Here is a 144,179-nt window from a genome sequence, read left to right on the forward strand (position 1 = left end):
ACTCACTTAGGTGTGAAACTGAGTACATTCACCATTGGCATTTACATTTTCTCTAGGTTGAGCACTCTTGGGACCAGATTCTAGAATCTGAGCTGCTCTTGTCATGATATAGCTCTGTAGAAAGTCTTCTATAACCTCTTCTTTCAAAATGTATGATATCTCTGGATTATTAAACAAAACATATGACCTCTACAGTCTTCATCAATACCTTCTCACCAGACCAGTCTGTGGTTGTGCAAATTTGTCCCTGTGGAATCTTTTCTGCTTGATAGTCAGCTAATTTTACTTTGGCTTTGGATGGCTGTGTTCCTGTGACAATGGCTTAAGAGGCTTAAGTTGCTTTTTAATTGTTGAAATCAAAATACCTGAGAATAATCTAAGTGAGGAGGGGGCAGGAGGACAGAGGACTTGCAGAGAGAAAAGAAAACCATGGTTTGGGGCATCTTTGAAACAGGCTAAAGACCTACCACAGCGTAGGCTACTGGGAGGATATGGGGGTGACTCTAGCTGAGACCCCTACTAGCAGTGGACATAGAGACTGAAGAGGTCACGCTCTAACTGGACAGGACTCCTAGTACAGGGAGAGGGATACCAACCCACCCACAAAACTTCAATCTAAATTTACTCCACCTACAAGATATGCAGGGATAAAGAAAGGGCAGAGATTGCGGGAATGTCCAGCTAATGCCTGGCCATACCATGCAAGAGAGCCAACCCCTGACACTATTAATGACACTTTGCTGAGCTTGCAAATGGGAGTCTAGCATAGCTGTTCTCTGAAAGGCTCCACCCAGCAACAGATCAAAACAGGTGCTGAGACTCACATCCAAGTATTGGGTGGTGCTCAGAGAGCCTTGTGGAAGAGTGGGAGGACAAATGGAAGGAATGACCGGGAGGGAACAGGAACTCCACAAGAAAACCAACAGAGCCAACTAACCTGGGCCCAGGGGCCTTGGTCTTCAAGTGGGTCCCCTAGTAAGGGGAGTGAGGGCTGCCTCTGACAAGGACTCTGTTGCCTGTTTTTCAGTTACTTCCCCCTGGCAGGGCTTCATTGCCAGGCAACTAGGGTAGAGGATGTTCTTAGTTCTGATAAGACTTGATGTGCTGGGATGGGGGATTGCTCCCCTTTCTGAAGGATAGGGTAGGGGTATATAGAGAAGAAGAGGGGAGGGGAGGGCTGGGAGCGGAGGAGGAAGGGGGCTATGATTGTGATGTAAAGTGAATAAATACATTAATTAATTAAACAAGAGAGTGATTCACTTTGGATCTGAGACCAGTTTGAATACGTGTTGTAGACAAGCCTTCTGCAATGAGCTGGTTGCCACTTCCTGCCACCTGTTCACTAATTTGGTCACAACTTCTCTGTCGAACTACTTCCCCAACTTATTTTCCTGTGTATTAAAAGTTCTCAACCTATGATACTGTCCTGGCTTAGAAGTCCTTCAAAGTGATTGATCTTGCGGCTGATGTACAAGCAGCCGCAGCTGACATGTTTCCTTACTTGAGGACAGTCATAAACAGGAGTAGTTCCCAAATAAGTACCTCCGCCATTTTAACGTAGGATCATGACTTGTCAGCTTCAGGGAAGGCCTTTATGTGGGATAAAAGTGCATCCTTCTCCATCCTCTGTCTGCAGTCTGTGATGAGTTTAAATAATGTTGACAGGAAACTTTCTTTTGCTTACCTTGGAGAAGCCATCCTCATCTTGAGTTTTGTCTTGCCTTGTCTTAGATGATAGAAGATGGCTCAGGACAACTCAACTGGAGAAACTTTTCTGGTTTGATCTGAGTCTGTAACACCAATTGTCCATTGTATGTCATCTCTCTCAAGTTGCACTAAAATTCCAACCTACACCATGTGGTCCACCATCCACTTTATAGATGCATGTGCCTCTCAGCGTCCCTACAATACAGAAGTATGCAAATTGATATTTGATGAGCTCTCACAAGTCAGGTACCACTATGATTACCTGGATTCCTTCCTCAATATCTACAACTCTGTGATTTAGATATTAGTGTTATTCACGTTTTATGGAAAAAAAACCTGAGTTGAAGCTAGGAGCTACTTTAAGCAAACTTCAGAGTCACATAATGAAGATGTCTAGGGTCCAAATTAACATCCATCTAGGATATACCATTTCCTCACATATTTTCAAACAGACCCATTAAAGCTAGAAACGTTATTTTATGGTCAAAAAGAACATATGTCGTGAAACACAATTCAGAGACCCAAACATTCAAGGTAAACAGCTGATCTAGTCCCAATTTAAAAAAAACAAAACAAAACTATTTCTCATACCTGCTTTTCTAGCTTGGACCTATTAATTTGTTATTTTCTTTATTATAAGAAATGCTATTTCTGGGTAAGTGTTTCTAGATTTGTAAGTCATTTTCATGACTAAATGTTTGTTTGCCTGTAAGAGCCCAGGGTAGGGCTTTCCTGCCAGTGGGTGCTCAATAAAGATTAATGGATGGCCGTGGATGTCTGTGTGGGCGCCTTGCACTTAGGGTCTGCCCAGCTCTTCAAAAGCAGCACAAATGAAGTGGGAAGTTGAAAATCACAGATCACCACCCCACCATGATCAGGGGTTTCTGGATCGGGCTATGTCAGCCAAAGCATTCCAAAGCCTCAGATAGAGTAGTTGGGAATGCCATGCAATTTTTCTCCTCTTCAGAAACATCTTGAGGGATGCCGTGAAAACGAGACTCCACAGCCGTTTCCAAGACTAATATCAAATATAAGAGAAAACTTGCTTCTCTAATGAGCACTAAAGAAAACTAAATATTTTTTAATTGACACATTTTCTATTATTATATACATATAAAGAGGATGAGTAATAGGCCACATCAGATGGTTTATTCAAACTGTCAGAACAAGAGATGAAGCATGAGTAACTCTCCAGAGAAGCTTCTGTCAACTGGAGCAGCAGAAAAGACAGTGCACAACCATACGTTCGTTTACTAGGGAGTCATCATCCTTAAAAATCTTGAGGAAACAAAGCCATTTTCCCCCAACATGCATGGTGGGGGATTTCTTGAAGAGAGGAAAGAGGAAAATAAATCCAGTTTACTTCACACACACACACACACACACACACACACACACACACACAGAGAGAGAGAGAGAGAGGGGGGGGGGGACCAAATACTCATGTGTGCACTCAGATATGGGCCTTTGCTAGAGAGACTTGGGGTCAGCCTTGGGGATCTGGCCATCATGCAGAACAAGCATCACTGGACATCTGACACCTCAGCATACTTCTAGGATGTCAAGACACTGGCCTGCTATATCGAACCTTGCATTGTCATAAGAAAAAGGTGGCAAAGGAAAGCCCCCATGTTGCTGCCCTTCTCAGGCTGGTTTGGTGCATCTTTTTGTAGAGTTTATCCCAGCAAGCTCACCCAATGGCCTTGAATCTCCACACAGCTCTTGGTCTTCCTATCCACATAAGCAAAGTGAAGACTAAGTTCTCAGGGTTGATGTTGGTCTAACTTTCACATTCTCATTGGTGGATTCTCTCATAAGATGAGCATCTTTAATGGAAAAGCTCTTTGTGTCCTGGACTTGATGAACATTTATTTATTGCTTTTTAAAAAACTCCTTTTCATGTCCTTCCATTAAACTCCCCTTAGTACTGAGAAGGCTTTATGAATTGAGGTGTCTTGGAACATGAGGGAAGAGTTTGTTTCATTGGCACATTTCCTCCCTTTGTGGTCATCACTGCTCACTCCAGAGAATGATCTTTGAGGAACAACCCAGAAAGTGTGTTATGAAGGGTAGGTGTTGGTATTATGGTCTGGAGAGATTTTTTTCTCTGTGCTTTCTATTTTTAAAAAATACAGAAATCAGGTAGCTCGCATGAACAAAAAATTATAAGAACATATATGCCAAAGGTACTGATGATGCACATTTTATAAAAAAATCTTTATCTTAAAATGAAAGCTAAGGTTTGGAAAGATAGAAGGGCCGGCCCTCATTACCAGTAGCTGGAGCCCTGTCAGCAGCCAGGCTGGTGATGGGAGAGCTTTGGCTGTTGTACCATGGCAGAGTAAGCCATATTCCTGTAGTGTTGACTCTCTCAGGAAGACCTCAGGAGCAGCAATGAATCTGCTTCTAAATCTGCTTGACCTTACTTTGATTTGAGTCTGAAAAAAAGGGGACTTAACTATTGCGGTGGGGGACAGTGAGGAGGGGCTGCAGGATTTTGAAGGAGATGCTGTGCTGTGAAGCCCACAGGTCGGACCTCCGTTGGCCGACTGTGGTCACTTAGGATATATTACTTGCTTGTTACATTATTATTTGTTCCTCCTTCCCCGTTCAGACTCTCACCCTGTTGTAATAAGTAACTGTCTTCCTGGCCATCATTCTGTATTGACAAGTAAATGTCATCCATGTTTGATTGACATCTATTGCACCAGAATGCAGAAGTATGAATTAAAAAATCGATTCTGCTTCTGCATTTAAAACCACTCTCATGTGTCAAACGTAGCTGCTGGTGGGATAACTCTCCTAACACTCACTCTGGTAGCTTTTTACTAAATTCACCTGGCTTATTCTTCTAGCTCTCCCACGGTTAGGGGTGGTGGCTTTTCTTTGTCATAATTTCCTTGTTTTCCCTCCCTCCTGCCCAGTGCACATCTGGAGAGCTGCTATGGCCCCTACAGAACTATCTGTGTGTCTTATGAAACCCAGCACCTTTGTAAACATGCTTGCTCTATTGTAAGACCACGGAAGGCACCCTGACAAGTGACGATTTCTCCTGTATGTTGCACCTTTTAGCAAACGCAACTTCAAGTCCAGTGACTGGTATCTCCTGAAGGGCTGCTGCAATTGGAAGCCCTGTAAGTCAAAGGCTCATGCCTGCGTTCCCCATTGTGTGGCACTTGTAAAGAGAACCAGCCCTCCTCCTTTTGGGCGGTGGACAAGTTCATTTAAGTCAAGAAATGTCCTTTTCCTTTTTAAATACACTTCACTGCTCTCAGGGTAACATCTTATTTCATTTAGGAGGCTGTAGAAGCAAATGCTAAGGTTAAAAAAAAAAAAAAACCGCACATCTACTGTCTGGAGAACGGGAGAGGGCCCTCCTTATGTTAAAAGTGGCATTTTGAAAAACACCTGAAGCGCTGATTGTGGATGAGCCAGGAGAGCAATGTTGTCACCAAACCTCCCTCCTTTCAACCTTCACTTCCACCTCCAACAAGAGCTGTTGGCACTGGGGAAATAGACTTAGGTGTGACCCTTGAGTCCTGAGAGCTGTCGTACAGCTGCCTCCCTCCCCCTAGTATGTCCAGCTAGGGCGCTGCCATCGTCTGGGTTAGACAAGGAAGTATTCAGGATTTCACTGTTCATCCCTTGCAGAGAGGGAAAAAAAGAGAGGCCGAAAAAAAAAAAAAAAAAATCCCACATTGTCAGAGTAATGCCAAACTCTGTGTGAGTGGGATGAGCAGAGCAGATGCTGCAGAGAGATGCCAAAGCGGCTCCCCTTCCTCTGTGCCTTGGGTTCCTATAAATTGCTCCGGCGCGCGTTTGTCAGCCTCCTCTTCTCCTGGCAGGTGGTACCCAGGCAGAATTCTGCGTTCAGCCTCTCTTGTTCGGCTCTCGGCGGCGAGGCTTTCGCTGCTGCTAGCTAGCTCCTATCTCAGTCTCTGAACCTCTCTGAGCCGCTGATCCTGCGAACCTCCGCCGCTCAGCGCATCTTGGGGGGGCGCCTGACCCGAGCTCCCTCAGCTCACTAGGGGCTTTGGGGGTGAGCTTCTATTAGAGTTGTTGTGGCTGCAAAAGAGGAAGAAAAGGAAAGAAAGAAAAAAAGACAAGGGACAGACGAACCCAGCCAGCAAAGAAAAGAAGCAAGAAGCAGGGAGAAAAAAGCAACTTCAGACGGAAAGTTGGTGTGAACTGGCGCAGTCTGCAAAAAAGGAAAAGTCGATCGCGGGCAGCAGCGGCATAAAAGTGTGAGCCGCCCGGGGAGAGCGCAGGAGGCAGCGGCTGGCTCTGCCCTCCGGGTGGCCGCGCCGGCACCCGCCGCAGCTACAGGTGCTAAGGGGTTGGCAGGAGGCGAGAGGGGCGCCCTGAGCACCCCTCCCCCAGCCCTCACCCCCCGCTCGGGACTTCAGCACAAGTCACTTGGCGCCCCAGCTCCCTCCCTAGCCGCAACCTCAGCGGGGGGAGTAGGAGCCGGTAAAGAGAGGCCGGCGCCCGCCCGCCCAGGGGAGTTGGGGTTCGAAGGGGGATTGTTTTCGGCTCTGAGGAGGTCCCCGCCCAACCTTCAAAATTTTGTCCAAAAGCAGACAAGAGGATCGGCCCGCGCTAAGCCGGCTCGTGGGCAGCAGGAGGCGCCTGATCGCTGCCGGGGCGCTGGGGGTGGTGATGGTGCTTCTGCTGGTCATCCTCATCCCGGTGCTGGTGAGCTCGGCCGGCACGTCGGCGCACTACGAGATGCTGGGCACCTGCCGCATGGTCTGCGACCCCTACGGGGGCACCAAGGCTCCCAGCACTGCTGCCACTCCGGACCGTGGCCTCATGCAGTCCCTGCCCACCTTCATCCAGGGTCCCAAAGGCGAGGCCGGCAGGCCAGGGAAAGCAGGTCCGCGTGGGCCCCCCGGAGAGCCTGGACCACCGGGCCCCGTGGGGCCCCCGGGTGAGAAGGGCGAACCCGGCCGGCAAGGCCTGCCGGGCCCGCCTGGGGCGCCTGGCCTGAATGCAGCGGGGGCTATCAGCGCGGCCACCTACAGCACGGTGCCCAAGATCGCCTTCTACGCTGGCCTCAAACGGCAGCACGAAGGCTACGAGGTGCTCAAGTTCGACGACGTGGTAACCAACCTCGGAAACCACTACGATCCCACAACGGGCAAGTTCACCTGCTCCATCCCGGGGATCTACTTCTTCACCTACCACGTCCTGATGCGCGGAGGGGACGGCACCAGCATGTGGGCTGATCTCTGCAAAAACAACCAGGTGAGTACCGGCAGGCAGTGGGGAGGGCGGAGAGCGAGTGCGGGAAGGTGCTGGCAAGAGGGAGGAGACCCCGGAAATGGGGGTGGGAGCCCGCGAAGGAAGGGCGCGGCAACCTGGCTCCCGGGAGCAAGTGCTAGGGGGACGCTGAGACATGCTGGAGAGATGGGGTCCTAGGTGGAGGAGGGTGCCTTGCTGTCCCGAGAAGGTAGTTCTAGGGTATCAGACCGTGATCCGCGCGCACAGTTATGAGCGTGACCCTAGAGGGGAGAGAAACTTGGAGCTTGGCCCCGGGGACAACGTGGACTAGGAGAGCAGGGCAGGATCCCTGGCAGGTGGCATTCTCAGCAGCCTTTCCGGAGGACGTAGATGGCTGCAGGAGCCCGAAATGGGCTTGTCAGGGTTCTAGACTCAGTGGAGATAGACTAGGACTCCAGGGAGAAAGAAAGGGGCCCCAAAGAGTGAGTCTCAGATAGGGCTATCCTGGCTCAGACAGCACTTTGCCGCGCAGTAGCGTAATGGTAATGCCATGACCCTTGAGAGGTCGGTGAAATTTAGAGCCACTTTACACTCCAGTTACTTTCCAAAGGAAGAAGTGCTGGGGAAAAGAAAAAGTTAGATTTACACAGCTGTAAAAGTACAGCAGCTCGCACCCAAACACGGAAACCCCCTCTCTATGGTGTGTTGGAAAAGAAAAATGCACAAGGAGGTGGTGGGAAGGTGGCCTATCAGAGCTCAGCGCTTTCACCACCTCCAGGGCACGGGTGTAAAGGCTCTTTCTAATCACAGCTGCCTCGCCTGGCTTTGGCAGCAAAATAGCCTCCAATGAGTCCCAACCAGGATCTGCTCTTCAGGGCTGGTAGGTGGTGCCACAGGGGCCACTGGTCTCCAGTGTCGGCCAGGGGTACTTTGCCGTTGTTAGAGTCAAGTCAGTGCAAACCCGAAGCTTCTTTGATCTTTTAGTCACAGGGGAAAAATACATTTCTAACTACCAAAAAGTGTAATAGGACCTTCTGCACTCTCCAAGTCCCAGGCACCTGGGTGAAGAGAGGCCTTTGTGCTTGTAACCTGCTGTGCCCTAAACTTTGCTTACTGGCTGACAGGAAGAAAGTCCCCCCTGGATGGCCTCTAAGATGCTTCATTTCCTGCAGTAATCTTGACTTAGCAAAAGCTGGTGTGCTCCAGGTCTTTGGTACTCTGGAAATTCAGATATTAGCTAAACCCTGATTTTCTACAGAGCACTTTTAGGGACTTATTTTTAGGGACTTTTTCTTTCTTTCTTTCTTTCTTTCTTTCTTTCTTTCTTTCTTTCTTTCTTTCCTCCTTTCTTTTCCTCAAGACCTGATTTAGTGTCAGAATTCTTTCAAAGGTAAAAGATGAATGTCCCAAATATAATCTACACTTTAAAAGGTCCCTTGCTTCTTCTTGTCTATAAATCTCTTCAAAACCTCCAGGACACCAGAAATAAAAAAAAAAAAAAAAAAAAAAAAAAAAAAAAAAAAAAAAAAAAAAAAGGAAACACGGCCACCAGGAGGCACTGAAAAGGTTGTTTAGTACAATTATTATGCATGAAAATAATATTAAGTGAAATAAAAATTGTTGCAGGTACATGGTTACAAAGAGCATGGCTCACTATACCAAAAGAGGCATTGTGTCTGGCTGACCACATGACTTATGAACGGCCCAGCAGGCAGCCACAAGGCACCTCTTTATTTATAAATTGAGTCTCTGACTCAAAAGTTATGTCTGTAAACACTACTCTACCAAAGAGATATTTTTAGAGCAACCCACTAAATTGTACAAAAATTCTTGTTTTTGTCAACAAATATAGAAATGATAATTTTAAGAATATCTGAAGATTGCAAATGCAGGCAGCCCTAAGAAGTAGCACAATGGAATTAGCTCAGATATTGGTGGTTAGACTGTAGAATCCGTGCACATACAAACAAGTAGAAGAAAAGCATTTAGTATACGGGTTCTAAAATTAAAACGTACATGTGTCTTGTTGTTTAAGCCATTTCACTAGGGGCGTAAATTTTTTCCTATATCACTTGAGTCTATGGGGATCAGGAAAGCAAGTGGGCAAAACACCGCCAATGCTTAAGACTGGCTGCTGCTTCTTCAAAAAGTGGGTAATAGCTAATGAAGAAAAGTATGGGGAGAGTGGTGAGCAGCATCCTTCCGAGTTCAGTGTGGGTTATCTTAGAAAACAGTTATGGCAATGTTACAGCTGAGGAGTTTTGCCTTTAGAATAAAACAGTTTTGTAAAGTCTGGCTGCAGCCAGTGCCAAGTGGGAAATCTTGTAAAAACCTCTTTTTTTATTAATTTTTAAATAAATATTTTATTCTTGATTTTCAATTATACTCTGTATGGTTGTTTCCTAGAGTCACAATTCTCCCTCTGAGATGACCTAATTTGTTTTTATAAAACAGAAATGCAGAGATCATGTCAGAGTGATGTTCTACGGATTAAGTGGGTTTTGAGAAGCACAGAAATTAAACAACAAGGGAAGGATGCAGGTTTTCGCTGCAGTGTCTCTGGACCACAACCATATGAGGGCCATCTTATTCCTACTTTGTGTTGAATGTAAGGTCACAGATGGGCACATCAAAGGCCAGTAAATTAACCTGATATGCCACTTAACCTTTTGTTTATGGTTCCATGGGAGTACAATGAAAATGAAATTGCCAGAACATCAGCAGCAGTTAATTAAATTAGCAAATGTTGCTGCAAATATTTTGTATAATGATAATCCCTTAATAACAAGACAATGCTAAAAATACACTGCCTGTCAATACTCTCACAAACATATCACTCACTATAAAGGACTACGGTTCTCAAAATCCCCACGAAACCATTAGCCTACCTTTAATCATATCATCTGTTGAAAGCCCATCACAGTGTATATTAAAGGTAAAAATGAGGGTCAAATAGCTTTATACAGAAACAGGAAAAATTCCTAATGCTCATATACTTGTAGTTAAAAACCTGAAAAAATAGTCTCTCAGCACAGTTTCTATGATGTCATTGTAGTACACCACCATAATAAAGACAAGATTGCCAGAAAGTTAGTTATATAAAATAACTAGAGATAAGCTTTTCATTTACAGACATTTATTAGTTATGGTAGCAATAGGCATGAACTACATGGGAAAGAATAAATACTGTGTGGCTTTTGTATTCATTTGTCAGAAAGAGATGATGTGTCATGCCAAATTATTTCTTGCTTTAAAAGCACAGAAATGCACACTAAAGATAAAACAGAAACTAGATAGTTAACATACTAAGAAAAGATATTAAAGTGAATTTAGGCAGAAATAGGTATATTGGACCTAGAAAAGGATGCATTATACTCCCTGACAAAATGCCGAAATCAGTGCACATTTAGGAGTCTGGAAATAGCCTTCAGGGTGAACACATTACCTTCCTCAATAGTTTGATGGCTTCAAGGAAGAATTGCTGGAGTCAGTGGGATAGATATCAGAGCGTGAAATCCAAGCCCCATTATACCCTTAGAGTGTGATGGGTGGACAGGCGTTCTGACATCATGGGCACTGGCAGATGGTGAGCATTTAATTGGGAAAGTCCTGTGCTCCTGCATAGGTTAAAATGTTAGGAAATTGCTTTTTATCATAAAGCCACCACACCAGTTTTATTCAACAAAGGAAATAAAAAAGTGCTAAGTATAACCTTGCAGTGTGTGGAACCATACTAATGCATTAGCAGGTTCTGTGGTTTTACTTACTGAATTAAAAATGGTAACATTTACTTGGTTTTGTGGTTATATTCTATAGACCAAAAACTGCATTGTATATTTTCAAAGGATTAGTCTCTAAATCCAAGATTTCAGTGAGTCCTGGCTCCTAAATGTTTCATATAGAAAACAATGAAAATGGACATTTGTAAACTATATAATAAATACCCCAAGTGCTGAATAAACTGTATCCTCCTTATTAATAGCTGAGAAGTACATTAGTTTGATGATTAATCAACATATTGCTAATATAGATAATTGCTAGTTTGTATCTTAATGTTTCACATTCATTAAAAATCCACACGTTCTGAAAGTCAAGTCATAATGATGATATCCTCACTGTGTAAATTTTCTTCACTGAGAATTAATAATGAGATGAAATGAATTAACTAAAGCCTTCAGCTTCTCCAAACTGAAGATTAATTCCTAGGAAATATCATGAAGTCCAAGTGCATTATTATGTAATGGTTAAACTGTATTGCCTCACTAGGGGTGAACACATTCCAGTCAAAGCTTTTGAGTCTGATCATGCAGCATACTGGTTTCACTATATTAATGCCAGTTAGCACAGTGATAAGCAATTCTAAATCCTTTAAGCCTTTCCCTCCTTTTGCTATATGATACCCAGAAAGAAAAAAAAAATGTTAAAATATTACTCAAATTACATTCCAAGTTCAGCAGTGTCAAAGAGCCTTCTCCTCTTATGGCATTTAGCATTAATGTGAGAACATATCCTTCCCATGAAAATTTAATTTGAAAACCCATCATTTACATTTTGAAAGACATACAGGGAAATTCTTGACTTATGTCTCATTTCTTTCATTTTGCCAAGTGATAAAGCCTAGCATATTATACCCCAAGTCATACATTATTACATAGTGCAGGTTTACAAAAACCACTAAATCATTTGCTATGTTATTCAGGGAAATATCATCATACTAGAACTGAAGCAAGCCACAGAGCAGAAGATTTGCTACTGAAATAAATCATACACAAGCCTGCCTTTTCAAAGATTTTTTTTCCACAGCAGAATCAAAATATGTCTAAGCGAGACTGAAGCCTTGTTTGAGGAAGAAGTGTGACAGAACGTCCATATGACACGATATGATAGGCAATTTAAGTGTTTGCAAATGTTGATCAACTCACTAATGAGACGAAGGCAGAACATAAGCAGATTATAGTCTGCTCCTGTCCTCCATGCCAGACACACTGACAGTCACGTAAACAATACCAACCAGGAATCCTAGGAAATTGAGCGATCTCAGGTCACAAATTTAATTTCTTCTATAGCTTTTGGATCTGGAGAAATTAAATTGTTGATTTAAAGGTACATATAACTAAATGTCAAAAGGGCACCAAAAAAAGTGAAAGGCAGTTTGGAAACATGGGAGATATAAACAAAGATGTTCAGGTGAGTTAAGCTGCATCTGAAGTAGCCTGGAGAAAAAGGGGGCTCTGCTTGTGTCTGATTTCCTAAGCTCTAAACACAAAAGCTTTCTTCTTGTATTTCCCCTTCTATATAGAGAAGAATGGTATGTCCCTGGGTCTTTTGCCACTTGAGCTATCAGATTTCTAATAATTATGATGAGCCATTGAAGTGCACAGCTAGTTAGTTGGGATGTTGTTATTTGGCTTAAAATGCAAAACAATACTTGGATGTGGAGATTCAAGGAATCAGAAAAAGTGGCAGTTGAAGAGGAAATTAGATTGGCATACTTTATTTACAAGGATAGGAAAGATTGCTGCACTGTCCCTTATTAAAGCAACACGTTTCTGTTTTCTCTTTTCCAGTAACGTAGTTGAGGTTGTTACAGAAATCCCTTCTAAAGCCATGGGACCAAAGGCAGTGTGCTACATTCAGTGCTCACGGCGGCAAGTCGGCTATTATGCAAACGGCGCAACTTGAGGATTCTCTTTTGCAAACTCTAATTCTTGTCTGTTTCACATAGGTGCGTGCTAGTGCAATTGCCCAAGATGCTGATCAGAATTACGACTATGCAAGTAACAGTGTGGTCCTTCACCTGGAGCCTGGAGATGAAGTCTATATCAAGTTAGATGGTGGGAAAGCCCATGGAGGAAATAACAACAAATACAGCACATTCTCCGGATTTATTATTTATGCTGACTGATGATAATGCAGAAACTGAGCTTGCTATTCTGAGTTTGAACGCTGGATTCGTATGGCTAACGTCAGTGAATCAAGGATCCCAGGGGAAGCCCATTGTAGGGCACCTCAGTTGTGTAAATGTGGGGAGATCAAATGCTACCTGACTCACATCTGTATCACTCAGACACATTATGTAAAAAAAACAAACAAGTATTTAACGTAAGATAAGCAGATGTGTGATCCACTACCGCCAAAGCAAATACTCCTTATTGTTAGTGTCCATGTGAATGAAGTACTATATAGACCACAAGTTTTTATAGAAAAATCTAAGACACCGAATTATTTCTTCGATATCTATGATACTTTGGTGTACTGTGACCTTGCTGCTTTTATCTATGTGTCAGCTTTGGTTCTTGTGAGTTTATCTGCTTATTAAGACACTTGGAGTCTATTTGTAGTGTGGGGAGGAGTCATTTTACCCTGCAGGAGAAGGTCTGATTGAAGTAACGCTGCTTGTCCCCAAAGATATTGTCTGCCTTGTACTCTTGTTAACCTTATAGCTAGACCTGGGAATGATTCAACTTCAAGCCTTAACCTGGAATTTTCTGGATTTGTGGGAATTCCCAAGCCTGTGATCATTTTCACATTTTTTCCCCTTTTCATGTGAAATTTCTTTTCTCTCTTTTCTGATGATAGTCTTTTAAATGGTAGAGATTGAAATTGTATCATAGGATTGCCCTATAAGTGTGAAAATGTGTAATTATGTATGGTATTTAGAACCTCTCCCTCATGTGTCTATTTCATTAGTAGAATTCATTTAGATTCACTTGAACAGTCAGAGAAATGTATTCTTTGGTATGAAGTCATATGGAGGTTTATCTTCTTTGGAACAAAAGATTGTTCATAACCTAAGGCACAAAGGTTTAATTTGAGCTACTGCATGCGTCACCAAGGGGACACTAAGTAAGGCCTTCAAAACTTATCACAAATCTGTGGCTTGTGGGTTAATTCAAAACTAACAATAGAACCAATAATGACAACAAAGTGTATATATTTTATATAAATGTCTGCCACACTCTTATTTATATACATACATGTTAGATGAAATATTATATATACACAGCTTCAGCCCACTAGGCACAGTGGCTGTACAGCTCAAAAAAAAAAAAACTAATTTAAAAATTATATATGTATACACACAGAACCATGCACAAATTATTTGACTTATTTTAGATTGAAATATATTTTAGATGATACAAATATATAGAGTAGGACAATAATAAAAGCTACTTCTCTTTAAGAGTTATCCAGAAAAGTAAATCTCAGTAGATTCAAGACCCCATATCGCACATGTGTGAGTTAGTTGACCCCATGGTTACTGAAGTCCACATGCGATCCATATTTTAACTGCATTCTCTGGCAGGCCATTAGCACAGGACTTCAGGAGGCAAGCATCTCTCCCTTACAATGTTTATGAAACCTACCCATTGGAGTAGCCAATTATTTCTTTTCCTTCTGGTGGATTGAAGCTGACAGCATAGTGCAAGCCCATTCTCTCTAGTTAAAACACACTGCCCAGAGCCATCTCCTTAATCTAAGGGAGAGATCAAAACGCATGGTATACGTCCCTACTAGCGCACAACTTCTCTTACAATGGAAAATCTGTTCCCCTTTCAGTTGCCTTTGAACACTCTTTGACAAGCAGATTTCAAAACCAGAGATGTAGAAATCTGCTTGTTTTCCTGGGGAAGGACATTTGCATTTTTTTCTCTCTAAAGGAATCGGGTTGTTCTTTTGGCTCATTTTCCTTTGGTACTTTTTGTTCTAATATACAGAGCTTGATCAGCGTTGATCAACTGAAATGGGTTTAGATTAGCAAGCTCCGACTTTCCAAGAGTTATGCATGGTGTTCCCATAAAAAGGTGGTGTTGGTTGTGTCTAAATGCCTTGGTCTGAGTAACTGTCATGATTTATATGACAGAAACACTTAGATCATGCATCGAGAACAGTGACTACTTCAATTTGGCCCTTCTAATATGTAAGGTAGCCCACAGATGAATTGCCACAGTTTTAATTTCTGCTTAACAGCATATATTTATCAAAGATGGATTGGAAGCAAGGGATTAGGGATTTGTTTTAGGTACCAAATCACATAGCGAGGATTCAAAGGATTAACTCATAAACAACACTGCACATCAATTAAGCGTTTTAACTACATTTTGGAAATGCTTTATTAGCACAGAATGTCATGGCTGGATCTCTTCTAAAGAGTAGTGTTTACAAACAGACTGTCATTTCCAATAGACCTGACCTTTTCTTTAGACAAATAAGCATTATTTTCTCTGTCTAGGCCTGAGGAAAAAAGAAATAAGAGGTAAATGAAATAAAGGGACTATATATATATATAAGGCAACCATTTCGCTTTTTCTTTGCATTACAACATGAATTAATTAAATTGTGGCCTTTGTTATTATAACTGTAATGATTCATTAAACTATATTATGTAATATATTTTTACTTTCATGATTGCATTTTTATAACTCACTATTGTTACATGTCCTTAGACAGACTTTGCAAAACCACAACACAACAGCAAAAATGGAGACCAGAAAGCCAAAGTCAGCAAAACTCATTTATTGTAAGTTTACATAGATAGACAGTTAAACTTCGAAAATATTTGTGTTGCTGTGAACTAGGAATCTTATTGCAGTCTCCTTTGGGGAAAAAAGTCTCAAAATTTAACTTCCCTTGTTCCAAAAGTGATTTTCAAATGCCATATTATTCATTGAACATTAATTAAAGAACAGCAGGATAATTAGTAGGATCATCAATATTACAAGAAACATTAGATTGCCCCAGAAGGGGGCAACTTAGCAAGAAACACTTTAGTTTTTCTCAAGTAGTGGAGATCATAGAGTCAGGGGGTTGGGGTCGGGGGAATACACCCAAAATGACTCTTAGGGGGATATAGCTTTAAATTATTGTTTGGAAACACATTATTCTATATTTTATTTTATTAAGGAAAGACAATAGGATCCATTTGAACCTAGGAGCCGCCACCAGAGATTTTCCTGTGATAATTACCCAGTTTCTCATAGGAGGGAAGTGGTCAGTCATTGGTCATGTGTAGCTTGTGTTAATGTCTCCAGCAGATTTGAAATCGCCAAAGATTCTCTGCAAATTTTACCCTCTGGGTCTGGGTTCATGAACAGCTATCCTATTTGAAAGCCAGCCACTGCTTGGGGTTTTCTATGAGTATCTTATCAAGTACCGTCTTCGTTATCCCTCGGTCGAGCATCTTCGGAACAATATTGGTGAGTATATGGGAATAGCCGTGACCTCCATACTTCATCAATCGGTGCTTTGTGTGTATGTCGTGTGCCATGAGAATCCGATCTTCATAGCCCTCATCCACCAGGAAACGGACCCTGTGTGTGGGGAAATGTTAACTCATTATATGCCAGCAGTCTCACATTTTAGGTGTTGCCTTTCACTCCTGAACATATGGTGCTTTTAAAGATTCTGAATCTCATTGTAGCATCTGTACCAGAAGACTCTAAATGAACACTGCGTGGTGAAAATGCAGGTGTTACTTCGTCCTAATATGAATGAGTTCCTCATTCTGTGCACACAGAAATTTCAACCCTGTGATATTTCTGACAGTGTCTGGCAATGCTGTGCTAAGGACAGCTTCCAGAGTTTAGGCCGTTTGAGCGAATGGCCACAACAGCAGTTCACTGAATAATTTTATATTTGTCTCTGCTCTTTAAAATGCTTGCCTTAGGCTCAAGTTTTGAGACACTATTCTATCTTTTTCTCTTTAAAGTCAGTGGGCGTTTGTGAGTAAAATATAGAAAGAAAAGGAATCTTCATATGAATAAAAACACTTTGAGTAAAATCAGCTGATTTTCAAGTGCAGGGTCTGTACTGTATTGTCATGCAGCCAATGAAAATAGATTGACATAGGTCTCTGCATTCCAGTCAGCTGTCCCTCTGAAGTCTACAGGAATCTTGACTCAGCAGCAGTCTCAGAGCATTAGATGAAAATGACCAAAAGATTTCAGTTTGTCTTCCTTGTTAACAAGGCTGCTAAAATAGCAAGCTGTTCCTTTAAATCCATAGTCAGTTGACTAAAAGACAGCTTCCTGGCTGTAAAAAATGTAATCCTCTTTGCCTAGTTAAGAGCTGTAATCTGCAGCATGAGTCACCTCATGACAGCCACCATCTGTACGTGTCTGCACTCTGGGCAGTGCCTGTCCCTGACCACCATGGGCCTTTGAAGTCAAAGATGCAACTTGCAAACAATGCCTCTTCTTTGGGATGCTTGTACAGTCTTGTGAGTATCAAGAGTACCAAATGGATGTAGGTGGTACCAAATGGATGTAGGTGGTACCAAATGGATGTAGGTGGATGGATCATGCTCCTCCTCTGGGGATTGACTATTTGAAAGGTCTTCTTTTGTTTTAATAGGTAGATAGGAGCATTTCTTGATATTCTATGGCACGAGTCCTATTTAATAACTACTGTGACACTCATGGGACACTACACAGAAAAAATCCAACGCACACAAACCTGCCCTCTGAGAACCTTTAAGATAAGTTACAGTTGAATACTAGACCAACTTGAAGGTCAAAGGAATGTAAGTACCAGCAAGAAGAGCCAATCTGGGTGCTCAGTGGTAGAGAAAGCAGCATTCAGCAGGCACACAAGGACGCCATGTCTGTTTAACAGCTGCATGGTGCCTGTAACCTTATTTAAGCCACTAAGGTTATTTGGCTTGTTAAAGCTGGTCCTGAAATCTTGATCTGTAGTTACTTTTGAACACACTGCATTTCAGGGGACTAGATAAGAGAGTTATACAATCATTTACCATACAAAGGGTAAAGCTTGATGAAATACACGCACAGTGCTGGACCTTAGAATGACACTGATTAGAATGGTCTGTTACAGTAGTTATGGTAAGGGAGCTTATGGGATGCACTTGCTGCCTGGTTGATTTTTTTTCCAGAGCATTTCTCAAGGTTTTATATCTTTGTCTGAAAACTGAGTTTCAGATGTAGCTCAGCTAGCTGGTGGAGCTCAGGCCTAGGGTACCATAGGCCCTGGCCTCAGTCCCCAGTACTGCCTAAGAAGGAGTGGTGGAGGCATACAAGTCTGTAACGCAATCCACGCCAGAGGCTGAGGTTGGAGGAGCTGGAGCAGAGGGGGGCTTTAGGCTCAGCCTTGTCCTCAGGCCACTCTGGGACCACCTGGGCGACTTCAGACTTTTTCTTTTCAAAACAAAAGAAAAGCTGGGGCATTCCTTTTCAAGCTCGGGATGTAGCTCAGCGATTGCTTCTCTCAGACTTTTGATGAAATCATTACCACCATGACATACATACCAACAAACAAATTCCTATAATATACTTTTGTCCCACCCTGAAACACAATGTTTTCACATTGGGAAACCATAGGAGAGAAAAGGATGGATAGAATGATTGTAGTTAAAAACGAGAACCCTACAAAATTGTAACACGACCCTAGAAAAAGGAGAAGAGAAACTTGGAGCCCTTCTCTCCCTATTTTGGCTAAACTATGAATAAATTCATTTCCTAGGGGGAGAAAAACGAACTCGTAGAAACCACAATGCAGTCAGGGATCTGGAGCCGTGCTAGCTCATGAGCAGGATAATATTATTGTTCGGGAAACGTAATATTATGCTGGCTATGATTGCAATGTGCCTGGACATGCCTACACCAAGAGTTCATCTCTCATGGTATGGCACCATGCAGAAGAACAGGAGGTACAAAGAAGCTGCCAGAAGGGAACAACCACTACAGATGAGAAGACAAAAAATCACAGTAATTATAGCAATACAAATGAGTTCATGTTTTGCAAACAAATATTAGAGAGAGACTACAAAGTGTGAAAAGGCAGAGATATAATAAGATTTGAGAAATGGAGCATAAGATTGAAGGCAGGTGTTAGACACAGAATTGCTGCTGCTGAGAGCCAGAGGTAGGCAGAAGCGTGCATCTGTGCTCCTGCACTCAGGAGGCTCGGCTGCAGATTCGCATAGCTGAGAAAGACTGTGATCAACTCACAGGGACAGTGGGAGCCGGGAATGCACACGATCGACCCCAAAGGGCATTCAGTTGTTATCACTGGCTGGGAACAGTGAACACATGCATGGTACTGGTTTAAGGACAGCCAAGCAAGAAATACGTACACATAGATACAGCATACACAGATATTTTTATATTTACACACATATACATTATTCAATATTTAATGCATAAAGAATGCTTACATTTGGCATAATAAGAGATAACTAAAATTACATTTTTGTCCTTGATTTCATAGACCAAAGTTGTTAAGAAGGATGAATTGGGAAGCCATCAGCCATTTTCCCATTACCACATTACCCTTTACCAATCCCCCTTTCTTGTCCCAAAAGGCCCAGGAGCCTCCCAGAAGCCACAGTGAGCAGAAGCCACACCCCACTGAGCAGAAGCCACACCCTACTGAGCTTTAACAATACAAAGCGGATCTAGAGGGGAAACTTCTCATTTCCAAATGAATTTAAAATATTTTGAGGACATTCATCATGAAAGATTTATTGAAGATCTGTTTGGAAAAGAATTGTGTGTGTGTGTGGCGGGGGTTGGAGGGAGGGACATTCAGGCACACCACATGCATGGTGGTGCCTTTGGAGGCAAAAGAGGGCATCGGATCCCCTGGAAATGTCCTTAGAGGTGGTTGTGAGTTCCTGACGTGGGTGCTAGGAACCAAAGCCCAGCCTTCTATAACAGAAACCCTGCTGATTTCTGAGCTGTTGCTCTAGCCCCATGACTTGTTTTGTTCATTTGTAATAAAATGATGAACTAGTACAGCATATTATTTTAGAACCCAAATCTGCAGACAAAATAGGTTCGTCTCTAAGTTGGCACAAGTTGGTAGGGCCCTACAGAACCCTGCTTGTCTTTGCTAATTGAGTTCCTGACTATGGAAATTAAGATCATGAAACAAAACACAGTATAAGCAACAGTAGAGTCTGGGGAGATGGCTCAGCAGGCAATCACTCCCCACAGAAGCAGGATCATCAGCATTTCAGATCTTCAGCACCCACACGGACACGGTGGACAGCTACAGTGGCCCACTTGCGATGCCAAGCTCGGAAGGTGGAGTCGGGGATCCCTGCTGTAAGCTGACTAGCTGGGCTAACTGAATCAGCAAGCTTTGGGATCAGCAAGAGACCTGTTCAGTACATAAAGTGGGGAGCTAGGAGGGAGAGACTCCTCATTAACATCTGGCCTACAGGTATACGCTATGGGGACAAAAAGAGGAAAGGAATTTGCTTGCCAAAGAACTAGTTCAAGTATCAAAGCCAAAAAAAAGACAGCGTCGGTGGCCAGGTTGGAGGAAGTAGTTTGTTTATGTGGAATAATCTTCCTTCTCCACCTAATGACACTGAAATAAATGCAAGCACACTTTACTGTCACTGGGATCATCGGAGACCAGTGCCAACATATACCAGCCCAGGGAAGCACAGAGATAGATGGTCCCCTTCCTGAGGAGCAACCATCAGCTGCTTTGAAATAAACAAGGGCTTGGGATATTCCCCTCCTCCCCATTTTGTGCATGCTCAACTACTGATGCCTGTCTCCGAGTGGGGGCATCCCTTCTCAAGTCTAGATTTGCTTACTCCCATCCCAGCAACTCAGACCCCACACTTTCGTCCTTGTTATCACAAGATCTCTCTCTCCCCGATATCTTAATCTCCAGTTTTCCATGCTGGTCTTATCACCCTTTATTCTGTTTCCACTCACCCCGTTTTTCCATATGGATGTACCCACTTCCTTATAGTCTCTAGCTTAATTTTCTGTTCTGTTACAAATTTCTTCAAATGCTGTACCTCACTCGCCCTCTGTTCCTCTGCCTATCAACTACACCTTTCCAATAAAAATCCTAATCCTAGATTTCCTTAGGTGTTCACACTTAATGCGTCTCCTCACGCTGCTTCACTGACACTGATAACTGATATTAAAAACATGTCTTGGTAAGACAATCAGCAACCCTGGGCACCAGTGCCGACCACAGTCATGCAGCCGTGGTTTCCGGCCTCAGATGGGTCTCCGGCACATGTGTACAATCCAGCAGCCATTACTATCCTCCGTCCTCGACGAGAGCCTGCCTTTAGTCTATTCCTTTTTTTCCTCAGGAAACAATAATGCCTACCTCATAGGAAGACTGGAAAGCACAAAGCTATTTGGCCTCCGTTCCTGGTCTCCTTGCTAAGACGTCTATCTGCGTCAGCATTACTGTCTGCTCCCAGCTCTCGGAACACAAAGGAGATAATACTCTCATCTCACTTTCTAATCACTCCCCCAGGTCCCACCTACTTGTCTCCTTAGGAGTCTGGGTCAATATTACTTACCTTTCCAGTATTTATGAGCAAACATTCATTTATTCTTTCCATATGCAGTACTAGACTTTGATATAAAAACTCTGTTTACTGTATTTTATATAAGTTCTGTATCAACCTCTTAGAGTCACCTCTCGTTCTCAGGCCCATTCCCTCTGTTTCTGTCCCTCTCAACTTCTGATCTCAGCTTCATAAACCATACAACGTTGGGGAAAGCTTCTCCGGTCACCTGTTGTCTTCTAGCCTTGGGCCGCACCTCCATTTCCTTCTATTGCTGCAGTGTTGCAAGGAACAACCTTCGCATTCTCCCGTCCCTCCCTTTCCTCAGCTCTCAGTCACTCCCCGAGCCTCCCACTGAGACCACACTTGCTGACCATGAGAGTCTCCTACTTGAGATCCCGGGGTTTCCCCTCAGCCTTGATTCTCCCTGATATCTACCGTGTACTGTAGGTGTTTGGGCCTTTGGCTGCAAGCCTGTCTTCTTACTGACTTGCATTTTCCATAACAGTTTCAGCTTGGAAACATTTCTACCTGTCCATAAGATGCTGAGGTTGACTCCATCTATTCAATATCCGGATCCCTAGGTCCCTGTCCTCTTTCTTCTCTCAGTGATCTCATCTGTTCTCAAGATTTGAACAATCGCATATGAACTGAGTATGTCTACTTTTATGTCCCAGCCTAGACTGTTGCTCTGAACTTCACACCCCAATGTTAGTTATTATTTTAGGGGTAACAGCGCTTAGCTGCTCCTAAAGTTTTCTTTACTAACCTCAGATATATTTCTTCTCTCAGGTTTCCTATCTTGTTGCTTTTAATCTTCAATCATCATGCCACCCCATGACCAAGAAGACATAATGTACCCGTCTTCTATCCCATCAAAGAATGAACGCTGCCCTAGTCTGCTTTATCCCCTATTAGACAATTCTGGGAGGTTGTCATGTGTGGTGTTTACACGTGGCATTTTATCACTTAAGTTGTAATTACCACTTTAATGGTTATATTTAGTAAAGCATTTTAAATACTAGTTGTAGAAAACCTTGGCTTTAGTTAGTGTGATCAACCTGAGGAAGGAAAGGAGAGTTGATTTCACTAAGGGGAAGAGGGGAAAATGGCTTTCATTCTGTTCTTATCATGGCAAGGTAGGGTATTATCTGTTTCTTGTCAGTCGTCCATCTGCTCTGAACTTCTAAGGCTCTGTTGGCTTTAGCCTACTTACTGTGACTCATTTTGTTCTTGAAATAATATATAGAGATTTTTCTCTCTGGAACAGCTCAGATATATTTTTCTCTGCCAAGGCTGCTTCAGCCTGCTTACTATTTTCCAAATCTTTGCTAATACTCACCCGGATACAGCAAGCCAAAAGGGCTGGCAGAAGAGAATGTGGTGAAAGTCTCAGAATATTTACCTTCTGATTCTTTTGTTATCATCGGGCATATCAATATCTGGGCTGAACTGGTAATTAAGGAGCTCCGTACCAAAGAGATCATATTCCAAGTAGCAGCCAAGTTGAGCAAACTCCAGCAGCTCCTTCTTATTAAATATAGACCTAGAGACAATAAGACAGACATATTGCTGTTATTAAAAGCATATACTCTACATGTATGCAGTGGAGTTTTATATATATAACCTTAGGGACTGGGGAGATGGATGACTCAGTGGGTATCAGGAGCACTTGCTGCTGAGCTTGATGACCTGAGTTCAATCCATCCTCAGGACGCACATGGTGTAAGGAAAGAACTAATGCCCACAAAGTGCCCTCTGCACTCTGTTTGTACTCCATGGGATGAGCAGCCCACACATATACACAAACTAAAACAAATGTCACAAAGATCCTGTGAGTTGACCCATATTATGTTCAAGTTCAGTTAAGCTAAGTTCAATTCATTACCAGAAATGTGAAAGCCTACCTAGCCAAAATAAAATTACCATTCTAAAGTCCTTAGGAACTCCATACTTATACCAATCTTTCCGCTATTATCCAAGCAGAATTTTATAACCTTCCTACAGAATGGTTTTTAGAATATGTTTATATTTCTCTAAAACTTTTTCCTAGCCTGTATTTTCATCCTGTAGGACAGCTGTGAGCCATGGAGGCTTTCCAAGGTATTTGGTATCAGGTCTCACCAGACCAGTTAGGGTAATAATGCCAATCTGACCAAAACCAGGAAGCTCTTGGCGCATGGTGGCAGAAAGATGATTTTGTTGAGAAAGGGTTGTGAAATTAGTTTCAAATCCTATGTGGGTACCATTCCAGCATTTTTCGAAGGGGTGATACTTAAAGCATTAATAATATGTTTAGGGGGCTGGGGAGATAAATTAGTTTGTGGAATGCTTGAAAAATAAGTATGAAGACTTGGGTTCAGATGCCCAGTAAAATACGAGGCCGAGTACACATGTGCTATGTCTGTAACCGCAGAACTGTGGGCAGGGAGAAAAAGGAGCAACAGTGAGCTCAGTGGCCAGTCTGCCTACCTGAATTGATGAGATCCAGTTCCAGGGAAAAACCATGTCTCAAAGAATAAGATGGAAATCAATTGAGGAAAACAGTGAACATCAACTTCACACCTCCACCTGCACGCATTCATACCTGTGCACACTTGCACACACATGTGCACACACTCATATAAACTCATACACATATCACACAAATATATGTGTGTGTCTTCTTTTATGATTATTTTTAAAGTAAAATGTATTGTTATTTGTAAATATCTTGACAAATCAGTAGGTGTATTAAAAGTCTTTCTATTTTAGGATACAACCATGCAAATGAAGGAGAAGGATAAAATAAAAACAGGGAATACAGCGCATCAGAGGGCAGAGTAAAAGATATCTCAAAAAGTTTGGGTTATAAAATCTAAAAAGGGATGCATTGTATCACCCCGAAATAACTTTGTAGACATTTAGTCACGTGGGGAACCAGGAAAGAATAAATACATCCTGCCAGAATAGAGTGTAGAAAACAATAGAGGGAGAGAAATTCCATTAGACGTGGAGTGAAAGCCTGGAGAAAGGAAGCGATTTCTCAGGGCCCAAAATGGGCCTGGGGAAGAAATAAACATGCTAGATTACCTTGTAGGTTCGGAAGGCAAGCTGATGTTTTTACCACTTTGGCAACTTCAGGACCCAAGGATTAGCGCATAATTGTATTCCTATGAGTCAGCTACTAAGCCTTTCTCCCAAACAATGGGACGACCCAGTAAGCTCCCATGTGCCACAGGTGTGACAGTTACTTGCTTGCCTAGATGCTTCTGGTAGCTGACCTGACCACCACCGTGGTATAGGCTGGCTCCTTTCTCTCTTTTTCACTAATTCACCACGATTTAGAACCCACAGTATTGTTTTAGGAAGGGAGACTATGGAGACTTCCCTTTATACTTTAAAATGTGACTCTCCACTCTTTTAAGGTCTGTTAATACCACCCCTCTCCCACCTTCTTACTACAGCCACAAACTTGTGCTTCCAAAATTGCCAAGCTAAAAGAATACATATTTTTCTTTAGTAACCATATTCTGTTTTTTCCCAAAGAACCATGCTTAAAAACAAAATATATACAATTAAAATAACACAACAGAGAATAAATTAAGTTTAGTATTTTCTCTTTTGAGTCAAATTTGAATTGTTAATTACTCAGTATGGGCAAGCTACTACGTGGATAAGCCAGAAGAGGACAGAGGCATCCACAGGTCAGATCAAACTCTTGCTTTTTCTCCTAATACTACCCCCTTCTTTCTTTTGGCCCAACACCCTGACATAAGGCTTTCTACATTGTAAGTGATGTCTTAACGCATACAAAATAAAAAATATAATAGGTTATAAAGCCACAGGAAAAATCTTTAGTCTCAGTTCCAATTGAAAGTAAGAGTAGGGCCTTGGAGGTAGCTCATATTGGTAAAGTGTTTGCTGAGCAAGCACGAGGAACCGGGTCTGATCTCCAGTATCACATCAAGGGCTGTGAACCATGGCAGATGCTGGTAATCCCAGTGCCAAGGAGGTGGATGCAGCCAGATGGTTGGAACTTGCCGTAGAGCCAACGTCATCTAACTGGTGAGCCTCAAGTCACAGTGTTTCACAAAGCAAAGAGAACAGCCCCGGAGGAACAACACCTAAGACTGACTTCTGGCCGCCATGTGCATGAACACGCACGTACATAAACACCCACGTGTGTACCCCCCAGGAGTTGTGCTGTTTTCTCATCTCATCTAATGTCTTCCACAGTCCTGTCAGCTCTTGATTTCACTGATGACCTGGAAAGGTGAAATCAAGGTGATGTGCTAAGCTCAAGTTAAAGCTGCAAGGCATTCTCTTAACTACCACACTAGGCCTCTTGTCCCACTGCCATTTTTTTCCCCCCACTCAATGGAAAAATCTGAATTGTATGGACTGAATGTGCTCATATGACATGTCACTTTCAAGCGTGGCATCTGACTCCTCCCCAACACTATCCTGAAACTATGTGCGAAACAATGAGAACCAAAGGGGAGTATGTAGGTAAGAAAGGGAAAACTCGAGAAAGACAAGAAACGATTATCCTGTAGAGAGCTTTACCTGGGCAAGAGTATAGTTAATGTGGTAAGTATAATAGGTCATATTAAGCTTTTCCAGTTACTTTAGTCAAAATGACAGACATGCTTAAGGGAGCAGACGGAACAACCTTAGTCATGACTATTGCTTTCATTCTTTGCACAAGTCTTACATTGTTCTACGCTCCTTCTACATTCTAAGAGGCACATAGGCACCTCTCACCAGGTCAGACAAGATGGCTGCTTGTGACCTACCACCCATACTGGCTGCACCCCAAACCTTCTTCATCACAGCTAATGTTAATTATCTAATCTGCTATGGTTTGATTCAAGGGCATGTTCCCCAAAGCCTTGTGTGTTAGAGATGGGCCTCCCGTGTGTGCACTCTTAGTAGGGAGAAGCCTGGAGAGGTAGAACATAGCGGGAAGTCTTGTCGTCATTAGGTGTCTTCTGGTCACTGCGGTGATGCCCTCAAAAGTAGTATATTGGGGTATCAGTCTCTTCTCCTTCCTCTCTCACCTTGGCTATAACCTGAAGACCTTGCTAAGTACTCGCCCCCAGTGGCTTTCAGTATTCACAGAAGAAGAGTTTCAAGGAAATACAGCCTCCTGACAGTGGACTTTACCTCCCTAACTAAGATCCAAACTCTTTTTTCTCTCTTTTTCTTTAAAAATTTTTTTCTTTTTTTTGAGACAGTGTCTCACTGTGTAGCTCTCGCTGTCCTGGGACTCACTTTGTAGATCAGGCCAGCCTTGAACTCACAGAGATCTGCCTGCCTCTGCCTCCTGAGAGTTGGGATTAAAGGTGTTTGCTACTACACCTGGCTGACCCAAATTCTTTATAATTTGATGTATACAGATGGTCCAGCTCTCAGTGGTGCTGTGAAGAACCGCAGGCTGCTTTGTGTTAGGGGCCATGGTCTCCCAGCCTCAGCCATGCTGAGAACACCTGCTCACCAGGGAAGCTCTGCTCAGAGCCATTAACTCTTACACTGTGTCTCAACAAGCTCCCTGTCACTGACATCTAAAAGACTCGCCGACCCACTGCTCCCTGAACATCTCTTACCTCTGAGAAACTGGTGCTCAGTTGGATGACTTCCAAAGATGGAAGCTGTGCCACTGCATTTTTTCTTACACAATTTTTTTTTCTTCCACTTGGTGAAGGGTCAATCCCAAATCTCAGTATGGTTCCATAGAAAAACGGACTCTGCTTGACATCCGACAGGTGAGATCTCAACTCCTCCAGCCATCAGTGGCCGCCGAGGACAACTTATAGAGGTGGAGATGCTCACCTCAGCCAGTCCTCCCCGTTCTAAACTTTATATCCGTGGGTAGCTATACTCTTGTCTACTCCAACAATCTCTGTCCCGACTATGACATATAAAAGAGCTTCTGGGATTCAAACATGGCTTCACGGGTAAAGACGCTTGTCACCAAGCCTGACAACCTGAGTTCAATTCCAGGGACCCAGGTTGTACCTCTGACCTCCTCACACATACCATGGCATGCAGATCTACGTACCAACGCACACAAATATTAATATAAATGTAATAAAAATTGTCTAAAAAAGGGATCTTGAATTCAAAGGGGAAGAAAGTCTCACCTTTTGATGAATGAAACAACTTCCATGCCATCTATGAGGTCTCTTGGTAATTGCAGCATGATAATCAGAACTTTTTCAGTCAAGGATTTGTTCTTGTCACTTGTATGATATCATTTTATCAGCTGCATACTTTAAACTTTTGCTCTTTGGCTAGTAAAGATATATATTGAACAGACATAAACTTAATAAAATTATATTAAATAAAAAGTGTATTGTCATCTCTTAGGAAGTGACATCTGAAGTGATCTGTCTTCATTTTTCAGAGCACACTTATATTACCTAGTGTTTCAAGGCTCTAGTGAGCACTGCAAGTGAACACTGATTCTGTTCTTTCCTTTGTCCCCTTTATAGTCTAGGTTTTGTAATGTCCTGAGGGATTTAGTTTAAGGTCAGATTTACCCTGAATGGGTGTAGGAATGTCTGTGTAAAACAATAATTTGGACGAGGTTTGGGAGACCTAGATGGCAACAGTCCCTTTCCCAGTTCACAGAACTCCCAAACACACTATGTCATTTCATACCTCCAAGTACGCCTTGTGAATTAGCTTAGTAAACACTTACTGTCACCTGTCTTGTGTTACTCTTTACGTTGGGAATACAAATATGAATAAAGACATTCGTCTGTCATCCCAAGTAACTTAAAGTCTGTGGAAGAAGACAGATGTTTTAAAGTGATAATTATAATTAAATGCTCCAAAGTTTTTTTATAGTGCAAATAAATACAAAGTATTATGGAAGAACAATGAACAAAGGGATTCACTTGAGCTAAATCTTGAAGTATCTCATTTACATAAAGTTTGGAAGGGTTTAGGTGCTGCATAAGAGGTGCATAATCCAGAGGAACATCTGTTGAAAGTTAAGAAAGGAGCTTATTGCTCTTGAATGAAAGGCAATAGCTTCTCAGAGGTGGATATATGAGAGAGCATCCATCCATCCATCCATCCATCCATCCATCCATCCATCCACTAAATCATGCAATTCATCTATAATTAGTATAAAATTGTTGACCTCTTATAACAAATAATGCACAGCCATGTCCTGTGGAAAATGTAATATCTATGAAGGAAAAGGGACACCTAAACAAATAATAATTTTATAGGATTTAGCAAGTGTGAGGATAAGAGTACTTCTTTTTGTGTGTTTATTTATTTATTTATTTATTTATTTTTTTATTAATTTGTTCTTGTTACATCTCAATGGTTATCCCATCCCTTGTATCCTCCCATTCTTCCCTCCCTCCCATTTCCCCCTATTTGACCATGTTCCCTGGAGGGGGAGACCTGGTGGCACTCAGAGGAAGGATAGCAGGTTACCAAGAAGAGCCTTGATACCCTATGAGCATATACAGGGGGAGAAAATCCCCCTCAGGAATAGTCATAGGGGAGGGGATAAGAGTACTTCTATGAATGGGGTTAGTAAAACGCTTCGGTGAATTGAGCATTAATAGAATACTCTTCCAAATAGACACAAGGAATGGAATAAGACATTACAGTAGAATGTCACATTTGTATGAGAGCCTGGCGGCACAGGACACTTGAAACAGTTCTGGAGAATTATGGGAGGTCATGCAGAGCATGAGGTGGGCACCACAGGACCAAGGTATTTGGGTTCTGTGTCTAAGCAGAGGGTACTCATTGAAAGGTTTTAATTCAGAGGACAGGAATATAGTCAGATTTGGATTTAGGAAGATGTGTCTAGTTGACTGTAGAGATCGAATTCTGGAGGGGAGCTAAGGAACTGAATCCTTTTGGTAGACTCACAGTGGTTCAGGTAACAAAGTAAGGCCTGACAAGTTCAGACAGTGAGTGAAGAGTGAATCAGAAGAGCTGTGTTTGGGGAGCTTCGTGAGGTGGGTAGGTGGTAGCACACCTGGACTCCAAAGAGAGAAATACTCAAGCTGACGTCCAGCGTGAACAGCATTGCCATTGGTGAGAATAAAGGTGACAGCGGGAATGACTCGTGGGGCCATCAGTGCAGTGATGGGGGTGGGGGAGGGGCAAAGAACCCGGGCAACTAATTAGTTAAGATTACATGATTCATTCACAGAACACGGGAGGAATAAATTTTGAAGCACAGAATACACCGAACATATAATTATGCCACATGAAAATGTCATTACAATGAAGCCTGGGCTCTCAGTACCTAGTCCAGTGCCCTCTCATTATGTGGTGCAGTGACCTGGCCACCCGGCATTCGGATTGATGGGTCCCTGAACCTAAAGGCTAGAAACTCCAAAGAGAACTCTGTCTTGCTCACTGAGCCAACACATGAGGAAGTATGGACTGCATTTTCCATGAAAACATACACCCTTGAGCAAATAAAAATTTAAAAGTTGGCACACACATGCACAGAGAGACATTCATATATACCACTGATTTATTAAAAACTGAATTTTGATGAATTCCCACTATAAAAACTAATTACAAAAAAGTAATTTCTTTATTCCCCCAGCCCCTTGAAACTCCTCAGTTTAAAACCAAAGAATATTTGTACAGATACTGTATGTAGAATGTTTAGTTAGTCTATAAAACATTTCAATAGCTACTTTAAATTACTAAACTCAACTATAAATATTCATTTAATAACCTAACATGAGATTTGACATCTATGATGATATTTTAAACAAATATATAACTTATTATAACCTAATGATAATAATCTAATAAAATAGCCCTGAAGCCAGGCCTGGTGGCTCATATCTATAATTTCAGAACACTGAAGGCTGAGGCAGAATAATCAAGACTTCAAGGCCACTCTGGGCTACACAGTTGATTTCAGGCCTGGGTTGGTTATACCGTGAGACCCGTTTCAAAAAATCAAAAACATTCTGCTTAAAACAATTTTCAAACCCTGCTCTCATGTATGTTCTATACTGTGAAGGACAGCCTTGCTTCAGAGAAAAGTTTGAAAAATTTTAATTTTGGGCATGGTTCTCAGGATTGAACTCAGGGCCTCCCACATCGTCTGTATCCCAGTTCTGCCACCACCAAGATGGTAGATACTGGTTGATGAATTTTAATTCATTAAAAAAGTAAAGGTCAAAAAATATGAACAGGAAATATTTCCAATAGATTTTAAGATAATTTTCTGTATCTATTGAGTGTTTACTAAGAATATGAGTTTCATTTAAACTTATTGAGAATGGTATGTTAGATTAATATTTTAGTTTATGGTCTTCTTTGGAGGTACTTAAAATATCAATGTACCCGTTTTATGAGATTCTTTTTGGCATCCTAATATGGACCAGCATTTTCAATATTAGTGATGAACTGGGAATAAAGGCAAAGAGGGAAATATTATCAATTGCTATTATCTATGTTTTCATAAGCATCTTCTACACTTCCAGTTCTGACGGACTCAGTCCCTATTTGATGATGTCATAGGAAGATGTGATGTCACACTTTAAATGTTATGACAAGGTTTCAGTAAAAGGAACAGAGGGCCATGAAGAAAAAAAAGACCCTTGCTTAAACTAGACTAAAACCAGAGGGCTGCAAAGTGTAATTAAAGCGTTGTTTTAAAAGGCAATCCACAGTTTATAAACTGCAGGAAGAGCTTTCAACCATCACCTTTCCAGCTGCCACACAGCACAAAAGAGGCTGAAGTTCTCGTGTTGAGTAGGGCATGGGTAAGAGGATGACGGTGCTCAGGACAGGAAAGATAAATCTCACGGACAAGGTGATCCTATTTGTTAAAATGTCACCTTTCATGTGAATGGTGTCAGAGTCATGACAAATTGCTTCAGGGAAAAAAATTACTAGTGGAAGATTTGGGTGGGTAGAATGGGCTGGCAGAGCTCAATCCGAGGGCCGCCTTTTGCCCTGATACTGGTTTGGAATATTCAAAAATATCAAATACTATTGTAATGTAATTGCGTTTTTCTAGACTGTATTTGTACACACAAGTTGAGCTGCTTTTCAGTTTGTGAAAGGCTTGACTGGGTTTCTTTCTTCATTTCCTTCCTCCGTGCGCCTTTTAATTAGGTTCTGCCTTAAAAGGAAACCCATTCTAAGCGATGATAGAAAGACATCTGCATGGCACTTTAAGGGCTAAAAATTTTTTTTTCTTGTCTGGGGAGATGGCTCAATGGGAAAGAGCATTTGCTGTGCAAGCAAGAAGACCGGAGTTCAAATCCCCAGAAGCCATGTAAAAAGCAAGGCAACATACCTCTGTCCCTGTCCCTGGTGTGTGGGAGCTGCAGGCAGGAGGGTTGCTGAAATTTCCTGGCCACTATCTTTGTGCTAGGTTGAGTGAGAGACCCTGTCTCAAGGAGTTCAGGCTTCCATGGAGCACATAGGCAACTGCACATACACAGACAATTTTTCCTAACCCCTTTGACACATGAACAAACAGCTTTGGAGGCTTAAATAACTTATAGAAAGTCACTCAGTAAGTAAATAAACTGTGAAACCAGGCAACAGAAATTCATGTCCTCTTTCCAGGGTCCATTCTGTGTTGAATTAATGAGTTTGTAGTTAATGTCATCACATAATTTTAACTTAAAATACATTCAAGGTTTGTATCAGTAAGGACTCTATGAAAATGTATATTTTATGTAAAATGCATTGCTGGGATCAACATATACACAAAAGCAGCAAAGATGCCATGTTAAGAAGTCCCTAGTTTGTCATGTATGTAATATACATACATATATCACACAGGGACATTACACAATGAAAACAGAAGACATGTTATCAAGCATTAGTCACTGTAGGAAAGAAAGTGTTATCAGCAATTATTTCCCATTAAAATTTCTCACTTGCTCATCCTTTGTTGCCTGGACCAATTTATTGCTCTAGTTGGATCCAAGTCAAATTGATTGACACCGGTTTTCCTGCATGTTAAACGCATGCTGTACATGCTATTCAATGCACACCCAATTTGATGCATTTTGTACATGTCTGCAATGCATGCACATATATCCTCCACTTTACAAACCGTTGAGAAATGGAGCTGTATTTACAGGATTCTAAGCACTGCACACCACTGTAGGTGCACAGCACTCCAATTATTCTTTTTAAGAATGCTGCTGTAGTATTTAGCAATACAAAGATGTTTTGTTCAATTTCCATTTGCCAGACATTTGCTTGGAACTGTTTGTGGATGACTTCAAATCAATTCATTAGAATTTATAGGAATTAAAAGTGTACAGCTCCGTGGATCCTGCAGAATTAATTTTTTCGTGCCTTTTCAAAGAAAAATCTTAAGGTTAAAGGTCACCATAATTATAATTAAAGAATCACTTTGAAAGAATCGCAGCCCAATGTTTGATATATACATATGGTAATTAGTCACTCAAATATTTGTTGAATGAATGAAGTGATATCCCACTCTTTTCATTTAATTAACAGCACGGGGAAGAAAGGTTTCAAATTTGTATCCTTTCAAAAGTTCAGCCAATTTGGCATGCGTGATCAAAGGCAAAGAGAACAAAATGTTTTTGGCCCATTCCTGAGTTTTTCCTTCTGGCCGTTCAGATACCCTTGGGTCAAATTCCTTTACCCTCCCCAGGGAGTGATTTTCAAAGAGAGTGATGTGCTCTCTTCCTATACTTAATTATCATGCCCCTAATCAGACTCCAGATGTCCATCAAAACTCCCCGGCTTGTTAAATACATAGCTAAGAAGATAAAAGATTTAGGTATTGCACCTGCCGTGACCCCCCAGGAAGCTAAAAATTTGAATTGGTGAATGGTTTCTAAAGATTCATTATTTGGACTATGTTTTTTATTTTATTTATTTTTCTCCACTGAGCTTTCTCTGGTAAAGAAATAATTTTGTTGTATATGCTTGGTTACAACTATTCTAATATGACATTAATGGTAAGCCCTGTTTGAAAATGAATGACAAAAAGATAGCTGTGGGGTGGCACAACTCTGTAAAGCACACATAACCCAGATTAGACTCTCCCCAAAGAGGTGCTGCTGGTAGCCACCACCTAGAAATGTGGCTAGAGTTTTGGAAAGGTGGTAAAATTATTGTAAATGTTCAATGGTGCAAACCCTTTTCCATTAAAAGCTGAAACAAGAACACAGAGGCTGCTGTTATTTCTAATACGTGTTGACTTTGGGTGGCTATCATTGTCCAGACAGCCCCCTTGGGTGTCTCAAAGGGTCAAATTCACAGCAGTCGGCCTGCTCTTCAACAGACTCACAAGCCTTAAAGGAAACAGATGGTTAGGGGAGGGCTTGGAACATAGCAGATTTATCTTATTAAATTGTTGCCTGTTTAATGACCTTAAGCTGGTAACCAGTGGCCACGTGACAACCGTGTTGCTTGGAGGTCTTCAAGGAGATGGTTGTCCACTAACTCTATCCTTTCAGCACCCCAGCTGCCCCCTTTGGATGACTGTGTAACAGCTTCTTGTTCCAGTGTGTGTGGAGTGTCCGTGTGTGTGTGTGTGTGTGTGTGTGTGTGTGTGTGTGTGTGTGTGTCCGTGTGTATGTGTGTGTTTGCCTGCCTGTCTGCCTGTCTATCTTCCTGTCCATCTGGGTAAATCGTAATGTAGATTTCATAAACCTTCAGAAATAATTAACTGCTTCCATGGGGTTGTGAGCACATTAAAACGTTTTGTGTCCTCCCAGGTGAAATCTACATTTGAATGGAAAACCAAAGTAAGTTTACAGGTAGTCAAGGCTGAAGATCAATCTGCTCACCTCAGAGCCCTTGTGTTATAAAGTGAGTCAAAAGGCTCCGCGGCCACCCCAAGCTACCACTTCCCAAACTTAATAAAGCGCAGCTGCAGAACCTTCTGTCCTATGCCCGGAAACACGGTGAGAGAAATGGAATGGTGTTATGTTTGATTTGGAGAGTTTTAGAGGCTATGTTTTAGAGGTGGCTCTTCTTTTTCTGTGTTCCCCATTGTGTCCAGGCTCTTTTGTGAGTTGTCCCCATTACAAAGAGCTGACACTCCTGCTCTTTCAGTGCAGCCCAGATTGTGTGCACTGCCCAGCAGAGCTCAGACAGCCTGTGGAAAGCTGACCTAGTCAGACTCCAGCCTGGCAACTGGTCTGCTGGGAACAGTCACTTCAAATAGCTACCACTTCCTACATCTGCCTTCTTTTATTTATTTATTTATTTTTTCTGTTACCTTATTTGGTTTGTTTTCAAAAGCCATTTTCCCTGGCTGCTTCCCCATGGAAATATTTCGATGTATGTTTTTGTCATGCACTGGGATCCCAAAGGACCCATACCATAGGGGCAGAGTGGGTGAGTGTTTAGCAATTGCCTCAGGATATGCCAGAATGCTCAGGCTTGGCTGGTGTCAGGGCAACATTCCATTCAATCTTGAGCCATCCAAGAGAGAACTACTGAACTTATAGCCAATGGAAATCAGGTAATATACCTTTATCATTTAATATAAAGTGTACACATGCATATGTGTGTATATGCAATGTATATATATATATATGTCTAGTGAAAACATGTGCATACCACTAAGAAATAAATACTAGGACTTTTTAAATTGTTTGATTTTTTTTTTTTTTTTATAAGCCAGGAAATATTGTTGTGGTAGTCCGGGTTTTTTTTTTTTTTTCACAATTTACAATGAAAACTTATTTTTTATTTGTGCCCAGCATAATTTTCTAACAATGTCTAACTGTGGTTAAAAAAAGGGGGGGGGTAGTACAATTCTGCTTTCAGGAGCATTTTGATCCAGTTTCAAACAGCGTGGCAGACTGAATGTTCACAGAAAAGCTTTCCAACAGAGTCCATGTAAAACACTGAATAAAACTCATGTTTTTAAATGTTTGGTTGGGGCTGCTGGCAAAGTTAAGACTTTTTCACGGGCAGCAACAAGGGAGGTGAGAAAACAAGGGAGGATGGGGGTTTAGGAAAGCACTGTATGGCAGGCAGGCTTTGAGAGCTAAGGGAGACAGGGCTTGGACTGACCAGGGAGGAAGATCATTCTGAAGACGCACAAAAAGCTGCCCCATCACCAAAACCAGCATCGATCAGTGCCTATGCACAGGGAGAAAGGCTGAGGTGAAGACTTCTCTAGAGTAGATATTTGCCTCTGTTTCAACTGATAAAGCAGGGAAAGATGGGCGAGGAGTCTTGAGAACCTGTAACCACAGCGTTGTACCTAACAAGTTTAAGGGTGAGAATTCATAGTGCACATTTCAAAATGTAAAGGATCATAAAAAGCTGTATGTCTTTCTACTTGTTTGAAGTATTTAGCATTTGGATTCATGGAGAGGGAAAGTAGAATGGTCCCCACTAAAGACTGGAGGAGAAAGTGCCCTGAACTGGATGTTTCAAATATTTAAGATGATACATTTTATTTTATAGATATTTTTATCATAATAAATAAAAAGTTAATGTCTTTAAATTTAATTTAAAGTAGAATCAAGTTGACAGTGCCACCTAACTCCCTACCAGAAACAAGTAAAATAAACAAATAAATAACAACATCAAAAAATCCCAGCAAAACCAAAAGAGATCCAAGAATAGATGTGCTACCTGCAGTCTAATGCTTGGGAAGCTGAGGTGGGAAGGTCTGGAGCATTATGTCATCCAGAGCTACACACTCAGACCACCTCAAAAACAAAGAAGCAAGCAAATAAATTACACTTAGAGGAGAAGAAAAAAATTCACCTGTCATAATGATTTCCAAGGATTTTGAAATATGCTTGCTCATTGTGAAACATTTTATTCTATAACACATGCAAACACTTCCTATGAAGGACCCACCTAGAGTGACTCAATAGCAAACGACATCAATAAAAAGACAACAAATTGTGTATCAATTTATATACTATATATACATATTGCTATTTCTTTTGTGAGACATTATCTTACTACGTAGCCCTGGCTGGCCTGGAATTTGTTATGTAGACTAGGCTGACCATGAACACATTGAAATCCAACTGCTTCAAGGTGCACACCACCATATCTGGCTTATGCTCTTTTTTTTTTTTTTTTCAAGAAAAAAAAAAACCTTAAAATATGTTGAGGGAAATAAAAGTTATTCAATTTAACCACACAGATTTTAAAAGTAATGAGGTGGAACTTAAAAAGAAAATTTTATGTTAATATTATAGGCAAAACACACAAAGAAAGAATGATTCTGCCTGGAAGACAAAAGTAAATAAAAAGATAAAACTGAAGAAATTACAGCTCAAAGATAAAAGTAGACGAACAATGAGAGAGAGAGAGAGAGAGAGAGAGAGAGAGAGAGAGAGAGAGAGAGAGAGAGAGAGAGAGAGAGGAAGGACAGTTGGGAAGGTCCTACAGACATGGGGCTTAAAGTAATGCTATGGACAATAAGCAGTATTTGGAGCGATTAGGGGATGAAGCCTTCAGAAGGAATGGACGATACACCTGCATACCAGAACTCTCAAGAATTTTAAATTACACAATAATAAAGAAACATTGAGTCAGCTCATGGCAAAAATGCAGAATACTTTAAACAAAAACCTTGTAAGAGTTTAGCTCCCAAACAAACAGAATACAAAGTTCTTTAAGGAAAAGACAGCTGGTTTTAGCTGGTTTATCGGTAACAGTGCATGATCATTGAAAACGAAAGATCACTGAAGGGCTTGGGAAGTTAACTTGCAACTAGTCTCTATTGAAAATGATTGATCCTATCACATTATCCATACACAATAACAGAATAAGGGTATTTTCAGACAAACAAAAGCTAAACATTATAACACAGATATTTATCAAAGCAGGGATGGGTATAATCAAGATGTGTTGCAGATAGGTACGGCATTTTCAAAGAAGGAATGTGATTATTATTCAAGAAGAGGAAGAATTATATTATGAATCTTGTCTATCTAATACAGTTCATCTAAAGGCTTATGATTAGAATTGGCAATGCTGTTAATGTTACATTGGTATGTATTTGTGTATTAGCAGTAGCTAAGCATGTGACATGTAACAAATATGTAACATTGTTACATGCTTGTGTATTAGCAGTAGCCAAGCATCTGTTTATGTGGTCAAGTCTCTAATATGACATGTAATGGGGGGGAGTGGCACACTCTAAAAACACATGTCAAAAAAAGATAAAAAATAAAATAAGAAAATTAAAACACTGTCTGTATTTTAACCCTTGGGATCTCTGAAAATGACCTTACTAGAGAAAAGAAACATAGAATTAAGGATCGTCACACAAACTCATTCTATGACATGAGTGGGTCCTAAGTTCCACATCAAATGTCCTATAGATGAAAGAGAAGACAGACAGAAACCCAAGGCTGCGGGAAGCAGAGCAGAAGCTAGCTCTGCAGCCACAGCTGAGGAACACCAACACCTGCCCAACAAAGGAGCAAGCAAGGCCAGGATTCTCCCTATAGCTCTGAGCTCCCACACTTTGGCTAACACTTTGTTTTCAGACTTCCACCTTCAGATCCATTAGAGAATAGATTTCTGTTGTTTTGTGTTGCTGGGTGTGTTGTAATTGTTAGAGCAATCGTAAATACCAATATGCCATAATGGAAATACCATATTTACCATTATTTCAATAGTTTCGGTTTCCAAAATTCAGGTGTTGCAAACCAAAAACAGGTGGCAGGAACATAAGTACCCATATTTTTGGTTCCCTTTCAAGGTGAAACCATTTGTTTTCTCTTGTACTTATATTTGTAGATGCATTTATGGCCCAATTGTTGGAAATACTGAACAAGCGGAATTGGCATGGGCATGATATCGTAAGACAAATAAATGGGGCTGAGGAAGATGAAGAAAGTACCTTTATAAAATGTCTCGGGTAGAATGTGACACACAAAAGGAATAAACTACAGCACCGATTTTGTTGTATGTTCATTACTTCATAAGTACTGCCTTCTGGGAACTGTGGGTCTAACTCAGTGGAGGAGTTGTGATAATTGTGTGTGGGGGGCCCTATGTTCAATGTTCTCTGGGAAAGATTATCTTCCAGGTGGCCACTGCAGTTCCCTGTGTGACTACTATGTCATTGCTCTAATCGTAAGTGATTTTCCCATCTGATAACCCCTCAATTGTACATTACTCTACAGGAGTTTATACGGTGACCCACTTACCTGTCGAGGTGGGACATGACTGTTTTGGAGATGTCTGCGCCTGCTTCTTGCAATATACGGATGATCTGAAATGGTGCACCTGGGTTCCGTCCAGGATGGATGATGACAGGACAGCCAAGCTGGGCCTGGGCATGAGCTGTAGCCTGAAGTACCTTCCTCTCACTGTCAGTCAAAGGCCAGGAGCAGCCAATTTCTCCAATAACGCCACACTTGATGCTGGTTCCATCCGCTCCATGGAGAATTTCACTAATAAGGACCCCTGTAAGCTAAGGAAGAAGGGAAATGAGCCTATTTTATAGATTGTAAAATATGTCTAAATAAACTCATACCACACAGAGCTGTTTATTCAGGAATGCACTCTTTGAAAAATGTGCTCAGAGCCGGGCTGGGAGAATGGAGCCTCACAACCATGAAGACCTGGGTTTCATCCCCAGAACTCACAGGAGAATGTCGGTTGTGGTGGTGTGTATTTGTGACCTAGCGCTGGGGAGGCCAAGATAGCTGGATCCCAGGGGTGCACTGGCCAGCTGGTCTGGCATAATATGACCAGTTACCTCCAGGATAATGAGAGGCCTGTTTCAAAGGACATGGACACTTTTCCTAAGGGTGACACCTGAGGATATCCTACAGCTGCCACATATGCCTCCTGCCAGGGACCTATACTAACAACACACACACACACACATGCGCGCACACACATGCGCGCACACAACTCAACATTCATGTAGTGACTATTGACTAATGAACAGAGCATTTTTTCTGACTAGACTGGAAGTTCAACAAGTTAAGCATCTTATTGAGACAATTTGAGAAACGCATATGTTAAAGATGTTGTGGGGACAAAGAGAAGGAATGTGTATTTGGATTGAGAAAAAAAGAATCTATATTTTATTCTGGGAACAGTACCTATGGATGCCACTGGATGCACCTATGGATGTCAACTGTATCAAGTAATTAATTTTTTCCTTTATTCATTCAGCCTAATAAATTCACAACACACACAGTATCTACAGTACTTGGTTCATATGCACAGTAACATTTCAGCATGGCTTGACATATAACCCTTATCATTAGCTCAGCCTTCGATTAATATAAATGTATATGTATTTAAAAGCTTATAAAAATTTAAAACAAGTCATTTTAAATACTAACCAAGAGCTTACCTGACACTCTGTACCTGTAAAGCAGTTTATGCGAAATATGTAGGAATGCATACCATATGTAAACGTGTGTAAATTGACACACATGTTTAACAAGCGAACACGCACGTGTGCAGCAGAGCCCTGCCGCAAATTTCTCAGTGTCCTTGCAAACTTTGCTTCCTTCTGCCCATTCTTACTTAATGTTGTAGACTTCCTCCCTCCCCCTCCTGGCTTGTAATAAGAGAAGAAGCTGTGTGTGCAAACCGGCCAAGTCTCTGCCTGCCAAGTCTCACCCTACTGTGAATTTTCATTGCTGGTTATTATAAAACCCAAGGGGGAAAGCTGAAGCAGCTTATGATGGAAAAACGATGTTTACAAATGGACTGAAGCAGAACCACCGAGCTCTGATAGGATTCGTACAAACTAAGCATTAACACAAGAGAATTGTTAATGACCAGTGTGTTGCAAGCTCCTTCCTCAACACTTGAAAGATATGGGAGCTCACTAATCTGGGTCCCATTTGGCAGCTGTCTTTGTGAGCTAGCTTTCTCCCTCCCTCCCTCCCTCCCTCCCTCTGTCCCTTCCTCCCTCCCTCCCTCCGTCCCTCCCTCCGTCCGTCCCTCCCTCCCTCCCTCCCTCCGTCCCTCCCTCCGTCCGTCCCTCCCTCCCTCCCTCCCTCCGTCCCTCCCTCCGTCCGTCCCTCCCTCCCTCCCTCCCTCCGTCCCTCCCTCGTCCCTCCCTCCCTCCCTCCCTCCCTCCCTCCCTCCGTCCGTCCCTCCCTCCCTCCCTCCCTCCGTCCCTCCCTCCCTTCCTCTCTCCCTCCCTTCCCTGCCCCCATGTCCAGCTACTTCTGAACCAACCACATTTTAGGTTGTCCTGAATTTGTATACAACAAAGAATGGCACAAGCAGTGCTTTTTACCTGCTCCACTGACATGGCCCTGGTCGCTGTAGAGTGAGTTGCATCAACATAAAACCCAGCTCCAGCTATGATATGGACTCCAGTCTGCTCTGCCAGCCACTTCAGTGTGTGCACATCCCTGCTGAGCCCTGTGGTTGTGTTCTCCACCACAGCTCCTCCGCCCTTAGCCTTGAAATACAACAGTTCTTCCTTTATGGCTTCCACCTCCTGGTTCAGCTGAAGGTTTTCTCGATGAGAATAAGGATTCTGGTGAATCCAAAACAAATTTTCCATCACAAAAGGTCCCTTGGAGGTAGCTTCATGGCATGGAGGAGGTGGGCAGTAAAAACTGTCAAAGGTCATTGTCAAATGCTCGTGGGTCAGCGTGCGCCCCAGTTTGCTTGGCTCTACAAGGCCCAAAACAGTTTGTACTTTTCCACTTAAAGAAGACATCCCTGAGAGTGTCACACGGATTTGCTCTAAGGAGGAAAAGAGAAGAAATTAGAAAATTTAACACAAACACGCATTCTGCCTGTAGAGGGTGGGGGCTGTGAGTATGACCGTCTCAAGAATCAATGAAACTGGCGGTATGGCCTCATTTATCATCTGCCCCGAGTGGGGTGCATGGATAAGATGTCCCCAGTCACTTCCACCGCTCTCCTCTGATGCATCAATTCCAGCCTTATTTATTGGAAAAATTTCCTTATATTCATCTCACGTTTACATTTCACTTATATTTTTGTCTCAGTTAGAGCCATGCTTTTAGGATACTTCAACAAAGATCATTTCAAAAATCTGTCTTCATAATTGACAACTTCCATTTAAGCCAGTCATGTATTAATATTATCTCATCACTTTTCACCCGAATAAAATACACAGAGGCCTCTACTCATGGGGCTACAGACTTGCTACTCTAGTGAATGAACTTCTGCTGAAGGCCTGCTGTACATCAGAAGCATAAGATAAGATCGCTAGCCTGCATGGCTTCGTAGGGGATGGCCCCCAAAATAACTGGGGGAAGAAGAAATAAGTAACTATGTTTATTAACGTCAAAAATGAGAAGAAAGAAGCCCCTTCATTTTGAAGGGTTTATTGTACAGTGCACAGAAAGTGACACTTCAATACATAAAAGCAAGGCTTCTTTGTTATAATAAGAGCGAGTATAATGTTATCTGTGATGGCTAATGTCAATGTGATGCAACCTAGCATCACTTGAAGACGGGTCTCAGTGAGGGCGTGTCTACACTGGGTTAGTCTGTGAGTGTGTCTCTAGGGAATTATCTTAATTGCGTTAATTATATTAACCCTGAACATTATGGGTGGCAATGGCCATTCCCTAGGCAGGCTATCCTGAACTTTATCAGAGTGGAGACACCGAGCTGAGCACCATGTTTATGAGCCATCGCTGCTTATGAGTCCCTTTCTCTTTGCTCTTAACTGTGAGTGCCATGTGACCAGCTGTCTCGGCTCCTGCCTCTGTGACTCCTCTGCGACAGATGGACTGTCACCTGGATTTGGAGCTAAAATGAACCTCTCCTCCATAAGTTGCTTGGTGTCGGGGTGTTTTATCACCGCAACAGAAATGAACCTAGAACACTGTGGAAGCCGAAAGCAGCTGCTGTCGCTAAAAAGAGCAAAGACCTCTTTATCCCCGGCAGAGCTTTCTTTCAGACACAGAATAAGTATCTGCCCAAGTTTTATCTCAGTGACAGCAAGAACTCAGTTCAAGCACTTCTGTGTCCAGTATACACCCCTGACAGAAGGGACCGAATGAGGAAGAAGATGACACTGAGCTGGGTGAAGGGATACCCTGTAGCCGACACACTGCAGCATTGCCAGCAGTGAGGCTCCACCCAGAGGACCAGACAGACATGCTCTCTGGACTAGACAGACTGAGAGTCATCAAGTAGCTTTTAAAGCTTTCAAAGTGTTTTTTTGCAGCACACATTTTAAAAGTATCTTTCCTCGTATCTTTGGAAGCCTTTTGTGTTGGGATAATGCACAAGTTTGAGCCTGTGCATGTGGAGGTCAGAGGTCAACCTCAGGTATCATCCCACTGAGGCCATTCACCATGTTAGTTGTTGTTTGTTTGTTTTGTTCTATTTTGTTGTTGTTTGCGACAGAGTCTCTCCCTGTCCTGGAGCTTACAGAGAAGGCGACCTAGCAAACTCCAGGGCTCTATGCACGTAGTCCCAACTATGGGATTACTAGTACCTGCTAACATACCTGGCTATTTTCTGTGTGTTCTGGGGATGGAATTCAGGTTCTCACACCTTTAAGGGAAGCACTTTAACAACTGGAGCATCTTCTCACCCTGTTCTATGATTATCTGAGCATCGGGCTTCTCATAAGTGAATTAGAGAGTATACATTGCACAGGAACCAAACTGGGCAGGAATTAAGACAAATACGATAGAATACTGTACAGAACGATACTGGTAAAAGTGGCACACAGTCTATAGGCAACAAAGAGTAGAGTTATCTTTCTCTTTGACTGGAGCACTTATTTTTGCAGAAGAAAAGCTGTGGGTCTTGATAAGGGAGGGGGTCCAACTGGGAGTAGTTTGGGGAGGGCAAACCATCATCAGAATATACTGTATTAAAAAGTCATTCTCAACAACAGAAAAAATAAACTGTAGGAAAAGAATTGCTTTGGACAGAAAAAAAAATGTAATAGGTACAGTACAGATGTTGAAAACAGAATCAGAGGTCAGGGGGAAAGTTTACAAATTATAGGCCAATATTTATGCAACCACTTCAATGATGTTGAGCTTGGATGTTTGGGATAATTTGATGACAGTCAAAAAGTGCGTGATTTACACTTTTCACAGACAACTTCAGGGTTGTGACCAATGTGGCTGTTGAGTTGCGTTTGACAGTGTTCTTGTGTGAGCCATGCTTCCGACATTAGGCTGCACACGTGGCGGCCACGAGGAACGAAATGGTTTCTGCTCAGAGGCTCACCATACAGTTGCCAGTCCCTGCACAGGAAGTACTTTGCTTTCATTGATGATCTCACTGTTTAGAAGAAAGGAGGCGCATTGAAGGATATGGTTATAGACCGGAACTTACTGTTCCAAGCTTTATTCATTGTTACTAAAAATAGATAGTGTGTAGTTACATCCTTGGCTGATGAGATCACAGCACCAACCTTCCACATGGGTTAATTTCTTGTTTGCTTCCTTCTGCCTTGACAGCATTACAGATGTGTTCTGGAGAGTCACGGAGGGGGGCAGAAATGAGAACAAATTGATAAAACACTACCACGTCTACTAGAAAGGTACCAAACTATATGCTTAATTGATGTGTATTTGAAAGAGCAACATGGTGTGTTTCGAGCTTACAAGCTGTAAGTCTTTGTAAAAAAAAAAAAGTTGTCTAAGAAATGTCATCCCCTCTGGGAAGCTCCCCTACTGCTCTCACACAGAGCTGGCTGGCTCTTCTGTGATCACATACAGTGTAACTCACACACAGAGAGGATGAGGCAAGATTGAGGAACAAAACGCAGGCAGCACTGCTTTAAGTGAGGATGCATTTTTGAATGGAGCAAGACACAGCTCTAGAATTCGTGGTGTGGCTAGCGAGCCCTCTTCTGCCTGTGTTCTGTGTGGACATCACTCTCAGTACACAGGCAAGGGGATCTCATGTTCATCCTTCATAAGGATGAGCACGTGCCGAGCCAGGAGTGACCAGCAAAGGGCGAGAGTGGCGGTGCACATCTGTGCAGAGGGGGAATGACCACTAGCATAAAAGGAGGCTTCTAGCATTTTCCAGAGCTCTCCACAGAAAGTTCAGCATTATGCCCAACCTGCATTAAAAAGGGATAGCTGGCGCTATAAACACATTTGACAAAAGCTTTGTTCCACGTCCACTGTGAAGTCTGAGCCCCATGTGAAAGGACAGTCTGCAATTATTACAATAGCTCAGCCAGAACCAACAGCCTATGGTAGTTAATCTTCAGCTTAGAGATCCAAAGTCATGGAAGGGACAAGCTTCCAGGCCTGTGTCTGAAGAATCTCCTAGATTAGGTACAGTGAGGTGAGACCAAGCCCAAACATGAGGCAGAAACATTCCATGGGCCAGGGTACCGCACAGAAGAAACCAGCACCCATCTCTCTCTGCTTCTCCACTGTGGATGCAGTGACCAGTCCGGGAGCATCTGCCTTGATGCGTGGTATCACTCTAACCCCAAACAAATCCTTCCTTTTTCAGATTGCTTTTGTCATGTTCTTTGCCAGAGCAACAAGGCAAATGTTTAATTAACACACAACCATTCGAACCCCTTTAAATTTTTTTTGTTTTTGTTTTCTGAGACCAGGTCTCACTCTGTAGCCTATGCTAGCTTGAACTCATGGTGATCCTTCTGCCTCAGACTCCCAAGTCCCAGAAACACAGGCATGAGTTACTAAGTCTGACAATCCCTGTAGTCTTGCAGGGCCTAGAATAAAAAGAGAACATTGAATTAAAAAAAAAAAAAAAAAGAAAAAAGCAGGAGAGAGCAAGAGAATGGGACAATACTGCTGTGGGACACAGCTGAAAACTGGAGACAGTAAGTGGGATTTGATTCCTTATGAATATATGCATACATAAGCTTTTATAAGATATGTAAATAATTGCTTGATGACTGAAGATCTGGTGGGGAAGAAGTCTGGATATAACTTTGGTTTATATTCAGTTTCACTTGGGTTTTGACAGTTATTTTCGTCTGGCCATTACGACGAACAGCATTCTGTCTACTGAACTTGAAGATCCTTTCCAATAACTCTGATGGCTAATTTATCAACTTAATTGGACGGCGATGTGTTAGGATATTGGTAAATCACACACCTGGGTGTATCTGTGAAAACGTTTTCAGTGATAACAAGATCACAATGGCTCTGACCCAGTGGACAGATAAAGGCCAGAGGGGTTCATAAACTCCTTGGGGGGAGTTGGTAGGGGTGGGGCCAACATAGAAGAAACAGCTACCTGCTCGTAGAGGCCATAGCTTATCCTGTCCCCTTCCCACAGCTCTTTCTCTCTGCTTCCCGCCCCCAGTAAGAATAGCAGCCCCCTCCAGCACATTCCCCCTCAGCCACGGCGGTCAGCACTACCTTGGAGCCAAATCAACAGTGCCATGGGCTACATGGATCGAGCCCTCTGAAACAATGAGTCAAAACAAATGCTTCCCCTTCCTCATGGTTTCTGCCCTATTTTGCCACATCAGTGAGAAAAGTAACTGACACAGTTGCCTTCACATTTCAGAGGAGAGAGGATCTCTAAGTCTGGATGTTCTGTACCTGCAATTGGGAACTCTTAAACACACAGCCCCTGCTGGCTGAAGGCATCATGCATTGCCCTGTTTCTGACACGGGTGCGAGCCCTAGGGCTGACTGAAGCCATTAGCACTTCAGCTCAGATACAACGCTCGAATTGGCAAACTGACTTTTTTACTGAAATGATTTAAAATTCCCTACCCTGACTTCCCCTACAAGAGCAAAAGGTCTAATGCCTTTTATGAAACACTTTGCTGAATTTCACCCATTTTTTTTCTGTGAATAAACCCTTACTGATGAGGGAGAAGAGATGGAGCCAAGGCCATGTCCCTGCAGAGACCTGTAGGCTATTGCTATAGAGCAGAAAAAAAAAAAAAAATCAGATGGTGGCTTGGGCTGAAATCACACCAGTCGAGATGGCAAAAAAGCAAAAGAGCAGATGGAATTTTTTTAAACTGGACTTGCTGGTTCTAAAAAAATACCCTGCAAATAAATGGCCCAAATATATCAACATTTCTATTTTTTTATGTGTTACATCACAGTACAGCAGTACTCTATAAACACCACACTTAAAGCTGACATCTGATCTGCGATAAAAATATTTTAACAACTATATAATATGTTTTAAAGCCTGTTTGAATACTTCCATCATGTACAGGTTCAGATCTGTGACACGTCTTCTCTCAAACAGCATGGAGCAGGCTGCTGGACAGTGATGCCCTCCGGAGTCCATCTTGCACACAACTTCCGCCTCCTCTCTAGCCCGTGTATTTATGCTTGAATTACAGAAAGATCTAGCAGGGCATGGTGACACAAGGTTGCCATCTCAACTACACAAGAGGCTGAGGCAAGAGGATCCTAAGTTCAAGGCCTGTCTGGGCTGCAGTGTGAGTTCAAGGCCAACTTAGTGACTGTGACTTTGTCTCAAAGGAACAATCAAGCAGAGCTAGAGTGCTCGCTCAATGGCTGAGCACTTGCTTAACCTGCGGGAGGAGGAGGCTAGGGTATCGTTTCCTGTACAGGAAGTAGGAGAGGGAGGAAGAGAGGTAAAGAGATGCTATCAAACATGCAAGTATATAAACAGAAGCCAGTCCATTCTTCAAACTGTGAGATAAATTAAAAAAGTGGCTTAGAGAACAAATGAACAGTTCGTATGTAATAGTTGGAGGAAAATGGTTTCACTCACAAGCTCATTTTTTGTTTTCTTTAGGCTTAACCATGTTGACAGACAATGTAGAAATATTATGAGAGCCGGAAACCATATCAGCTTGAGTGACTGCGGATATGGCTTCGAGCTTAACTGACTCTATGTCCACCACAGGGGGCCACCTGGTCAACTCTTCGTATCACATGCTGTGCACGTGTTGATTTTGTTACTGCCTTGCTGATTTTGTTAGCTTGCTGTTTAGTGGAACAGTTAAAAACATACTCTTGTTATGAAGAAAACAAGACAGAAAGGAGAGAAGTGGCAGGGGAGTCAATGGAAAAGGAGAGAAGGGAGGGGAAGAAAATGGTTTCATTTGACCTTAGGTCAAAAGGAAACATGCGTTATGCCAGTGATGTCCTATAGTCAGGGAGTGGACCAGTCTATCAGAGCACTGTTGGGCAGTCTCATCTTAACGTCCTTTCTTTCAGAAAAAGGCTCCAACCTGGGTGCTTGAAGAATACGTGGGGAAAATGTTTTGGTTTCAATACTAACAACAGCACTGACTGCAAGAGATGCACCAGTTACTGGACAGTCCAGTTACAACGCCATTCTTGTTGTGGCGCATGCTTCATACTGGGAGCTGGGGTTTCAGTTCAGTAATACAATGTTTGCATTCTTAGCAAGTAGAAAGCCATAAGGCTCTGGTATAATTCCCTAGCTAGCATGTGTGCGCACGCACGCACACATGCACACACACAGACACACACACACACACACACACACATGAATGAAAGAAAAAGCAAGAAGGAAGGAAGGAAAGAAAGAAGAAAATCTCAGTTGAGAATTTAGCCCTCAGCTTGTCGGGAAGTGCCTTCCGCAGCTCCAGAAGCCGCAATACCGTTGAGTAAATTTTAATGCTGGTTCTGAACTGTACTCAGTCACTAAAGAACTTAAGTGGTTATATATAACTCTTGGGAAACCACAAATTAGTTTCTGAAATGTGTAAAGTATCTGCATTTCTCACTTTTTTGTTCTTTCTTCTTTTGTTTTACAAGACAGGATCCTAGTAGCCCAGGCTATGGAGCCTAGGCTGGTCTTGAACTCATGGAGATCTTCCTGTCTCAGTGACCCAAGTGCTAGGACACACCCATCCCCCAGCATCTTCACACAGTTTTTTTTAGAAATCTATTCTTGAAGGAGACAAAGGAAGCTGGAACAATAGCAAGTTTCAGAGTCTATAGTTCTTGGCTGTTTCACTAACTAAAGGCGTCACTTTGGACAAGTGTCATGCCTTCCCTGAATCTGTTTCCCAACTGTGAAAGATGAACTCCCAATGCAGCCCAAGCTTCAGGCTCTTTTCTTTAAGGGGAAGACTTTAAAATATATTATTTACACAGACACACAGACACACACAGAGATGGGGGGGGGGGGTGGACAGAGAGAGAGAGAGAGAGAGAGAGAGAGAGAGAGAGAGAGAGAGAGAGAGAGAGAGAGAGAGGATAGGATGGATGGATTTCAGCTTGGGACCCTTCAACATTTAAGCTGGGAGTGGTGGCGCATGCCTTTAATCCCAGCACTCGGGAGGCAGAGGCAGGCGGATCGCTGTGAGTTTGAGGCCAGCCTGGACTACAGAGTGAGTCCAGGACAGCCAAGGATAACAGAGAGACCCTGTCTCGAAAAACCAAAAAAAAAAAAAAAAAAAAAAAAAAAAAAAAAAAAACAAACCATTTAAGAGATCTTTAAGAGCCTGGGTCCTGGCTCTGACATTTCTTCCCTGTGTGAGGAAAACCTAAAAGCTTCTGATGAGTTAGTTTCCTCACTTGAAAACTCATTCTCCTGAACAGCTGCGCATAAGATCCAAAGGAAAGGACAAGCAAGAGAACACTCCAAAGCACTATTTAAATAACAAAGCACCATATAAGTGTTTGGGATTATTACAAACTTTGAATTATTTCCCAAATATTTCCTTAGTATCCACAGCCAAATGGACCTGAACTTGTTCTTTTTAAAAACTAACAATAGGGGGTTGAAGTTTATGAATCAAACCAAGGCTCTAATCTGCTTATAAATGAATTCCTGCACTTGAGACCCAGGATTGTTAAAAGTAGATTGACGATTGCGATTGACATCAGAGCTCATTAGGTTTTTGGAAATGCCCACCAAAGTGACTACAGCCGCAGGAGGTCCTCATTAGCTATGGAGAACTGCAACTAGAAACGCCTTTAAAAAATGAGTGTGCATACTACTGTTAGTCTCCACAGATGGCCTTCAGTGAGCATGCCTCCTGACAGCACCCCCTAGCCATCTTGACATGGTCTGTGATTCACTCACTCTAACCAAAACAATATGGTGGAAGTGATGGACTGACGGGATGGCAGTCTGAGATCAGACTCTTGGGAAGCAGCTGCTTCCTCTGTGTTTTGGGGAAACCGATTATCTTGTAAGAAGCCCGTGTATGTCTGCACATGAGGGAGAGTCCTGAGAATACGTGGAGAGAGGAGGCTCCCAGCCATCCCACCCCTGTAAACTCAGCCCTGTGGAGGTACCAGACAGTTGCATGACCAACTTCGATGCTTGTGTTCCACAAAGATGCCAGATGGCTGCAAGTCCAGCTCCAGGTGACCCAGTAGAGCACGGAAAACTTAGAAAGTTGTCTGGGGGTTTATACAATGGCAATTGTATGAAGCCTCTGCCCTAAGGCAGTGCTGTAGGCCAAACCATGAAGCCTTCCCCTGGCTAAATTGATATACTGGAGTCCTCATCACTAGTGGCAGTGTTGTGACATGGTGAGCTTTGAAGAAGCAATGTGGTTATGAAAGCAGGCTGCTCTGGAATGAGACTGGTTTCTTTATAGAGATCTCACGAGTTTCCTTGTCCCTAATACCATGTAAAGACACTGCAAGATGATAGGCCTTTTATGGCCCATGAAGAAGATAAAAATCTGCAAGGGCTGTGTCTTAGTTGTTAGGCCTTTAGAACTGTGAGGTATCATGCGAGATTCCATGTCTATTGTGTAAGACACAAAGTCTGTGTTAATTTGTCCTGGTACATCAAATGGATGCAGACAGGCAGCACATTATTCTGCAAGAGAGAACACAGGTGGAGAGCAATGCTAAATAAGTCATTAAAAAAAGTTTAAGCAAGCTAGGCATGGTGCCACTTATCCAGAATTCTTGTTCTGGGGAGACTGAGGCCAGCCTGGGCTACACAGCAACAACTTGTCATAGAAAACAAAGCAAGTCAACAGAGGGCTTGAAAAAGGTTTTAAATTTGAAGACTGAAACTGTTAAGCAAATTAAGTCGTAATTATAAACTAGTCATAGTTACAATGAAGATTAGTTGAGCGTCACATTTTAAAGAAGGTTTTTATGATAAATGTATGACATACTAAATTCTTAACTTACACATCTGATTCATGAAAAAGGTTAACTTTGTAAAGTTTTGCTGTGTCATGTCAAATTTTAAGTATTGTAACTGGGCATAATAAAAAGCAAAATGGGGGCATGGAAAGAAATTTCAGCAGTTAAAAACACTTATTATTCTTGCACAGAACCTGGATTCAGTTCTTAACACTGGTATGATGGCTCATGACTGCCCATTGTAGCTCCAGTTCCAATGGATCTGATGCCCTGTTCTGACCTCCTTGTGCACCAGTCACACATGCAATGCATAAACATTCATGCAGGCAAAACGCCCTTACACATAAAACATTTTTTAAATAAAAAAGCATAAATTATACACATCGATGCAGTGCCATATAATATTTTGATAAAAGTATTTATTGTATACTATTTAAATCAGGTTAAACATTTGATCATTTCTTTATGGTGAAACCATTAAGTTCCTTTTCATGCAAGCTTTGTGAGATACACATCAGACTACTGCTGCCTTAAGTGCCCTACTGTGCAAATGGCGCAGGACAGCTTCTGTCTCCTTACTGCAGCCTAGCCCCTGACCCCACCCCATGATTTGTGTTTCTTGTCCCTCTCCTCCCCTGTAGTCTCCCCAGCCTCTGGTGACCACCCTCCTAATCCCAGCTTCCATGAGATCAACTATCTTGTGTGTTCCACAGTGTGTGAGATCTTATGGTATTCACCTTTGTTCTTGGCCCTCACATAACAATTCCTCCGCTGTTGCCATGACAGGCAGGAACTGGCTCCTTTCAATGTCTCGGTTGTGCTCCTCTGGGTTTGGGTACCTGAGTTTCACTGTATGTCCACACACATATGTGTGTGTATGACTTTTCAACACCCATTAATCACTTGGGTTGTTTCTATTTCGTGTTTCTTGCAAACAGTGCTGCCACAAACATGGGGTTGCCAACATGTCTTTGGTATATTGATTTCAACTCCCATGAAATTCTTACCCACCAGTAAGATGATTGCTAATTCTAGTCTTGGGTTTATTCTTGTGGTTTCCATCACAGCTGACTCGTTTCCATGTCCCACAACAGTAAACAAGAGTCCCCTTTCCTTCTATCCTTGTGGGCTCTGGTTTTGTCATTTTGATAACGGGTATCAATTGGAGAGAGGTAGTATTTTATTATAATTCATCTGCATTTCCCTGGTGATTAGTGGCGTGAAGACAGCTTTCCGTGTATCTGTTGGCAATTTGCACATCACGTTTTGAGAAGCACGTGTTGAGATCTATCACTCCCTTTCAATCAAAATGTTTAAATGCTCAGTTCTTTATACATTCTGGGCACCAACCCCTATCAGATACACAGTCTGCAAGTCCTTTCTCCTATTTTGAAAGTTTTCCTTTCATTATGCTGATGGTCTCTTCTGCTATAATAAAAGCTTTTTAACCGGATGCCATCTCACTTGTGAGTCTTTGTTTTAGCTCTATGTTTTTGAAATGTAATTTTAAAAAAATGCTCTCCTGTCTCAGCATCCTGAACACAGGACTCTTCTGTGTTTTTTTACAGCAATTTCAGGTCTTAGGTTTAGAGTTGCTTTTTGGACATGGTGGGTGGTGGGGGAGAGAGATCTAGTCTGATTGCTCTATATTTGAGTGTCTGACTTTCACGACACCATTTGTTGAAAATTGTGCTTTCTTCCCCAATGCACATTCTTAGCAGCCTTGTTGAAGATCAGCTGGCTGCGGACGCACGGGTTCACTGCCAGGCAGGCTCTCTAACCCACCACACTGATCTCTGCGTCTGCTGTTACGCAAGCATGTGCCACTGTGACCACTATAGTCCTGCACTGTATTCAGCCTCCCGTAATGCCTCCTACTTTGTCCTTTTTGCTCAGGGTTGTTTTCGTTATTGTTCTTTTTTCAGAGTTGCTCCCCCCCCACCCTTTTTTTTTTTTTGTGTGTGTGTGTGTGTGTGTGTGTGTGTGTCTATGTAGGAAGCCATGGATATTTTAAAAGGGAATACACTGACTGGACTGACTTCTTGAGGAAGTATGGACATATAGAAGTATTGTTATAGTTTTTTTAAAAGACATGCTGTATTAAAAACAACTTTGAAGGAGGGATACAGCATAGTGCAAACCCCCTCTCTTAATAGCTGCCCAAATGCCCCATTGAAAGATAAGTAGGGCATTGACTTGGGCTTGGTGTCACCAGATAAGGCTGCAAAACACGGCAGGAGAGAAGATCATGTAGTCTCAGTTCACTGTGACTATTTCTAAAGAATAAAGTACAGACAGGTGAGATGACTCAGTGAAGAGAAGGCACTTGTTGCCAAGCTACGTGGCCTGAGCTGATCCCTGGGACTCAGGAGGTAGAATAGAGAGCAGATTCCTAAAGCTTGTCCTCTGTCCTGCGCCTGTGCATTGATGTAATACACACTGCATATCAGTAAAATGTACTGCTTACCATATACAGTCATTTGAAGGCCTTAACTTACACCTGCAGCAGCAGCACCAAGTGACTATTGGGTTTTTTTGTTTTTTTTTTTTTTTTTTTTTTTACGGATAGAAATCTTGTTCCAGGAGTCAGGGAAAGGCTTTACATTTCAATGATAACTTAGTCCTTAAAAGTTGGCAGAAGTGGTGACATTGTAAGCTTCCTTCCAAAAAGTCCCCTTGGATGCCAGTTAGAGCAAAGCTGCCATTTCACAGAGTACATTATAAAAATAAGCACCACCGCAATGAAGGTAGAAATGCATGCCACAGCCTGTCTTTCTGTAGTAATGCTACAGAAGTAAAGCTTCCTCAGTTTTAAAGAAAAACACTTTGGGAATATTATCCACAGTCTGAAACATGTTACTTTGATGTTAGGAATCCGTTTAAAGGAGAACTTTAGGCACATGTGAAAAATATCGATATATATTTCGATTTCATTATGTCATTATCCAGAACAGCACCAAGTTTTGGGGGCTGGACAGTAGGTTAGAGCATGTGTGATTCTTGTAGGAGACCCTGGTTCAGTTCCCAGCACCAGTATATGGCGACTCACAATAGCTTGTAACTTCTAGCTCTCTTTAGGCCTCCCCAGGCACTGCATGAACAGTATACACAGGTACATACACACATTAAATACATATTTTTAAAGCAACAAAAATAACTTAGAAGAGAGTTGTAATATATACTATGGAGCCATGCATACCTAGTGAAAAGCATTTGAAGAATATTTTTCCATATCTGTATGTGTGTGTGCACGTGTGTGTGGGCATAAGTGTATGAGTGTACATGCACAAGATAAACATGCAAGTACATGTGGAGGCTCAAAGCTGGTGTCAGGAATCATTCTCTTTACTTTGCTACTTTGTTTACTAAGATAAGGCCTCTCAATCAAACCTAGAGCTCACCGATACAGCCAGTCCACTAGTGACCTCCCTCCATTTCTGCCTTAAGAGCCTGGGGTGACTGGTGGGCTGCAATGCCCAGCCAGTATTTACACAGGTTTTGGAGATCTGATCTCTGGTTCTCATGTGTGTACAGCCAGCATTCTAACCACAGAGCCATCTCCACAGCTCACATTTTAAAAGACTATTCAACGACTTAGAACAATGCTCATATTGCAATATATTAGAAAGCAAAACAACAATACTAAGTATGACAAGTAAATGCATAGTATATATATTTGCCTGAGAGTTTAAACTTAGACATATTGAAATATGGCATTCATTGTAGGCTGGTATAATATGCAAAGATAGTTCATATTTTTCTCATTGCAACAATATTTTACCTAGCTTTTTAATGTTTAGTTTTTTAATATTTATAATCAGTAAAAGGAAATAAAATTGAAAAAAGATCAACACTTAAAATCACATGTAAAAATCAAACAGTTTGAATGCCCCAATGGAAGCACCAAAGGCAGACAAAGATTAGTGACTCAAGAGCTGTTCTTGTCAGACTAAACCTCTCTTTCCAGTGGCTTTGGTTCAGTCTGATTATATCCTCTGTTTTCATTGAATTTTCAGTGGGCTGACCTTGGAGTCACCTTGACATGAAAGTACAGGACTCTGGGTGGAAATTCTGTAGCCTGACCACAAATTTGGAAAAGATTCAATGTCTTGAGTAATCCTTTCCTTCCTTCCTTCCTTCCTTCCTTCCTTCCTTCCTTCCTTCCTTTTTCCTTCCTTCCTAGGACAAATAATTTTAAAAATCTATTTGTTGGTTATACAGACTAGTTCAACCTTGTTACACACACATTTTAATCAAGTTCTGTCTCAAGTATGGACCACCATCACTTTTCTGAAGATATATTTTAATCACCATAACTCTTTTTTCTTATATCACCATAAATTCAGTCAAGAGCCAAGATTCCACTTAAATCCACTCCTGTGGATGCTCAGAGTAGAAATGGGGGCTGTCCATGAAATGGTTTTAAACAAAATTGTTAGAAAAGAGCAAGTGTAAGTGAAAAAGAGAAACCAAGGAAAAGAAATTTCAAAATAAGACACACTATGTAATGAGAACCACAGTCTTTCCCAAGGATGGTGACTGGTAGGTCAGCAGAAAAGCAACACACACACACACACACACACACACACACACACACACACACATACATATACATATACACATATACATACATATATATATTTGCTACAGATTTCATAAAATTTATCTAGCATCTATTATGTGAAATACTTGACACAGAGTTGAAGATTTGACAAAATGCAGGGGGGAAGCCTACCCTCCCTCAGAGGCTGAGATAGCAGTAGTATCTTATTCATTTTCTATGCCATATTTACTGAGTTCCTTCCATATGCCCAGTGCCCACAAACCCATCACCTCTCTTGTCTTAAACTTTTGCTAATGCTTCTGGGTTGATGTGACATGAGGAAACTGAAGCCAAAAAGACTTAAGAAATCTGCTAAAGGGCAGGCAAGCTGAAGCAGGGCATATTTTGAAGAATGCCAGTATTAATTATGAGCAGCAGCTCACAGAGAGTTTGCTCTGGTTAATCAGAGGAGGTTAGCCTATGATGAACACAAGAGCAGCCGTATACTTGGTCACTTACTTGGGACATGATATTTCCTTTCCAAACAGTTCACACATGTACATTCTTTTACATAGTGCATCTGCAAATGCCTAGGTAACTGTCTTCAATTCATGCTTTCCTCCTAATCCTGCTGTCACCATCCCAGTGGGAGTGGTCATCTCATGTCATATATACAATAAGGTAAGAGCATATAATGGCTTTGCAGTCTTTGTAACCCATCTTGCCAAGCTTTCTGGAATGCAGACGCAAGCTGGCCTCTGTCTGAGTCTTCCTAACCTTAAAAATATGTCTTTTAAAATAGACTTACCTCTACCCTGCCTTCCCCTTCACCTCCCCCGCCAACCGTGTGTGTGTGCGCGCGTGCGTGCACACGCACATGCTATATGAATACAATTGCTTGCAGAGCCTAGAAGAGGACACCAGAAAGGCTAGAGTTAGAGACAGCTGTGACACTTAATATGGGTGCTGGAAATTGAACTCTAGTTCTCTTCAAGAGCAGGAAGTGCTCCTAACCACTGATCTATCTCCCCAGATCCCAAATAAATCGTAACCTGTAGTTTGATAGTTTCCCAAGATCACCGCATCTCCCCACCTAAGCTCTGCTCACCAACCCTAAACTCTTTAAACTGCCTGATCATCTCTTCACTGCACAAATTCTCACCAGGGTCAAGGCTTTATTGAATGGGTGTCTGCATCTTTTGAGTCAGTTTGTAAACTCAACCCGCTCATATCCTTAACCTTTCCTGGCTATCCTGCCTGGCCTTTAGGACAGAGGTTGGGCATCATTTCTAATCAAAAGCTTCTCTTGATATTTCTTAGTATTGATCAAACAATCTGAGCATCATACCAATTTTAGGTACTTGGGTAGCACCTTGACCATGTACTTCTGTTTTGTTTCTGTATTAAACTCTGACCCCTGCAGGTAAGTCTATAGCTCATCCATCCCTAGCTCTCTTCAGTGTCTAGCACACAGGAACAATTTTTATCTATAGGTTTTGTTATAACCAAGCTGTGGGCTATAAATGACTTACATAGAGAAAACATAACGAAGAAAAGAAAGTTTTGTAAAGCAAAAATAAGAAAATTATAAATAGACATAGATTTAGGATCAGAAAAGCATATTTTAAGTTGATTGTGGTGGCTTGTGTTTGTAGTCCTAACACTTGGGACAGTGAGGCAAGAGGACTGTCTTAAGTTTGAGGCCAGCCTTGGCACCTGCGCTGTACCTATACTTGAGACCCTATCACAAAACTAAACAAGACAAAACAAAACAAAAGCACTAATTAAGCAAAAACTCCATGGACATTAAAAATGGTTAGTAGGAGTTGGGGGTTTAGCTCAGTGGTAGAGCGCTTGCCTAGTAAGCGCAAGGCCCTGGGTTTGGTCCTCAGCTCCTGGAAAAAAGATTAGTAAAAGGTTATGACTTTTTCTGGAATGAATATTTTATATAATTATGACAATAAAGAATTCTCAGGTAACAGATTCTTTTGGTTGAGAATTACATCATAATGTCAAAAATTATTTAAAAGCATGGAAAATGTTTTCGTTCAGTTTCTAGATGACAGATTTTAAAACTATGTTTGTTTCTTCAATTTGCCTGTATCTTCACACTCTAGGCTCTTGGAAGGCAGTGAACACATCTTTCTAGCTCATTCTTCTGAGCCCCACACAATACTATATAGGGATACATGACTTTCGTACACTTAAAAATAACACTAAGTGACTTCATCTTGATTCCCAACCAAGTTAGTGGGAGCCAACTGTAAGCCAGAAAAGCAGACAGCCCAAGTAAAGCAACAGTGGTGGGGCCTGGCCATAACTTTTGAGCTTATGCTTTCTGCGTGCATATGGGTGGGGATGGGGATGTGCACAGGTTGACGCGGCCGACCTTCTTCCACCTTAGTCCTTGAGTCAGGGTCTCTTCCTGATGCTGAGGCTTACTGTTAGGCCATACTGGCTGTCCAGTAAGCTGTGGGTGGGTGGGGGTCTGTCTGTCTCTACAACCCTGGGACTGTGAATACCTGTGCTACCATGCCTGGCTGTTTTATGTGGATGTTTGGGTTTGAACTTGGGACCTTGTGTTTGCATGGCAAGTACTTTTCTGACCGATACATTTCCAAAATGTCCCCAGAGTCATGTTTTTGTTTGATGTATTGAGCCTAGACCATCCACACTTGTATCTTTTTAAGCCAGTTTAATTTTGAAAGTCTTCTTCGAATCACAGATTCAATTGTACATCTGTGCATTAAAAGATACTCCCTACTAACTCTTCCTACATCCTTTAATTTGAAGATGAGATTTAAAAGGCTTGAGATTTGCTACTCAGTTTAGCTAATTTAGAGTTTAATAAGGAACCAGTGCCAGCTACATGGTTTTAGATTGTCAGGCTGAGCTTGTTTGGTATAAAAAGAAAACAAGAGTGTAGTTATAGATTTGAAAAAGTCTAAGAGACACAGTGGGGAATATTAGAGAGCTTGCGAGCCTCCTTCTGGCCCTTGTCCTTGTGACTTGGTAGCGTGGCTGCTTCCTAACTGGACAACTGTGTGACTAACATCATGGCATACTTGATGAAAGGAAGAGTGAGACTTGAAACTAGCCTTACTTTGACAACTGCTAGAAGTTTATTCCTGCTTTCAGAGCTGCAGATGCCAGTGCTGAGCTAAAACTGTGATTGATAACCAATAGATGCTCCATAAGCAAAGAACTGATATTTAGTCCTGTATTTTCCATCCTTAAGTTCCATTCCAATAGAAAGCATTTTAGGCACATGCTCTCTTTATACTGTATAGTCTCTGTAGACTTCTCACCAGCCCTTGCTATAATTTATAACAGATACCTTAACACCTAAGTTCAGAGCATCTAGGAAGACAACATGAGGAAGCCAAGATTTCCAGGCACTAACAGTTTTTACCTGAATACATTTGAACTCAATGGAACAAATATGTGATGAGGCTCTCCAGTGACCAGTGGAAGTTATTAAGGAAAATGAAGATGAAAAGGAAGAAGAGTATTGCCACTAGGAAGCTACAGAACCTATGACACAGTGCTGTCATATGGTGAACACCAATGAAGTGTTAGTTGATTGTTTATATCAACAGTACATTCATGAAATGATGCAGTATAGTGATGTCACTAAGAAAGGGCAAGGCAAATTTCCTGTTGGGCGGACATAGTTAGGCAACAGTTACCAACATGAGAGGCAGCAAGGAGGCTTCCTGGAGTCAGAGAGGGAACATGGCACGAGCAGGAAAGGGCATATTATGACTTGCAAGCAGCCTGGAAGGCTCAAGCATGGGCTGCATGACTGGTTCATGATGAAAAGCAACAGGACGTGGCCGTGGCCCAAAGATGAGCCCTGTATTAGAGTGGGAATCAAATGGGCAGTACAGGGCGTGGGCTGATGCTGGAGAGAGGCAGGCAGGAGTGACGAGTTAGGAATGGAAAACTAAAGCATTTGCCTTCAACCGCAGGGACAACATTTAAGGGTACATGCCAGCGCGAACAGGTACCCTCTTCTTTTTCCTGTAATATGGAAAAGTGTTAAAATGATTATCATATGAGAACAAACTGCTAAGTCTTAAGCACTGACTCAACCCAGCATTCCGTGGATACTTAACTGATCTCTGAAACATGGTACTTAGTGATGGCAAAAGTTAAATCACTCAGAATGGCCAGCAGGCTCCCAGTAATTCAACTCTGAACTCTGAAAACCCAGCCATTACTATAGCAATGTGTGGATGAATGTATTTTTGTAAAACTGTATATTACAGCCACAGCGTTCTATATAGCTAGTTTTGTTGGCTTCAAGAGATTACTGAGCACCAAGAGAGTTATTTCCAACAATAATTTCAGGTGTTTCCCTGAAGAGCTTAAGACACTCTGCACACTTTAATTAAGTCGTCTAATGTCCAGGACGAGAAGGCAAGGGATGAAGGTGAGTCACCGAAAAGTGCCCAACAGTGGAAGACTAGACCACAGAATGTGCTTTGAGATGAGAAGAGCCACTCATTAGTGCTTCCATTTCAGCAAAGGCGAAATGGAGTTCTTCTGACAGGGATGAAAAGCTACAGCCCATTTTCACTGAAGGCAGAACACACTACTGCAGGCTCTGGAATCATCCCCTGGGAGACCTTCAAGAATAGTATCACAACCATGACCTGTGAGGTTTGTCTTTTGAGAGTCAACCAACACTTATTAATAAAGATGCAAAATGTATGCTCAAGAAAATATACATCATTTTGCTGCTGGAAAAGAAACATGGGACATGACACCCAAACTGTGGTACATGGCCTATCAGCTTTGACTAACTGCTTATGGGAAGTGTCTTAAGTATCCCCTTTTCACTATGACAAAATGCCAGTCAGAAAGAATTACAGGAGCGGAGATTTCATTTTGCTTCCTGATTTCAGAGGTCTCCCGCCATGGCTGCTTGGTCCTGTGTGCTTAGGTACATCATCATGGCGGCAGAAGCACATGGCGGAGAGTGTTCCTCACCACATTGTATTGAAGGGAGTGGGAGCATGGAGGAGGCAGGGTGAACTGTAACTTCAGGTTACTTCTTCCCACTATGTTCCACTGCCTACAATTCACCACCACGCATTAGTACCCTTACAGTATAAATCCAACAAGGGATGAATCCACTGGCTATGCCAAAGCCGGTAAGATGGACCATCTCCCCAAAACACAGCAAGCAGTGTGCTCTACCCATTACTTATACAATCCTTATTCCAGTCAAGTCATCAACCAAGACAAACAAACAAACCAAAAAACAGAAAGAAAAGAAGACAAATGCTATTATTTAGTGCACACACACACACACACACACACACACACACACACACACACACACACACACACACACACACTACCAGAGTCTTTAAAATAAACAGATGCAAGCAATGAAACTCTATGGCCACATTTTGACATCAGATGGACACAGGATCCTAGAGAGGGATTGCTTGTACTGAATTATCACAGCAGTGAAAAAAACAGAATCGAAACCTTGGTCAGGAATTTGTAGAACCCCCAAATTTCAACTTTGCATTACAAGGAGGGAGTTATTCATGGGTTCAGGAAAGAAATCATGGGACAGATTCTGCTTAGTCCTAAGAGAATGGGGTGTCCAATACAGGAACGGATTTGATGTACAAAAAGTGTTTGTTTTATCAAGAGAGAGAGAAAGAAAGGGACAGAGTTGGGTGGGTGGAGAGGTGAAAAAAATCTGGGAGGAGTTGGAGGAGGCGAAACCACATCAGAATATATTGTATGAAAACAGATTCCATTTTAAAAGGTAAAGTAAGGCATGGCAACAGCAGCTTGTTCGTCCTCAGGAAGGCTGATTTACTGCGAGGGTTCAAGGGCGGATCTGTTGTAACCAGGTATGCCAGGGAGAAGACATAAGCCTCTATTTTTGAGGTGGCTGGAAAAACTGCTCCAAAGGGACTTTGAGTTCTCTACAGAAAAAGCCTAATATAACTGGAAAATTTTTCTAGTAGCAAATAAAAACAAATCAATCCATACGTATAAATATGAGAACTCACTTATATTGATTCCCATAAATGTAATGGGCACAGAGCCTCTTACGCTTTTCTAGAGGTCGTGATGGTCCAGCTGCTAAGAATGCTTTCTGATCCTCAAAAGACCATGGTTTCCAGCACCTGAGCTGAGCCTCACAACCACCTGTAAGTCCAGTTCAGAGGCTCCAACACCCTCTTCTGGTCCTGATCCTCCTGGGCACTGCTGAATGCGACACACACACACACACACACACACACACACACACACACACACACACACATCTCTTTTTATTAATTTATTCATATTACATCTCAATTGTTAGCCCATCCCTTGTATCCTCCCATTCCTCCCTCCCTCCCACTTCCCCCTATTCCCCTCCCCTATGTCTGTGACTGAGGGGGACCTCCTCCCCCTGTATATGCTTATAGGGTATCGAGTCTCTTCTTGGTGACCTGTTATCCTTCCTCTGAGTGCCACCAGACACACACAAATCTTTAAGAGAAAGGTTTGTTGAGTACAATATTTTATCTTGTGTTTCTCTATTACTGCTTCTTAAGACATTCTAGACTCATATATTTATTATTATTACTAACATAATTTTTAGCTATATTCCCAAACAATTGTTAAACAGAAACTTCCTTTAATTATAACTTAAAATATACTTCATCAAAATTGCCAAAATACTCAAGGACTATAATTTTAATCTCTTTTTTTGGGATTTGATTAATGTCTGTAACTTTAAGAATTTTACTGTTTCTTGAATAAAAAAAATGTCATTTTAAGTCAAATCACAAATCCACTGCCAAAATATGTCAGATGCTGAAATGCCATCCAAGCAAAGTATGGTTTTGAATTTAGATCAATGATTTTAAAGTAACAAAAATATTGGATAATTTTATTAAATATTTTTTAAAACCTGTGTTTACAATGATGATGTTTACATTTCAATCAGTGCTAAATGTTATGTGCCCAAGAGTTTTTAAGCTGAAAGGGACTATTAGGGTCACTCAGTTCATTGACTTTGTTTGGCAGATGTGAAAACTGAATCCTTGCTCTTTCAAAGGTCCAATAATCTGCGTCAGAACTGCGTCTCTCAGCATTATGACCTTTTTTTTAAGTCATAGGTGCATTTGCTATGGTCATCACAGTGAGTTCCCATGATCTCCTTTCATATGGAAAGTGCTGCTCCAAAGAAGTTCTCATGTACTGCTGCAGAACCTCTGTTACAACAATCTAGTCCCAGCTGTGCTGCTCTTGGGGCACCATGAGGCAGTCACTGGACTGCAGCACTGCCTTTTCCTAATTATAAAAACGAGGACTTTAGTAATTTAGACTCACCTATTTAATTTGGTTGTTGCAAGAAGCAATAATAAAAATAACCCTAAAGCATACAGCATAGCTAAATGCAAACTAAATGCTTAATAACAAAAACCCATCTCAACTATATTTAAACCAGGAAGCAATAACCAGTTGGAGTCATAATTAGGAATGAATAGCAAGGATGGTCTCGGTGTCCTGGTAACACGGAGCAAGGTAATAGGGCTGCTAAGCGCCTCTGGGGCTCCTGCATTTTCCTGCTTTTCCATAATCCAGTTTTGTGTTTACCTAAGCCATGTAACAACTATGGGTTGAGACACAATCACAAGTTCCTGTCTCCTCGCAGCTGCTATTGAGTCCTAAGCCAGAGGCAGTATCAGTTGTTGCTGATACACCTTGCATTTCTCTTAACAGGACAGAAGCGTCGCCAAGAATTGTTCACTAATAGTAAAATATGGCTTCCCAGGTGACATGCAAAATTGTCTAGCTTGAGCTGACCTTTTAAAAAAACCCAAAAAACTTATCAACTGGATTCTCTTGGATTAGAAATAGACTCCTGAACAGGAAAAGGTGGGAAGAACCGGCACTTATAAAAGTGTTATGAATGCAAATTTTTGAACAAAGGTTGAGTATATTAGGCATAGAAAAACAGGATTATGAGGGAAGGGCTGTGATAAAATGCATGTCTAGCGTGCAGAGTTCCCTGGGTCCCATCTCCGGCAACAGGGTGGGTGAGAGTCAACTCTAGGGTTAGTTTTTTTTTTTTTTAAGCAATTAAAAAATATTTTTCTTTTGTTCTTATTGGTTTCAAACACAGATTACTTTGGGGCTAGAGATCTCTCCTACTAGCATGGACCACAAAATAAGTAAATACGTATAAACAAACAAACAAACAAACGTGGATTACTTCTGAGATCACACACACATGTATAATACGCTTATGTAATTTTATATGAAAAACAATGTGCTTCAGTCTCTTCTACTTGGCAAAGTAAAGTATGATGTCCACAGGAGAAGGCAAACAGGAGATCTGGGAATGTGACTTGGTGGTAGTGATGCTCTGGGACCCTGAGCCACTATTTTGGACTGGATTCTTGCTCCCAGTTCTTGACGATGCCTTCTGAGAGAAGCCACTCCACACAGTACCAAAAGGCAGAGTTGAAAATGGCTTCTAACCATTTTTTAAGTGTACACTCAACATTTCTTTTTTTTTTTTTAAGTCCATAGTTTTCCTTTCTGAATTGTATGTCTCCATCTCAAATTTAAACAAGCATTGCTCTCTGTGTTTAATTACAATTTAATGGAAATAGTACTTGCATTCCAATTAGCGCTCAGTTTTCACATCACGAATGTGCATCCAAGTTATTGTGTCATTATAATCTCATGTTATAATGGTTTCATAATGCAAGTCCCTGCAGGGTTGAATTAGTAGTTTCCTATGGTAATCGCCCATCACTATAATATCATAATCACATAAGCACAGTCCCCACATGCTCCGCTGTAATCATTCTGACATTGTAAGAGCATTTTAATAGTATTAGCATAGATTCTCTAGAGAAATCATCTCATTGTCACTGCATTGTCACACAAGATTAATTGTGATGGTGCCAAGTCGTGATATAAGAGCCTGAAAAGGAAAGAGTGACGTTCAGCAACGTGGAGTTTACCTTCTCCAAAGGGCAGAACGTCCCGTAATAAGGTCATCAGACAACCCTTGATGGGATATTTGTGCTTTCCTAAGATGCTTAAGTTTGGGTTTGCTTGTAAAGACCCAAACAACAGTGATGAACAGCGTCAGTACCTTTCTGGCAAAGTAAAAGTAGACGTGGTTCCTGTCTACAAGGAGTTTGCAATTTAATCAGGTTTGCAATGAATGCTTTCATAGAAATAGTTTGCTCTGATGTGATTGGCCAGACCTAGGGCCTGAGATGTACTGAAGAATTTATTGCTTTTGTTTGCAGTGTTGAAGATGGAGCCCAAGGCCTTCTGCATGCTAGGCAACTGTGCCACCACTAAGCCAGACCCCCAGTGAGAAGAAATAGCTAATAGCCAAGACAAGAGTTGAGTGTAGTAAGAACTAACCAATGTGGCACAAACAGAGTTCATGTTATGAGCATCCAAATGGTCTCTTTGTATTCCTAACTCTGGGAAGAGAAAAGAACTCTAGCAGAGTACACATCCCTAGCACACCAAAGCACAGGCAAGAATCAGTGCTGTGTGCTGAAGACTGATGCTGAGCCACTTCCCCAAATTCAACAATATGGAAAGGGACCTGGGACCTTTAAGAGTGGGGACTTTGTGGGAGTGACTGAAACAGAACCATCCCGTGAGGGCACTAATGCTGTCTGAGCTTAGGGGATGCATCCCATCTCACAGGCATAGGTTAATTTCTAAGAGAATAGGTGGTTTAAAAGAGGTGAACTAGGGCTGGAGAGATGGCCAAGTGGTGAAAACACTTACTACTCTTAAAGAGGACCCAGGTTTGGTTTCCAGCACCCACATGGAAGCTTACAACTGAGAGTAACTTTTATTACAAGAGTATCTAATGCCCTCTACTGTCCCCCAAAGGCTTCTGTGCAGACATGGTGCACGTTCAACCCTAGGGCCACACACATATAATAGACAGACGCATGGATGGATGGATGGATGGATGGAGTAAGCTTCATTCTTTACTTTTAGATTACAACATGTAAGCATGCGCGCGCGCGCACACACACACACACACACACACACACACACACACACACACACACACACACCACAGCCAGGATACCCTCTCTAGACTGGGTAACTACACCATTTGGGCTTTCTAGTGACCAGTGTCACAGACCCAATAAATATTTTTATCTTTGCCTTCCTTTAGTGTTTTTCATGCGGAGACTGGAAGCTGCATTGTTCAGGATTGCTAGGTGGAGGAGAGAACAACACTTCCCTCGCATAGCGTCAGACCAAAAAAAATAAAGTCTCACGGAGAAAAGTGTTGCCCATCCCCCGCTCGTCTCCTTGGTTTCCATAGTTGAAACCACAGTGTAAAATGACTGTCATTGTGTCAATGACAAATGGCACACATAGCGGGGACTGGCAGGATATTGTGTTCATTGGAGGGGCCTCTAATCTCCTAGTATTCTCGGGGGATCCCACAGGAGAATTGCAAACAGATTCTCATAACTCATGTAGCATCTTCCCTGCTCGATGCTGAAGTGAGAACAACGTCACAGCACCACTTAGCACCACGCCTGGCCCAAAGCAGGCATTCTATAAAGGTTTATGGATGGGTGGATACATTAACTTGACTGGAAAGAATGTGCAGCTCTCAGAGCCGGTGTGGATCTGAAAACAGCAGGGAACAGACCCGAGCTATGTAGGCTCTGGCGACATTAACAGTGAGAGTTACCAACTGGCAGTGCTTCTCAGAGTATTGCTTGCCTTCTTGGTCAGAGAATAATGCAGGGCTCTGAGGGATGGTGATTGCAGCATTCTGAGGGATGGCTGTTGGAGGTTGGTCTGGTGTATTTTGAAGATAATTACTGATTGCTGTCTCTGTGCCCCATCTGTGCCTTACCTAATAGCCTAACCTCTTTGACCAATAAAAGCCCATCACACCTGGGCAGGCCAAATGGGATAGGTGTGGCTAAGGTTCATGGGCTTTGGGAGACAGAATCTTGGGAGGAGGAGAGACAGAGGAGAGGAGAGGAGGAAGAAGGCTGTGCCATGGGTTAGGTGGGAGAGAAGCACATGGCCGGTGTGGATGGAGACTTGGCCCAGATGATGATAATTAGCAAGTATTTGCGATTATGGATGGGAGCTAGCTTGATAGAAATTATTAAAAATAGACGGCATGGGATTGGGGCAGGTATGGGATATTTGCCCCACTATGCGATGTAGTTTAGGGAATTAATATCTGCCCTGCCCCAGGTTAACTACAGCTATTTTGAAATATAACAGGTGTCTATGTCTTGATTGATTGCTGGCAGGTTAAAAAAATACTGCCATAATAATAATAATTATAGGCCTAATAATAAACATTATTAGGCCATGCTGATAAATTAACCACAACAGACGGCGGAGGCCAATCTTCTCTTTCAGGGACTGTGAACACCAGGAAGACCTCAGAATTACTCCAAGGCTCTAGTTTCCAAAAAGAAGCAATAACACTTTTTTAATTGGAACACAGGATGGATAAAGATATATCCTCTAAGTACTCAAAGCTACTTTTACCAACAAGCTGTGGAGCAATATAAACCGATTACATAAACAGAATTAGCTGTCCTTCCTTTGAAGTTATTTTTTACCTTCGTAGGTAAAGTCTTTATAGCCCTTGCCACTCTAGTCTGCTCTGGGTTCTTGTCCTATGAAATTAGATCTCATTTCCTGGCTTATTTTTTTCCATTAAAGTCATCTCATGAATTGCCCATGATGTGCTGGTATAAAAATGTGCTTTTTATTACATCTAGTTATCAGTTTCCTTCATTTGTTCTATTTTTAGATATGATGACAGGTTTAAAAGAATCAGTAATTTGGGAGACTAGTGAGATGGATAAGTGGGTAAAAGTGCCTGCTGCCAAGCCTTGGGACCTGAGTTCGACGCCCAGGATCCACATGGTAAGGCAGAACTGACTGTTGAAAGCTGCTCTCTAACACCCACATGCAAGAAATGCTGTGTTCACACCCACAGATATACACACATAACAAATAACTTTTAGAATCAAGAATGTAGGATGTTTAAAAAAAAAACATGCCTATTTGATGTAAGAGCAGACATCATACTTACTATATATAATATTCAAGAATCCTGAAAGCAATGGAAGTAATTCCTGATTTATTAGATGAGTTTTCCAATTCAGTAAATGACAGTATAAAACATATTATTCAATGATAGTTATAAAATCTCTTGGATGTTACCAAAAGCTACTTTCAAGTTACTATACTTAATCAGTGTCTTAGTTAGGGTTTCCATACCTGTAATGAAACACCATGACCAAAGCAACTTGGGAAGGAAAGAGTCTTACACTTCCACATCGTCATCAAAGGAAGTCAGGACAGAAACTCGAAGAGGGCAGGAACCTGGAGTTAGGTTCTGGAGCAGAGGCCACGGAGGAGTGCTGTTTACTGCCTTGCTCCTCATGGCTTGCTCAGCCTGCTCTCTTATAGAACCTAAGACCATCAGCTCAGGAATGGTTCCACTCACAATGGGCTGGGCCCTCCGGCATCAATTACTAATTAAGAAAATGTCGTACAGGCTTGCTTGCCTACAGCCCACTCTTACAAAAACATTTTTTTTTCCCGATTGAGGCTCCCACCTCTCTGGTGTCTCTAGATTGCGTCAAGTTGAAATAAAACTAGCCAGCACAACCAATCAATATGAGAAAATGGACACAGATTGGAAGAATGATGGCTTTGTGAATATATCATGATTTCTCCAAGAGGAATAAAAGCTAGAATGGTACCAACACCATAAATATTACAAAGGATGTTACTCTGTGCCCTTGGGCAAATCAGTCTGTGAACCTCAGGTTTCTCACTAACAAAATGAAGGAGTTGAATGAGGTGACCCCTAAAGTGTCTTCCGTATGTGGGTTCCATAGCTTGTCTCCAAGTTCAAGATTTGGATTTTAAGAGAATGGCAAATGCAGTGCTGCCAGATGTGATGGCCTACCCCTTTAATCCCAGCACCCAGGAGGCAGAGAGGCACACAGATCTCTTTGAATTTGAGGTCAGCCTGCTTCATAGAGAGTTCCAGTCAGCCAGGGCTACATAGTGAGGAGGGGGAGGGATAGATATAGATGTAATAGACCACTATAAACCTTCTATGAAGCCCACTGATGCCTTTCCCTAAAATTCTCCTTTCACAGTATGTGGTTTCTTTCAAGTTACTATAAACCACATATTGCTACTAACAGATGAGTGAAATCAAATGACTTTACAGCCTAGAAGTCCCAGACTGTTAAGTATTTGTTATGCCTTATACTGTTCATAAAACAGAAGTATAGTACACATAATGACAGCCTCATTAGCCCTCAAATAAGCCATTCCAGTGAAGCAACTCAACAACATTACTTCCCAAGTAACTGGGAAAGTGATACATGAGCTATGACCATACATGTGTATGGGCATGTAAATATAGTTTAACAGCAATTTCTCAGCATTACAGTAGAAACATAGAAACTAGTCTGAAGATTTGCTGGCAAACAACCAAATGATTTATTATTTATTGGACAGAGAGGTACGGTTTCAAAAAGTCAAAACAGTAATCCACTTGGGTATCGTTAACGTTTTAAGAATACTTGATATATTTCTTATGGCTGGCATGAATTGACGTTACATGGGCATTTTAAAATGTTTCAATCAAGTATTTATTTTATTCTGTTCCAGGATGACGTATAGTAAACACAATTGCGCTGCAATTTCACGTATGTTAGGGTAAAGCTGAAGTTAAATAGTGGGTTCGCTGAAAAACAGCATATAGGAATAACAAATTCTCTTGAAGATGATTGGACAACTAACCAAGTTTCACTGGAATGGGTAAAACTTAACATTGTTTGTGAAAATTAAAAGATTGTCAACATGTCTACACGATTTTTTAAGATTCATTCTCAAGCTCGTTACAGGACTAAGTACTAAAACTGCCCCTAACTCATCAGAAATATAATCTTGACTTCTAGCGAGGCAGAGAAAGCTATTATCCAATTTCAACTCTCAGACTCGTTTATTGATTCTGTAAGTGTGGACATTATTTTAAATGATGTTTTTTAAAGATGTAAATATGATATATGGTTTAAAGAATATGGATTAAGATATTATTGTCAGACCCAGTATGGTTACTTATTAAGCTTTGTAATATTTATAGACTAAAACTCCAAAGACTTGTCCATCACTCTCTGCACAGTAACAACATGTAAGAATTCTCCATAATGTCTGAGAGTGGGAGTATAGCACACTGGTAGCCATAGTCCTGGACTTGATTTCCAGCACTAAAAACGAAATCAAACAAAATAAAAAAAATGCTATGAAGCTATTGCATTAAAAGAAATAAATAATATAAACTTAGTTTTTGCTAAGGTGCTACAAACAAAAAGGTAATAAAATGGAAACACTCACACATGCACACGTGAGTACCTGCCTTTCAATGCCATTATATTGTATTATATTTTTCAATGATACATTGAAAAGTCCATATAGTTTTTAGTCATACTATAGAAAGGAAAGGTAGTTGCATAGGCTCATGAAAATCCCTACTATAGCAAAATCAAGGATGCTTTTATATACAGCATAAGTGTAACACTGAAAAGAAATCTAGTAGACCGACAGAAAGTCATCAACTCTTCAAGAAGAGCATTTGATACCTGGAACTGTTATTTTGAGGTATTTTCTTCTGTCTACACATTTATAAACAAAAGTGGAAAGATCCTGCTGAGGAGACATGAAGGAAGAGTAAGGCAGACATTACAACACTGAGCATAAGAAGAGACTTCCCCTTCTGCCTCAGCAAAGTCTCAGTGACGTCAGTGTTTGAAGCAGGAGTTGCTGCATCTCCTGAGGGACCGAGTTGCTACAAGATTCTTACTACAGAGGAGAAAGAAGACCACCCTTGAAAATGTGCTTGACTGAGTGATAATGAGTCAGGGTCAAAGCAGCGCAGAAAGCAATGGAAGCCTACATCAGGCACAAGAAATGGGACATCACTGCTGGCAACAGAGGGGGACCGGGCTTCGGAAAAATCACCCCTCTGAAGAGCACCCCTGCCTAATATCATCTCCTAAGACTGCTCTTGCTACAGCAGAGGGCAGTTTTTCAGACACAGCGTGGGCCAGGAAGCTCAGTGGTTGGTGTGGTGGTGAATGCGCAGGCCCCAAGTGAAGGACTGACTTCAAGAAGCCACATCCCAAGGCTCTAGGAAACTAGTAGAAAAGTGTGAGTTATGGGATAACATTTGAGATCTAATATTAATAAATTAATAAACAATATTAAAAAAAGAGAAAAGTATGAGTTGTGGAAGTAAGAGACACAGCACGTTCTAGGAAATAAACACACTTAGCTAGAAAAGGCATCCTCGCAGCCTTCCTGCATGGGGGTTTCAGCAGTACTTTCTGGGTGGAGTTGGCATTAGTTACACTCTTGCTTGCTGTGACCCAACCAGAAGCCACAGTTCATTATAGTGCAGACAGCATGTCAGTAGAAGCATGAAGTGGCTGGTCACCACGCATCACAGCTGGGACACAGAGAAAGATGAACGCTGGTGTTCAGTTCACATTTCCTGTTTTCAGTCAGTTCAGGACCCCAGCCCATGAGATGGTGCTTCCCACACCCAGGGTGAATCCTCCTCCTTTAAGCCTCTTCAGAAATCCCTTCAGAGAAAACAAACCCTACATGTGTGTCTACTAGGTTATGTTAAATTCAACCAAGCTGAAAACAAAAACTGACAATCATAAAACTAAACCCACTCTTCTTATGTAAGAATTACCTAAGATATGCATGTAAATAAACCTCATCTCATTCAGGTTTAAGCATCACATCTTGTATCACTGGAGGCCACATATAATCATGTTTCCTCTTACCTCTTTTTGGTTTTCTATTTATTTACTTACCTATTTTTAGCTCAACCTGGCATAGAATTTACTATACAGCCAACAGCACACTTTGACTTATAGAAAATTCTTGGATAAAGAATGTTTGCAAATTACTAAGGAAATATTTGAAACGGCTACAGTTCAGACAGTAAGGTATAGAGTTGGCTCTGGATGCATATTTGGCTGTCTAGTAAATTCTGCCTAATTTACTAAATTATGTTGCTTCACTTTCATCTAATCATTTCAATATTAAGTCACAGGCATAAAGTTTCTTTTCAAATAATATCCAAGAGAACTTCTTGAATAAAGCAGACTCCAGGGACTTGCATTCATCACTTAGCAGCTCACATTTGATAAAGAAAATTACTATAAAAGTTGCCATTTCAAGAAACCATTACCACAGGATACTGGAATTATCTGGTCCTCCACTATCCACGCCTTTGAATTCACAACCAGCATCACCTCAGAAGAAGACTGCTTGTTGAAAGGGTCTTACAGAGCACCTTTGTCAAATGAGGTTGCCAAGAGGGTGCTGCTAACCCAACATAAGAAGAGGAGATTAGAAACCAGGCACACAAAGAGGAAGGGGTAAAGTACAGACCCAGGAAGAAGATGGCCATCGGCCAGCCAAAGAGAGGGGTCTCCAGAGAAGACAACCCAGATGACACTTTGAGCTTGAACTCCTAATCTCTTGACTGTGAGAAAAATTTGTTTCTGTTTTTTAAGTCCCTCAGTTTGTGGTATTTTGTTATGGTAGACCAAACAAATGTAGTCCAGTAATGGGGGCCATCTAATCTAAGCTACAGAAATGCCCTTTAGCTACACCTGGAGGTTCAGAACTCTATAAACGGAGCGATGAATCTGTAGGAAAGGCAGGCCAGACACTGGGAACTCCACATAACACAACGTGACAGATCTTGATGACATCAGGTGACAATTGAAGGCCTGGCTTTAGAGCAAATAAGTCAGGAAGCTAATCAAAAAGTTAAATAGATATCACAGAATGTATGTCGCAGTGGCACGCTGTGAACTAGCCCTGGACTGGGGTGGGGCTCTAGCTGTCAGAGAACAACCCTGGATGAATCTGACTTTTCAAATACGTGAACTGTGTCATAGTGAGGACGTCTAGCTGTGTGGCTGGAGCAAGCAAAAGACAGGTTGGGGAGTTCACAAAAATACCGAGGACACCTTAAAGATCAATGCACACAAGTTTGGTTAAAAGTGAGCGACATCAGAATAGACATCTTCTTCTTCTTCTTCTCCTTCTCTTCTTCTTCTTCTTCATCTTCTTCTTCTTCTTCTTCTTCTTCTTCTTCTTCTTCTTCTTCTTCTTCTCTTTCTTTCTCTTCTTCTTCTTCATCTTCTTCTTCTTCTTCTTCTTCTTCTTCTTCTTCTTCTTCTTCTTCTTCTTCTTCTTCTTCTTCTTCTTCTTCTTCTTCTTCTTCTTCTTTTTCTCATAATAGACATCTTAGTTGACTCTCAATACACTGGAGATTTTGTGGAGGCATGGGCTTTTAATTATACAAAAGAACATCAAATTAACAATAATATTTACCAATATTCTGTTCAAAATGCTTTCTAAACACCAAATAATTACCCAATTAAGCCACTGTAGGATAAGCTGCTATTATTACAGATTTAGTGAAAAGGACAAATAATTATTATTTTAACAGTTTCTGTGAAGTAAGACAGTGTTTACTGCGTGTAACTGAGCATACCTCACACCATCTTAATGAGGAGGGAGCAGAAGCAATGAAAAAGAAGCAGAACACTGATTATCTTCATGAACTCTGTAGAAAACAGAGCTGCCCAAGAACCAGGGAGCCATGGCCTGTAGGCTGGGAATTTAATATGCAAAGCAGAGATCAAAATTGGCAGAAGGCTATTTATGAATATTGTCAATACTGAATACCACAGACTGACAATAGAGAGTCTTTGGTCATGCCCTGAACAACATAATTCATCACACCAGTGCTTGGGAGGGGGGCAGTCACGTCCAAGCAATTTATCATCATCATATCACTCGTTGGAGTAGAAGAAGGGGGGGGGGAGCGTTGATGTTTGACCTCCAGGGAGGCTGGATTTATAGCTGGCGCCCCTCAGAATGCAGCCAGGCTCTGCCCAAAGCAAAATGTTCTTTCTTCACTTCTGTTTAAGTCACAGTCAAAGAGACCACAATGCCTATAGGATTCAGGGAGCAAAGCCAAGATCTGATGCTCTCATAGTTAAGTAAACTAGCCAGGAAGTCATATTGTAAGTGCCCTTTAAGCTGTATGGAAAAAAATATTAGTCCATGGTACGTACACATGATTCATTTCAAATGTCCTTTGGTGACAAATCAGTTTCGGAAATGCATCCACTGATAAATACATTTGGGAAGAACTGTCTCTTCACGGCTCATCCATGATCATCCCTCTGTATTGGAAAGCTTGGCAGCATGCTAAACATTTTACATGTATGCATGTGTATGTATATGTATATATACAAACACATGTGTATGTGTTTCCAAATAAAAAGGGGAGCCTTGATTTCCACCCTTTCTGAGTCTTGAGTCCATATGTATATTAACTTCAATCCTGGCTGTGCTTGCAGATATAGTTAAGCATCTAAGTGCTCTTCTTTCCATCTTTGTTTAAGACTGTGAAGCTGACTCGGGTACTGTGGGAACCGGTGTACCTGTCATCCCCCCCCCCCAACGAGGACATGAACATTAGTCATAAGAAAAGCCTTGCACAGCACCTTCCATGAGGCTCTCTGGGTATCTGGTGAAGTGAATACAGAAATTCCTGGATGCACAGGGCTCAGACCTCCTGGAGTCTGTGAGGCAGGACTATCTAGGTGAACACACAACAACAACTTCTCAAGTCTCAGAGATGAAAGACAACAAAAATGTATTCCTAGGCCACTTCATGTGTCCAACACTATGTGATGGCTCATGTTGGTTGTCAATGTGACAAGCATCTAAAATACCTTAGAAGACAGGGCTCCAGACACACTGGCGAGGGATTACCTTGATCTGATCAGCTATTGGCCATGCTTGTATGGGATTACTTTGAAGACCCACTCACTTCCTTGGCTGGGGTGCTTCCTGAGCACCAATATTCATGATGTTCTCCTTCCTGACTGTAGTTGCAAGGGGAGCAGCTGCCTCAGGCTCAGGCTGCCATTCGCTTCTCACAAAGTATCCTAAACCATGAGCCAAAAAAGGCCCAGCTTTCCTTGAGTTGCTTTTTGCCCTGTGTCTCACCACAACAATAACATTAAGTAATTCTCACAGTAACAGGGAGTTCAATTCATCTCTTTCATGTTCATCTAGCTCCAGGAGAAGCAGCTGGTGGGAGAGCCTGCCCTTGGGTATAGACAGCAGAATCTCATGGGCTAGGACCCCAGACTGGATGAATGAAAAAAGGGGAAAGCCAGCAGAGTGCCAGCATTCTCTACTTCCTGACCGTAGCCACGGTATAACCATGTTCCTGCTGTCATGCCTTCTCTGTCGTGATGGAATGCACCATCAAACCATGAGCCAAAAAGAAAAAAAGAATAAGCTTCCTACTTCAAATTGTTTCTTGCCAGGTATTTGACCAATGAGACAAGGAAAATAAAACATGAAACCTACATATTACAGGCCTAATATAAACCACAGAACTTCCTTTCTGTCTTTTCCCCAATTGATCCCACCTTTTTAATCATTAGTAGCCTAGACATTTACTCAGTCTTCAAGGTAGCAAACTGAGAGTCCTCTTTAATTTTTTCCGCTTATCTTTCACAACCACACTCAATAGCAACTTCAATGGAATCAAGATCTAAAGTGCTCAACAGATGTGCTCATTCAGTAACTACTTAAGAGCCTAATTAGCATACAGCTCAGCACCAGCCATGAAGAAACAGCAGTAAAGGCAACCGGCCAGAGTCCCAGTCCCTCAGCTAGCTGGGGTGACTGACACACACCTGAAATCTCACCTCACAGAAAACACAGGAAGGAGACTCACGATTGAGGCCAGCTGGGGCTACATGGTGAAGTGCCAAACACCAGGGGCTACATGGAGAGATCTTGTCTCTCACAAACGCTTCAGTCCTCAAGAACAAGACATTCTTAACAGAGGGAATAAATAACAAGGTTATAAATAAAATAAAATAAAATAAAACAGTGTGTTCTATGGGAATTAGTAATGCGGAGGGAAAGGAAGAATGAATACTAAGTCAAATGAGGGCACTGAAGGGTGACAGTAAACATCAGGAAAATGCACTAATTATGTGACATTGACAACTTTGCTTTCCCTGCCTCCGCTGCTGTCACTGACTTCACCAGACCCATCTTTAGGTTGCATTTGGGTTTCATCACACCCACTTTCATGTCACTCCCCTGTGACATGAAGAACACTGAAAGCCACAGACCTTTGCAGATGGCCCAAATCCCTACACACCCTGCTCCCACCCAGATCCCCAACTTCATCTTCAACCAGACAGTGAAACCTTCCAGAAGTTTCTAGAAAATACCAAATTCCTTCCTGCCTTCCTTGCCCTTGTAGGTCCCAGTGAAAGGGACCTTCTCATCTTCCCACATCAGAATCTAAATTGGCGAGACATCTCCATCACCAAACGCAAAGTGCATGCTCTCCACTGTTATCCACCCCAGCCACCTACTTACAGGTTGCATCTGTATATTATTAATCTGTTTGTTGGCTTCTTCACTTCGAAACAGAATATAAACTCAAGAACCTGGTGTCTGTATTTGTCCTGCTCTCATTACAGTCCGTGTGTGTGTGTGTGTGTGTGTGTGTGTGTGTACAAAGGCACAGAGTACATATTTATTGATTGAATAGAGTAACCCTCCCTGGCCACCTTGCAATTTCAACACCAGATGTGACCAACATATAATTAGCTAAAAGCAGTATCTTATTTTCATAAACCCATAGATTATTAGGTTGAGTAAAGACACAGAACTAAACAGCCTCTATGTGCCTAGGAAAGATAAGGAACCTGTACAAAGCTCATAGGTTAAAGTTCTATTTTTTATTTTGGGGGGCTGGGCACAGTGCCTTGGGCATGCTAGGCAGAGGCTGTGCCACTGAGCTTCAGCCCCAGTCCCTTTTGATTTTCCTACTTTGACACAGGGTCTTACTCTGTAGCCCAAGCTGGCTTGCGACTTGAAATCCCCTTGAGCAGCGGATACAGGCGTATGCCACCAAGCCAGGCCACCAGAGTGATTTTCATGCTGCCTCAGGATGTACGTGTTGGAGGTGGGACAGGCCTACAATATAGGAGGTAGAGATAGCCTAAGGGATAATGGCACAGGCTTTAGAGACAGAAAAACAGACACACACACATGCACACTCTGCCCTCCAACACCTTCCAGAAGTATGGCTTGAACGTTCTGTCACTCACCCAAATCATCTCGCAAGGCTGCGAGATGGATTTGAGTTTAGAATTCAGGTATCACGCAGCAAACTTTCATCAAAGGTGGAAAAAAAAAAGTACTTGGGCAGCCCTAGGATTCAGAATCCAGGAACAGAAATAAAATCTGCCTGCTCTTTTATTTCAAAAACTACATATAATGTGTTTTAGTAACTTTGATAACTCTAAAGTACCATCCATCTCCACAAATGAAAACATAACTTCTTAACGACACACTTGGTGAATCTGGTATTCAAATTATCGTTTTGAAAATAGTTATCTGACCCATCGACAGACTGAAATAGCCTGCTGTTTCTTTTCAGTGTGCACTGTGGTTTTCCTTCTCTCTCTCTCTCTCTCTCTCTCTCTTCCTTCCTTCCTTTTTTCTTTCTTTTTTTGAAAGGAGTTGACTATTTCTAGAACGGCACAAGGCCTCAAGGATAACTGCTGAACATACCTTCTATTAAAAAGGGGCATAGGGGGGCGGGGCATGTGGGATGTCTAGTCCTGGGACTCTTTTTAATCCTTCTCTGTAGCAATGCAGGATCCATAAGGGCAAATATTAAATGCTTGTGAGTCTCCTCCATGTCGGTGGATATTGGAAGATGCCCTCGCTGGCCGGTATCACAATATTCTTACGCATCTTTACAGCTACGGCTCAGGATCAGGGCTGTACAAACTTTGCTCAGAGATCTAAGGAGACCAGAGTGTTTTAACAGAGCCGCAAGAAGGTTAAAGGCTCCAGGCTGAGGGTTCTGATGTCAATGCTTGTTAAAGAAACCTGAGCAGGGAACAGAGGCCTCCTTTCATTTCCTGTCTTTCCCAGCCACAGCTGCCCCAACAGGCCCCCAAAGCCCCGCAGACAGGCTGAGCAGAGCAAGTAAAGCACCAGGACAGGAAGCCCAGGCTCGTGAGCTTTCAAGTCAGACTTTGGCCCTCAGAGCCCAGGCCAGCTCCACAAGGCCCAAGCTCCAGAAGCCAGGCCCCAGTCTTTGACTTTCGGAGAAAGGTAGTGAGGCCACCAAGCAGCAGCTTTCCCTAGCCCAGGGTGGGGCTCCACGTGGCTCCTTGCAGGGGGAGCCCGGAGTTACAGGCCTAGCTCCCCACCTTTCCTACCGGGCCCACAGCTCCTTCACCAGCTCCGGGGATTTCTTCCTCCCGTCTTGCGCCGCCTTCTCCCCTAGGAACTTGAACTGGGTCCGTTTTCTTCCCCTCCCTTTCAGTTGTCTCCCCCACCTCCAACCCTCCCGCAGTGTTTCCCCGCCTTTTCCCCGCCCACTGACCCTAAGTCATGCCCACCCCAGCCCAAAGCCACTCCTAGCGAGTCTATGTCAGCCCTGAGACCACGCCCACTAGGCTAAAGCTAGGGCAGACCTTTAGGTCTAAGTTGGGCTCCCACCAGCTGGAGAGGGCCTTTTCACGTGCCCGCCTTAAGCTTGCTGCTGAGTAGCAGCTCTCAGAGGCTAGGCTAGCAGCCCACCCACTCTACACCCTAATTGTTCTGTTTCTCTTTGGCTCAGCTGATGTGAGATCCCCAAAGGGAAAAGAAGCTGCAGGATTTCCCCCAGGCCTCAATTCTCTAGAAAACAGCCTGAAAGATGGACTCCTTGAGTAATTTTTTCTCTGGGTCCCCCAAGACAAATCAGAGCACTGCCAATCTCATGTCACACTGCGCCTTAGCTCCCCACGCTTAACACACAGAGCTCGGGTTTTGTATACCTTGCTGAGGGTTTCGTTTGTTGTTGGTCTTTGTTTTTTGTTTTCCTGGACTTGCAGGCTGCATTTAAAATAAAAAACCAAAATGAAAAAATAAAATAAAATAAAATCAGAGTGCTGTACTACAGCACTGGAGGCAGCTCTGGTACTTAATGTCACTGTAACATGCTTGGTACATAAATATGTCAAACGTGGCCCTAGAAGCCACTGTCGCAATACAGAGCAATACCTTTCGGCATTGACCTACCAGTTCATTTCACTCTGAAACACGAGGAAAAGAGGAAGAACCTGGCGTGGTCATTTCTAAGGAAAACAGAGGTTTAGTGCGAACAGTTGGTGTGTGGTGAAGGCAGCTGTGTTATGCTTTTTTAAAAAATAGGTTTTTATTTCTTTACAATTGTTACATTTAATTAATTAATTTATTTATGTGTGTGAAAACGTTTTGTTTGGTTTTCTTTCTTTTCTTTCTTTTTTTTTTTTTAATCAGATTTCCTTCCACTATATGGGTCATGGGATAGAATTCAGGGCAACCTGACTGGAAGGGCAAACCTCCTTGTTTGCTAAGGCATTTTGCAGACCCTTGTACTTAATTTTTGAACAAACCTATGTATGATTTCCCCCCTCTGGTTACAGCCAAGAAAACAGACTCAGAAAATGTTCTTCAAGTACAAGGCCACGACTAAAATCCAGTTTAGTTTATATCAACTATGGTGTCATATCTTCTTGAGGCCCCTGATTGGAGGGCATGAACATAAAATTATTCAAGTCAGAAGGCCAGAAAGAAGAAAAGGTTGCACAATCTCTCTTTTCCTTCTTTCTCCTTTCCTTTTCTTTTTGAGCAGTGTTACCGTATGAGAAGCCCTTGCGAAAGGGACAGATCCTGAGAACAAGGTGACTGGGTAAATCCTAGAAGCACAGAGGAGAATAAACGTAAGGCCTCAAAATAAGAGAGACGTAAACTAAATGTTGAAGTTAGGACGTGCAGAACGCCCTCCTGTGAGGAGCTGCTCTCAGCTGCGAGCACTGGGAGAGCTGGATATTGCTAGCATGCGTGGGGCTCACACTGAGATCCTACAATGAATAGATGGATCGAGGGAGCCTTCTGGAGTGATCTGGTGCTGGCTACCACCTTCCATTGCTTGCACTGTAACAGAGAAGCCACATAAATGCGTGCCTGACAGTGGCTGTTAAAGAGAGGCCTGGAGTCCATTATTTATAATGTTATGTATTTTAGCAGTCCATGGTGCCGCAGACGAAATTATGCACAAGGTCCATGTTAAAAGCTGACTTCAGTTTTCCTTTATGGAAGTTACTAAATTCTCCACAGCCCACATCAAACCCATTGAGCGGTACTCATGATGGATTTCACACGCAGACTCTTACTTAATTCTGTGGCTTTTATAGCTTAAAAAGATAGTGTTAAAGAAAAATGACCAGAGACTTTATCTATCCTCGAGGGAAGCAGCTATAAGGAAATTTCAAATTAATATGCGCAATATTTGCTTATATTTAAACATTTCCCCAGCAAAGGGAGACCAATGGACAACAATGAATCTTTAGCATCTTGTGTCTGGCTGTATGTTGTCATTTTGCTGAATATTATAAGTGATTTGAATGCTACTTCTGGTTAAATAACAAACACCATCAGACTTTAAAAAATAAATAGAATAGGATCTGGAGAGATGGCTCACCTGTTGCTCTTGCAGAGGACCTCAGTTCATTTCCCAGCAGCCATGTTGGGCAACTCAACCCCATTTAACTCCAGTTCCGTAGGATCTAACACCATTCTCTGGCTTTCGCAGTCACTTGTACTCACAAGTACAGACCATACACAGACATACACATGCAATTAAAAGTAGCAAAATGTTTATTTATTATAATTTCTTATGTAAATGTTGTATTTGCATTATTTCACCCTTCCTGTCCTCCCTACAACTTCTCCCATCCCTTGTTTTCTTCCCAGATTCATGACTTCTGATTCTTTAATTATTTTTGTCACACATACACATAAATTTATAAGCACAATTTGCTGAGTTCACTTAGTGTCACTCATATGTGTATGTGTTTAAGGGTGACTGTTTGGGTTGCATCACTTGTTGGAGAGCTCCTTCCCGGAAAAGACCCATTCTTTCCGCTCCCACCAGACATTAATGTCAGTAACTCTTCCTCTATGGGTTGGGCCTTGTGAGATTTCTACCATCCACGTTGGCGTGTCACTTGATATTGTCATTCTCAGGTCTTGTTTAGGCAGCCATGTTGTTGAAATTTCATGAGTGCAACTCATGAGGGTAGAAAACACTATGTCACAGTGGATGCCTTATATCCTTCTTAAAAATATAAAACTAAAGAAGAAAGCCCCTTTTTGCTGACCTCAGGATCTATTAGCTTTGTACAGAACAAAACAAGAATGGTTGAAATGGAAATGGTGTGATGTTTGACACTCAACCCAGCATCAAGCTAGGGAGGCATCACTTCCCTATTTAATTTCTTTTCCCAGGGGAAATTTTGCTTGGAAATATTTTTGAATCCTGGGATAATAATGCCTGTGATGAAATACTGAAGTTGAAAATCACACTATTGAGGAACTAAGGGTTTCTAAATCAACCACCCAGTTAAAGATTTAGTTCAAATACATTCTCATTTCTACAGTGTTTGCTTTCCACTCTCACAGGGTCTTTGAATTTTAGTAATACCTGAACTCAGACAGGCTAAATTGGCAGAGAGAGGATGAAATCAAACCCAGAACTTCATAGCTCCATGCTGCTTGGGTTAAAATGCAAGAAATAACCAGGTTTTTCCCAATCCTGGTGAGTCATTTTAATTATGCACACAAACAGTTTCTAGAAGCACTCTAGAGTACAAAACCTATAGTAATCCAGAAAAGCATGAGACAGATAACAACAGGAAGTTCAACTAAAGACAGCAGTGATTTAAAGGTTGTTACTGTCAGGCTTAACTATTCATTAGACCTTAGCATTTACAGGGGTCCTGAGATGTTCTGAGTTTCAATTTTGATCATAGTGTGGTGAACCGGTCCTATCGTTTCTAGGAAACACACCGGAGACCAGTGCACAGAAGGACCAGACCCCAAACGCTCAGCATGTGATTCTCCTGTTAAATTCCTACCCATTATATAACCTTCCCTAAAGTAACTATTCAACATATTTTATCTTCCTATTTAATAATGAAGCAAGGCTTGTGTGTGCAGGGCCTGAATTCAATCAGGTTTGGCCATGCCAAAAAACAAGGAAAATTTAATATGTGCTCCAGCTCACGGGAGATGAAGAGAATCTAGGACGCTGCCTTGGGGCCATAGAGAAACTTCACGTGTTGAAGATAGACAAGGCCTTGTAACTTTAGAGATTGGTGTGTGAATTAAATTACAAATTGTGTGCAGGCAACTTGTTTGGAGGATGGGTAGAGTAATTATGGCTTAGATTTAGAGAAGTTGGAAAGATCAGAGTTGCCTAAGCAATGTGGCTTGAGAGGAGCAGGTAGGTAGCACTTGGAGTACAGTCGTCCAAGAAAATACCATATGAGGAGCAGCAGACAGAAGGCCAGGTTCCAAAGGGTCGTGAGAAGGGATCCGACACCCAGACCAGGCACAGAGAAATTACAGATTCTAGACCAAGAGTGTAAGGATGTAGAAATATTGGCCAACATGATTTCAATGCAGTGGCATCTGTATTATAACAATAATAGTAACAAAAATAATTATCATTTATTGGCTGTCTGTGTGCCGCTCCCTATTCTAAAAACCATACCCTTTGTGGGTGTGGTATAAATACTATTAAAACTAATCTTTATAGATTCTCATGGATGTAGAAATGTTTGCTTAAGATCTTGTAATTAAATTAAAGTTCAAATCTAGGGTTTGCTGAAGCTACAAATAAAACCCTGAGAGTTAGTCAGCAATGCTAGAATGTTCTCAGTACAGCGTGCAGGCAGAGGGATCAACAAAAGTATGTTTTTATTTACACAAGGGGTTGAATATCTGGTTGCAGAAGCCCAGAAGCAAGAAAGGAGTTAACCTGGAGACACAGTGAGACAAGGCTCCTGACAGAGAGCGTACGGAGTGGGAGATGTGTAGAGCAAACAGGGGCGTAAGGGCTAGGAAATAGGTGAGGCCCATCAGCGAGCAAGCAAGGTTGACTCACAGTAAAGAAGTAAGTAGCCAAGCAATTTAGAATCCTAAGTATTCTTCTTCCTCTTCAATAGTGTGGAGAAGAATCAGGAGCCTTCGATAACAAGGATGTTGGAAAGGCAAGCTAACTCTTTCCTTGATTGTCCCAGAATGGGTCACGTTTAGAGCCAGAAGAAAAATTCCCCCCCAAACCACAAACAAATAAACAAACAACAACAACAAAAAGCCAACCAACCAAAGAAAGAAACAAACAAGTCCTCTCCTCATGGCAGTAGCCAAAGGACATCTCTGGGATTAAAAAAAAAAAAAAAAAAAAAAAAAAAAAGCTGCCAAGAAATGAGCAAACTCTACAGGGCTTTTAGCTCAAGGAGCCTGGAGTCTGAGGGAAAGGCCTCTCCCTGGAGAAGCAAAGTGACTCAGGCACTTTGTAATCAAAAGTAAACTTAGCATGCTGGTCAGTGGTAATCAGACCGCTAGGAAAACTGGAAGATTTAACGTTGTTTTTCTTAAAGTCCTTTAAACCACCTTTAAACTGATGTTTTTATTGCTATTGTGATATTTAGATAGTAATTTAATGTGAGGATGGTTTTGGAAATTTTCATAAAGTTCTAGATTTTTTTTTTTAGTTGAAGGCATATACATATGTGAATGCTTTGACAGTCAACCATGGCTGAATATGGGACAATTCTGTTTTTTAAAATGATACAGAAGAATATATCAAATACCTAGTAAATGTATTACAAAGCCCCAGTAATAAAGTGAAAAATGAAGCATCTGCCAATTTTACTAATGCTGTTGCTATCCTTGGCCTGTCTTACCCTGCTCTCATGCCCACTCTACCCCACCTGCCATGGGAGGGGATAACTCTCTTGAACCTGTGCTAATGGTTTTTTATAGTGTTTGGAGACATGTCTGTTTCAGACACCTCCACTCCCCTCACCTTGTGCATATAGGGTCCCAGAGAGGAGAAAAGCTCTGCCAGTAAAAACAAAACAAAACAAAACAAAAAACCCAACACGCTAGCAGCATGACAGCAAGTGTATATTCTTTAATATTATCTTACCCGTGTTTAACTTTTCTTTAAAATCAATTAATGAGGCCTAGGGATACGACCCAGTGGGTAGGACCACTTGGCCTGTTGGCTTAGGGACCAGGCTTGAAATTCTCAGGTGTGGCCATCAAACATGCTCAGTAAGCCTAGCACTAAAGGGGACAGAGACAGGAGAATCAGACTTCCGGTAAGAACACTGGGAACCGTTCTGAATGAAGGTGCTGATGGCTACTCTCTGTCTGCTCCAACAGGACGCGCTGTGCTTTGTACTGAAGCGGCCAACGTACCAGCCAGTTGCCACTGTTCCTCCACCTGACCAGCAGGTGGGATAGATGCTTCTTCGCCTTGCTTAAGCATAACTCCTGCTCAGAGCTTGCCTGGAAGAAGACCTTACATGTCTGTTCAGGCCTTATCTAAAGATGGCTTCCTCGCCAACAAGGGGATAGACGGAAAGGCAAAGAGGAAAAGAAGTTTGAAAAGACAAAATCTGAGACGACTCAGGGCTTACTAGGAACGCCAAGCTTCATCCACTCATATCATTAATTAGAGCAGTAAAGGCGCTAACTACATTCCGAAAACCGGGCAACGTCAATATTTTACAACTGTAAGATTTTGCAAAGACTCCTCAGAAATAACACTATCGCTTCCCTTTGGCAAGGGTAGACGGCTGGAAATGTTCATTTCCCCAAGTTTTCTACTTGCTTTCTCTCCTCTTTCAGATAACAGGACAGCCTGACTTATCAGCATGAAAAAGATTTCTGTCAGCACTCAGAGAACACGAAGTAAGTGGAAAAGGACAACGCTGTGTCAGCCCGAGCTTTTAACCCAAGCCCAGACACCAGAAGCTTCAGTAAATTAAAAAAAAATAAAAAAATAAAAAATAGAAGAAGTTGTTGCAAGCTGTCATGTTAATTAACACTTGATAAGGTACAAATATTTTAACGTATCATCTAAGGGACAGATTGCGCCTTTTGACAGGTAGTAGAAATTTCTCGTTAAATTTTTTTCATTGAATGTGAGTGTTAGCATGGAAAACATGACTGTAGGTGGGAAGAAGGAAAATAAAACAAAATTCTGATTAAAGTAAGACCCATTGCCCCTCCAGTCAGAAAGATATGTGGCTCAAAGGCATGCAGGCACATAAGGGGCCTTTGCTGGATTATAGTGCTGACAAGATGTACAGTTTGCTCAAGCAAACCCTTCCCCATTCCAATTATAGTGACACGGGGTGCTGGAAGTGTCCCTAGCATCAAGTGAACCCCTAAATGCTTAAAACCAACACATTCAATTTTAAAATCACAGTGGTATTTGTACATATGCGTTCAGTCCTGACTGGAGCTTTACTTAACAGAACAAATCAATACTTCACGGTGGGAACTACATTTGGGATTGCTACTCAAAGGAAAAAAGAGTAAACTCAAAATAGAGAGTTTAAAATTGTGTGCATCTGAGCAATGGCTTTCAAAAATCCACAAAATTTAATCTGTTTTTTGGCTAGAAGGGGAAAGTTAGATTTTTGAAGTGGGGGCATGAGAAATAGCTCAGTGCACAAAGGGTGCGTGCTCTGCAAACATGAGTACCCGAGTTTGAGTCCCGAGGCAGCCACTTAAAAATCAGGCTTAGCTGTGTGTGCCTGTAACCCCAGTATGAGGATGGGGTGAAGACAGCCTGCTACAGCAGCTGGTCTGCCAGTGTAGCCGAAATAGCAAGCATTCCGAAAACCGAGAGAGCCTGTCTCAAGGTCATAAATGGAGAGCATTAGCAGAAGATGCTGAACATCCTGTCCTGGCTTCCATGTGTGTATGTAAGGGTGTGCACACCCGTGTATGTATGCAGATGCAACACACACACACACACACACACACACACACACACACACACACACACACACCACATTTGGAGAGTCATGGTGTATTGTGTTAGACACTCACGGTGTCCTTCAGCGTCTCTACTACTTTACTCCTTGAAATTAAGTTCACTTATATTTGACTTAATAAAAACATTTTTATGAAACTCTCCACGAATTAGTGAGGGCTTTATTGCCTCACTGAAATAATAAACAGCGAATTTTTTCCTGCTAAGCTGTTTGCAGGCAAAAGATTTTCATGAACAAAACTCACCCTTACTGCCCCCCACAAAACACCCTTACTGCCCCCCACCTTTATGTTTTCCCCTTTATTTTGGTCTTTTGGTGACTTGTATGCACACTCTTGGAAATCTCTATTATATGCTCTCTCCTCACTGTAAGATTTATTTAAAATTAAATACATATATATACTTTAAGTCTATGGGTGGTTTGTCTAGATATTTGTCTTTGCACCACATGGGCATTCGGGCCCCTGCAGCTGTGGTTGCAGATGGTTGTGAGCCACATTGAGGATCCTAAACCAGGTCCTCTGGAAGAGCAGCCAGTTCCTAGTTGCTGAGCCATCACACCAGCCTCACTGTGAGATGTCTTGTAACCTACTGAATAGTGCTGCTCTTGAGCTTGCTTGCCCTATAGAACTCTTTGCCCAGCCTCTGCACACCCATGTGCTAGGCGACATTTGTTCAAGTCCCAACAAAAATCCCTGTCACTTCAAGTTTATGTTCTTTTCCCTTTAAGTTTTTTCCCATCTTTTAAAATTAATTTATTCATATTACATCTCAATGGTTATCCCATCCCTTGTATCCTCCCATTCTTCCCTCCCTCCCATTTTCCCCTTACTCCCCTCCCCTATGACTGTGACTGAGGGGGACTTCCTCCCCCTGTATATGCTAATAGGGTATCAAGTCTCTTCTTGGTAACCTGCTATCCTTCCTCTGAGTGGCACCAGGCCTCCCCATCCAGGGCATGTGGTCAAATATGAGGCACCAGAGTATGTGTGAAAGTCATATCCCACTCTCCACTCAACTGTGGAGAATGTCCTGTCCATTGGCTAGATTTGGGTAGGGGTTTGAAGTTTACAGCTTGTATTGTCCTTGGGTGGTGCCATAGTTTGAAGTTTATGTTCTTTAAAGCAAGCTATTTTGATAATAAGAAAGGAACAAAGGATGAGGGAGGGAGGGAAGGAAGGAGGGAGAGAGAGAGAAAGAGAGGGGAGGAACCCATGCTCAGGTTCTTATGCACAATCATGGACTCATTCTAAGATATTTGCATGTGCAGCCCCTCCATGATCTCGCATATGCTTACTCTAAGATATTTGAAATTTTTATGCTATAACTATTTGTGTTCCACAAAAATTCAAGCATTGAAAACTTCTTCACAATGTGGCCAAGCACATACACTGAGGGGACTTTTAGATATGTTAAGGTTCATGAAGATGCCTTCTAAGAGATTTAGTGCTATTATAAAGGAAAGCATGAAGCAGTAGCCCACCCCTTCCACCATGTGAAGACACAGTCAGTACCACCCATGAGCATCCCACCAACTGGGGGCTAAGTATTCAAACACACGAATCTTTAAGAGGCATTTCATATGAAAACTACAAAAACCAAGACAAAAGTTGATGGCTTTCACAAAGGTGTTCATTAACAAGGATTGAAATAAACAGTGTTTTTTTTTCTCTAACCAAAAGTTCATTGTTAACAATTGCCAGGGTTGTTCAAAAGAATTTTGTACCTGCTAGTGGAGATTTAGCCAGAGGAATAATGTCCTTTAAGGAGAAGGTGCCAAGTTTCCAAACCTTTGCTTCTAGAATGCAAAGTACATGGTGCTCTGTACTGTGTTATCCTCTGTCATCTAGAAATGGGCTTTTCATATATTGCAAAGTGGGACAGAAACAGCCATGGGATAAAGGTTTTTTTTTTTTTTTACAGAAATGCTGAAATTTTTCATGGGAATTTTAAAAAAATCTACCTACAAAATAAATAAAGAATATCTACCTAATCTAAGCCTTAACCTCAGTAATTCGGTTATTAAGGCTTATGATTTGGCAGACCTGTGTTGCTTAAGGAACTTGTCTGTGTAAACTGTAATGAATCTAAGCAACAAAGCGTCCACTAACATGGATAGACATCCAGTAGGAGCAGCCAGGAGAAGAGGAGGCAGAAGATGATAGAGAAACAGAAAGAAGACCACACAGCGGCAGGTCTACAGGACCAGTTTGAAGTAGGCATTCTTGCCATGCACTCTTCTGAGACAAGCTGTCTTCCTATCCCTGATGCTTTTACATCTAGGCTGAAGTCCCTGGGTCCTGCTCTTTAAAAAGGACCTACATACATACACACCGGGGCATGTTTGATATTTGGGATCTGGCACTTAAACTGCTGGCATAGAGTGATATAATCCCAAGCATGTGTTTCAGAGACAAACACGTTCAAGTCCCAGAAACTGCCTCTCCATCTCTCTTGCTCTGTGTCTGTGAAAGAAAAGGTGACAAGAGTTAATGCTGTGCATATCTGATGGGCGCATCCTTGCCAACCTAAGAAATGCACAGTGCTTCCAAGCACAGAAAGAATTTTAGCAGCAATGGATAAATAAAAAGAGAAATATTAACTCAGTGATCCATCTTAGATAGTATCAATCAATGCATTTTTTTCTATAGAGAAATTACACTCCTCACCAATGGTGAGCATCCCTTTTGATGCTTGGCTTTGGATTCTGACTCATGTTCCTAAATGTACTGTGCTTGTGGCTTCATGTAATATTTGTTACAGCTATATCTGAAAGTACAAAAAATTTTGTCTTATGAATTTATCATTCTTGTATTTTTATATGTGTTGTTATACTTGGCTGTTATTGTTTCTAGGAACTGGGTGTTGTTGTTCCTTCCAATGCTAGTCAAGATTTTATTTACTGGCAGATGAAAGATGCATATAATCAATGCCTAGCTGCAAGGGAGGCTGTAAAGTTAAGTATAAGGCATTTTAACTTCAGTAGTAAGAGGTAGACTTTGGTTCACACCAATTTCTGATGGCTGAATATTGCCCAAATCCAAGGAAAGGTCTAGATGTTGGGCAGCCAAAATCAAGTCAAAGTAAGCCAATAAGACAACTGTCCTGTAGACATCTACATTTTGTATTTTAAATACAATTATGAGTTATTGGTTTGTACTTGGGTATTGAATAATTTTCTTTTAATATTCTCATCAGAAGACTTGAGTTTCTTACCATTGAAAGCACATATTTTACATTTTGTGATATTTTGCTATTTCTATCCTCTGTACATTTGTTGGTCATACCAGTTTCTTGTTATTTTGAGGGTAAATTTTTCTTACTCTTTTATTAAAACTTTCATTTCATTGCTAAGTATGTGTATTAATATGTGCCTCTGTGTGGGCGTATGCATGCAAATGTAGGTGCCCGTGGAAGACAGAAGGGTTGGGGCCCCCTGGAGCTGGTGGTTATGAGTCACTACATGTAGACTTTAAGAACCACATTTGGGTTCTATGGGAGAAGTGCAAGTACTCTTGGCCACAGAGCCATCTCTCTAATCTCTTCTTTTCAAAATTCTTTTATTTTCCTTTCCCATTTTCTTTTTTTCCCCTCTCACTTTCTCTCTTGCTCTTTCATCCCTGCTCTCCCCAGCTCTCTCACTCTAACCCTCAGCTTCTTTAATTGTTTATTTCTTTATTTGTAGAGACAGGGTCTAGTTCTATAACTCAGGGTGGCGTTGAATTCATTATGTAGACTAGGCTGTTCCTGAGCCCTCAATATTCCTTCCTCAGTCTCATAAGAGCCTGGATTACAAGCATTAACACGAATGCTTTGATTTATTTTTTCATTTAAAATCCTATTCATGGTTTTAAATACCAGTCTTGGACATCAGTTTTCCCAACACAATATGCAAGGTCATTTTATCCTCTCTGTACATTTCCTCCAAGGAGTTGACTGAATGAGTGGCTCCTTTCTCACATGGTTGTTAAAGGTGCAGATGCTAGATTCCTTCCAAACCCTTCCAAGTCATTCTCTCAGGAGGTCTGCTTTCCAACTCTGGATGTCTAGGAGATGCTTGTACAGACCTAGGGAGGAGAGATTCTACTTTTTCTTTCTTTAACTTGCTTTTACAACTAGTTGCTTTCAGAGAAAATAGGAGAAATCCACAATGGAGATGAAGTAATTAATTAAAACAATAAAAACTCATCACGCGATAAAGATTCTTGTGGGTTTTTCTCCCTAAGACTAGGGACCTGAAGTGCCTCTGAAGTGAGCCTGGACATGCTCCTCTCTGAGTTTTTTTTCAGAGAAATAAAGAAGGTGCCAGAAAACGGGAGCATGTGGTCTCCTTTCCCTTGAGGCCCTGGGAAATGAAGGCTTACAGATGCTCCAAGGTTTATTTGCTCTGGAAACTTTTTAGAATCCCTTCAGGGGCCAGAACATTTATTTCTCACACACATGATAAACAAGTCAGCAAAACTGTCTCTAAATTCTTTCAATACTGATAATTAGCACAGAATTGGGTTTTCTAGTGGAAGCTCAGGCCTTCATACTTTCCATAGAAGGCAGCTTACTATCCCGGCCTTCTCCCCAGACCATTCAGTCTTTAACAGATGCTTCATGAAAAACATGAAGAGAAACTCCTACTTTAGTGATTCTTCCTTTACCAAACAAAGCAACACGAACAGCACAAGGGAAGAGAACATTATCAAATACACAGTGGGCACCTTCCCTAAAGCAAGCTTAACTATATAAACAATGGCTGTGGAAGGCACACATTTATGTAAATAGTGCATGTTAGTGCCAGATTTCCATAGCACCACTTTCTTTCCTTCTTTCCTTTTTAAAGATGTATTCGTTTATTAATTATATAGTATTCTGCCCACATGTGTGCCTGCACACCAGAAGAGGTCACCAGATCACATTATAGATGGTTGTGAGCCACCATGTGGTTGCTGGGAATTGAACTCAGTACCTTTGGAAGAACAGACAGTGCTCTTAACCTCTGAGCCATCTCTCTAGCTCCACAGCAGTACTCTCAAGAGCTATTATTAGTTCCTACATTCGAATGACACAGATTCTTTTTATTTATAATATTGGAAACAAGGGCTTATTTGTTCTTCTTTCCCTGGTGATAAATGCAATTGTTTATTTAAAAATATCATTTTCTGTGTTGGGGCATGGTAGTGAGTGGTCAGCCACTCGAAAGACTGGGATGTAGCTCAGTGGCAGAGCACCTGCTTAGGCATATACGGCCTTCACTTCAACCTTTAGTGCTGAAAAATAAAAACATCATTATCTACAAGCTGCTTTGCAAAAACTTTTTCAAAAGCACTCCAGATGGTTTAAAAATTGAGTTTAACTTTCATGGTTACAATGTTGAAAGTTGCAGTACCCTGCCAGTAGCTTGGTAGTTTCCAGGTTTTATAAAATGACTTTTATACTGAATCTGGCCAGTCAGTGAGACCCATGGGAGATAAAATGTGCCAAGATGTGGGAAAAATCAACAAATAAAAGTGACTGTTTCTGGAATTTTAGAAGTTGCAAATCTTCCTCTGACTCTAAGGGAGATTCACCATTAACAATGGTACCATCTTTGCTCATATACTAGTGTATGGTAAGTTTTCCATTCACCAAAGCACTTCCATCATGGACAGCCTGAGGTCACACAGCTCTGCACATCTGACCAAGTTCCTTCATTACACATAAAACTTCTCTAAGATTTTGTAAAATAAACGAATCTTGTGTCTCATGTTAGCACAGAGAAAAAGCAATTCACCTCCCTAAAATTCAATATTTAACACTAATAATTAAAAATACAACACTAAGATAGAAATCATTGACTGGGTTTTAAGAGATGCACTATAAACTTTGGACTGTGTCTTCTGACTGTTACAGAAATGCCTTTAAGACACAAGATTCAAAGCAGTTCATGGCCACTTATCCTAGAAAATGCAAAAAGAAAGAAAAAGCCATATTTTCCCTCATCTCTTGTTGCTATGGAGCATTTTACAGTTGTATATGAGCCCTAATCTGTTTTCAAAAATGGGATAGACAATGCAGCAAAAATTAAAATCATTACAATTTTGAACATTTAAAGCAGTGGTGGCATTTGAAAACAGAAGGCATAGAATTTCTTCTCTACTGAGATGAAAAGTACAATGAGCCATTTGCCATACTTTTATAGGGACAAGATCTCTATTGTAGGTGTTTGGAAATAGAGTGACACAATTAGATGCTAATGGGTAATGTACATGTTATCTACAATGAATATATTTATATTTATATTTATTATGTAGGAGATGCAGAGGAGAGGAGCAAGAAAGAGCTATGTATAGAGGACTGACCAGAGATGCATCCATAGAGGAAGTCTCTGCCAGATACCCATTTGCTGAAACTGAGACAAAAGCTAGGAGCCTGTCTGAATAGAGAAGCACAGCACTGCCCGGTTAGAGCCGACCTCATGCCAAAGCGAATCAAAGCGCTCAAGAGCCAACTGGACCCAAAGCAGCCAACAGCTCTCACACTAACCTGTTCTGAAGCTCGGTGAAACTGTTTATGCAACCATGCAGACTCCCAGAGAAAGATCCTATTAAGTCAAACTAAATTGTACCAAGTGCCTTAAAGAGATGCCTGTCTACTTTAATTTTCCCAACACGCCTTATGGAAGCTTGGCCTAATAGTGCTTGTACAGGGCTATTAGGAATGCATGAGAGGAGAGAGAGAGAAAGAGAGAGAGAGAGAGAGAGAGAGAGAGAGAGAGAGAGAGAGAGAGAGAGAGAGAGAAGCTCTTGTCAGCTTTATAATTTTGATGCCATACAATAATATTTTTTCATGACCACTGTCACAGTAAAAGCATATATTGGCCTATTACATCAAGCCTCAGTCAAATAAGAAATGTTATATTTATACCATCTAGGGCACTTATCAAATTTTACCTTCTTACTTTAAGTGCTCTATTGTAGACATGAAAAACTGCACTCTGTAAATGAAGTTAACAATATGACATACATTTTGGGAAATCTAATTATTTAAACTAGTTGGGTTCTTAACACTTATTGTCCTTTAATGACACAGAATTTCCATGCAGTAAAGAGATTTTTTCCCAACCATCCTTTCCTTTTCATGTGTTACAATAATGAGTGCAATGGAAAGGTCAGTTTTCATCAATAGTGTGTTTTGATTCTAAAATGCTGAGCCAATCAGTGAAACAATGGTCAGGTAAAAATCTAATGGAAATGGAGAGTTCTTTAACAAACAGATAAACAATTAAAAATTAGCAAGAAAAATCAATGAGCTGAAAATAGTTGACCAGGGAAATACAGTGAGACAGAGAGGACCTGATCATCAATCCACTGCTTGATTAATTTGCATCTATTTGGGCCTCATGACTAGTCACTTTTGATGCCAGCTGGCTTTTATTTCCAACCTTGCACATCTGTATTTTTAAATTTTATTTTCTGTACCAAATCCTTGTGATCTTTAAATTAAAATTTGAATTATTTGTATCTAGATATGTGAGTGCCTGTATATGTATGTGTATGTATATATGCATGTGTCTATGTGCCTATGAATGCAGGTACTCACGGAAGACAGCATATCTCTAGGACCTGAAGGCACAAACATTTGTGAACTGCTCAACTTGGGTTCTGGGATCCACACTCAGGTCCTTTGTAAGAGCAGTATATTCTCCTAATCACAGAGCCAGATCCTCAGCCCTTATTGTAATCTTTAAGCTGCCCGCAGGTGCCCAGGTCATCTGAGCACATCTGTGTTCCTTGCACCTTTCCTGGCCACTCCTTTCTTCTCAGTGCTGACGATCTGATTCTCATGCTAGCTCACCAAGTACTCTCAAAACAGACCTTCTTTTAACCTTAAACTGTAAGCAGTGTGCTCCAGTTTCTCAAAAGATTAGTATCTCTTGACCTCAATTAATCATCAATATTGCCATAGGGTAGTTATGATTATTCTGTCTAAAACATCTTACAAACTCAAAAATGTGAGTAAGGCTAAAGCTGGAGAGATGGATGAGCAAGTGATAGCACTTGCCACTCTTAGAGGACCTGAATTTGATTCCCAGTACTATTGCCTGGCAGTATGCTATCATTCATACCTCCAGTTTCAGGGGATGAAACACCTTCTGTCCTCTGTAGGCACTTGCACACACACATGCACACACCGTATTCCATTTTCTGGCACACATTCAAATACCATAGAGTTAGGCTTCAACGTGCGAATCTTGGGAGGGATACCAAAGTTCAGACGATGGCATTGGACTTGTCAGCCATAGTCTTAAGAAAACAGATTTGTATAAGGATCATTTAAGGGGACACAATGACCAGAGTCACTAGCTAGGGAGAAGGTGGTTTGGTCCACTGGAAGTAAGTCCTGAGTTGGTAGGGGTGCTAGCAGCAATGTAGTGAGCAGTTTTCCCTTCAGTGGAAAGTGGGTGGGGCCTTAAGGGTTCTGAACTGGGGCTGATTCTACATATCTCTTTCCCTGGAAACAGTTGACAATTCAGAGACATCTTTGTGACATCTTTATCACATTTGTGGAAGTGACATCAAGTTGGTAGTGGTTAAGGCTTTGGAAATGGCTGGGAATATCCCACTGTGCGCAAGATAGTCCCTCCTTCTAACAACAAGGAGCCTTCAAATCTGAAACATTAATAGGTCAGACCCTCTGGGCAAGGGGAATGCTAAGCTATCTAAGTGAGAGGCAGTTGGCCCATTTCAGCGCATTGGTATTTCTTTGAAGGATCAAGAATCTTTATTTTTTTTTTTTTATAGATTATTAACAAATGTGCATGTGTGTGTATGTGTGTGAGAGAGAGTGTGTGTAAAGGAAGTGTGTGTATGTGAAAGATAGTATATGTTGTGTGTGCATGTGTGTGTACATATGCTATAGTGCTCACTGGATAAAGTTCTCTTTCCTTCTTACTGTAGGCTTGGGCAGCAAGTGCTTCACTGAACCTTCCTCACCCCCCACCCCCCAGCCCCCCCACCCCCACTCCTACTAAAGTATTCTTAAAGAGCTGCATTTAAGTTATTTTGATGCAAATGGAACAGTTTCCAGCTTATTCATTTCTGATGGGCCAACAGCTAATTGGCATATCCAGATGTCTCAGCAGTCAATCTTCCCTCAGACCAAGGTAACATCTTCACACTTTCTGTTTATTTATTTATTTAAATGGGGGTGGGGGTTATGAAAACAACAATCACCTTGCAATCTCTAGAAGCTCCTTCTGTTTCTGTTAGATTCCATCAAAGTCTAGGGTGCTATGAGAGCTCCTAACAGAGAAGACTCACAGGGAGGTGACTCACTGGCCCATCTTACTGTGAGAACAGTGGCCCTCTACTCTCTGGAGGCTTCTTTTCAAAGCACCACAATGAAACCAACCCTTTTGCCTCCGAGATGGAATCTCAGCCCTCCTGTAGCATTAGCAGCTTATATATTCATCAGGCATTTTTTTTTTTCTGCCTTGGAAGATAAGGTTTCTTCTCTGTTGAGTGTGAAAGGGGGTTTTAATGCTATCTTTCTGACTTATTCTCCTGTGCCCTTCCTTTTACGTGTTCATAGTATCTGCATCAGGGCCCCCCTCCTTTTCTTTCTTTTTAAGTAGCATGCCTTTTAAGCTGAGCAGACCCTGGTGGAAATGATCAGAGAGGACTGCACAGAAATATTGCTTCTACAACAGGCTTTCATTTCCCCTCCTGACGGACTGAAAAGGAGCAGTCAGTGTTTGTCTTCTTGAAGCCATAGCAAGACTGTTTACTGCTCTTCTTTATCATGATCCCCAGCTCTGGGATGGTGCTTGAAAGACAAATCAGAAATACACTATTTTTTTTCCCATTTCAGTTATTGATAGACCATTCAGTGATAAGGAATATTGATTGTAATCTTGCTTAGAGAACGCAGCTGAGGAGTGGAAGGGAGCAGTCCTCTGCTACATTGCTCATTCTAACTCAGATGAAGTTTGCACAATGCAGAGGCATTCAGTAGCACCCCTTTTGGGGCCTTGGTGGCCTCATATGCTGCAAAGATTAAGCACTTCTCCCTCTGGCCTCTGGCCTCTCTACATGCAAAGGATTCAGCGCTCCATGAAGGATGGCCTGCGGCAGCTACAGGGTCATCAGAATACCAACGATTTGACAAATGGTTATCAAGCACTAATTAATAACCAGAAAGTTGAAGTCTAAAAACAACTTCTCTCATTTAATGTATTCCAGCTGCTTCTGATCACCATCTATTGCTGCTGCAGCTGCCACCGCCGCCATCGCCACCACCATCATCGTCATCATCATAACTTTAAAGCCAGATACCACAAATGATGTTTGAAAGACTAAAGGTCAAATGAAAGTCGGCTGCACCTCCCATTTCTGGTTAACCCCGATACTGTAATGAATGTCAGCTTATTTTGTTCTTTCATTCAAATTTCTGAAATGCCCTCCTCTTCCAGTCCTCACTTCCCTCCTCGTGAGATCTGTAACAATTCAAACACGACACTCTCTCCTCTCTCTCTCCATATGCAGTATCCTCTTTGATTTCCTTCCCTATGTGTGTGCAGGAGCATGTGTGCACAAGTATGTTTGCAGCTGAGGTGTGCATGTGTGGATGTAAGAGAGCAACCTTGAGTGTCGTCCCTCCGGGACTGTACAGTTTTTACTTCCCCCTGAGGACTAGGGTCTCTCTTTGACCTTGAGCTCTTCAAACAGATTACGTTGAGTAGACAGTGAGCCCCAGGGATCTGGCTGTCTCCACTTCCCCAGCATTACGTCTGGGATGTTAAATGTGGGTTGTGTGGATTGAACTCAGCTCCTCGTGCTTGCAAGGCAAGCACTTTATGGGCTGAGCTATCACTGGAGCCCTCCTTGATTCTCCTCCCACAATGTACCAACTTTGCTTGGATGTTTACTGAGCACCAAATGCCCTGTAGGTTTAAAGACTGCAACTTTTCCAGGAAGAGGAAACTGTGACCAGTTCTCATCTCATGGCTAACAGGCTGGAAGTTGGACAGTTAGCAGCACTCACCCCACCACCCAGAGTCACCCAGGAAACGAATGACTGGTGCCTCTCTGTGTCTGGTGATTTGATTTTGGACTTAGTGTTATGTGTTGTATCTGACAGATTGACTTATTGCTCTCCACCACAGAAACGATTTGGTATCTGGTGAGCATCTTGCTCTTTGAACGTCCACATCATGATTGCCGTGGGGACCCAGAAACAGTTCCTGGCTTCATGGATATCTGAAAGCCCTCATGGTCCCCATTCCAGTAAGTGCTTAGTTCTTTCGTTTCTTAGCAAAAAGAACTGAGTTTTGAATTTCTCGGGCAGAGACCAAAGAAACAGTTGTAGAAATTGGAATCAAAATAAAAATGTTGGGGACATATAAGTCTTTTAAAAAGCAAAGTAAACATATAATTTAGGGATAATGTCACTTATTTATATAGTCCTATCTTTATATAATTGGGACACGGGCACCTGATTTGATTCTGGATTTTTTATTATTTATTCCTCTTTACTACCAAGAGAAGTGTGAGGTGGCTTTGTTGTGTTCTTTCTAAGATATCTTGTGTCCTTACAAGTGGCCCAAACATTTGCTTTTCAGAGACCATCACTGGGCTCCTACTTAACAGCTATTGCTTTTAAACATTTGTTTGTCTTTCATGACATTCATATGAAATGACTGCTTTTATTTATTTACTTTTTGTCGGTTTTCAAGTGGCTATCTTATCATTGCATTCAAACATTAAATCTTCATCACTTGTAACTTAGTTACCTGAAATTTGCTTTTTTAAAAAATTTGCAGTTTGAGTGTGTATGTGCTTTTTTTTTTTTTTTTTAAGATTTTAGTCTAGTTTAGTTTTGTTTTTCTTTTTTTGTGTTTTTTTTTTTTTGAACTGTTTTTCTAAACTCTTTGATACAATATTTTGGGAGCATTCAGACTGCCACAATAAAAATCACAAGAGAGCTAGTCTTTTGTGATGCCAATTTTCAAGCACTCAAATTTTGGTTTTGGTTGTGACCTTTTCTGGCTTTGAAGCCTACACACACACACACACACACACACACACACACACACACCCCTTCTATGGAGAATATACAATACCAACTGCAACAAGTAAAGCAACTGTGGGCTCAAGGCCCTGGATCCATCTTCCTCCTCAGTAGCAAAGGCCAGACTCTCTTTGACAACACTGCCCCATAGCTCCACCCAGGTCCTTCAATACCAAGCCAGTCATCTCTTTTGGGACCAGCCAAAGACAGGAAAGATAGTTCTAGCTTCTCATGGAAGAGACAGATTTTTTAAAACAAATTAAACAAGTAATCAACAGTTTCTCTTTTCCAAGATGGCTGAGATTATGGTTTTCTACAAAGTCAGTGCTTACTTAACTCACTAACAGTGCTACTATTGTTGCCTGTGGCATAATTTTCCGTGTGGTCTGTTTTCAAACTTCATCCACCCATTCTCTCATTCCCCTTGAGCATCTGCATTCACTATTCCCTTCCGAGTTTTCAAAGACCGCTCCCAAGATTTCCAACGGGAGTCCTTAGGACATCATCAAAATGGCACCAGACTAACCATAGGTCTCTGGTTTACTCAGTCATTCATTTCACAGAACAAGGGTCTTTGCTTTGTTTGTCTTCCATCTTCATCCTTGAGTTAATAGCTCATGGACCACTGGACTAGCTTCTCCTACTTAACACCTATTGCTTTTAAATATTTGTTTGTTTTTCCTGATGCATATATGAAATGGTTTATTTTATTTTATTTATGTCTCGGTCTTTGGGTAGATGTTCATTTTGTTTAGAGAAAACTGAAGATTTCTCTTGCTAAAAACAAGAAAGATAAATTGATAGTTAGATATATTAAATAAAAACATTATGTTAAGCTGAATATGAGAAGAGCAAAACATAAAAAGTACCATCATAATATATTCTACTTCCCTTAATTTGACACTAAACTGCTTGCTTTCCTTCACCCACAGTCAACGTCGGCTCAACAGAAGGTTGGTAGTTAAGAAACAAGCTGTTAAATATTAAAGCCGTATCCATGTAATTGAATGTTTGGGGTATGGCTGTGTTCTAAATATATGCTATTAAGAAACTGTTCTGCAGAGATATTTAATTACTGACATCTAATCACGTTACTGCTGTTTCTTTAACCAGGCGAAAATACAAAGTACTGGAAAGAAAACAATTTCATTTTGAGCAGCGACATTTTATTAATCTCAGCAATAAAAGAGAACTCAAATCTCCAAATGAAATAATCTTGTTCTTGTTTTTTTTTTTTAAGATAGCTCTTCTCAGCTTGATAGCCCTTGTGTACCATTGAGAAATATGGTCATGCTTAAGGTAGTAAAACATCCCCACAAGTAATGCTCACAATAAAAGTTAATTATACTCATTCCTTACATCAGAATGAAATCTGAACTCTGAAACAGGCAAAGAGAATTTCACAGTCAACTCTGGAGCATGACTGGAGACATTCACAGCCATCACATTTTTAACATCAACCACAATTTGGAAAGATGTCAAGACAGAAATCAAATAAAAATTATATAAAGTCATATAATCATAACATTGTCTTTTACTGCACCCCACCCCAACAAATTCGAGACCTCCCCTCATCTCTTAATGACATCATGCTGTGGGCTGAATTGAGAAGACACTGGTATGATCATTTTACACATGGGGAAACTGAAAGCATGAAAACACACGACTTGAGTTTATACAGCAAGGTAGTAAGTAAAACGGGATAGGACAGATTACTCTCACTCCAGTTCCTGGGAATAAGAAGCCATGTTAAATGCCATTATGTTTGATATTCCATTTTTTTTTTTTTAAAGTGAAAGGAATCCTAGGTAAAAGGATTTTGCAACAAATAAAAACAAAGAGGGAGATAAACTTGCTGGGAATAAGAAAGGGGGCATAAGAGAGGGCAACGGGGGAAGGAATATGATCAAAGTGCATTATATACAAGTCATTTAAAAGAATGACTTGAGCAATAAAGATTTGCTCTCTGTTCAAACGTGCTAAATGTTCTAGCTTTATGTGAGTACCACAACATAGTGCCGAGAAAATCAGCAAGCTTTTCGTGATGAAATACTGACAGACTTAGTGTTGTGAGGATCTTGCTAAGATAGCGACCGCTACAGTGACGTCCTTAGTGCCACAGCTATGTCATGTTCAGAAGACACTTTGTTGTACATCTCTCTGTTCCCACTCTTGCATTCTTTCCACCCTCACTTCCTCATTGTTTCCCTAGGAGGCTTACAGGAGCTGGTATAGATGTAGCAAAACTGGAACAGTGCACTAAACTATCATTTATTCTAAAAATCAACACTTGCTAGGGTGGAATATCATTTTACCCGGGGGTGCGGGAATGTATAAATTGCCGGTTCTTTGCTGAGTAACTTTCTCCTCATGCTCTGGCAAGTAACTCTAATCAAACTTAGCAGGAGGGATGCCCACAGGAAAGGATGTGGGAGTGGGAGAAGGACCTGGTGTGGAGGGAGCCAGGGGTAGAGGTTGAGGAAAGGGAACGAGGTGAAAATAACTAAAATTCATTACATTATATTTAAACAACTGGGTATGGTGGCATTCATTTTTAATTCTAGCACCCAGGATGCAGATTCCGACAGATTTCTCTGAGTTCATGGCCACTCTGGTCTCCATAGTGAGTTCCAGGCTAGCCAGGGTGAGACCTTATCTCAAAACAAAACACAACAAAACAAAACGGGTGAAATTGTCTGACAATACTTTTTAAAAGGTCCCAAGTTGGGCCAGTCATTGGTTTACTATTCCATCAATCTCTGCTCCATCTTTATCCCTACACTTCTTGTAGGCAAGACAAATTTTGGGTCAAAGGTTTTATAGGTGGCTTGGTGTCTTCCTTTCTCCACTGGAAGTCCCACCTGGCTATAGGAAGTGGCCACTTCAAGCTCCGTATCCCCAGCTGCCAGGGTCACCCTCATAGACTCCTGGGAGCCTCTCTTGTTCCAGAGATTCCCCCCCCCCCCACACCAATTTTGGTCCTATCTCCTGTGATCCCAGGCTCCCCCTTTCTCCCCACACCTGATCCCCACTCCCGTTACCCTCCCCATCCCCTTTCTCACCCAGTTCCCTCTATCCATCTATTTTTTGGGGGACTGAGGCAGAAGAATTATAAGTTCTAGCCCAGCCTTGAACCACAACACAAAACCAAAAGAATCAACTAACCTACAAAAGACTCCCACATGACAAAATCATTCTTGTCAAAGTTTAATTTTTATCAGCAAAGTCTGCTTCCTGAGTTTTTTCCTCTTCTCCATTTTATTTCCCCTTACAAATCATTAATGTCTACCAGGGAGAACCAAGTGACTATTTTCTCTCTAATATCTATAAATACATCCAGACAAGGCAAGTAGGAAGCAGAAGTGACACACCATGAGTGCTTAAATAACTTTCTAAAGGTGCTGTCATTCTGTACTGACAAGACAATTTGGTCCGTACTCATAATGAGAGTTCAGAAATCGGAAGCTTGATCATAGCTTGAGACATTTATGTACCATTGTCTTATCTGAGCTATGAAGATATTTAAAGCAAACAAATGAGCAGCAATATCACTTCAAGACCATGGATTAAAACACCGATCAGCTCACTAATCGAACAGGTAATTCATACTGGACATTCAAAACCTCCGTGACAGCCAACCCACAATTCAGCTTTCACAATAGTTAATCCAAACTGTTTAGCAAGACATAATCATTTTGAGTATCTACATAAAAGATAAGTGATTTTTTTTAGTAAAGAGTCAGATTAGTAAATTGGCCAGGCTTTAGCAGACATAGTCTGTTGCAACTATTCAACTCTTTCATTATATAACCCTGCGGCAGCCGCAGTCAAATAGATGAATAGAGACAGATGTTTTCAATAAAGCTTTATTTCTAAAAACAAGAAGCTGTGAGCCAACTTCTCTTATAGATGGGTTGGGTTTAGCTGTTTTTGATGACCCATGAATCATTATCCCCAGAGGACTAATTGGATTGTATTTTTCAAACCATTTCCTTTACTATAAATGTAGATATAAACTTTTATCCATTATATATATTTTTTGTAAAATACTAGCATACGATTAAATGTTCCTTGTTCTTTTTCTTTCTTGCTAGGCACAAAAACTTGGTGATTTGAGAGATTTTTAGAGAAATTGACTATCTCATTTATTTTTTATTTTTTAATTTTTTAATTTTTTATTAATTTATTCTTGTTACATCTCAATGGTTATCCCATCCCTTGTATCCTCCCATTCTTCCCTCCCTCCCATTTTCCCCTTATTCCCCTCCCCTCTATGTCATGTTTTTCTTCTTCTTCTTTTTTCTTTTTCTTTTTGGGTTTGTTTTTTTTTTTTTTTTTTTTTTTTTTTTTTTTTTTTTTGAGACAGGGCTTCCCTGTGTAGCCTTGGCTATTCTGGAGTCACTTTGTAGATCAGGCTGGCCTTAAACTCACAGCAATCTACCTGTCTCTGCCTCCCTGAGTGTTGGGATTAAGGATGTGTACCACCACTCCCTGCTCCCATGGTTTTTCTTAAGTTATGTGGAAAAATGCTAATAAGATTGTATAGAGAAGGGATTGGTTAAGTTGTAAGTCGTTGTGTGGTTGATAGATATTTATCATAGAGATGATTCAACATACCTTCCAACTGCTGCAATATCACAGGTAGAAATGGACAGCATAGCATCCCTGGAGTCTAGTGGCTCCAGCATGCACATAGGCACCCCAGTATTCCACTTTGACCATCTCTTTAGTGGATCTTGCAGAAGGAATGGAGAGAAATGCCACAAGATGTGTGGTCATGGCCGGCAGGACGATTGATTTAATAACCTCTTTTGAACCAAGCACTGGGCACTCACCCAAAGTGGGGACATAGCCACCACATGCCTCAAGAGTGCTTACAGAGATGACAGACCCGTGACCCTGACCACTGCCCCTGATACAGGAAAGATGAAACCAGAAGCTACTTTTAGGTACACGTCACTGGAGGTTGACATCAGGTGTCTTCCCTCATTGCTTGCCACCTTGTGCTTTGAGCCCGAGTCATCGAATCTGCAGCTCACCATCTCAGCTAGGCCAACTGGCCAGCAAGCCTCAGAGATCCTTGTGTTTTAGTAATCCCAGCGCTGGAGTGACAAGTGTGCACTGCAGTGCCTGGCTTCTGTGTGGGCGCTGGGGAGCTGAAGACAGGTCCTCGGACATTGTGCAGTAGCACCAGACAGACTGGGTCACCTTGCCAGCTCCAGCCTCTGTTTTTGAGACAGGGCTTTTCTCTGCACCGACTGACAGAAATTTCATTGTAATCATCCTGTCTCAGCCTCTTGAGTGCCCTATCAGGCCTGGCTTCATCAACTATTTGTTTTAAGTACCATTTTCTGTATTCAGTTAAGTACATCCTGCTCAAGAAAGGGAATCTGAACTTCTTGGGTCTTACGTGTAGAGATCCTCTTTAGACAGATGTGTCACTGGTCACTGGTCATTTCCACTTTTGACAAAAGTAGGCCAAAAGCAAAGTATACTTTTCATTTCAGAGAAAAGACTTCACTTTGGTCACATCGTTTCTAGAATGTTCTTCAAATCAGGGACCTGGCTCCATGGGAAGACTTCTTACTGGGGTTGGGTTTGATGTAGGCAGACATATCAAAATGCAAGGATATGAACACAGCTGCTGTATCAATCAGTGTTTTTGCTTGGTCTTAGACTCACTTTTTTCTTTGTAAAATATGGACTACAGTTTCCCAAGGATTAGTTAAGAATGTGTGCTACGTTTGAGCAGAAGCTATTTGGAGGAGGAAGGCACACCTCGTCTTCATCGTTGCTTCTTTCACAATTCTTTATCCAATATCTTACATAGCCTAGAATACAAGATAGCAAATAACAAATAGATCAAGACTCGAGGAACAAATGGATTGCCTATCTTACGTAGGGAGAGTCAAAAGGAAGGCAAGAATAGAAACATCAATGGTATTTTTAGTCCAGTTTCTTATTGCTGTAATCTACTACTCTTCCAAAATTGTGTTAGATTTTGTTTATCAACCCCTATTGTGTAAGAAAAGTACCTCCTTTTTTCCTAGGGACCGGTTCATAAGCCTGTTGAGAGGTCTTTCACCAGGAATTCAACACTGCTCTGGTAAAGTATTGAAATTCTCACCGCTTTGCCCACCCAGGCCTGCTTTGAGAGGGGCTATCATATTGCAGAACTTGTAATAAGATTCAGGCGTTCTTATAAATATAAATTACTTATCACTTGCTCCCCATTTTATGGGCTTCAGGGTATTTTGAATTATATTACCCAGCGGCCTCCCACTCCTTTCTCTGCTTCCCACAGTATTGAGACCCTCTGTTAAAGGGACAAATTGGCAAATTCAGCATAGGAAGGACGGGCTTTCAAACAGATGGATGAAGCCATTGCATAATTTAATGTTAACCACTCACTGAACTGAATGAAGCCTTTATGAAGGAAAGAATCACAGCAACATTTTTTCCCTTCAAGAATATGTGCAAGGTGGGTTTAATCTATAGCCGAGGTGCTGGTTTGATTGGAGGGCAAGAAGGCAGCAGCCTTCACCAAGATGGAAGCAGTGTATGTATGACTTTGAGGTCTTAGTCTTCTGTAACAGAATGGTGAAGAATCCTCAGCAAGTTCAAGGCAGAGCCTATCCAGGACAAGGTCCCTTGGCAGATAGCTGAGCATCTAATTCCACGGGGAGAAATATGGCTGTTCTAGGAAACCAAAGATCAATGTCTGGTGACTTGCTGAGCTTATCAATGCAAACACCCATATAGTTGGCCTCCAGAGCCCAGCAATGTCATCCCTGGAGATGAGCAGAACGAAGCAGAAGCAGGCAGAAAAGTACAGAGAACGTGAGAGGTGACCTGATTACTGGAGACAATGAAGCCAAAGATGGCTTTGAAAAATATAAATACAAGTTGAGGAGATTGAACGACTGGGTTCACATTTCTCCTAAAGTGAGACCATCGGAAGCAGGATTCAAGACCATTGAAGCGGACAGTAGAAACAGCAGCTGCAAGAATCAGGCAGCTGAATTTGTATTTGAGTAGACAGTATGGCCTTGTGTCTACACTGATAGAATGAGCAATACATTAATTAGAAGGGAGGTTCTGGCTGAAAGACAAGAAAGATGAAATAATCAATATGTCAAGGGGTACTTGTTTGCCTTGATGGATGTAACATCTGGTAAGTGGTGACCCTGGAAAGCAATCAATATTGATGGAGTTAGATGGTCATTTGGGGGCACTTAAAGAGGGGGTGGGGCAGAAAGGTGCTGCCCTCTGAATGAATAGACTGCAGAGCACTGGAGAAAGCCAATGAAATCTTAATGCGGAATAAATTTCACTGATAAGCAGTCTTGGGATGTATTTGGGGTGAATTTCATTCATTCTATGAAGTCCTTCTTGGCACAACTATGCTGTCTTTTTACTCCCCACTTTTCCCCCTTTGTGCTTTGTTCTTACAGCGCTAGACTCAGACCTCTCATAATGGCTCCCTTCTACGATATAAACTGTTTGGAAGGTGAAGATTTGGGTGGAGACCCACACCTACTGTACCTACAGTAGCTACAATGGAATATCCCTGTTTGCCCTCACACATACAGGCTGAGTGTCTACGCCACCCTCTTAGTTTTCTTTCCACTTCTAGTTGCTTTCTGCTTATTGTCTTGCTTTAACTTAGTGTCTGCATCCTAAACTGGCTCAGGTTAAAAAAAAAAAAAGATGCAGGCACTTCTCTGGTGCTCAAGGCATCTCGGGTCTATTTATTCTAGCCTCTACTCTCAAAAGAAAGATTTCATCTAGTAGCAAGACTGGTTACAACACCATTTAATTTCTGCTTGGTAACCTACCCACCTCTGGTTCCCCACCCTCCAGGAATTCACTTCCATCCAGGAAGTATTGACTTAGGTGTTTCTTCAACTATATATCCTTATATTTAGCTTAATAAGCCTTAGAGCCTTCACATGCCAATAGCCTTACTAAGAAACACAGGGCAAGCCTCCAGATGATACATTATTAAAGGAAGACAAACCCTTTCCCTCCAAACTAAGCAAGGTAGTTTCAAGCTTCCATACTTATAAATCCATTTTATCTCATGGTTAATTTGAGAGTATGGCTTCTTAAAATGTTATGCTCAGAAGTGAATTTACTTAAAAATATAAAACATTGAATGTGGTAGGATTAGCTCACTCCAAAAACCAAAGGAAAAACGTATCAATGAGAAAGAAGAGTATTAAATTAATGGTGTCTCAACATTTGTTAAAGTAAAGCTCCTTTTGGTGATGTGTTCCTCAAACTGTCCTGAGATTTCCCCTCCTTTTTGAAGCCCCCTTTTCAATCTATCCCATGATCTAACTCCCTGCATCCTAACTTGCAATACAACTAAATGTGGTTCCCCTTCTAAGATTAAAATCTAAATGCACACACTTCTAGAGGTTGGTTCTTGTGTTTCTAACTGGAGGTATGGCATGTTTTAGGATAGTTTCAACATTAAATAAACTATAAGCAGCGTTGTATGGTAACCTTTTTTTTATAGTTGAAACCAGATTTAATCATGTAACAACCTATTATCTTTGCTCCCTGGCAATAATACTGCTTATGGAGGAGCTGCTCTTCTTTTTCATTACCAAGCAGAAGCAGTATTTATGGAAACTAATGTTTATACAAATTGAGCTTTGTTTAGTAAAAAGCACAAAGAGGTATTAGGTCCAGGGCCTTAGAAGAGATGCTTGCAAGTGAGCCATCCAAGAGCTTAAGCTTCACGATCTCTGCAAGTCCAACCAGGTCTTTACAACTCTGAATAGCATCACCTGTGGCATGTTATAAAGGCAGGGCTCCCATAAGTTTCAGCACCGTCTTGCAACCACACAGTGAGTATGCATGACCTGGGACCATAACACCAGTAATGAGCTTCTTCAAAGGCCATGTGTCCTTGATTGGCTCTGAGATGCTTTCAGTTGATGCGGGAGACACATGTGTGTATCTGTGCAGAGATATGGATGTGGTTGCATTCTTCCTTAGTCTCAAGGTCTAAACACTACTTTTTCTAGCCTAGCAAATAGAACTTGATGGTTTAAGCATATTTAACACAAAGACTCGACAAAAAGATTCTCAGTGAATGGAAAGGAAGAGGGAAATGGCATTGGTTTTTTTTTTTCAGAGTATTATGTAGCAAACATGTAATTCCTTTCAGAAACCTTTGAAAATAGAAACACACACACACACACACACACACACACACACACACACACACACACACACACATGCACATCCACATACATCGCAATTTCTTCAAGATTGAGGAAGCTGAATTCCAGTATATAGATTAAGTTCATTCAACTATCACACATCAAAGAAGCTGCTCCTGTGTATTTCAAACAACATCCATTTTAAGCAAAGCGCAGCTCTGTAAAACATCCTGTCAATTCTACCCTTAACTGAATACAAGTCAACACAACATAGCACAAAGGAAGACAGAGGTGGGCTTTAGTTTTGAAAACATAAAGTATGAGCTATCCTACACAGCATAGCACCACTGAATTATTTAATTGCGGTCTATTTAAGGTGTTAGTTAGAAAGAGTTGGAAGGACCTATTAACACCCAATACAAAAAAAATGTGACAGAACAGTAAGAGAACAGACAATTGCAGCTTCTAATTGTGAAGTCGTTCTGTGTTTAGGTTCAGTGCGGCAGGCAGTTTCTAGCAAGCTCATTAAAGTTCTGCAAGTGACCATCTTCCTACCCTGAGCTCATTGCACGGAGCCCCCCTGAGAAGTGGCTTGACTGTTAGCCCACATCTCTCCTGCCTTATGCGGCTGTACGTCAACCTCTGACCTTATAAGAGTTGCAAGTTTCAATGAGGAATTAGAGAATATTCGCTCCCTGGATGATCTATAGAAAAGCACTCCTTGATTATTTTTAGTGACAAAGGAAAGGAAATCCGTGCATGTGCCCTGAAAGCCTTCATACTTACAGAGTCATGGAGGGGACTGTGTGTTAGCGCTTATGATAATAATGAAAATGCACACATTTGCCATGTCTGATCCAGCATTATTCACTGAGAACTCTCAGACGTCACAGCACAGTAGGAAAAAGGATGCTTGGTGGCACACATTTAGGTTTTATTATAGTGATTAAACAAAAGAAACATGCTTTCTTACACATGTCTCCTATGCATTATATATATATATATATATATATATATATATATATATATATATATTTTTTTTTTTTTTTTTTTTTTTTTTAGGGATCTTTTGCAGAGAGATACTTCAAATAAAAGCCAGCTATCTACTTGGGGTTGGTATATGAGAAAAAACATTGAAATTAATATAGTTTGTTCTTTAGTTAAAATCTCCACAGAAACTATAAAACTGTAAACTCAGAATGAGAGGTAAGGTTGAGATTTGGACTCTTGTTGGTTTTTTTTTTAGCACTGTCTTTGTAGGATCAGCGTGCCTGGACTTCCCTCCCACTGTATCATCAGTGGAGTTTCTGACTGATTGCTATCCAGTTGTATTTCTGGTAATATCCATCAGGACCCTTTCCTGGGGCTGCATGCATCTTACTCATGCTGACCCAGACCATGGCAGCAGAGGCAGCTGGGCAGCTGCAGAAGTTGGCATGTTTTCCCAGCTCAGTTTCCAACCATATGTCTCTCTCCACACTTTGGCACAGGCCCTACAGCATGTGTGTGAACAGCCTAATCGGCAGGAGCAGCCTACCCTGAGCAGGCAGCTCTTGAGATAATCAGATATGCTTCTTGTGAGGCTCTGTGGATTTTACCTTGTCCCTCTATAGGACCAGAGCCTCTGATTATTACCATGGCGATCAATTTGTCTCCTGGGAAGTAGCCAGAGACCATCACACTGATTCTATGCAGGCCATTAGATAATACTGAGACTCTTGGAAAGAACTGCATTTTTGTATGAAAAGAATCCCTGTGGACACCCAGAGCTAGGCTTAATTGGCCCGTGTACTTAATACTGATGGAGAGAGGACAAAGGGTCTAGGGAAATAGTCACCCAAGTGAATGGAGTGATGGCCTAGTCATATTTCTTCTGTTGTCCCTGTCTTCCCTTTTTAGGTATTTAGCAGGAAGGAGATGAATCTCTGCGTTTTGGGGCCAGAAGCTATAGGCTATTTTAAGTAATGGATTTGCAGATAACAAATAGTTGGGAAATATTTAGAGTGTGGCATGTGGTTAGATCTTCATTGCCAGACACCTGAAAAGTAACTGTTGCTTCTTAGAGACCAATTACTAGGCACCAGCCCAGCTGGAGATCACATCCTTCCCCAGTCTGGCAAACCAACCATTCTTGGGGGTCCTTTCTGAACCTTAGGAGCCTCAGTCTTATGTTTCTAGTCAGCAGAGTTCTGAATGAGGAAGTCTTTTTGAATTCAAGTTTTGTATGATCTGACTTTCATCTTTAATGTTGGCCATTGGGTGAATACTCAAATCATTAATGAGAGTGTATATATTTCTACAGGTTTGTCCATTGTTCATTTCTCCAACACTAAGTGTAGGCAACGCTATGCTGTATCTACAATCCCTGAAGCAAATGTAGCCAGGGTACCTAACCCTGAGGTCATTAGAAGAGGGGATGAGACTAATGTTAAGACCCTTTGTGAGATCAAACACATGGCTATAGGGTTGGATTTGTTTTGCTCACTGCTTCTTTCTATCTGGATGCTGCCTTCAGTACATCCAACATTCCAATGTTATCTTCCTCTCTATGATTTCTGTGCCTAGAAAACACAAATTCCAGGAGAGCATCACATTTCTAGAACACTTTAAAAGCTACAAATTCCTTCTCTGCTCTCTTCCAAGTGTAGTGTTTATGAATCAATTGTATTTCTCTGGAACTATTCAATGTTCTTTGTTGTTGATCATCATCTTCCCATAAGCTTATCCATGGTTCCACTTATCTCTAGTATATGCAAGTGCCTCTACTCTTGCTTATTTTCCACAAATATCTGGGGCTAATATCCTTTCTTTCTCCTTGCATGACTTCCTAGAGATGAGAATGATCTATTCTTTTTTTTATCATAAGTCAGTTAAACTCCATAGTCACTTTCCCTCATGCTGCCTTGAATATTAGCATCTCAGTTCATTTGCCAGGATGCATTGTTTGCATAGCTACTAAGTGATAGACCAAAGACAATTTCTGATTATTGTCCTCACTCATATTCCTATACTTGATGATCTTTGTCTTCCTGACAAAACTTGTGCACTCAATGCACAAGGGAATAATACGGCAGGGAGAAATTATTGCAGAACCAAACACTGCAATGACACAAACCAGCAGAACACACCAGTCATGTGAACTTAACATTTCCTAGATGCTCCTAGAAGGTGATAGTGATGTTTTGTGACAACTGGTTTGCACACCACACCTGCTTGAAATGTGACTGAGGATCTACCCAATCTCACTTGATGTCTTCAAAAATCCGTGAACCTCTGAATTATTATTACTTCTGTATCCTGCAGTAATTTCTTATTTTATATAACATCTGTAAGGTTTTATTGTTTTTTAAAGGTCAGTCCTCTCCTTTTTTTTTTCCTTTTCAAGACACAATGTCTGTTTAATATTCTTTCCCCATAGCTTCAGTACTTCCCGAAAAGGGGTTTTGTCACAATTTAGCAACATTCTTCAATCACTTCTCTGCATTCTGGTTGCCATAGCATCCTCTTTGGGTGCAGAAACTGTAAGTAACCAAGAAAGAAAACCCTTGACTCATTAATCATTTGCTTGGTATCTATGTCAATTGGACCTGAAGCAGTTAATCATGAGACAAATATCCATTTGTACTGGGCAGTGGTATGGACAGTGGTCACCAATGAGTCATCTATAAATGGAGAACTTTGGTTCAGTATTTACTTTTCAGATAAAGGTTAACCAGTGAGCCTAGGTTAAACCACTGTTGAGTGAAAGTCTAAAAGGTAACTTTGCAGATCAAATAGTTAATCAATCTGACAAAAATTAGCTAATGGTGTTCTAGACCTCTGTACTATCCAGTCAGTTTTTGTTCTTTTTGCATAGCTTTTTGTCAATTTTTTTCCCAGAGAATTCTGTGATGTAGAGAAATTTCAGATGACACTGAAATTTTCATTAAACTGCATTTAAGTCTGTTTTACATCTTATGAGTCTCTACCTTATGAAATTTTCATCACTTTTAAAGCTAATCCCATTAATCTTCCAAGTCATCCCTTGATCTTCATAGGAGATATGAACTAATGTTATGAGTTCTCTGTGAAGAAATCCATTTCTATCTGTTTAAACTCCTTAGCAACTTCTAATGAAGTGTGCTTAAATGTTATAACATTGAAAATATCTCATTGTCTTTAAAAAAAAAAGTATATCAATGTCAAGGCCACATTAGATTTCAGTGAGTTTAAACATTGCATGTAGAGTTAAAAAAAAAAAAAACTAAAGAAATACTAACTTGAATATATAGAGCTGAGGCAGGAATGGAATTGATAGAGGAGATGGCAGCTTAAGAAATAACATTGTCTACAGCAATAAAAAGGGGGGAAAGGTGGAGAGAATGGGACTTGATGTTCAACAAACATGGCCGGACAGGTTGACCATGTCAGTGTCCAGCTGTGTGACCTTCGACAGGTAAGTTAATGGCTTAGAATTGTCCTGTGTTAAATCCAAGGAGGTGGAAATGTATTCCTGTCTGCAGTGTATTCTGTAGGATACGCATGTAGAACATTTTAACCACATGCTTAGCTCATAGCATGTGATAAACATTCCTGTCCTTTGATGGGAAATTTCTGGTTTTGTGTTTCTGTTTATGCTTAAAAACTAGATAAGTAGAATTTGATTTTTCAGGGTGCACTAAGGTGGCCAATGGAGATGTACCTCTGCACGTTCTGAGCATGGAAAAAATTAAGATAGCACAAAGCAGGCCTGAGCTATAAAGGAAGCAATATTTTTCCTAGCTTAAGTGAAACTTCAGTTTATTAGTTCAACATGGAGAAGCTGTGGAGTAAATTAGAAAAGTTTGTCTTTCTCAAGTCAGGATATGTCACCAGAGTCAATATTAGCAAAAATCAATAACAGTTCAGAAAGACGTATTAGTCTTTATTTGACTCTTAGCCCTATAATAATGAATATTGCTAAATACCATCTTGTCCAAAGTTTAAATGCTTGAAGTTGAGATTTAAAAAAATACTCTGTTTATAAAACAGACAAAGAAATAAGGTAAGATATTAAACTCATAGAAAACAACATGGCTGTAAATCTTTGAGATCTTGGGATAGGCCTATTGAGAAATGGTACCATAATGATAATCACAAGCCGAAATCAGACAACCTGGACTTGTCAGATTAAAACTCTTCGGTGCACCAATGATACCTTATAGTAAGTGAAGTGACAGCCCACAGATAGCAAAAGGAAAAAAACATGATAATCTCGTCAAATGTTCAGTTGTTGGAAACAGGGTGTCCTAAGTGGGGCGCCATTTCTTAGCTGATGACAATGGTCCTGAATTTCAGAGACAGAATCTCTGAACATGCAGCAAATCTAGAGAAATCAAATTCAGAAAGGATTTCTTAAAAAAAAGAGAGAGATTCATTAAATAATAAGAGTACACTCCTCTCAAACCCCAGTTTTAGGGTTCTGTTGCAGTGTGCTTTTAGCTTGGCATGGAACTGTTGGCAATTTCCTGCTTCCTGTCCATGAGTCAGATGGGTTGCAGAACAGGCTAGTTACAATCTCAATAGACACTTGACAGTGGCTTCTGAACAACCACTGACAATGGGTTTGGCTGGAACATTGGGCCCTGTAGATTCCCAAAGTGTTTCCAACTGCTTTTAGAACCCGTGCTTCCAAGTGGGTCTGGCCTTTACAGTCTGTCCTTCACTTTCCTTTGTGTGTCCCTTCACTTACTACCCATATCTGCCCTGTGCCAGATCTGCTGGTCAGCGTGTGTTGAGCATGAGAACAGTCTTTCACAATGCTGCCTAAACGACCATTCATTTACTTTATGAATATACAGTTGAGCTTCAATTTTGTTTTTAAGACTTAAATATTTAAAATTTTCAAAAAAAAAGTAAATAGTTTTTGATAGTTTTGCTTAAAATTTAAATCAAATTAAATTAAAAATTTGAGTGTGAAATTAATTATGCAATTCATTTTATTTATTTTAATACATTATTTTATTATTTGAAAAATATTTAAAAGTATATGAAAATATTTAAAATTTTACATCTACATGAAGTTATATTTGGGATGAAAACATCAAGTTTTAGACACAATGAAAAGTGAAGCAATTACTAAATTAAAATTTCCTTAAGCGAGAACTGTAATTAACAATTGCAAAAATTATGTAACTATCCCCACTACAACATAATTATTATTTTTCTGGAAAGGAACTCAAAGTTAACTTTATAAAAATTACATATAATTATTATTCTACTGTTCACTTAATTATCATTAGTGTATTTATAAATGATTTTGGTATATATATACATTAGTAATTTAGTAATCAAACTGACCCACATATTGACTTTAGTGATTTGTGCTTACACGAAAGGCATTACTTCATAAACATTTATGGTTTTATTATTAAAGGTATATACACCAAGATGAGAATCCCATTAGCTCATAATTTATAGCTGGCTTTAAAAAAAAGATTTATTTATTTATTATGTATAAAGTGCTCTGCCTGCATGTATGCCTGCACGCCAGAAGAGGACACCAGATCTCATTATAGATGGCTGTGAACCACCATGAGGTTGCTCGGAACTGAACTCAGGACCTTTGGAAGAGCAGCCAGTGCTCTTAACCTCTGAGCCATCTCTCCAGACCCCCTATAGCTGGCTTTTCAATGTGGAAGTGCTTACATAAATATTACTCACCTGCATTTGTCTTTAAGTTCTTCTCCACAGATGCTAGCTGCAGGCAGATCTAAACAAAGGTGGATTAGGGCAACCGTAAGAAACAATTTCAGTGGTTTAGAACACTGCTCCTCCAGAGGACCCAGGTTCAATTCCCACCACTCACATGTCAGCTTACAACCATCTGTGACTTCAGTTCCAGGAGACCTGGCACCTTCACAGACATATATGCAGGCAAACATTAATGCACATAAAATTAAGATAAATAATTTTTACACTGCTGTTAGAGATTATTTCAAAGAGGAATGCACTTTAGTTTTTTTAGATACTAATTTTTTTATTTAATTAATTTATTAGATTATAACTCAATTGTTATCCCATCCCTTGTATGCTCCCTTTCCTCCCTCCCTCCCTCCCTCCCGCTTTCACCCTACTCCCCTCCCCTAGGTCTAAGACCGAGGGGGACCTCCTCCCCCACTATATGGTCATAGGCTATCAAGTCTCATCTTGGTAACCTGCTTATTTTTTCTTTGAGTGACATCAGGTCTCCCCACCAAGCGGAGGTGGTCAAATATGGGGCACTAGAGTTCATGACAATCATGCAGAGGAAGAAATTAGGAAAGCTACATCCTTCACGACAGCCACAAGCAATATAAAATATGTAGGAATAACTCTAACCAGGCAAGTGAAAGACTTTTTGAAAAAAAAAAAAAAAAAACAAACTGTAAATCTCTGAAGAAAGAGATTGAAAGTGACATCAGAAAAATAAATAAATTTGAACAAGAAACAATTTCATAGTGTTAGTGAGTCTAGATAATGATGTCATAGGAGCATCCTTTCTGGGATGATGGGTGTCTCCTCTGTACTGACTTGAAAACTGAACCATGCTTTCACAAATAATTCCATGCTCACACTAGGCTCACGCTAGGCTCACACTAGGCTCACGCTAGGCTCCTTGCTTTAAGGGCTTTCCTTTGTATTTCTCAATGTCCTTGTCCACAGAAGCATGACTTTTTGTAAAAACAAACAAACAAAAAGCTGTATTAAATGCTGATGTATAAAAAGGAAATTATATGTATATATATATATATGTATATGTATACATATATGTTCATGTTTCTTTAAGTAACCCGAGAATGGAATTGTTGCATAAGGAATGCATATGTTTAGCTTTATTAACTAAAATCATTATGGTGTTGATCTTGTAAGCTGTGGTAGTTTGAATAAGAATGGCCCCAGAGACTCCTAGACTTGAATGCTTGGTCACCAGGCTGTGCACTATGAGGTGGTATGACCTTGTTGGTGGAAGTGTGTTACTGGGATGGGCATTTAGGTTTCAGAAACTCAAGCCAGGTGCAGTGGCTCTCTCATCTTCTCGCTGCCTGCAGATCCAGGTGTAGAACTCTCAGCTTATCTGGCGCCATGTCTGCCTGAATGCCATCAGGCTTCCCAGCATGCGGACTGAGCCTCTGAAACTGTAAGCCGGCCCTAGTTAAATGCTTTCCCTATTAAGAGTTGCCTTGGCCATGGTGTCTTTTCATAGCAATAAAACACTGGCTAAGCCATAAGCCATAAGCCATGAATATATTCATAATATTATCTGTGCTTTAATTCCCCCAATAAAGTTTTACAGGTCTTAGTGTATAAATTTTATATATCTGTCCTTGAATTTATCTGTGACTTATATTTGTTGATGCTATTGTACATGAAATATTTGCTTGAAACAAAGTTTTTGGGCTTATTAATAGTGATAGTACACACTTTAGAGATAGGTACAGAGACTTGGAGGTACAAAGAGACTCTTTCAGGTTTCTTTTCAGCAGCTGTTTGTCTTTGTGTGCATACGTATGACTTTAAATTACATAATTATGTCAGTCAAAGAGCATAATGTCAAACAGAGCTTACAGACCAAGCACACCTTAGAAGCTAAGTAAAATTTAAAATTTAGACAAATATAAGCTAATTTACCTTTAAAGAACTTTCTTCAAAATTAAAAAGAATTAAATTTTTTTTTTTTTTTTTTTGCCTGCATGTCTCTATATGCTCCATGAGCATGCGTACTACCTACGGAGGCCAGAAGAGGGTGTCAGAATCCCTGAGACTTGCTGAGTTATAGGCAACTGTGGACCCCCAGTGTATGTGCTGGGAACCCAGGTCCTCTGCAAGAGCAGCAAATATTCTTAACCACTCACTGAGTCATCTCTCCAGACCCTTAAAGAATTTTCATTTGTAAAGGAAATGGTGAGGTGCGTTTATGAGGTTCCACGTTCAGGCTGAGGGAGGTGAGAAGTGGTAGCACAGTTGAATCCGGCACCCATGCTACCTGAGCAGAGTTTATCATTTTGTAATGTCGCCAGGACAAACACTGTCTCTGCTGACTCTGCAGTGCTGTTGAAGTTTCCAGTGCGGCTGGTCCTGGGTGGGAGGATGCTCTCTGTTCCCACACCCACTCCATTTTTTTTTTTTCATGATTTCCTATTCAGCCTCACGTTATTTGACAGCTTTCTGGTTGCAGCTTCTATTACTTAAAAGTTATCCTGTGTGTATGGATGTTTGCCCTGAATGTACATCTGGGTACCACTCGAGTGCCTGCTGCCTGAAGATTGCGTTTGGATCTCTGGAACTGGAGATCCAGACAGTTGTGAGCTGCCTGCATGGAGTGATTTTTAAAACTCTAATTGTCTTCCCTGCTGCTGATGTTTAGAACCATAACTGATTTTAGTGGCTGACCTTAGAACAAACAACTTTGATAATTTTATAATTGCTTTTAATTATTTTGTGAAAAAACTTTTTGTTCTTTGCTATTTAATTCTTGATTTTGTTGTTCTCATACCCATGACGGCTAGAATTATGTGATATTTAATATAATTTCTAATAGCAACTTTGTCTTTTTCTCAATATGGGGAAATTTTGAACATTTTACAATTAAATATTTAATTCCAGCGAGCTATCAGATTGAGGATATACCATCTATTGAGACTTTGCTGTTTTTTTGTTAATATGAATGGACAATAAATTGTCCATAAATACCCTTTGGGGAATTTATTTAAATGATTACCTCACAATTTCTTAGCAAATTGTTATTTGCATATTAATTTAACATTTGTATGACATTCACATACAAACACACAAAGTATGCGCAGTACATCGCCCATCACACTGCAGTGATAAAGAGCTAGGTGTGTCTGGTGTGGCTCAGTCATAGAGACCTTGCATAGGAGGCTTTGGCTGATCGCCAGCATCACAAAACAAAAACCAAAACAAAACAATATACAGCAACAACAGCAACAAACAACAAAATCCCCCCCCCCCAAAAACAAATAACTTACCTCTGGGTTAGTCCACTTTCTTGATGGTGTTTGAACTTTGTTTATAGCGTGCCAGTGGTAGTATGAATAGATAGAATTTGGACTTCCAAAGGTGTTTTGGAACACTTTCAGTTCTGTCCATTTGTCACTCTTTGCACACTTGTGAGTACAATCCTGACTTCCTCGTCCATGAACTCAAGAGAAGCACAGCTTCAAGTTTACCATGTAGGAAATCACAGACTTTAGGTCATGCTTTTCTTCTACCGTGTTGCTGGAGAAGTTTCCTGCTATCAGGCAGGCTATTTGTTTTAGATAGTTTGAAACTAAATCCCAGAGAGAGAGAGAGAGAGAGATTTTTAAGCCATGAAGGGGACAAGGGTAAGAGGAAGGAAGATGGGACTGGGAGGAGAGGAAGGGCCTACGATTGTGATGAAAGAGGAGTAAGTAAAGAATAAAGTGAACTGGAGGCTTGACCATATAAAATGTTTGAACTGATAGATGATAATAGAAATAACATTTTAGGAGCTGGGGAGATGGCTCAGTAACTAAGCACACCTGCTGCTCTTGCAGAGGGCCTGAGTTTGATTCCCAGCACCTGCATAGCGGTGCACAGCTTTCCATAACTCCAGTTCTAGAGACACTGACAATGTCTGATTTCCCTGAACACCAGGCAGGAATGTGGGGTACATGCATATATGCAGGCAGAAATAAAATAAAATAAAATAATAACATTTTAAAATATCTTTTTAAAAACTCCACAAAATATGACTGCTTTATTTTAGGAGCTGGGTGATGGCTGATTTGAAGTACTTCTGAATATCCAAATTAGTCTCATGGAGAGTTGACTTTCCCTACATCAGACAGAAACTAAAAGACAAGAGACATCTACTTAACAGTGAAGATGCTGGCTTTATGAATAACATTACACTTCATGCCAAAAGGAGTATGTCTTCACTAGAAGATCAGACAGGCTCCTAAGTTGATACTAGTTCTGTTTAGTGCATTTCTCCCACTCGATCCCAGATAGTAATATAAAAGAAGAAACAAAAGCAGTAAAGCACACTAACGCCTTACTAATTTTGAGACATCATCTTTTAAGCATCTCCCTTCTGGGTTGCACAGTCACCCTGCTTTGAACAATCTTTCTCCAGTCTCCCTGATACAGAGATCTTCCTTTTTCAATGTGGCAGATATGAACATCTCCCTCCCGCACCCTTCCGTGATATAGATTAGCAATTCATAAGTGGTGGCTGTCTGTGGTTGAACTCCAAATGAACTAGGCTTGATTTTCCCCCTCCCCTGCCTTGGTTCATACTTGAAGAGCATCCTATATATTGAGGCATCAAATACAGAGGCTAATCCCAGTGGGGAACACATCTGGATTAGATAGCACTGATCAGTTCCAACACCCAAACCCTATTCCACTCCACTGCCTCTCCTTCTTGCCCCTGAAATGACATTATGTGATTTCCTCTTGTATGCAACTTAGTTAGTAGCTAAATTCTGTCCAAATCAATTTGTGAATGAATAAACACCCCTAATAAACAGCACAATTTCAGAGCACATGTTCTTTGGATTGATCTCACATTATCCCATAAGTCCTGCCAATATCATTTCAAGTTAACTTCTGTCATGTGTAAATGCGTTTACAGGCTAATGGAGCAGTTTGTAATTTCACTAGACCTACACGCTACTCAGATAATATAGCATTGTAGTGGATAAATAAGATGTCCGAAAAGGTATCTGCATTGAATGCTCATGAAGGGTTTCTTCTCTTACTGCCCTCACTCGCAGAAGCTATCCTGGGAGATGAATGTGCCAGGATAAGTTATCTGAGGCTCATAAAATCTTTTCCAGAGATTGAAATAAAGTCAGTGCTTGCAGAAGACAAATCAATTGTGACATTTCTGAATAGAGTGCGATGCATTTAATTAGCACAAGACATACTGGCAAATGCTGAATTACCCAATAAATCACTGGATGCTGGAGCCCATACAAAGCGGGAATCAGCTGTCTTGTGAGACGTACAGCAAGTGATAATAGGGAGATATGGCCATTTGTATTGTCACTTTGACCCATTCTCTGCTATTATTTTTTTTTTTCTATTTTGACATTTGCACACAGAGCTCTTTTAATTATTTTAAGCCATTGGAGATCTCTGTCCCTACCCATTTGGAGAGTATTCAACAAACATTTGCATTTGTAGAGGACATTCAGTTCTGTTGATGCAATATGGCATGTGGGGTCCTCTGTAGAGGGGGAGTCAGGGCAGATTAAAATCCTCAGCACAAACCAACCAAAAAAGAGACTAATAGGGTCCTGGTCCATTGAAAATATTGAAGGTGTTACTTTAGTCATTTCTGAATCTCACAACACTCTCAGTTTGAGGAAAAAATGGCCTGCTTTAATGTTTAACACTTTTAATTTTTTTTTTTAAACCTAGAACTCAAATGCTACTTTAGCCTATCTTTGAAATGCTGGAGCTAAAGAGCACTGAGGCTTAAATTCAATGTTTGGGCTTTTGAAAATCTGGAGGAAAATTGAAAATGAATTCCAAATGAGTCTTGCTGGCTTTGGAGGACAAAGTAGAGCATTTCCTCCCATGAGGGCTGTTTTATACATAAATTGGCGATTCCACTAGTGATTCTTTCTGTGAGTCACTTTCCATAATATGAGCACTAAGGCTGCTCACGCTATGAGCACCAAATCATACCAATGGCCTCTGCTGCATACCGCTCCACACAGCCTTTGGCACCATTCAGTGGTAGGCAGGCGATGCCTAGGCATGCCCTCAACGGTGCAAATATAAGGGATGCAATGTGGGAAAACCAAAGGGTTTTGATTCATAACTGTTGGGTCTGTCAAGCTGAAGTCTGACTTGAGTTAGGAGTTGAAACTGTTCACTACATGTTATCACTACATGTCTGCAGGCACAAAAGCTCAGCTGTGTCCAGCGGTTCTTTCTCATCACAAGGGTCTTTGGGTCACATGGGAATTCTTTTTAAAGTATGCAAAGACTCATTCCTTCTTTCCCCTAGGTATCCTAAAATGTGGAAGGGAAGGCCTTTTCTTCTCCAAGGAAATGGACAGGGGATAGGGATGCAGGCATAAAATAAAGCAACATAGTGATGGGCAACTAATGCTGTCTGCAGAGGCTCTTGAGTCCAGCAGTACTTCACCTTCTTTGTTGGCTCCTTGCTGTACTGGCTGGAGGAAGATGAGCATCACAGTTCAAGTGGCTGGATCTCCGTTAGGCTGAACTGGTTATGTGTTGCAAACCTACTGTAGTTATGTTCATTTCCTTTCCTTTGCCAGTGGCTGGTTGAGACAGAAGAAATAAGTGTTCTAGCCAATGAGGCACATTTGGAAGCATGCTGGACACTATCTAGGACATTTTATGGCTTTTAAATAAAGGCACACAAAGAGAGATGTCCTCTTCTGTCTCCAAATACATTTGCATGAGGTCATTTTTAGTGATTAAAAAAAAAAATAGGCCTGAGGATGAAAGTCCAGCGGCACGCAAAGGATGAAAGGCTCATGATCATGACTGGCCATACAGTTTTGTCTGGTACCTAGGGGTTCCTGGAGCCTCACAGTTTGAGTATCAAAACTAAGTCAGTCTCCACTGGTCACCTCAGAAAAAAGAGTGGACTCTTGGTTCATATAACCATCCTTCCAAGTTAAGAAATTCTGCCAAAGCCTAACCTTGAAGTCTAATCTATATGTTGGACCCCATCATAATCTATTCCACTTGAAAATGTGTTTTGTTTCATGACTCTTAGTGGCCTAAATGACCAATATGGAAAGAACCATATTCTAAGTGAAATTAAACAAAATGGGAGGTTCTGTCATAAGAAGAGTCATTCTCTTTCAAATGCCCTTCCTCCATTTCTTTCCTTTTTATTTGTTTTTATGTGTGCAGTGTACATACATGGATGTATTGTGTTGACATTTGTGTGGCACACATGTTTGGTGGGAGTCTGAGATTGATGCCAGCTATCTATCTCCATTGCTACCTCCCAGCTGTCAGCTGGGGATAGTTGGTATCTGAACTCTGATCTTTCATGAACAACAGATACTTTAATCACTGGCCCATCAACCCAGTTCCAAAGGCTCTTTCCTTAATCCCAACCTTCCTCTTATAGTCATTAATCAAGTAGACTGTTATTAAAATTAAATTTACCTTACTAATTAAATTACTTACCTTACTTAAGTAATTACCTTACTTAATAATCAGTCATAATTAAACACATCATTTTTATCCATTTCTGTTATATACTGGATTTCTGGAACTAAGAGTAGCCGTAAAACAGATCAAGTGCACTAGCAGGGAAGTGTCTTTTACAACAATAGTAAATGCCAAGTGAGCAGGTAAAAAGGTGAAAAGTATAATGAAGCCTAAATGGTTTAGTGCTGGGAAAATCTCACTATTCTCTGTTGTCTGCAAATGTAGTACTCATTCTCTGCTTCCTGGAACGTAGAAAGACTATCTTGTGTATTGTATGGATGCATTGCCTGTCAATTAAAATTCTATGGCCTACAGGAAAGGAGAGAATAGAGGGTGGGGCATCTGGCAGGAAGAAAGAATTCTGGAATAGAACCAAGTGCAGGAGATTCACCCTGGAAGATGTGAGGAGGACAGATACATAGTATCTGTGCAAAGCTAGCCAGCCATGTGGCAGAAAGTACATTAGTATAAATGGCTTATTTTAAGTTATGAGCTAGTCAGAGAAGAATCTAACTATATCACTTAGGTATCTTTGAATATATTTTGAGTCTCATGAGTCATTATTCCAGGAGCTTGAGGCTAGGAGGAAAAACATGCACCCTACTACATTGGAGTTGTTTTGGAGCTCTGTCTCGAGGTTGAAGCCAGGAATTAGACAATTGTTATATAAAAAAGAAAATCTCAATTATTCAATTTTACCAATGAAGACTCAGGAGCCAGATGCTGTGGTGAAAACCTGCTAGCTCAGAGTGGTGCAGAAAGCACCCAGCTGACCTTCCTACTCAGCTCAAGTTCCAGAAGGAAAAGGTCTTCCTACTCAGATCATGTGCCAGAAGAAAAAAAAAAACATTTTCTCCTTCTCCATGCTGTTTTAAATTCCTTCAACTCAATGTCTGCCCTTTCTACTTCATGTGCATCTCTCTATTCCATCCCCTGGACTTCCTCTCACTATCTATAGTTTTTTCCTATATTTACTTCCTGTCAGTCTGGTTTCTTGCTGTCTCTTGACTTAGGGTTAACTTAATTTAATCCTGTTTACAGAAAGTACTTGGATTAAAGGTGTGTGCTAGGGCTGAGCCTTACCACAACTGCTTGTTTGCAACAGTCAGAAAGCTCTAGAGTCAAAGACTGAGCAATACGGCAATTAGAAGAGAAACAGATTTTTATAGTTCACAACTTGGGGTTCACAATGTGATCAAATATCCTGCAACAGACAGTGCTCTTCGACTTGCAGCCTTCTTGACTCCATCACAAATACCACTGGGTCTTAGTGGAGCGGTTGCTGAGTACTACTCCTGCACATGACTAAGCATATGCTCTCTGAACATAAGAAAAGCGGCATAACCTTATACCAAAAGCATCACTTAACTGGGGGTGGGAAAGAGGGGTCAAAGTTTACTACCTCTTGCTTTTTGGTTCTAAGGATAGAAGTTTGGATCCCAGAACCCACATAAGAAGATGGATGTGACCCCAAAATGGCTATATCTCTGGTGTGGTGGTAGACTGAGACCAGACAGTTTAGGTATAGAGTTTTTGTGGTTTGCTGGGTTACAATTCTGAGATGAGAATTGTGGGTTCAGGAAGATGTCCTGCCTCTGAGGAAAAGATGGAAACAATAGAGGATACCCTCAAGCAACAAAGAAGTGTTGACGATAGCATTGCTTATATACCAAGGGCACCATGCTGCTCCCTCCCCTTCCATGGTCAGAGCTAGATGGTGGTAGATTTCAGTTGAGATGAATCAAATGAGACTGGTGGGGTTTGTGCTGGTGGTCATTGACGATGTCATCTGGAGAATAACCTTGGTGGGCTTAAGATCTTGTGATTGGTGGTGGGGTTTGTGTTGGTGGTCATTGATGATGTCATCTGGAGAATAACCTTGGTGGGCTTAAGATCTTGTGATTGGTGGTGGGGTTTGTGTTGGTGGTCATTGATGATGTCATCTGGAGAATAACCTTGGTGGGCTTAAGATCTTGTGATTGGTGGTGGGGTTTGTGTTGGTGGTCATTGATGATGTCATCTGGAGAATAACCTTGGTGGGCTTAAGATCTTGTGATTGGTGGGAGAATCTACTCTGTGCTATGGAAATTATATAACTCTCTTTCTCAAGAAAAGGAAAGAGTTTTGAAAGGAATCCCCACCAAGCCTTTTTATGGCTCCATATTTTCTAATTCTCAGGCCAAATAAGCCAAAGGAGAAATTCAGTGTTCTAGTTTTCTTTCTGTGGCTGTAATAAAACATTCTGACCAAGCCAACTTAGGAAGGACACTTTTTTTAGAATGCTTTTATACTTCCAGGTCACAGTCCATCAGTGATGGGAGAAGTCAGGGAAGATACTCAAGCAGAAATGAAGCAGAGAACTCTGCATAGAGGAACTCTGTTGGCTGGTTCAATCCCAGGCTCACACTCAGCTTGTTGTTGTTGGTGGTGTTTTTTGTTTTTGTTTTGTTTTGATTTTTTGTATGTATATGTAAAATCAGGGTCCACCTACCTACAGATGGTGCTGCCCATAGTTGGTGGGGCCCTCCTGTATTGTTTAATAATCAAGACAATCCCTCACAGACCAACATGATCTGAGCAATTCTACTATGGAAGCTTTTCTGGAGATGATTCTAATCAGTGTTAAGTTTATATTCTGGGCTAACCAGAACACTAAGAAGGAAATCCATTTCTCACAGTGTATGGTTTTTTTTTTTTTTTTTTTACAAGTTACTGACTTGTAATTTTGTTATCATCAAATTCATGATTTTCAGATAGTAAAATAAGATAGTTTTTTTTCCCTTGCAAAAATTTTCCTCTAGTAAGAAGATATGGTTATGAACACTTGGATATATACAATTTTTATTTAATTTTTCCAAATAAGATTCACTTCGTGCCTTTAAGTCCCCAATTATCCTTAAGAATAGACTACCCCAAGCTGGGTGCAGTGGCACACATCTATAATCCCAACACCCAGGGAGGAAGAGGCAGGTGGATCTCTGTGAGTTTGAGGCCAGCCTGATCTACAAAGTGAATCTAGGACAGCCAAGGCCTCACAGAGAAACTCTGTCTTGAGAAAAACAATAAACAAAACAAACAAACAAACAAGAGAACGAACTACCCCATAATAAGTTGTTTCCTATGTCTGTAAGGCAATGAAATTTAAGAATCAAGTACCAAATTAAATGTCAAGCCAGTAACGATTCATGACTACATTATAAATCATTTATAATAGCCCTGAAATAAAAAGGTATTCTAAGTTTTCTTTTACAAGTAACACCAGGGGGACGGAGAGCTGGGTCAACAGTTAAGATTATTTGCTACTTTTCCAGGGACCCAAGTTCAGATCTTAGCGACTAAGTCAGGAATACAGCAGCCTATAACTTTAGCTTCAGGAAATCTGCTGTCCTCCTCTGACTTCAAAGGGCACGACACTCACATGTACAAGTCTCAGACAGACAGATAGACTGACAGACAGACAGAGAAAAACATACTATACCTTAAAGTAAATAAGAATGATATAACAGGGACATATGCTCAACCATGTTCATAGCTGCTCTATACATAATAGTCAGAACATGGAAACAGCCTAAGTGTCCCTCAGTAGAAGAATGGACTAAGAAACTGTGGTTATATTTACACGATGGAATACTACTCAGCTATTAAAAATGAGGAATTCCTGAAATTGTGGACAAATGGATTGATCTAGAAATTATCATAATGAGTGAGTTCACCCAGAAGCAAAAAGAGACAAATGGTATATACTCACTTATATCAAAACACTAGTCCAAGGGATACGTACCATGAAATCTTTACTTACCAAGAAAGTGGGTCAGAGGAGAGGATATCCGATTGAGACTTTAGGCAAGAGTAGCATGGAAGAAAGAGGAAATAGTAGGACCCACAGGGTCCTGGAAACCTACAAGAAGAACTTTATGACAGGTAGATCTGGATCCTGGGGTCCTCCTCAAACTAAGGCACCAGCCAAGGAGAATATAGGCAGTAAACTTCGAACCCCTACCAAGACCTAGCCGATGAACATGACACTCTCCACCGTTGAGTGGAGAGTGAGATCTGACTCTCACACGAACTCTGGTGCCCCTTTTCTGACCATGTTCCCCAGATGGGGAGACCTGGTGGCACTCAGAGGAAGGATAGCTAGTTACCAAGAAGAGACTTGATATTCTGAGAGCATATATAGGGGGAGGAGGTCTCCCTCAGTCACTGACATAGGGGAGGGGAGAAGGGGAGAAATGGGAGGGAGGGAAGAATGGGAGGAAACAGGGGAAGGGCTAACAATTGAGATGTAATATGAATAAATTAATAAAAAAATTAAAAAAATAAGAATGATATCTAATTTCTCTCTGTATCTCACAATACAATATTGGAAGATAGGTTTCAAGATCTTGTGGGCTTTGAATTCAAATTCTCATTTTGCCCCTTGCTTGTATGAAACATATCAAGTTGTTTAAATGCTTAAACTTTCATTTTTTTTTTTTTGCACCTGTCACCATAATATTCACACAGGGTTGCTTTAAATTAGATGATATTCTGGTGGTAGAGTGAGATGGTTCAGCAGGTAAAGGTGCTTGCCACTAAGCCTGGAACCTGCATGGTAAAAGGAGAGGACCAACTCTTTCAAACTATCCTCTGGCATTCACATATAGGCTCTGGCACATGCCCCTCCCCACAGTAAGATGAAAAGAAGAAGTATGGAAGAATAATTTAGTTGATGCAAGATGAGTGGGGTTAATAACTGGCATCACAGGTGTTAACAGTAACTTAGGCTAGTGCTACTTCTGCATAAATGAACGTTGTCCTCATGAGTGCAGACGTTCACTTCCCTCTTAATATCTTAGTCCAAGACTTTGTTAGTATTTTATGGGTACGAGTTATTTTTTTTTCCATTTTATTCATGGATGAATGAATGTTAGCACACAATGTATGTTTAGTACTCATCAAGATCCCCAGTAACTGGAATTACAAAAGATGGTAGGCCACCATGTGGGTGCTCAAAACTGAACCCAGGTTCTTTACAGCAGCAGCTAGTGCTCTTAACCACTGAGCCATCTTGACAGGCCCTTACTTAGTGTCATTAAACAGTTTTATTGTCCTCAGATTTCCGGGCAAAGCATTTTGTTATTACCTTTGAGTTCCTATTACTTACTTACTTACTCAGTTTTGTTTCTTTACTTAAGAGTGTTTCTCCTTTAAAGATATCTGGGCTAAAAAACATGCATATGAAAAAGGAATCCTTTGCCACCCAGCAAGTCACTATCAAGGTCAGTACCAGAAAACCACTCAGAAAATGTTCTTGCTTTCCTCACATTGGTTATTTTTGAGATAAAATATAAGCTATTCTGTCAGTTTCCCAGGCTTACTCTTCCAACAACCCCTCCCCTAAAAAATCCCTCGGTGTTCTAACACAGCAAGAATATATGGAGTGCAGGAATTTGACATGGACATGTTTGGATTGGTGCCTTCTGGGAGAATGTGTCCCACTCCCCTGTCAACCTCTTGTAGTTGCAGTTCTCCTTATTGTTTCTTAGTTACAGAAACATTCTAATCTTTACCCTTATTTTAAATTTTATTTCAATTTCATTTTAATTTATTTTATGGTGTGTGTGTGTGTGTGTGTGTGTGTGTGTGTGTGTGTGTGTGTGTGTGTGTGCGCGCACTGATGTGTACATGGTCTTCTGTGCATGCACGTGGATGTGGGTGTGGGTGCACCTAGAGATCAGAGGACACCCTTAAATGTTGTTCTGTGGGAGCCATCCTCTTTGCTTTTCTGACAGCATATGGAGCTTGCTAACTAGGCTGTACTATGTGGCCATCTCTATTACTTTGGCATTGGGGTTATAAACACAATAATCAAACCCAGAATCTTTTTATATGGGAGGTTGAGTTTGAACTCAGGTCCTCATGCTCACATGGCAAATACTTTACCCACTAAGCCATATCCCTAGCCATCTGGCCCCATCTTTAAATGGCCTTATTCCTCTGTGATTCCTTTGTGTTTCTGCATATCTGCACATCTCGTACACCTTCTAAAGATGATAATCCTTGGGATTAGGGTTAACCCTAATCCACTATGATTTTATCTAATCTAGAGCATCTTTAGTTATAATCTGAGTTCCAGTTCCAAGTATCTGAGGGACCAATAGACAACTAGTTCTAGAGAAATAAAATAGAAGGTTATTTGGGGGAGCAAAATAAGAACCAGTTTCACTTTCCTGAAAGACTGGTCCTGAAATTCATCCTTTGTGTTTGTTTTCCTCTTTCAGCCACATGCTCACAGAGCATACTCAAACTAAGGCAGCTACCAGGTCATAGTCACATATGCTCCCTGACATTGACTGGAGCATCCACAAGTATCACCTGACTATTCTGAGACTGGCAGTGTGATGGACTGAAGGAGCCTTCATTGGGTATAAATCCTGGTCCCTCTGCTTGATTTGAGTATCCTAGATGAGGCCACATTGTACAGTGTTACTATTTGAATGTATAATCTAAATTAAGGTGGCTTAAAGGTGTGAACGTGGTCTTTCTGCTGGGGATGAGAGCATGGGAAGAGAAGTGAAGGCTTCTTTAAGAAAAATAGACATAGCATAGACTTTTGATATTCAAATTAGTTCCTTGCAGCCAGCACCATTGCCTTATACATTTATCTATTTGGAGAGGAGGAATTAACTAAATTCTTCTGGCAACAGTGTCTATGTTTAGGGAAAAATTGTAAAGCCAGGGATTTGGGTCATCGAGTACTCTCAAAATATATAGAAAATGCAATATTCATGACTAGTGTTTCTCTAGGTATTTGGAATTGGAAAGAAGAAGCATAAAAGCATCTCTGCTTTCCAGTTACAGGAAGGACATTGAGAGGGAACAGTAAGATTTTAATAAGGAAGATTTGGGTCACAATTATATCTGCTAACTAGGATCAAAAAGTTCCTGACACTCCAGTGTTCCTGCCATGATAAACTGTGTAAAGATGTCAGATTTTCAAATGTCAGCAGAGCCATGGCTGCATAGAAATCTAAAGACATTGCACTCCAAGGAAGGCTCACCTTTCTAAGGTAAATAGACACTAGGCACTTTTATCACGAACAAATGACCAAATTAGAACCCAGGCCATCTCTACACTGGGGGACTATCTGGGGAAATGAGATATGTCAGCTCATAAAATACAGTTATCACCACAAAGGGGTTAAGAAATCACTCATTCTATAGCCAAATATGTGTGACTATGGCCAGGGAGCACTGATTCATATCCCCCAAATCCTATGTTCCAATGTCACAGTATTTTTCATGAAACTTTTCAATAACAGAAGAAAGCCATAAATCACACTCTCAGAATATATTAGTGAAAACACTGGGAAGGTGGGTTACAGTAAAGTGGGGGAAAATCAGGAATTCCTGGGGTCAAAGTATTTGAGAACAACGTATTATGAAGTAGTAATTATATTACATGCCAAACGATGTATACACCATTGTCACAAGACCCAACTATGTGCTCTTCTGAGAAATACACTCTTAATATGAAAGCTCATTATTCTTACAACATGAGATCACGTATACCTGTGTCATTGATCTACACAGTGCGATATTTTAATTTATTAAGTGCTACACTCCTTTCAGTTTGAGCTGCTTAAGTTAGCAGAGGAGGAAGCAGCTACAGATGGTCACTTAAACTCCTCTGAATAAGTGACGAAGGACGATTTGAACATGTACTGGGCCACATTAGAGTTAACAGACTAACAAACTAAAAGAGACAGTGCACAAGTTAGGGTCCAACAGAGATGACAGGGCCAGAGATTTCTGCACCACAGGATACAGGGGAAGTAGCAACAGCTGAGCAAATGTATACTTGAGTTTGCTGTAACTCTTTGTCCATGGAGGTCATCCTGTGTAGTTGAGACCCGTGGGTCATCTTCCTGAAGGCTTTATTTCAAGTTTCCCACAATTTCATCTTACCCTTATGAAATGAATGGACTCATCTCAAAATTGCTTCAAAGTTAATGAGTCAGGCCTATAAGAGTCCAGTGATTAGTGACATGTGACTTTAAGGTGAGTTGTAAAATGGAAAGACAGGAACAGAATCCCACTACCTACATGACAACAGTACCACTCTGGCCACATCCTGAAGCTGAGGATGTCTGCAAGTTCTTCAGTATGATGTACTGCAATAACGAGAAGATGACACAAGAATGACAGAAACAAAATGTCTGGAGTTGCACAACAGGCTTTTTGGTATTAGAGTTCACATTACTGTCCTTGTTTGAGATAAGATGTTAAAGATTGTGAAGATGGCAGGCAAATATGTTGCTCATAAAATGCCAACAAATTCCTCTTTAGTTTATTTGTTCACTTTAGATGCCAATTGTAGCACCCTCCACCTACTCCTCCCTGTCCCCCCTCTCTCCCTCTTCTCCATGTCTCTCCCTTCCCCTCAGAAAAGGGGAGCCCCTCTATCACCCTACCCCAGCACATCAGTTGCATCAGGACTGAGTGAATCCTCTTCCACAGTAACATGGGAAAGCAGCCCCTCCAGGGGAAGTGATTGAAAAGCAGGCAACAGAGTCCATGTCAGAGACAGCACCCTTTGCTCCCCTTGTTAGGGGACCCACATGAAGACCAAGTTCCCCATCCAATATATATGTGTAGGGGGCCTAGATCCAGTCCATGCATGGTCCTTAGTTGGTGATTCAATCTCTTCAAGTCCCACTGGGCCCAGGTTAGTTGGCACTGTTGGTGTTCTTGTGGAGCTCCTGTCCCCTCCAGGTCCTTCTATCCTTCCTCCAACTCTTTCACAAGGCTCCCCCAGCTCAGCCTAATGTTTGGCTGTGAGTCTCAGAATCTGTTTCAATCCTGTGCTGGGTGGAGCCTCTCAGAAGACAGCTATGCTAGGCTCCCACCTGCTAGGAGAGCAGAGTGTCATTAATAGTGTCAGGAGTTGTCTCTCTCCCATGAGGTGGGACTCAGGCTAGGACAGGCATTGGTTGGACATCGTCTCAATCTCTTCTCTGTCTTTATTCCTACACATCATGAAGGCACGATAAATTTTGGGTCAAAGTTTTTGTGAGGAGGTTGGTGTTCTCCCTCCACTAGGAATCCTGTCTGGCTAGAGGGTGTTCTCTTCAGTCTCCATGACTCCCTGCTACTAAGAATCTTAGCTAGAGTCACCCCCATATCCTCCCAGGAGCCCCCTCTGTTGTAGGTCCAGCTTGTCTCAGAGATGCTCCTATCCGTGGTTTCCTCTGTCTCTGCCAGCCCCCTGTCCTCCTGCCCCCGGTCTCCCCACATCTCATTCCCATCTTCATTCTCCTCTGCATTCCCTCTTCAATACTGTTTCTCTCTTCAATCACTCTGGACGTCCATTCTATTTCCCTTTCTGAGAGAGATTCAAGTATCCTGGCTTAGGCTCTCTTTGCTACTTAGCTTCTTTGGGTCTGTGAATTGTAGTGTGGTTTTCCTGTGCTACATGGCTAATATCCACTTATAAGTGAGTACATAACAGGTATATCTTTCTGGGTCTGGGTTGCCTCACTGAATATTTTCTAGTTCTATCCATTTGCCTGCAAATGTCATGATTTCCTTGTTTTTAATAGCTGGATAGTATTCCATTGTGTAAATGAACCACAGTTTTGTTATGCATTTTTCAGTTGAGGGACATCTGGGTTGTTTCCAGATTCTGCCTACTATGAACATAGTTGAACAAATACCCTGTATAATGGAGCATCTTTTGGGTATATAGCTGGGTCTTGAGGTAGAGCTATTCCCAATTTTCTGAGAAAGTGCCAGATTTATTTTTAAAGTGGATGTCAAATTTGTACTCTCACCAGCAATACATGCTCCACATCCTTGAGAGCATATGCTGCCACTTGAGTTTTGGATTTTAACCATTCTGATATGTGTAAGATGGAATCTGAGAGTCATTTTTATTTTCATTTCCCTGATGACAAATGATGTTGAGCATTCCAAGTGTTTCTCAGCCATTTGATATTCCTCTGTGAAGAATTCTCTGTATACCTATGTGGCCCATCTTTTAATTGGATAATTTGGTTTGTTGTTATTTAATAATTTCTTTATATATTTTAGATATCAGCCCTTTGTCATATGTAAGGTTGGTAAAGAAATTATTTTCCCAATCTTTGGCTGCCATTTTGCTCTATTGACCATGTCCTTTGCCTTACAGAACCTTTTCAGTTTTATGAGGTCTCATTTATTAGTTTTGATCTTAGACCCTGAGCTTTTATTGTTCAGTTCAGGAAGCTGTCTCCTGTGCAGTTCAAGGCTGTTCCCCACTTTCTCTTCTAATAGATTTAGTGTTTCTGGTTTTATGTTGAGGCCATTGATCTATTTGAACTTGAGTTTTGTATAGGGTGATAAATATGGATCTACTTGCATTTTCTACATGTAGACATCCAATTAGACCAGAGCCATTTGTTGAAGATGCTTTCTCTTTTTCATTGTATGGCTTTGGCTCATTCATCAAAGATCAAGTGTCTATAGGTCTGTAGGTTTATTTCTGGGTCTTCAATTCTATTCCATTGATCAATCAGTCTATTTCTGTGCCAATACCTTGCTATTTTTATTACAATTGCTCTCTAGTATAGCTCAAAATCAGGATGGAGACACTTCCAGAATTTCTTTTATTGTATAGGATTGTTTTAGCTAGTCTGGGTTTTTTGTTTATTCATATGAACTTGAGGATTGTTCTTTCAAGGTCTATACAAATGTGTAGTATTTTTATGGGAATTGCATTGAAGCAATAGATTACTTTTGGTGACCTGTAAAAGATGATCATTTTTACTCTATTAACCCTACGGATCCATGAGCATGGGAAATCTTTCCACCTTCTGGTATCTTCTTCAATTTCTTTCTTCAGAGAATTGAACTTCTTGAAATATAGCTCTTTCACTTACTTGGTTAAAGTTACATCAAGCTACTTTATATTATTTTTTACTATTGTGAGGGTGTTGTTTCCCTGATTTCTTCTTCGTGCTGTTTATCTTTTGTATACAGGAGGGCTACTGGTTTTTTAAGTTAAGTTTTGTATCCAGACCCGTTGCTAAAGGTGTTTATCAGCTGTAGGAGTTCTCTGGTAGAATTTAGGGATGATGTAGGTATACCATTATATCATCTGTGATTAAGAAGACTATGACTTCTTCCTTTCCAATTTATATCCTCTTGATCTCCTTTAGTTGTTTTATTGTTCTAGCTAGAACTTCAAGTACTATATTGAAGAGATATATAGAGAGTGGGCAGCCTTTTCTTGTCCCTGATCTTAGTATAATTGTTTTGAGTTTCTCTCCATTTAATTTGATGTTAGCTATAGACTTGGTGTATATTGCCTTTATTATGTTTAGGTATATACCTTGTATCTTTGATCTCTCCAAGATTTTTATCATGACGGGGTGCTGGATTTTGTCAGATCATTTTTTTGCATCTAATGAGCCAATCATGTGATTTTTGTCTTTCAGTTTGTTTATATGATGGGTTACATTGATGGATTTTCCTATGTTTAACCATCCTTGCATCCCTGGAATAAATCCTATTAGATTATGGAGGATGATGTATTTGATGTGTTTTTGGATTTGGTTTGCAAGTATTTTACTGATTATTTTTACATGAATGTTCATGAGGAAAACTGGTCTGAAATTCTTATTTGTTGAATCTTTGTGTGCTTTACATATCAAGGTGAATGTGCCTTCATAGAATGAGTTTATTAATGTTCCTTCTGTTTCTATTTTGTAGAATAGTTTGAGAAATATTGAGAAATGTTATCTATTTTTTGAAAGTCTGGTAGAATTCTGTGCTAAAGCCAACTGGACTTGGGTTATTTTGGTTAGGAGACTTTTAATGTCTGCTTCTATTTCTGTAGGGGTTATAGGACTATTTAAACTGTTTGCCTGATCTTGATTTAACTTTGGTAAGTGAAATCTATCAAGAAAATTGTCCATTTCCTTTAGATTTTCCAATTTTGTGGAATACAGTCTTTTGAAGTAAGACTTAAGGATTCTTTAGATTTCCTCAGTGTCTGTTATGTCCCCCTTTTCATTTCTGATTTTGTTAATCTGAATACTGTCTCTCTGCTTTTTAGTTAGTTTGGATAAGGGTTTGCCTATCTTGTTAATTTTTGCAGAGAACCAGCTCTCGGTTTCATTGATTCTTTGAGTTGTTCTCTTGGGTTCTATGTTATTGATTTTAGTTCTGAGTTCGATTATTTCCTATAATCTACTCCTCTTGAGTGTGCTTTTTTTCTTTCTTTCTCTTTCTTTCTTTCTTTCTTTCTTTCTTTCTTTCTTTCTTTCTTTCTTTCTTTTTTTGTTCTAGAGCTTTTAGGTGTGCTTTGAAATTGCTGGTAGGTGAACTCTCCAACTTCTTTATGGAGGTGCTTAGTGCTATGAACTTTCCCCTTAGCATTGCTTTCCTTGTGTTCTATAGGTTTGGGTATGTTGTGTCTTCATTTTCGTTGAACTCTAAAAAGTCTTCAATTTGTTTTGTCATTGAGTAGGGAGTTATTCAGTTTCCATGAGTTTGTAGGGTTTTTTTTTCTTATGTCTGTTTTTGAAATCTAGCTTTAATCCATAGTGGTCTGATAAGAGTTAAGGAGTTATTTTAATTTCTTGTCTCTGTTGAGGCTTTCTTTGTGACCAAATATATGCTGGGAAGAATATATACTCTTTTGTGTTGTGTGAAATGTTCTGTAGATGTCTGTTAGGTCCATTTGATTCATGACATATGTTAATTTGTTTAGTTTCTGTCTCAATGATCTGTCCATTGGTGAGTGTGGGGTGTTGAAGTCTCCCACTGTTAATATGTGGGGTTCAATGTGTGATTTAAGCTTTGGTAATACTACTTTTTATGTATGTGGGTGTCCTTGCATTGGACAGATAGATGTTCAGAATTAAGACTTAATCTTGATGGATTTCTTCTTTGATGAGTGTGAAGTATCCTTCCCCATCTCTTTTGATTAATTTTGGTTGAAAGTCTATTTTATTAGATATTAGGATGGCCAGTCCAGCTTGGTTCTTTGGTGCATTTGTTTGGAAAACCTTTTTTTCAGCCCTTTATTTGGAGATAATGTCTATCTTTGTTGCTGAGGTGTGTTTCTTTTCTTTTTCTTTTTAAATTATGATTTATGCACATTACATCCCAATTGTTATCCCCTTATGTTCCTACCCTTCCTCCCTCTTCTGCCCCATTCCCCTCTACTAGACCTCTGACAGGGGGCCCTCCTACCCTAATGTATGGCCACAGTCTATTGGGTCTCATCAGAATAGCTTGCATCCCTTCCTCTGTGTGCCTGCAAGGCCTTTCCACCAACGGGTAGTGATCAAATCATGGGCACCAGAGTACATGTCAGAAGTTCAGTGGCAGTCCCACCTATCCACGTCACTCTGACGCATATAAGAAACACACCTCAGCTGATTCTCCATGTGAGGTATGTTTCTTATGTGCAACAGAGTTATGGATCCTGTTTTCTCATCCATTCTGTTAGCCTATGTTTATTTCATTAGGGAATTGATTCCACTGGTGTTGAGAGATATTAATGACCAATGATTGTTAATTCCTGCTATTTTGATGTTGGTGGTGGTAGAGTGTATATGTATGGTGGATGTATGTTTCCCTTCTTTTCATTTTGCTGATGTTGGGTTATTTATTTCTTGTGTGTAGTGTCCTTATATTCGAATTTTCCTTCTAGTATCTTCTGTATGGCTAAATTTGTGGATAGTTATTCTTTGAACTTGTTTATGTCATGGAATATCTTGTTTTTACCATCTATGGTAATTAAAAGTTTTGCTGGGTGTAGTAATTGGGGCTGACATCTGTGATCTCTTAGTATCTGAAAGATATTTGCACAAGCTCTTTTGGCTTTTAGAGTCTTTGTTGAGAAGTTGGGTGTTATTCCTATAGGTCTGCCTTTATATGTGGCTTGACCTTTTCCTCTTGCAGCTTTTAATGCTTTGATAATTATGTGGCAGGAGGATTTTTTTCTTCTGGTTCAATCTATTTGATGTTCTGTAAGCTTCTTATATGTTTATGGCCATTTCTTTCTTTAGATTGGGGGAATTTTCTTCTATAATTTTGTTAAAATATTTTCTCGGCCTTGGAGCTGGGAGTCTTCTTCTATCCCTATTAGTCTTGGGTTTGGTCTTTTCATAGTGTCCTCCAAGATTTCTTAGATGCTTTGTGTCAGGACTTTTAAATTTTAACATTTTCCTTGACTGATGTATCAATTTCTTCAATCATATCTTCTACACCTGAGATTCTGCCTTCCATCTCTGTTGGTGATGCTTGTGTTGGTAGTTCCTATTCTCTTCCATAAGTTTACAGTCTCCATGGTTGCCTTAGACTGTGTTTTCTTTACTGCTTCTATTTCAGGTCTTGGATAGTTTTATTCATTTCCTTCATTTGTTTAATAGTATTTTCCTATATTTCATTAAGGGATTTATTCGTTTCTTTCACCTGATTGATTGAGTTTTCCTGTATATCTGTAAGGCATTTATTCATAGCCTCTTTTAAGGCCTCTATCATCTTTATAAGTCTGGAATTAAAGTCATCTTTTTTTACTTCAGTTGTGTTGGGATGTCCAGGTATTGTTGCAGTAGGATAGCTGGGTTCTGGTCATGCCATATTGTCTTGGCTCTTGTTGATTGTGCTCTTACTCTGGCCCTTTGCCATCTGGTGGTTCATGATGTTGGCTGGATGTTCCTGATGCTTACAGGACTCCTTGAGGAAGCAGGCAGATCCTTGGGCTTGATAGTGGATTCAGGGTCTAGCAGACTGCTCCCTTCTCCTGGCTGGTGTTCCTAGGGAGCTGCAGACCCGGATGATCCTCTGCTGGCTGTGTCCCAGGTGGGAAGGAGACAAGCTGGGCAGCAGACTCTAACCTGGTGATCCTAAGGCCCTCTCCAGAGGGAAGGTTTTGGAACATGGGGGAGAGTGGGAGGTCACCACTCACCTCTGCTGACTGTGTCCCCTGGCAGGTAGGAAGAGAAAGGCAACATTTTATTAAAAGTAGACTGGTCAAAGAGATGGCTCAGTGGTTATGAGTACTACTGACTGTTCTTCTAGAGAACTCTGGTTTAATTCCTAGCACCCACATAGTGCCTCCCCACTACCTGTAACTCTAGTTTCAGGGCATCTTCTGGCTTCTGAAGGCATCAGGCATGCTGATGGAGCACAGACAAACATGGAAGCAAACAAACAAACAAACAATTAAACATAAAAATTAAAGAGAGAGGCTGAGGTTTCCCTCTTCTTCTTCTGTAGCACTGACAATTCCCCCGAGCCGACCCTCTCCATCTTCATGCCTTAAGCGTTCAGACACTTCAAGCTTGTGTGGGCTCCAAAGCTTCAGATCAGGTCAAGCAGATATACTGCTACCTGATTCTGAGGAAACTGCTTGACGAGGCAGAAGTGCGGTTCAGTTCAGTGCTTTTAGTTCCTTTGGGGTTCTATGGAGGTATAGGAATGCAGGAGCATGGCCTCCCACCCAAAAGATTTAGGAGCCATGCTTGCTTTTATTTTTCTTTCTTATCTCCTCCCACCCTATTTCTTTCTGTCAGAATCTCACATGTTACTGAAGGCTGCTTCAAGTTCTGGGCCTCAGGGGAGCGTCTTGCCTCGCTCTGCTGTGTCCAGCTGGAACTATACATGTTCACTTTGATAATACCTTATCCATCATGATTGACTTTAAGATTCTTTTTCTACCAATGAGTTTTTAGCTCAGGTAAGTCCAATTGTGTATGCAACTATGATATAAAATCAACTACTACAAAGAGAGTGTGCCACATGTGTCCATATTACTATTCAAACAACAGGAACAGAAACAATATGATACAAAATATTGGTCAGTCAATTTGATCTCTTCAGGACAATTATTAAAAGCTAGAGAAAGGAAGGGGGCATCACGGGATGGAACCATTCTAGAGCAAACTCAGGAGGCAACTCCAGAAAGCAGATTGAAATTAACAGTGGAAAGATAAGACCAAAGAAGGGAGGGTGAAAGAGACACACAAAGCAACTCATTGAATCATTCTTTCATTCATGCAACTTACACACACCTACTCTCTTCTAGAGATTGAGGTTACAGAGACGGTTCAAGAGTGCTCCCGTTTATGCACTCTCTATTGTGCCCCACATGTATTACTAATTAGACATTGTGCATAACTCATTCAGGTGGCATTCATGGAGTACCACAGTGGTTAGGCCCTGAACAGGTGGTTTGCAATTAGACTGAGCTGCCACCTTACAGCTTGGCCATCTCACTTGCATGTCTCAGCTAAAGGATTCCCAGTAACTTTGCTGGTTGCACAGAACCATCTATTTCATAAAAATGATCCTTGGATGCTGAAGAAAAAGTTATCTTTAATTTTGTGTGGATGTGCTAAATGTCTGGGCAAAACTCAGGGCCAATGTTCACTTTGCAGTGTTCCGATGTCTGTACCTTGGCAAAGCAAGGGATTTCTGTGGGTGACTGTTCTTCTGAACATTTTTCCTGGATTAGCCATGCCACCTACACTGTCCTTTTATTAACATGGCACTTTCCTATTAATTTTTATTTTGAAGATGTTAATATGTACAGATTATATTTTACTTGTTTACTTGTGAGCTTATGTATCATATGCCCCATTATTTACAATAACACGATGTCCTGTATTCCTTCCTTTAAAGCACACAGTCTTCCTAAACAGAATTTAAATTTGTTGCTATACTCTTTTGGCATGAGGTAGAAGGTTTGTAATAGGCAGGTAGCATTTAGACCCTTTTATATTGGTCCAGGAAGCTTGTTGGGATTTGCAAATGCATCTTGAATTATATTTTGCTTTGTCAAGCTGGCACCAGGAGACTTTCTAATTGGAATCATGACTCAAAGCTGAAGGAGTGCTTATTGATTCAGATACTGAGATCAGTAGTAGGCAAAGCAAACATCGACCTCCTTCTTCATCCTGGCTCATGAGGTTAAGTGGAGTTTCTTTCTAACCTTCTACATGGATGCCATTGCTGCCACTGAGAAGATGACTGTCATTCCTTTGATCATTCACTGTCAGGATGCAGCACATTCATTAGGAAAATCACTCAATTAACAGTGCTGGGTGACACGCAGGGCTTGCTTCTCACCTTCCCTCTGCTGTTTGAACACATGAGCAATTGTCATGTTAAAAAATCTGTCTACTGCTCTGAGAAATGTTCCTGACTCAACTGCATTAACAATTGCAAGCACTGAGGTGGCGTGCACATGGTGCTTTCATTCATTTGCTATTTTATGGATGTATTGAATGACATCACACAATCGTAAGCTTGTGTCAATCACTTGGTATTTTTTATACCTTGAGGCTGCAGAAAGCCGAGTAACTACTTAAAAACATGCAGCTGCAGTTGGTATTGGAGCTCAGCCCATAATTTAGTGTGTAAACTCTCTGAAATCTGTATTTTTAAAAAAATCCTCTTCACGAGATGGCCTTGCAAGAATGCAGAAATGTTATGGAATAATCTGATTTCTGGTTAAATATTTATGTTCCATGTTAATGTTAGTCATTTTAGCTTTGTTTAAAATGGAGACAAATTAGAAACAGCATAAAAGCCCAACAGTTGAAATCTGGCTAAATAATTTATGTTACAAGGGAACCTTACTCCATCATTAAAATCATGTTTTTGAAAAGCACAGCCATTTGTAGATACTTAATACGATGTAAAGCAGAGGAGTAAATCAGCTTGTGAGTCAACAGAGGATCATGAGCTCACTCTTTTTTAAAAAAAGCACCTGAATGTAAATCAGTCTCCATCACATCACATCATTATCAACTTAAAACATCTATCTAGACCTAAAAACCATCCTAACTCCTAAACAACTAAGCTTCATTGTAAAACTAGGCTACCTGGTCTTCAGCTCCATAAGAGACTCGAGAAGGAATAAACTTTATTACTTGAGTATGCTGGGAGTGCAGGTTAGTAGCTTTCCAAATGAGAAAATGACAGAGACAGTTTGCTACCTGAATGGTCACCCAAAACTCTCTATTATATTGGAGCATTCTGGCCCAGTATATCTGACAGACATATTTGTGAGGCAGGAACTATTGAGAAATTGCTTACCCTGTCTTGGCAGAGTTTGGCTACTGGCTTTCCTGAATCTAAGCTTGCCGTTTTTTAGGCAGAATTCTGTCTGTGGCAGAAGTGAGGACATTTTGTCCATTGACTTGTTTGCCACATTTGAAGCCATCTCCATAAGGAGGTTCTTTGATGCTCATCATCCTTTTTGAGGTAGGGCTGGGTGTTGCCAGGAGTTAACCTGTCTCATTGTCAGTGAATCTTTAAAATAATAAAAACATTTTTAAATGCCATATTCTGCATGTCTCTGAGGTTTTTGAAGACCTTATCTAACTATCCTACCTTATCTTTCTATCGAATCATATCTATCTGCTGCACCTAAGATATATATTCTTGTGATAAAAGTAGACCAGCAATTGACATGACTGTGATCTGATCAGCTAATAATCAACATGTATAGCTTATTTGTCCTAAACAGCCCACAATAATACTTTCAAAGTATTGGGAGTAAACTTTATATTATAATTGGGATATATAGGCACGGTACCTCATATTAGAATAGAAATATATATATGTATATATACATGATAAGTGTAAAGAATAAACACATTTGAATTCTATACCACTGTATCTAGAATTAAACTTATTTTGCATCTATATACAAACTTTTATATTACATTCAGAATTTTAGACGCACCAAGATAGGAAAGATGTTTTCTTAAGGCGGTCAAATAAAATAGCCAAAACACTAAGATGTAACATTTATATAAATCCTGATTGTATCATGGTTCTTCTTGCTATAGGTAGTTTATTGTATATGTGTATAATAATATAAGTGCATATGTAAAAAAATAAAAATGGTTTTTAAACAGTGCCCGCATACTCATACATTAGAAAGTACATTCCAACCTCAAAAGTAAAGAAATAATTAAAAGTATGTGAAGTAACAAAATTGGAGGTAAATAAATAAAAACATGACTGATCCCTTCTACTTGGCTTGACTTTAGGATGCTAGGAATAAAATCCAGGGCCAACCTCATGCTAGACCAGCATCCCACAATGGACATGGATTCCCAGCCCAGATACTTTACCTTGATTGGATCTGGTGAGTGATTTTAATTCTCTTTGGCACACTTACGTCTTTTACAGTATCAGCATGAGGGGTACATGACAATATTGTGACATGCACATTGAGATGAGTATTACACATTCGTTATCTTCCACCATACCTCTGTTATGTATGTGGAATGGAATGTAAGTCTACTCTCAGCAGCTTTCAGTCTCTGATACAGTAGTATAAAACATAGCTCTCTTGTTGCATGCTACGTTTCAGGACTTTTTATTACACTATATAATGGTAAACTCATACCTACTGATCTACATCTCTTTTCCTCTCCTTCACTAACAACAAGACTTCTACTCTTAGTAATAAGCATGCCCTTTTAAAAAATGAAACATGATAATACAAATTGTATGTTTTTGTACTTTGCTTATTTCATCTAGAAAAGCATCCACATTCATCTATTCATGCTGTTGTAATGGCAGAATTTCTTTCTCTCTCTTACCTCTTTTTCTTTGTCCTTTCTTTTTTGTAGGGCTCAGAATTGAACCCAGGGATTTGTACATGTTACAAAAGTGATGATTGACTACTGAGCCACATCCCTAGTCCTTAGAATTCCATTTACTTTAAAGACTGAGTAATGCTACACACACACACACAGACACACACACAGACACACACACACACACACACACACAGACACACACACAGACACACACACACACCCCTTAAACTCTGTATCCATTTACTTCCTGATAGACAGAGAGGTTGGATTAGAGACACGCATTATGAAACTCAGCATTGCAGCATTGTTTTCCATTTAGCCAAGATACAAGAAAGGAACATTTGAAGAGTGAACACTCATCACCTCAAACTCTTCCAGATAGAGGAAAGCTGAGAGCACAGCCAAGCTTATTCCACAAGGCGTTCATTTTCCTCATACCAAATGTGGATGACGCTGTTAGGAAGGGAAAAAAAGACCAGTATGCCTCATAAACTAGATGAAAAAAATCCCAAGGGGGGAAGCCATAAATTCAACAGTTCATTGAGTGGATCACGCATCATAACCAATCCAGCATGCAAGGATGGTTCAACATGCACAATTCAGTAAATGAGAAGAGTGGAAATCACATGATCATCTCACCAGATGCAGAAAATCTTTGACAAATGTCAACAACATATCCTGGTGAAAATTCTCAACAAACTAGTTGTGTTAGGCATGGACTTTAAGGGAATAGAGGCCACACTTGATAGACTTACAGATAACATCATAGTCCCGGACCATTCTCAATCACACTATTCTGACACAATTTCTTGTATTGTCGTTGGTGGTGGTGTTGTGGCAACACTTCACTAATTTTTTTATTTGTTATAAATGACTATCTTTCTGCAATATCGCAAATGTTTTGTATATTTCATTCACTATCCTAAGGCTAGTACTTGTGGAAGTGGGTGGGATATGATAATTGCTTAACCAACATGTCTATTAATTTCTAGGGCAGGCATTTTGAGGAAGAAGGTCATAAAAAATCATCTCTTCATGACTTGCAGTACTATATGATTATCTTGAATATTTGTTAAGTGAAGTAAAGAGTTCTTCCAATTTAGTCTCTGCTAATATGTTTTCCTGTATCCTCAAATTAATTGTTCTATTTTCAAAAGGAGCTAGGAAAGAAGCTTCTTTGTCTTCATGCATTTAACATCTGTGGTCGTCTCTTTGCAGGTAATGAGAAAGTTCAGGACATGAAATAATTAGCAATTTAGTTGAGACGAATTTGAATTCTACTTTGGATAGAGCTGAATCTGTTGGAGATTAGCATGGCCTGAAGCCACGTTTTGTCCGAGCAGTGTGCCTCTGGAGGTGAGCTGGGGATCAACTTAGGATCTTGTGTGCATATGAAAAGATTTGGTTCTGTCAGAAACCATTGCTTTAAGTGAAGTCATCTTCAGGTACTGATGTACACACACACACACACACAAATTAAAAACCATTGGTTCTTAGTTGAAAAATAGATCTTTTGGATAAAGAGTGAAATGCTACATTCTATGCTATAACAGGCCAGCCGTATGCTCTTTATGTAAATTTTTAAAAGCAAAAAATTTAAAATGGCTTTAGTAAGTATTTCTCCCAGGACAGAGCTAATCACCAAGTGAGAACTGAATGCGTGTGTGTGTGTGTGTGTGTGTGTGTGTGTGTGTGTGTGTGTGTGTAAAGTATATTACACTCTATTGTATAAGGAAACTGAAATGATCTCTGTGAATTTGGTGATTCTTCAAGAGTTTTAAAAACATGCCTTCCGGAGTTAAACAAAATCCATTGTTCTTTAATGCGCTAATAGGGAGTTGGCATATTTACACTGAGGAGATGGAGATTAACATATAAAAGGAGTTAATTATGTGGAGTACAAACATTGGCAGGCTTTGTGGAGAGGGTTATGTTCCCAGTATTGGTGTCTCCATTCCTTCTTTTCTCAGAAGCCCCTTGTATATCTTATTCCCATCTGTACACTCTTGTTTCTGTCTCTAACTCCCCCACCAACCGTTTTCCCCCAGACCTCTTGCTGCTTAATACTCTCCCCCCGCCCAGAACAACAGAGACGGGGCCTAATTATTAGCGTGCACCACAGGACCAGTAAGGACCTGTTATGTTTTATATCATTTCAAGGGCAGAAGCTGTTTTACTTAAATATCATCAGACTAATTTACTCTGGGCCAACGAGCAGGCTAGTGACGATCATAAAATGATGATGTAGACCTCGCCAAATCTATCTCCTCCTAAATTATCGAGAAGTAACAGCACAAGGGTTTGCTGTGTTTTACGTTGCTGATTTTCTCTCCTGTCTCTCAGCTTCCCGTCCCTACTAAGTCAGGCAAATATCATATCAAGTGTTATCTAGTCCCAATTGGCTTGATTGGTGTAATGAGATAAATTATTGGGGCTGTGAAAGTTGAAAAGCAAGTATGCCCTCTCAAAATTTGGAAGAATAATGGTTTTTTCATATTTCTGGAAACAGACAAAGATGGCATGGAACAGGAGATGGGGAAGCACACCTGGAGAGGAGGCAACAAAAAGCAAGCTCCGTGTCTCCGCAAACTGACCCACGGCGCCATCCTCACGCCAGCCTGAAAATGCCTAGATAGGAATAAATAAGGTGGTGAAATTCTGATACTTCTGCGGAATCTGAAACCAGAGAGAAGTTTCTCCCTGTGCTTGCCCAGTAGAGCTCAGGAGGGCCATGAGACTTGAAGGTGTCTGCCCCTCGTAGTTGTTCTTGATCATTCCTCCACTCGCTTTTCCATTTAGCACTTAGTTTCTGCCTGGCAGGAGGGAGGTGCCTAGCACTAGGGTAGCGATTAATAGAAACCCCGCCCAGGAAAGTGTCAAGCTGGTCTTTCTCATAAGCCTGTTTGTCTACATCCATTCCTAGTAAGACGACAGTATCATCAGTGCTCAAAAGTAAACACTGACATCACCTGTCCGCCTGTTCTGTAAGAACATCTGTTGGCTTTATTTTCAAAACACATCAAGAATCCAAGCACTTCATCTCCACTACTGGCAAACACTTCCTGAATTCTCCAGACTTTCCCCCATACAATGACCTCAATACAGTCTCTGGAGCAATCCCTTGACAACTGTCAAATCATAGTACTGTTTTGTTGAAGTCTTTAAGAAATTTTCTATTTCATTCAAAATAGGAATTCCTCCATTGCTGCTCTGAATATATCTCCTGCTTTCCTCACCCTTGGTCACTTAATTTGCCTACTTCAGACTCCCATGCCACAGTGAACAATCCCAGCTTGTGGACTTCAGATTTGCTCTTCCTTCTGCCCGGAATGTCTTTTTCCTGATTCCTTTTTTTTTTTTTTTTTTTTTACTAGTTACAAAGAGTTCAAAGCGAGAGATTGTGGACCCAGAACAGGGGAATGGCAGAGGAGAAAAATGTAAGTGATTGGGCCTGTTTCCACACTAGAAGTTTCCCAGCAGAGCAGACACCTGGCTACTGTCCCAGGCAGGATCCTCTACAGACATAAAGCAGGTATGATACATTCATATTAGAAAAGGGAATTTCTTAGATTGGCTTACATGTTTGGAGCTAACCACATGCACGCTAGGAAAACTGAGAATCTAGTAGCTTCTGAGTCCAGACGACTGCATACCTCATCTGTCCTGGTCTCCTAGAGACTCTCTGATGTTGAGTCTATGTTGAAAGCTCTGGCTCTGAGTTTGCTGTCAGTGGAGGCTAATTGGTATAGTAGCCACCAGAGGCGCACTTGCTTGGGAAGAAGGTAAGCTATGTAGGTATACATGATTTTTCTCCTGGATCTTTTTGGGACACCCGCTGGAAGATGCCAACTACTATGAAGACACAGTTTGTGCTCTCGGTCAGTTTTTGGAAATGCACTCTCAGACACACTCAGCTAGATAGATTGTCAACAATCAAGTTGACAATCAAGAGTAACTGTCACAGCCACCAATAACCAGAGAGCCCAATCCATACAAACTCTGCTATTTATTTACATATTTCCAACCCTAGTGATTCATACATAAACAACTCCTTAATACTGATCTATAAATCTTCAGTGTGTAACGTAATTTATTGACATTAAATAAATGCTTTAAAATGAATTGTGAGGTGAATGCGCCATACTTCTTTATGATATTCAGGGACTCAGACTTACAGCAATCTTTTAGCGGCCCTGTAGTCCACACTTTTCAGTTTGTTGTAAGATTCTGGACAATAGTAAACCCAGACAGAGACCACTGGACTGAAAGTCTCCCACTAGCACTTTCTGAAGGAAATATGGCCTATAGCTAGTGCACAGCACAAATCAGCAGACTCACAAAAGAAACTGATTTATCCAGGCTCTGAATGAATCTATTCAAAGGCTGTCACAGTT

At 41.0% G+C, this 144,179-nt stretch overlaps 2 protein-coding genes across 3 annotated transcripts; one reads left to right on the forward strand and one right to left on the reverse strand.

Annotated features, from left to right (window-relative positions):
• Nucleotides 1-5,503: 5,503 nt before the first annotated feature.
• Nucleotides 5,504-13,597, forward strand: C1ql3 (complement C1q like 3). The gene is made up of 2 exons (XM_051151305.1): nucleotides 5,504-6,954; nucleotides 12,656-13,597. Exons 1-2 carry the CDS (start codon nucleotides 6,367-6,369, stop codon nucleotides 12,833-12,835), a joined length of 768 nt encoding a protein of 255 aa, XP_051007262.1. The 5' UTR covers nucleotides 5,504-6,366; the 3' UTR covers nucleotides 12,836-13,597.
• An 837-nt stretch (nucleotides 13,598-14,434) lies between these two features.
• Nucleotides 14,435-77,248, reverse strand: Pter (phosphotriesterase related). 2 transcript variants are annotated; one of them, XM_051151306.1, is made up of 5 exons: nucleotides 77,107-77,248; nucleotides 40,413-40,870; nucleotides 38,350-38,615; nucleotides 22,623-22,763; nucleotides 14,435-16,241 (listed from the first exon to the last, which is right to left on the reverse strand). In XM_051151306.1, the coding sequence occupies exons 2-5, from the start codon at nucleotides 40,842-40,844 to the stop codon at nucleotides 16,031-16,033; spliced, it is 1,050 nt and encodes a 349-aa protein (XP_051007263.1). In that variant the 5' UTR covers nucleotides 40,845-40,870; nucleotides 77,107-77,248; the 3' UTR covers nucleotides 14,435-16,030. The 2 variants fall into 2 exon arrangements, with proteins under 2 accessions (XP_051007263.1, XP_051007265.1); XM_051151308.1 differs by having other exon boundaries at nucleotides 77,098-77,234.
• Nucleotides 77,249-144,179: the final 66,931 nt, after the last annotated feature.

Source organism: Acomys russatus, chromosome 9 (assembly GCF_903995435.1).
Source record: "Acomys russatus chromosome 9, mAcoRus1.1, whole genome shotgun sequence".
Classification (NCBI taxonomy): domain Eukaryota; kingdom Metazoa; phylum Chordata; class Mammalia; order Rodentia; family Muridae; genus Acomys; species Acomys russatus.

Bases quoted from the DNA above. Each gene is read 5' to 3' on its own strand.
- C1ql3 (XM_051151305.1), top strand. From the start codon at position 6,367: ATGGTGCTTCTGCTGGTCATCCTCATCCCGGTGCTGGTGAGCTCGGCC. The intron at 6,955-12,655 runs GTGAGTACCGGC...TGTTTCACATAG, and splicing joins ATCTCTGCAAAAACAACCAG to GTGCGTGCTAGTGCAATTGC.
- Pter (XM_051151306.1), bottom strand. From the start codon at position 40,844: ATGTCTTCTTTAAGTGGAAAAGTACAAACTGTTTTGGGCCTTGTAGAG. The intron at 22,764-38,349 runs GTAAGTGGGTCA...TATTGTCTCTAG, and splicing joins GTCATGTCCCACCTCGACAG to GTCTATATTTAATAAGAAGG. The intron at 16,242-22,622 runs GTAAATATTCTG...CCCCACACACAG, and splicing joins GATAACAAAAGAATCAGAAG to GGTCCGTTTCCTGGTGGATG.